This window comes from Oncorhynchus mykiss, chromosome 15 (assembly GCF_057628025.1).
Source record: "Oncorhynchus mykiss isolate SJ-2025 chromosome 15, ASM5762802v1, whole genome shotgun sequence".
Taxonomy (NCBI): Eukaryota; Metazoa; Chordata; class Actinopteri; order Salmoniformes; family Salmonidae; genus Oncorhynchus; species Oncorhynchus mykiss.
This window is the reverse complement of record NC_143036.1, coordinates 58,828,692-58,940,159: the sequence shown is the minus strand read 5'-3', so window position 1 is coordinate 58,940,159 and position 111,468 is coordinate 58,828,692. Positions and strand designations below refer to the sequence as shown.

General features: G+C 43.4%; 1 protein-coding gene and 1 long non-coding RNA gene across 20 annotated transcripts; one reads left to right on the top strand and one right to left on the bottom strand.

Moving 5' to 3' along the window:
- The first annotated feature begins 2,394 nt into the window (after nucleotides 1-2,394).
- On the top strand, nucleotides 2,395-99,373 carry LOC110490351 (scm-like with four MBT domains protein 2). 8 transcript variants are annotated; one of them, XM_036944686.2, is made up of 22 exons: nucleotides 2,395-2,537; nucleotides 7,437-7,619; nucleotides 10,772-10,866; nucleotides 14,188-14,428; nucleotides 66,780-66,800; nucleotides 75,337-75,425; nucleotides 79,906-80,149; nucleotides 84,229-84,326; nucleotides 87,326-87,427; nucleotides 90,501-90,731; nucleotides 91,433-91,559; nucleotides 91,661-91,774; nucleotides 91,911-91,953; nucleotides 92,626-92,693; nucleotides 93,750-93,889; nucleotides 94,352-94,461; nucleotides 94,593-94,768; nucleotides 94,861-94,905; nucleotides 95,079-95,239; nucleotides 96,030-96,302; nucleotides 96,500-96,628; nucleotides 96,849-99,373. In XM_036944686.2, the coding sequence occupies exons 2-22, from the start codon at nucleotides 7,529-7,531 to the stop codon at nucleotides 96,987-96,989; spliced, it is 2,739 nt and encodes a 912-aa protein (XP_036800581.2). In that variant the 5' UTR covers nucleotides 2,395-2,537; nucleotides 7,437-7,528; the 3' UTR covers nucleotides 96,990-99,373. The 8 variants fall into 8 exon arrangements, with proteins under 8 accessions (XP_036800581.2, XP_090056593.1, XP_036800582.2 ...); XM_090200467.1 differs by having other exon boundaries at nucleotides 94,593-94,774; XM_036944687.2 differs by lacking the exon at nucleotides 66,780-66,800.
- On the bottom strand, nucleotides 14,930-19,764 carry LOC149978124 (uncharacterized). Of its 12 annotated transcripts, none has more exons than XR_016486789.1 (4): nucleotides 16,946-19,764; nucleotides 16,317-16,610; nucleotides 16,066-16,191; nucleotides 14,930-15,939 (listed from the first exon to the last, which is right to left on the bottom strand). It is a non-coding gene; the product is annotated as an uncharacterized LOC149978124 (long non-coding RNA). The 12 variants fall into 12 exon arrangements; XR_016486796.1 differs by adding an exon at nucleotides 16,648-16,773 and having other exon boundaries at nucleotides 14,930-16,191; nucleotides 16,317-16,437; nucleotides 17,313-19,764; XR_016486794.1 differs by having other exon boundaries at nucleotides 14,930-16,191; nucleotides 16,946-18,002; nucleotides 18,337-19,764.
- Nucleotides 99,374-111,468: the final 12,095 nt, after the last annotated feature.

Genomic DNA, 111,468 nt, shown 5'->3' with positions numbered 1-111,468 from the left:
GATTAATAACGTAGTCAATCTATATCCATAGCCTATGGGTTTGCAATAGGCCTATGGCATTTTATTAAATCCAAAGGTTTATGATAGGCCAACTCCATGGTCATTGTCAAGGCAGGCTAGATGAATTTGGGAGTTATTGAGTTGTAGAGACAAACCATCACTTTTTTTTCTGACTGGCACACAAAGGGCAGTGGCCCGTGCAATGCATGCGTCGCACGTGGGGGATAATCTGTTCCCCCGCGCACTTGTTAAAGCCTCTTCTATGGCAGATCAAACCGCGCGTTTCTTACCAACCATCTGTTACCAGCACCTCACCACCACGTGCACACGCACACTTCCCTCCGCCGGGATGGACCGCGAGTGGCGAAGTCGCCGAGAGGCATTGCGCGTCACCAAAGGGGTGCGGATGAGGCCGGTGGTGGCTAGGCAACTCAGACTATTCGGTAGGCCTATTTAAGGGATTGCTTTTTTTGTTTGAGTTGCAAGTGGAAGATGATGCTCATTCCTAATAGCACTGTTATGGGATGGTGACAGCCGAAGGAGGTTGCAGGATTTACCAAAATCATTATCCAACAAGTAGGTCTATATTGCGCAATTTAGATTTTGCATTGTTGTGCCGCAATTTAAAACAATTGATTTACTCACAGTCTATACCAAATAGTATAGCCTGACATTTTACACACCTAAAACCTCCACAATACCCTGTTGTAACTATAGTTTTCAAACAATCATGCATATTTTTTATGTACATTTATTTAGTCAAAAGAATATCCTCATAAGATATGATACCCAGTTCAAGACAGTTTAAAATGTGATATTTCATACACGCATCATGTCTGTCTGTTCCATTTCAGTTGTCGAGTGGGCCTACACACGCTCTGCCACTAGAGGATAGCATTGACTTTGGTATGAAATACCTTTAAACGTTACAGTAATGCTTGAACGCTATATCAATTATTTGATGAAATGGACAATCTTCCATATGGAGTAGGCATGTTAAATATGTGTCATTTAGTGAGAACAATAAAATGATGACAGCCACTTTAGTACATGAGGCATTCCAAAAATGTGACAGGACAGTAGGGCTGCTTCTAATGCAATATCCATTGAATGCGATGCTTTTGTTACATTGTCATGAAGATACCCTGATCATATTATAGTTGATAATACAATTCAATTTATGGAAACTTAAAACGTTCATGCCTTGCTGAGTCGCCTTCAGTTTGGGACTTTGGAGACATGGGCCGAACTGGGACCATATGAGGCCCGTATACCCCCATTTGCTTCTGGACCCCATGAATACAAAGGCTTGGTTGACGGACAGAATGATCATGAGCGTACTCGCTTTTATCATGCATTGCTTATCAATGAATGTCAATGGTTTCATCTCATGTAGGCTGCTCTAAGTGTTTTAATAAAGTGCATAAACGTTTTCAGTTTTCAGTCAAGTGGAAACAGTTTTAACATTATGCACTAACATTACAGGAACAACACAAATTGAGCTGTTAAAAACCGATATCATTTTAACTTGTCTTTTAAATGAATACGACTTCTGTGCAGTATGTTACACTGAATTCCCTTGTAATCAGTAAGACATTCTGTCTCTCGTGCACACTGAACATTGAGTTATGTTTCATTATATGTTAAATAGCATAATTCTTAAGAAAAACACACAATTAACCGAAAGAAAAGGGGTTAGCACATGCATAGGTTAATTGGTTTGAAAGTCAAATAGTTGTCAGACAAGCATTTTTGGCTCCAGGCTTAAACAGGTTTTTATCTTTAACTATACAGTATGCCTATTGGCTCCTGTTGGGATTTGTGTATTGGACACTTATATTTCACATGTAAAAACACCCTTAATAGAAGATATTAACTATATTCCCATTTTTAAACAATGAAAACAATTAGTCTCGACAATAAAAATAAAAAACCTATTCGGAAATATCATTACATCTATCATGAATTGGTCTCCCGAGTGGCGCAGTGGTCTAAGGCACTGCATCTCAGTGTTAGAGGCGGCACTACAGACCCTGGTTCGATTCCATGCTGTATCACAACCGGCCGTGATTGGGGGTCCCATAGGGCCGGACACAATCTGCCCTGCGTCGTCCGTGTTAGGGTTTGACCGGGGTAGGCCGTCATTGTAAATAAGAATGTGTTCTTAACTGACTTGCCTAGTTAAATATAGATTTAAAACTTGTTTCAGAATTGTACAAATGGTGGCTTCATCATTGTGTAAACACACTGGTAACAATAACTATGTGTTGTGTATTTCAGCTATGAAAGACCGAGGGGTTAAAATATGGGGTGGGTAGTCTACTTCGACATTCTATTTATAATTGGCTGAACAAATTTCGTAACTGCACTAAAGGTCATTGTTGGTTTGAAAATAATCTGAAGATTTTTTGGACATGCGCAGATGTGAGATGCCATATTGGAACGAGCTCTGTGCTGTGCAGTTGGAAGACGTCGCTCGCTGGCTTCCACCGAACGAAAGAGGCTCGCAAATTTGATTCGAAAAAAACATAATTAAGGTAAGACAGGTGACAGGTTGACGCTTCTTTAAATATTTATGTAGGTTACTAATCCAGAGCCGTCGTTTTCTCGACGAAATATCTACCGTGAATGGTTTTTCCTGGCTAAAACCTTTAACCATTCCTACCCGAGGCTGTTTCTCTAGAAACAGAAATACTGGCGTATTCAGGAGCCAAGTTGTTCAAAGTGTTTTTACGTGCGTAATTATAGCTTTCACATGCGGCGAGAACGTCGCTTCGTGGCACTTTAAATTTAGTTAGTATGATTGTTTTTCTTTATTTAATGTAAACCTTGATGCAAAATAAATTGGTTACATAAACATTTATTTTAATGCTTGCCGTGCATAGGAAAAACACATTTCAATAAGCCTGATAAATGAATTTCCATCTAACGGTCTGCTTTCTACTGAAAACGATAAAATTGTGAAATGCTCATAAGTTCACACCACTGACTTCGTTTTAAATGTTCATATTTACAGTTTAAACGTGTAGGTGTGTCATGCTTTTTCCACACATAGGTGCGCAAAGGCATCGGAAAATACCGGACATTGCCAATATGTCAAACCACTTTCAACATGGCGGGTTTTGGTGTGTAAAAAACTGCATGTAAAATCTTTGAATGAGGAAAAAAATTAATTACTGCAGTTAACCGTCCAGTTTTAGTTTCTTTTGATGCACATTAACAAGCTCTAATGAATTAAATTAGAAGTGGACGCTTAGCAATAACGTTAGAGTTTTTTTCCGCTGCAATACTTTGTGAGCAAAGTACATTAGCGAAGTGCGAAATACAAATGACTGACTGTGTAACGCACCGAGAGGACTTCGACGACACCCGTATCCCACGAATGCACAGTACGCATAGCTACATTTCCTGTTTCACTTCATCAGCATTAGCAGTTACAATCTTTTTTTTTTTTATCGTTATTTAGTAGACATAGAATAATGGTCTGATGAACGGTTCCATTTGTCTTTTTAATCATCCATCAAGGTTTTAACATCCAATCTTGATGATTGTACATTTGCACGAGGTAATTCTCCCAATCCGACGTTATGCCAAATTTCTATGATGAAGTTTCTACTTGGGTTAAACCGCGCATATTTCCATTTAATTTTTTTATTTTTTTATTGCGGGCGGTCAGAAAAACCGGAGTTTAGCTGCACATTATTCTGATGATCCCTCTTCGGAATTACATTCGGCTCCATAATGAATATAAAAATAAGCCACGCTTCCGAATGAACAGTGATGTGCATGTGCGCACTCATGCATATTCAGGCGGCGTATTGCCATAAAACCCTAAAACATACGGTAGTTCCGCGGCTGTCACATGTGAGATCGTTTTGCCTTGGTACTGGTGTAGCCTAGATGGAATGGAAGTAAGCAACATCACAGAGAAGATCTCGCCTCTTTACAGTAAAACCCTATGAAGTGTCCAGGGATCTGGTATAGGGGTAAAGATGATCAAGGATGCATGGTTATTGATGGTTTTATTCATGTACTCCTCAGCGCCGTTCATAATCGATCTTTTGGTAGCAGATGCCATTGTATGTAAATGTCCCTGGTAAGGTTCTAATGGAAGAACAGATGAAACATTGATGGATTGGCACTGCTCTGTGAGTGAAGACAGATAATTGTATTAGCCAATAACAACTTACATTACTAACACATCTTTCACAGTGATTTACATAACACAATGATATGGAAAACGGATGTATTAAGTCATTAGGTCAAGGCTGTGACTTGACATCGTCAGTTCAGAAGTGTCTGCTGTAGTTTTAGGTGAAATAATGGCAAAGGGTAACCACATCCCCGGGATAATTGCTCATGGGAAGTGTCTGGCTGACTAGATTAATTGCAATGTAAAGAAAGCCAAATTTCGTTTTCTCCACTAAGAGTCTTCAGTGAGGTGTGTGGATGAATGATTCACAGGAGTTTAAAAAATATATATATTCTTCTTTTGACCCGATCATGAGCGACTCAATGTCTGGAGGAGAGATAATGAGAATCACGTGGCACAAGAGTCAACATAACAGACACAACGTGCAGAAAGGCTGTCTAATGATTGGCCTACATCGGATGTTTTTTCTTCAAAGAAGATAAAGACATCTTATTAAACAACACGACATTTGGAATAAGATCAAACAACATCCATTTTCATCTATTTTCGATTATTTTTTAGTTTATGGAAAAAGTAATCACATAGACCTTATGGTGTGATGTTACTCAAACAATGGCTTGATGCTGGAGAAGTTTCCTGAAGACTGCTGCTGTAGGCAGTAGGCTGCCCATTGGTATGTTTTCTCATTACCTCTGTGCATTGTGGCCTGTCTGTCTGTCTGTCTGCCCGGGGCAGTTGTTTGCACTTCAGTCTTTTAAATATCTCAGTCAGCTGATCTCACACAGCATCACAGGCTGTTTAAGGAACACACCAGGCTAGATGAGCCATAGAGACAAGACACGATATTCTACTGATATATTATACTAATACATCATAGATACTGACAAATCATGAAATCTCTCTTTGGATGTAATATTGTAGATTACATAGTGAGTGATAAAACAGAAGTGTAGAAATCGTTGAGAGATCATTACTCTTAACAGGATAAATTGTGTCAAATTTTGATACCTACAAACAAAAACATGACGGGAGATGAGGAAGGACACACCCAGCCCAAATAGTGTTAGTTAATCTGTTAATTCCCCATTAAATCTTTCTATTGCCCTGGTTGGGGTTTTAGAGAAAGGCAGCTAAGGGACGGCGTGTGGTGCCTACTGGACTCATCAGAGCTAACCCATTACACCGCCCCCCCACCATCTCAATCTGACGAGGTTTTAACCAGGAAAAACCTGCGTCTCAGATTAACACACAGATCAACCTAATCCCCAGGATCCAATCTGGGCTGCTCACTGGGATACTGGGGACGAGTATGGACCAATATGTTTCAATTTAGTGGTTTAGTTAGGCTGCTTTTGTTTTTTGTTTTTAAACAACAATTAGTGAACAAAATATATCAGAATTGGACTGCCTGTTTAAACGCAGCCTTAGATCCTCCTGGCTTAATGCTATAATAGTGAACCTTTTCGATTTAAATCAGTGAGAACATTTCTGGGATAAGTGACCCTCTGTCTGTGAGATACGTTGCCCGGGTCTCTTTATCCTGTAAACCTACATGTACATCTGTGATTTTCTCTGATTGTGTCCGAGACATTGTGGTTTATACTACATTTGAGTTATTTAATGGACCCTGTGGACTGTGATCTCTGATAGTTTCTGGACTGAAGTCAGTAGATGGATCATATGTTTGCGTTCCGGAGAATGTGGACTATCAGACAGAGTGGAGAGGGACAGGGGGCAGCGTCATGTGAGTCCAATTAGACCAGCTTGTTGTTTACGCTATGGATATATGTGTGTTTGGATCCCTGCGTGACAGAGAACACATTCAGAAGGATTACATGTTGTGAAAGGACACAGCTATGCAATTAAGCATCGAGGTGATTTAAATGCATTTCCAATGATGTTCCTCATGCTATAAAAACGCATGATGACAAGCACAGAGCATTGCCTATTGCTCTTTTGAATGGGGATTTGAATGCTTAGGCAAATTTGCGAAGTCTGCAGAGAGTTGTTTTTGTGTATTAGTTTGATTGAAGGGGATTGGTATGAATCTGCTCTATGAATCAGTGTTAATTGAGCATTTGATGGAAGTGCGTGCAGTTCGAGTGAGTCATTGCGGAGGCTGAGCGAAATGGCAGTCATCCCAAAATATCACAATTGTGACCATGTGATCTGGCAAAGAGACAGAGTGGAAAAACAATAGGAAAATATTTTGTTTGTTTTTCTCTAAGATCTTTGAGATAAAACACAATTCTGAGTAAATTATGACTAAGCGTTATGATTCCTGTATGAGCGATTTAAGTCATTTGAAATACCTCTTCTTTCGTAATGGTTTATGTAACGCTGATCTTTGTGGCGTGTGTCGGTCCTGTTCATCTACCTTATTTCAACTGTGATTGGTTATCTCTTGTGGCTGAAGAGCTGTGCTGAGGTATGCAAATCCACGACAGCAGAAACTGCACATTGCTCTCGCAGACTGTACCAAGCAGAGACATCGAAATACACTGTGCTGAGCAGGTATTCTATGCTGTACATATACCATTAGTAGAACAGAGGCCATTCCTTCTGTGCAGTGCTTCTGTGCAGTGGGCTGTTGTGTAGGCAAAACCGCTCGTTCTCTCACAGAGTATTCGTGACCATTAAAGTTCAATCAGGAGAAACGACATCTCTGCCTTTAGATTTTGTGGCATAGAGAAAGTTAAGATATCAGACAGGGGAGGAGATAAAAAATAATACTCTGAGCAAAAGAGAATGTTTTGGGATTGTCACCCCCCCAGACATTATTTCCTAAGTTCTTAATGATGAAATGCCTAATGTATGCTATGTTGTAAATGTGAACATGAATTAATGCCCCCATTTCAGATTACTCTGATGTTTTTCATGCTGTACCCAATGATTTATGAAAACTTGCTTGGTGAGTCCTCATTGTGGTTTGTGGTACACACTTTATTCTAATATTTATGAAATGCATTGTTATATTTGGTAACACTTACTTATTTTCCCTCGACTCCAACCCCATTTGATGCATGGGACGGATGTGGGTGGAGCTCTGTCTACATAAGGGTGCTAATACATTTTCAAAAGCTCTGACGAAGGCCTTGAGGCAGACACGTAAAGCTCATTAAAGAGCGGTGACGCTATCAAGAGCAGTGTGCGGGTTTCTTCTTTTTCCTCATCTGTATGGTCTGAAATAATTGCCCCGTATTGTCTTTCGTTACAGTTTAGATGGACATGGTATGGATTTTAATGCTCCATTCCTACTTAACTCCTCCTTTGTGTGACACAGTGGAGGAATGAGGGAGATGCAGTGAAGACTGGGGAGTCTGAAGACAGACGGACAAAGGGTAAAAGGGTAAAGGTTACCAGGAAGAGAGCAGGATGCAGTCCCGCCCACAGGACAGGCCGTTGGCCCTCTCCGCGGGGAAATCCCACAGCCCGACCAATGGGAGAGAAGAACGGGTGTACTCAGGTGAGGGATTTTACCTACACTTTTTACTCTTCGATCCCTTCCTCATTTTTTGTCTGCCATTGTTTGATGACACGTGAAGCGCACAACCGTTTATCTCCATTGTATCACAATCACAACAAGGGGTTGTGGTTTCAAAATGCTCAGTGATTGCATTGAAAAGCAGCCATTTTCCAATTTTTCCCATTCCTTTTGACATGCCACACCATTATTGACCTTTATCGAGGTCTCAGAATGCTTGTAGTGCAGGGCTATTCTTTTGTTTTGATTGTTCAGCAGGAATCTGCAGCAGCCCCTGTGTCAAACTGTGAGAGAATCTGGTCCAGTTTACCTGGTCAGTGGTGTGGGGATGTATGAGCTGGCTCTAGAGTCATAGTTAGTCTCTCTGTCATTGTTTTCCTGTGTTCACTTCCTTGTTCTGTAATGTTCAGCCCGACAAGGTGCTTCTTATCAGATGAACAGACTGGAAAAGTGGAACTCAGATTAAAAGAAATAGAAAACAGGAATGTTTTGTCGGGCGGACAGGAAAGAGGAAATGCAACTCACCTAGGAACATTTTCTCAACACTACGGTTGATCTAACAACATCTTAATTATAAACATATTTTTAAGGAAAAAGTGCTTTTCTGACTCCCAAATACAAGATTGCTTTTTGTTAAAAGCAGCGTTCGTAACGTGACCCCTTTGAATCAGGTGGAGATGGATAGTGGAAGGTATGATGTTATAGCCTTTGTAAAGGTCTGGGGATGTGGAGTGTGAACACACAAACACACACTACTATGTGTAAAGGAGAAGTGCAAGCCTAGCAGATTATTTTCAGAAAACCCCCGACTGCAACAACTGGTAGTTTCTTCCCTCTCATTAGTGCAGGTTAAGTCCCACACACAAAGTCCCATGAGACACAGCCTAGAGGGGAGAAACCACACACACACACACACACACACACACACACACACACACACACACACACACACACACACACACACACACACACACACACACAGAAGACACATTGTTACTTGGACAAGGTATAGTCTCCCACCGGCAAATTAAACAGTTCTCACCTTGAGGAGAAATATTAGTTGAATGATGTAGGACCTGGAACACACACACACATAAAACTCACTAAAGATCAGATACATTTTCAAGTGACCTCATTTGGATGGTTGAAAAGAGACTGAATTGCATTTCAGCCTGTGTTCTGTATAAAGTTCCTTCCCCGTAGATTTAGAGAAATGACATTGGTGTGTGTGATCAGATCTCACCCTGCTTGTCTCATTAAATCTGTATGTTATGCTTATTACGACGTATCTGTTTACACAGTGACTTTGATCGTTGCAGAATGAAGGCGTACACATTTTTTCCCCCACTCCACACTAACTGTATTCCACTTGACTCTTTCGCTCGGGACTGAGGAAACATTCTGTTTTACTTACAACATTATTCTTGTTTCATTGCTTTTTCTCCACTCCACTGCATTGCATTTTATTTTAATTTGATTTAACCTTCATTTTGACAGGGAGTCGATGCTAAGACCAAGGTCTCTTTTCTAGATGAGCCCTGTTTAGCACAGGAATACTCATAAAAATACACTATACACATTAAACTACATATCCAAGAAATTAGAGTTCAACAATCACAATAATGGATTTATTTTAACTGCAGATAATATTGTTATAAAGGCCACTTCCTTAGTAGGTGACGTCAGAGATCACCATGTCAGAGAAGTGGGTGCTCGGGACGATGGACGAGTTTCCCACTAGTAATTAACAGTTGGAGGGCTGTTCAAGTGGATTGTTTCCAGTCATATGTGATATGTTCCCACTTCCCACTTGGTTACGAACGCACCATGACACTGCCTCTTTAAGTGCCAGATGCACAGTTGTGACTCTGATGAAGAGGGCTTGTCTGTAGCATGGGACATCAACCATTCCGGGTTAATGTAATGGTCTGTACCTGTTAAGTGCCTTCACAGTGTGCACTGGCCAATTCATTGACAGCTCTGGCTTGCATATATAGAGCAGATACTGTTTGCTGAAATTAATGCAAGAGGGACGTTTTGTAACGTGGCTCTAGCTCTTTCACGAGGTGCAGAAACCCTCTGTTCTCAACCACCGAGAATGGGTGCATACCTGCGGCTCTAAACCAAAGACTAAATAATTATAAACATAGTCCACCTATCACTCCTGTAATTTCTTTGGCCCAGTGAGGTGAGATGATGTTATGTTTCTTTGCTCTTCTGTCTTGCTCCGGTATACTGGGGTGATGTCAGCGTATGTGTCAACATATTTGAGGTGTTGGCAGATGTGTAGGCCATTCTCGTTGAGCAGTGGCGACATACTGTTAATGCTTTATCCACAACTCTCTGTCCATCTGTGTTGTAATCTACGAGGAAGCCAAAATGTTCCCAAACTGGAGATTTAAACAATGACGGAAGAGATCCCCCATTTCTGGTTTATCGACCCCCACCACTCACCATCGTACAGAACTAGCTCCCAGCTGCGCCTCACCAAAGGACAGTTTGAAATGAGCCAATTAAGATTTTAATTTGGATTACAACGTGCGCATAGGCTCAAGTTGTTTGAACGGAATAGACTGAAAAAAGATTCCAGCGCAGATTTAGCGAAGAGACGTAGGCCTGTACATTTCACACGTATTGATTTAGCACATCCAGGGCAACTTACATACATTTGAGTGCATACATGTTCATACTTTTTTCACCCATACTGGTCCACTGCAGGAATCGAACCCACAACCCTGGTGTTGCAAGGCCCATGTTCTCCCATGTTCTACCAACTGAGCCACACAGGACCTCTGAAAGCCTAAAGGGCTAGTGTTTATTTCAAAATTTTATGTGTTCATTCGGGTTCAGTGTGAACCGAACTTTGATACAGAATGCAGGGATGTGTATTGAATCTATCACCTGCAATAAATAATAACTGTGTCCAAGGGCTTCAATACAGTGGCAGCCGCATTCATATAGACAATATCACCCTAGTCTATAACCGGTATGAATGTCGACTGAATTATTTTGTTTCTGTAATGAAATGAAACATGTCATTATTGAGTGTGATGGTTGTTTTTATGGTGATCTTTAATGTTTTGTGACTGGGTTGGTGGCAGTCAAAATGTTTGACGGCACTTTCTACCTATCAGACGCAGACTCCATGGAGGAAGAGGCCGACTTTAATTGGGAGGAGTACCTAGAGGAGACGGGGGCGACCGCTGCACCCCACACCGCTTTCAAACATGTGAGTGAGAAACACACGTTTACATTTCCATAACCCCCACAACATCTTGTAAATACTGTTGTTGAATGAGTGGCAATCACGCAAATCCCTTTAAACGTGTGTTTGAGTAAGAATGTACTTTAGCTAATGATGTTAAACACAGTGTAGTTAGGCTCACAGGCTCAGTCATGACTTACTTGCTGAAGACCACACTCAAACACAGTCACTTATTCAGAGTCACTGCTGTTGACTGAGACTCAAATACCAGAGATGACATACCCTGCATCGTCATTGTTGCATCTGTGCATTCGGAAAGTATTCAGACCCCTTGACTTGTTCCACATTTTGTTACTTTACAGCCTTATTCTAAAATGGATTAAATCGTTTTTTTCTCTCATCAATCTATACCCCATAATGACAAAGAAAAAACGGAAATACCACATTTACATAAGTATTCAGACCCTTTACTCAGTACTTTGTTAAAGCACCTTTGGCAGCGATTACAGCCTCAAGTCTTCATGGATATGACGCTACAAGCTTGGCACACCTGTATTTGGGGAGTTTCTCCCATTCCCCACAGATCCGCTCAAGCTCTGTCAGGTTGGATGGGGAGCGTCACTGCACAGCTATTTTCCGGTCTCTACAGAGAGGTTCGATCTGGTTCAAGTGCTGCTCTGGCTGGGCCACTCAAGGACTTTCAGAGACTTGCATTGTTTTGGCTGTGTGGTTAGGGTCATTGTCCTGTTGGAAGGAGAACCTTCGCCCCAGTCTGAGGTCCTGAGTGCTCTGCAGCAAGTTTAAATCAAGGAGCTCTCTGTACTTTGCTCTGTTCATCTTTCCCTTCATCCTGACTAGTCTCCCAGTCCCTGCCGCTGAAAAACATCCCCACAGCATGATGCTGCCACCACCATGCTTCACCGAGGGATGCTGCCAGGTTTCCTCTAGACGTGACGCATTCAGGCCAAAGAGTTCAATCTTGGTTTCATCAGACCAGAGAATCTTGTTTCTCATGGTCTGAATGTCCTCTAGGTGCCTTTTGGCAAACTCCAAGTGGGCTGTGGTGCCTTTTACTGAGGAGTGGCTTCCGTCCGGCCACTGTACCACAAAGGCCTGATTAGTGGAGTGCTGCAGAGATGATTGTCCTTCTGGAAGGTTCTTCCATCTCCACAGAGGAACTCTGGAGCTCTGTCAGAGTGACCATCGGGTTCTTGGTCACCTCTCTGACCAAGGCCCTTCTCACCCAATTGCTCAGTTTGGCCAGCTCTAGGAAGAGTCTTGGTGGTTCCAAACTTCTTTCATTTAAGAAGGATGGAGGCCACTGTGTTTTGGGGACCCTCAATGCTGCAGACTTTTTTCGGTACCCTTCCCCAGATCTGTGCCTCGACACAATCCTGTGTCGGAGTTCTACGGAAAATTCCTTCTACCTCATGGCTTGTTTCTTTTGCTCTGACATGCACTGTCAACTGTGGACAGTCGTGTGCCTTTCCAAATGATGTCCACTCAATTGAATTTAACACAGATGGCTTCCAATCAAGTTGTAGAAACATCTCAAGGATGATCAATGGAAACAGGATGCACCTGAGCTCAATTTCGAGTCTCATAGCAAAGGGTCTGAATACTTATGTAAATAAGGTATTTATGTTTTTTTTTATTTTTAATATATTTGCAACAATATCTAAAAACATGTTTTCGCTCTGTCATTATGGGGTGTGTAGATTGATGAGGATTTTTATTTATTTGATCCATTTTAGAATAAGGCTGTAACCTAACATAATGTGGAAAAAGGGAAGGGGTCTGAATACTTTCGCCAATTGATTCCATTTAATCCAACCCACACCAAACCAGCCAGCCTGAACACAACCCACACAATTACTCAGAGATTATGACTCAGGCTCCATGGAAGTTGGAAAAAGATGGAAAAAGGCATGTATATCTTATATCCGTCAAACTCAACTCTGGACCTCAAAGCCAGTGCCACTGCCATTTTTCATTGTTCCTCTCTAAGGGACTGATTTAGACCTGGGACACCAGGTGGGTGCAATTACTGATCAGGTAGAACAGAAAACTAGAAGGCTCCGGCCCTCGTAGGGTAAGAGTTGAATAGCCCTCCCTGCCTTATATGTTACAGTACTCCCCAGTGTTGCCTGGTGTAGTGTTAGACTGCCAGTAGTAGTAGTGAGAACAGATGTCTATCAGGCTTATCTTCAGGAGGCCCTCAACACAGCTGCAGGGGACGATGGGAAAAGGGAATGCATAAGTAGTCCTACATAATGTAGCGGAAAGAAAGAAGCGTACAGTATAGAAGTAGACCTTCAGTGTGTTTAATGATGTTGGCTGATTTCATAGATGCCAGTTTAAGCGGGCTCAAGCTCTGTGTGTGAAGTCCATGAGGGGTGCGTTGATGTGATTGCCCGTTTTTTATTTTGTGATTGCCCGGGATTGCCCGGAATGGGAGTGTTTGAATATTTGAATGGGAGTATTGTTGGTAAGTGGACTGAGTCACAGGAAAAGAGCATGATTTCCCCTGAAAATGTGAAATGGTGAAATATCGCTCATGCTCTCAACAGACCTAGTGCCAATTGAAAAAGTGATTCATTGTGGGGTCTTTCTGTCTCGCTCTCTGTCTCGCTCTCAGTCTTCTGTCTTTGTCTCTGTCTCTCTCGCTCTGCCTCTCTTACATAAGCCATCCAGTGTGATACAGCATATTTGCTTTGTTTTTATCAGGAAGTCATGAAGCCATTTGCATTGTTTTTAGTTCTAAGATGTTGGCTTTTTCCCAGTAACACAGGCAGTGTGTGTGCGTTTGTGTGTTGTGTTTTTATATAATTGGTTTTTAGATATGTGTGAGTGGGAGCCTGTGGCTATGGTTGAAACACATTACATTATCTATTTCCTGGTACTAGCCCATAGATATGTTCTCTCTCTCTCGTCCTCATGTTCTCTCTCTCTCTCTCGTCCTCATGTTCTCTCTGTGAGTCACTGTCCATAAGTGGTTGAAAGATCAGTGGAACTTTAAAGAACCCTTGACTCTTGTGAACAAACAGATTCATAAACAAATAGTGTGGATGGGGAGTTTTTAGAAATGACCTGTTCATTACCTGTGGCCCACCTGTGTTTTACTCTGTCAATCATGGCTCAGCAAGCCAGTCAGACTTCCCTCATTTTGCATGTAGACCTGTGGTGTCATCCACTTTAGAACGTCAATGTATAGATGTGCTTTATCTCGCCCAATGCACTTGATTGACCTCTTAAGTGCAAGCCCATTTAGAATCAAGCTCACCTATCACTGTCAGTAAGGGCTGCCTCTTGTGTGACATGGTGCTCTCTGATTGGCGTTCGCAGGTGGACATCAGCCTACAGAGCAGCTTCCAGCCGGGGATGAAGCTGGAGGTGGCCAATAAGAGCAGGCCAGACACTTACTGGGTGGCCACCATCGTCACCACCTGCAGCCAGCTGCTGCTGCTGCGCTTCAGTGGCTATGGAGATGACCGCAAGGCCGACTTCTGGTGTGATGTCATGACAGCCGAACTCCACCCAGTAGGCTGGTGCACCCAGAACAACAAGACCCTCCAACCCCCTGAAGGTAGGGGCAGCACCTGGGAACACGCACGCACACACACACACACACACACGGGGCTGTGAATTTTATATTTGCGTTTTACACTTGAATACATACATCTTAGCCTATAGTGGAAAAACACCCTCTTCATCTGCTGCTTTATAGATCATATACTGAACACACACCTGTAGCTGGACTTTACCTGACCTACTAGTATAATACAACACCTGTATCTGGACGTTACCTGACCTCCTAGTATAATACAACACCTGTAGTGGACTTTACCTGGCCTCCTAGTATAATACAACATCTGTAGCTGGACTTTACCTGACCTCCTAGTATGATACAACACCTGTAGTCGACTTTACCTGGCCTCCTAGTATAATACAACACCTGTAGTGGACTTTACCTGACCTCCTAGTATAATACAACACCTGTAGCTGGACTTTACCTGACCTCCTAGTATAATACAACCCCTGTAGTGGACTTTACCTGACCTCCTAGTATAATACAACACCTGTAGCAGGACTTTACCTAACCTCCTAGTATAATACAACACCTGTAGCTGGACTTTACCTGACCTCCTAGTATAATACAACACCTGTAGTGGACTTTACCTGACCTCCTAGTATCATATAACACCTGTAGCTGGACTTTACCTGGCCTCCTAGTATAATACAACACCTGTAGCTGGACTTTACCTGGCCTCCTAGTATAATACAACACCTGTAGTGGACTTTACCTGACCTCCTAGTATAATATAACACCTGTAGCTGGACTTTACCTGACCTCCTAGTATAATACAACTCCTGTAGTGGACTTTACCTGACCTCCTAGTATCATACAACACCTGTAGCTGGACTTTACCTGACCTCCTAGTATCATACAACACCTGTAGCTGGACTTTACCTGACCTCCTAGTTTAATACAACACCTGTAGTGGACTTTATCTGGCCTGTTAGTATAATACAACACCTGTAGCTGTACTTTACCTGACCTCCTGGTTTAATACAACACCTGTCGCTGGACTTACCAGACCTCCTAGTATAATAAAACACCCGTAGTGGACTTTACCTGACCTCCTAGTATAATACAACACCTGTAGAGGACTTATCTGACCTCCTAGTATAATGCAAAACCTGTAGCTGGACTTTACTTGACCTCCTAGTATAATACAACACCTGTAGTGGACTTTACCTGACCTCCTAGTATAATACAACACCTGTAGCTGTACTTTACCTGACCTATTATAATACAACACTTGTCGCTGGACTTTACCTGACCTCCTTGTACCATACAACACCTGTCGCTGGACTTTACCTGACCTCCTAGTATAATACAACACCTGTAGCTGGGCTTCACCTCGCCTCCTAGTATAATACAACACCTGTAGCTGGACTTTACCTGACTTCCTCGTACAATACAACACCTGTAACTGAACTTTACCTGACCTCCTCGTACCATACAACACCTGTCGCTAGACTTTACCTGACCTCCTAGTATAATACAACACCTGTCGCTGGACTTTACCTGACCTCCTAGTATAATACAACACCTGTAGCTGGGCTTTACCTCGCCTCCTAGTATAATACAACACCTTTAGCTGGACTTTACCTGACCTCCTAGTATAATACAACGCCTGTAGCTGGACTTTACCTGACTTCCTCGTACAATACAACACCTGTAACTGAACTTTACCTGACCACCGCGTACCATACAACACCTGTCGCTAGACTTTACCTGACCTCCTAGTATAATACAACACCTGTAGCTGGACTTTACCTGACCTCCTAGTATAATACAACACCTGTAGCTGGACTTTACCTGGCCTCCTAGTATAATACAACACCTGTAGTGGACTTTACCTGACCTCCTAGTATAATATAACACCTGTAGCTGGACTTTACCTTACTTCCTCGTACAATACAACACCTGTAACTGAACTTTACCTGACCACCGCGTACCATACAACACCTGTCGCTAGACTTTACCTGACCTCCTAGTATAATACAACACCTGTAGCTGGACTTTACCTGGCCTCCTAGTTTAATACAACACCTGTAGCTGTACTTTACCTGACCTCATAGTATAATACAACACCTGTAGCTGGATTTTACCTGACCTCCTAGTATAATACAACACCTGTAGCTGGACTTTACCTGACCTCCTAGTATAATACAACACCTTTAGCTGGACTTTACCTGACCTCCTAGTATAATACAACGCCTGTAGCTGGACTTTACCTGACTTCCTCGTACAATACAACACCTGTAACTGAACTTTACCTGACCACCGCGTACCATACAACACCTGTCGCTAGACTTTACCTGACCTCCTAGTATAATACAACACCTGTAGCTGGACTTTACCTGGCCTCCTAGTTTAATACAACACCTGTAGCTGTACTTTACCTGACCTCATAGTATAATACAACACCTGTAGCTGGATTTTACCTGACCTCCTAGTATAATACAACACCTGTAGCTGGACTTTACCTGACCTCCTAGTATAATACAACACCTGTAGTGGACTTTACCTGACCTCCTAGTATAATACAACACCTGTAGTGGACTTTACCTGAACTCCTAGTATAATACAACACCTGTAGTGGACTTTTTCTGACCTCCTAGTATAATACAACACCTGTAGCTGGACTTTACCTGACCTCCTAGTATAATACAACACCTGTAGTGGACTTTACCTGACCTCCTAGTATAATACAACACCTGTAGTGGACTTTACCTGAACTCCTAGTATAATACAACACCTGTAGTGGAATTTTTCTGACCTCCTAGTATAATACAACACCTGTAGTGGACTTTACCAGAGCTCCTAGTATAATAAAACACCTATAGCTGGACTTTACCTGACCTCCTAGTATAATACAACACCTGTAGCTGGACTTTACCTGACTTCCTCGTACAATACAACACCTGTAACTGAACTTTACCTGACCTCCTCGTACCATACAACACCTGTAGTGGACTTTACCTGACCTCCTAGTATAATACAACACCTGTAGTGGACTTTTTCTGACCTCCTAGTATAATACAACACCTGTCGCTGGACTTTACCTGACCTCCTGGTATAATACAACACCTGTAGTGGACTTTACCTGACCTCCTAGTATAATACAACACCCGTAGTTGTACTTTATCTGACCTCCTAGTATATTTCAACACCTGTATTGGACTTTACCTGACCTCCTGGTATAATACTACACCTGTAGCTGGACTTTACCTAACCTCCTAGTATAATACAACACCTGTAGCTGGACTTTACCTGACCTCCTAGTATAATACAACACCTGTAGTGGACTTTTTCTGACCTCCTAGTATAATACAACACCTGTAGTGGACTTTACCTGAACTCATAGTATAATACAACACCTGTAGTGGACTTTTCCTGACCTCCTAGTATAATACAACACCTGTCGCTGGACTTTACCAGAGCTCCTAGTATAATAAAACACCTATAGCTGGACTTTACCTGACCTCCTAGTATAATACAACACCTGTAGCTGGACTTTACCTGACTTCCTCGTACAATACAACACCTGTAACTGAACTTTACCTGACCTCCTCGTACCATACAACACCTGTCGCTAGACTTTACCTGACCTCCTAGTATAATACAACACCTGTAGCTGGATTTTACCTGACCTCCTAGTATAATACAACACCTGTAACTGAACTTTACCTGGCCTCCTAGTTTAATACAACACCTGTAGCTGTACTTTACCTGACCTCCTAGTATAATACAACACCTGTAGCTGGATTTTACCTGACCTCCTATTATAATACAACACCTGTAGCTGGACTTTACCTGACCTCCTAGTATAATACAACACCTGTAGTGGACTTTTTCTGACCTCCTAGTATAATACAACACCTGTAGTGGACTTTACCTGAACTCATAGTATAATACAACACCTGTAGTGGACTTTTCCTGACCTCCTAGTATAATACAACACCTGTCGCTGGACTTTACCAGAGCTCCTAGTATAATAAAACACCTATAGCTGGACTTTACCTGACCTCCTAGTATAATACAACACCTGTAGCTGGACTTTACCTGACTTCCTCGTACAATACAACACCTGTAACTGAACTTTACCTGACCTCCTCGTACCATACAACACCTGTCGCTAGACTTTACCTGACCTCCTAGTATAATACAACACCTGTAGCTGGATTTTACCTGACCTCCTAGTATAATACAACACCTGTAACTGAACTTTACCTGGCCTCCTAGTTTAATACAACACCTGTAGCTGTACTTTACCTGACCTCCTAGTATAATACAACACCTGTAGCTGGATTTTACCTGACCTCCTATTATAATACAACACCTGTAGCTGGACTTTACCTGACCTCCTAGTATAATACAACACCTGTAGTGGACTTTACCTGACGTCCTAGTATAATACAACACCTGTAGTGGACTTTACCTGACCTCCGAGTATAATACAACACCTGTAGTGGACTTTACCTGAACTCCTAGTATAATACAACACCTGTAGTGGACTTTTTCTGACCTCCTAGTATAATACAACACCTGTAGTGGACTTTACCTGAACTCATAGTATAATACAACACCTGTAGTGGACTTTTCCTGACCTCCTAGTATAATACAAGACCTGTCGCTGGACTTTACCAGAGCTCCTAGTATAATAAAACACCTATAGCTGGACTTTACCTGACCTCCTAGTATAATACAACATCTGTAGCTGGACTTTACCTGACTTCCTCGTACAATACAACACCTGTAACTGAACTTTACCTGACCTCCTCGTACCATACAACACCTGTCGCTAGACTTTACCTGACCTCCTAGTATAATACAACACCTGTAGCTGGATTTTACCTGACCTCCTAGTATAATACAACACCTGTAACTGAACTTTACCTGGCCTCCTAGTTTAATACAACACCTGTAGCTGTACTTTACCTGACCTCCTAGTATAATACAACTCCTGTAGCTGGGCTTTACCTCGCCTCCTAGTATAATACAACACCTGTAGCTGGGCTTTACCTGACCTCCTAGTATAATACAACACCTGTAGCTGGACTTTACCTGGCCTCCTAGTATAATACAACACCTGTTGCTGGACTTTACTTGACCTCCTAGTATAATACAACACCTGTAGCTGGGCTTTACCTGACCTCCTAGTATAATACAACACCTGTAGCTGGGCTTTACCTGACCCCCTAGTACCATACAACACCTGTCGCTGGACTTTACCTGACCTCCTAGTATAATACAACACATGTAGCTGGAATTTACCTGGCCTCTAGTATAATACAACACCTATAGCTGGACTTTAGCTGACCTCCTAGTATAATACAACACCTGTAGCGGGACTTTACCTGACCTCCTAGTATAATGCAACACATGTAGCTGGACTTTACTTGTCCTCCTAGTATAATACAACACCTGTAGTGGACTTTACCTGACCTCCTAGTATAATACAACACCTGTAGCTGGACTTTCCTTGACCTCCTAGTATAATACAACACCTGTAGCTGGACTTTACCTAACCTCCTAGTATAATACAACACCTGTAGCTGGACTTTACCTCGCCTCCTAGTATAATACAACACCTGTAGCTGGACTTTACCTGACCTCCTAGTATAATACAACACCTGTAGCTGGACTTTACCTGACCTCCTAGTATAATACGACACCTGTAGCTGGACTTTCCTTGACCTCCTAGTATAATACAACACCTGTCGCTGGGATTTACCTAACCTCCTAGTGTAATACAACACCTGTAGCTGGACTTTACCTCGCCTCCTAGTATAATACAACACCTGTAGCTGGACTTTACCTGACCTCCTAGTATAACACAACACCTGTAGCTGGGCTTTACCTCGCCTCCTAGTATAATACAACACCTGTAGCTGGGCTTTACCTGACCTCCTAGTATAATACAACACCTGTAGCTGGACTTTACCTAACCTCCTAGTATAATACAACACCTGTAGCTGGACTTTACCTAACCTCCTAGTATAATACAACACCTGTAGCTGGACTTTACCTCGCCTCCTAGTATAATACAACACCTGTAGCTGGACTTTACCTGACCTCCTAGTATAATACAACACCTGTAGCTGGACTTTACCTGACCTCCTAGTATAATACAACACCTGTAGCTGTACTTTACCTGACCTCCTAGTATAATACAACACCTGTAGCTGGACTTTGCCTGACCTCCTCGTACAATACAACACCTGTAGCTGGACTTTACCTGACCTCCTCGTATCATACAACACCTGTAGCTGGAATTTACCTGACCTCCTAGTATAATACAACACCTGTAGTGGACTTTACCTGACCTCCTAGTATAATACAACACCTGTAGCTGGACTTTCCTTGACCTCCTAGTATAATACAACACCCGTCGCTGGGATTTACCTAACCTCCTAGTATAATACAACACCTGTAGCTGGACTTTACCTCGCCTCCTAGTATAATACAACACCTGTAGCTGGACTTTACCTGACCTCCTAGTATAACACAACACCTGTAGCTGGGCTTTATCTCGCCTCCTAGTATAATGCAACACATGTAGCTGGACTTTACTTGTCCTCCTAGTATAATACAACACCTGTAGTGGACTTTACCTGACCTCCTAGTATAATACAACACCTGTAGCTGGACTTTCCTTGACCTCCTAGTATAATACAACACCTGTCGCTGGGATTTACCTGGCCTCCTAGTATAATACAACACCTGTCGCTGGACTTTACCTGACCTCCTAGTATAATACAACACCTGTAGCTGGACTTTATCTGACCTCCTAGTATAATACAACACCTGTAGCTGGACTTTACCTAACCTCCTAGTATAATACAACACCTGTAGCTGGACTTTACCTCGCCTCCTAGTATAATACAACACCTGTAGCTGGACTTTACTTGACCTCCTAGTATAATACAACACCTGTCGCTGGACTTTACCTGACCTCCTAGTATAATACAACACCTGTAGCTGGACTTTACCTGACCTCCTAGTATAATACAACACCTGTAGCTGGACTTTACCTGACCTCCTAGTATAATACAACACCTGTAGCTGGACTTTGCCTGACCTCCTCGTACAATACAACACCTGTAGCTGGACTTTACCTGACCTCCTCGTATCATACAACACCTGTAGCTGGAATTTACCTGACCTCCTTGTAAAGTGCAACACCTGTAGCTGGACTTTATCTGACCTCCTAGTATAATACAACACCTGTAGCTGGACTTTACCTGATCTCCCCTTACAATACAACAGCTGTCGGTGGACGTTACCTGGCCTCCTAGTATAATACAACACCTGTCGCTGGACTTTACCTGACCTCCTAGTATAATACAACACCTGTAGCTGGACTTTATCTGACCTCCTAGTATAATACAACACCTGTAGCTGGACTTTACCTGACCTCCTAGTATAATACAACACCTGTAGCTGGACATTACCTGACCTCCTTGTAAAGTGCAACACCTGTAGCTGGACTTTATCTTACCTCCTAGTATAATACAACACCTGTAGCTGGACTTTACCTGACCTCCTAGTACAATACAACAGCTGTCGGTGGACGTTACCTGGCCTCCTAGTATAATACAACACCTGTCGCTGGACTTTACCTGACCTCCTAGTATAATACAACACCTGTAGCTGGACTTTACCTGACCTCCTAGTATAATACAACACCTGTAGCTGGACTTTACCTGACCTCCTAGTATAATACAACACCTGTAGCTGGACTTTCCTTGACCTCCTAGTATAATACAACACCTGTCGCTGGGATTTACCTAACCTCCTAGTATAATACAACACCTGTAGCTGGACTTTACCTGACCTCCTAGTGTAACACAACACCTGTAGCTGGGCTTTACCTCGCCTCCTAGTATAATACAACACCTGTAGCTGGGCTTTACCTGACCTCCTAGTATAATACAACACCTGTAGCTGGACTTTACCTAACCCCCTAGTATAATACAACACCTGTAGCTGGACTTTACCTAACCTCCTAGTATAATACAACACCTGTAGCTGGACTTTACCTCGCCTCCTAGTATAATACAACACCTGTAGCTGGACTTTACCTGACCTCCTAGTATAATACAACACCTGTAGCTGGACTTTACCTGACCTCCTAGTATAATACAACACCTGTAGCTGGACTTTACCTGACCTCCTAGTATAATACAACACCTGTAGCTGGACTTTGCCTGACCTCCTCGTACAATACAACACCTGTAGCTGGACTTTACCTGACCTCCTCGTATCATACAACACCTGTAGCTGGAATTTACCTGACCTCCTTGTAAAGTGCAACACCTGTAGCTGGACTTTATCTGACCTCCTAGTATAATACAACACCTGTAGCTGGACTTTACCTGATCTCCCCTTACAATACAACAGCTGTCGGTGGACGTTACCTGGCCTCCTAGTATAATACAACACCTGTCGCTGGACTTTACCTGACCTCCTAGTATAATACAACACCTGTAGCTGGACTTTATCTGACCTCCTAGAATAATACAACACCTGTAGCTGGACTTTACCTGACCTCCTAGTATAATACAACACCTGTAGCGTGACTTTACCTGACCTCCTTGTAAAGTGCAACACCTGTAGCTGGACTTTACCTGACCTCCTAGTATAACACAACACCTGTAGCTGGACTTTATCTTACCTCCTAGTATAATACAACACCTGTAGCTGGACTTTACCTGACCTCCTAGTACAATACAACAGCTGTCGGTGGACGTTACCTGGACTCCTAGTATAATACAACACCTGTCGCTGGACTTTACCTGACCTCCTAGTATAATACAACACCTGTAGCTGGACTTTACCTGACCTCCTAGTATAATACAACACCTGTAGCTGGACTTTACCTGACCTCCTAGTATAATACAACACCTGTAGCTGGACTTTCCTTGACCTCCTAGTATAATACAACACCTGTCGCTGGGATTTACCTAACCTCCTAGTATAATACAACACCTGTAGCTGGACTTTACCTGACCTCCTAGTATAACACAACACCTGTAGCTGGGCTTTACCTCGCCTCCTAGTATAATACAACACCTGTAGCTGGGCTTTACCTGACCTCCTAGTATAATACAACACCTGTAGCTGGACTTTACCTAACCCCCTAGTATAATACAACACCTGTAGCTGGACTTTACCTAACCTCCTAGTATAATACAACACCTGTAGCTGGACTTTACCTCGCCTCCTAGTATAATACAACACCTGTAGCTGGACTTTACCTGACCTCCTAGTATAATACAACACCTGTAGCTGGACTTTACCTGACCTCCTAGTATAATACAACACCTGTAGCTGGACTTTACCTGACCTCCTAGTATAATACAACACCTGTAGCTGGACTTTGCCTGACCTCCTCGTACAATACAACACCTGTAGCTGGACTTTACCTGACCTCCTCGTATCATACAACACCTGTAGCTGGAATTTACCTGACCTCCTTGTAAAGTGCAACACCTGTAGCTGGACTTTATCTGACCTCCTAGTATAATACAACACCTTGAGCTGGACTTTATCTGACCTCCTAGTATAATACAACACCTGTAGCTGGAATTTACCTGACCTCCTTGTAAAGTGCAACACCTGTAGCTGGACTTTACCTGACCTCCTAGTATAATACAACACCTGTAGCTGGACTTTATCTGACCTCCTAGTATAATACAACACCTGTAGCTGGACTTTACCTGACCTCCTAGTACAATACAACAGCTGTCGGTGGACGTTACCTGGCCTCCTAGTATAATACAACACCTGTCGCTGGACTTTACCTGACCTCCAAGTATAATACAACACCTGTAGCTGGACTTTACCTGACCTCCTAGTATAATACAACACCTGTAGCTGGACTTTACTTGACCTCCTAGTATAATACAACACCTATAGCTGGACTTTACCTTACCTCCTAGTATAATACAACACCTGTAGTGGACTTTACCTGGCCTCCTAGTATAGTATAGCATCTGTATTGGACTTACCCAACCTCCTAGTATAATACAACACCTGTAGCTGGACTTTACCTAACCTCCTAGTATAACACAACACCTGTAGCTGGACTTTACCTCGCCTCTTAGTATAATACAACACCTGTAGCTGGACTTTACCTTACCTCCTAGTATAATACAACACCTGTAGCTGGACTTTACTTGACCTCCTAGTATAATACAACACCTGTAGCTGGACTTTACCTGACCTCCTAGTATAATACAACACCTGTAGCTGGACTTTACCTGACCTCCTAGTATAATACAACACCTGTAGCTGGACTTTACCTGACCTCCTAGTATAATACAACACCTGTAGCTGGACTTTGCCTGACCTCCTCGTACAATACAACACCTGTAGCTGGACTTTACCTGACCTCCTCGTATCATACAACACCTGTAGCTGGAATTTACCTGACCTCCTTGTAAAGTGCAACACCTGTAGCTGGACTTTATCTGACCTCCTAGTATAATACAACACCTGTAGCTGGACTTTACCTGATCTCCCCTTACAATACAACAGCTGTCGGTGGACGTTACCTGGCCTCCTAGTATAATACAACACCTGTCGCTGGACTTTACCTGACCTCCTAGTATAATACAACACCTGTAGCTGGACTTTATCTGACCTCCTAGTATAATACAACACCTGTAGCTGGACTTTACCTGACCTCCTAGTATAATACAACACCTGTAGCTGGACTTTACCTGACCTCCTTGTAAAGTGCAACACCTGTAGCTGGACTTTATCTTACCTCCTAGTATAATACAACACCTGTAGCTGGACTTTACCTGACCTCCTAGTACAATACAACAGCTGTCGGTGGACGTTACCTGGCCTCCTAGTATAATACAACACCTGTCGCTGGACTTTACCTGACCTCCTAGTATAATACAACACCTGTAGCTGGACTTTACCTGACCTCCTAGTATAATACAACACCTGTAGCTGGACTTTACCTGACCTCCTAGTATAATACAACACCTGTAGCTGGACTTTCCTTGACCTCCTAGTATAATACAACACCTGTCGCTGGGATTTACCTAACCTCCTAGTATAATACAACACCTGTAGCTGGACTTTACCTGACCTCCTAGTATAACACAACACCTGTAGCTGGGCTTTACCTCGCCTCCTAGTATAATACAACACCTGTAGCTGGGCTTTACCTGACCTCCTAGTATAATACACCTGTAGCTGGACTTTACCTAACCCCCTAGTATAATACAACACCTGTAGCTGGACTTTACCTAACCTCCTAGTATAATACAACACCTGTAGCTGGACTTTACCTCGCCTCCTAGTATAATACAACACCTGTAGCTGGACTTTACCTGACCTCCTAGTATAATACAACACCTGTAGCTGGACTTTACCTGACCTCCTAGTATAATACAACACCTGTAGCTGGACTTTACCTGACCTCCTAGTATAATACAACACCTGTAGCTGGACTTTGCCTGACCTCCTCGTACAATACAACACCTGTAGCTGGACTTTACCTGACCTCCTCGTATCATACAACACCTGTAGCTGGAATTTACCTGACCTCCTTGTAAAGTGCAACACCTGTAGCTGGACTTTATCTGACCTCCTAGTATAATACAACACCTGTAGCTGGACTTTACCTGATCTCCCCTTACAATACAACAGCTGTCGGTGGACGTTACCTGGCCTCCTAGTATAATACAACACCTGTCGCTGGACTTTACCTGACCTCCTAGTATAATACAACACCTGTAGCTGGACTTTATCTGACCTCCTAGAATAATACAACACCTGTAGCTGGACTTTACCTGACCTCCTAGTATAATACAACACCTGTAGCTGGACTTTACCTGACCTCCTTGTAAAGTGCAACACCTGTAGCTGGACTTTACCTGACCTCCTAGTATAATACAACACCTGTAGCTGGACTTTATCTTACCTCCTAGTATAATACAACACCTGTAGCTGGACTTTACCTGACCTCCTAGTACAATACAACAGCTGTCGGTGGACGTTACCTGGCCTCCTAGTATAATACAACACCTGTCGCTGGACTTTACCTGACCTCCTAGTATAATACAACACCTGTAGCTGGACTTTACCTGACCTCCTAGTATAATACAACACCTGTAGCTGGACTTTATCTGACCTCCTAGTATAATACAACACCTGTAGCTGGACTTTCCTTGACCTCCTAGTATAATACAACACCTGTCGCTGGGATTTACCTAACCTCCTAGTATAATACAACACCTGTAGCTGGACTTTACCTGACCTCCTAGTATAACACAACACCTGTAGCTGGGCTTTACCTCACCTCCTAGTATAATACAACACCTGTAGCTGGGCTTTACCTGACCTCCTAGTATAATACAACACCTGTAGCTGGACTTTACCTAACCCCCTAGTATAATACAACACCTGTAGCTGGACTTTACCTAACCTCCTAGTATAATACAACACCTGTAGCTGGACTTTACCTCGCCTCCTAGTATAATACAACACCTGTAGCTGGACTTTACCTGACCTCCTAGTATAATACAACACCTGTAGCTGGACTTTACCTGACCTCCTAGTATAATACAACACCTGTAGCTGGACTTTACCTGACCTCCTAGTATAATACAACACCTGTAGCTGGACTTTGCCTGACCTCCTCGTACAATACAACACCTGTAGCTGGACTTTACCTGACCTCCTCGTATCATACAACACCTGTAGCTGGAATTTACCTGACCTCCTTGTAAAGTGCAACACCTGTAGCTGGACTTTATCTGACCTCCTAGTATAATACAACACCTGTAGCTGGACTTTACCTGATCTCCCCTTACAATACAACAGCTGTCGGTGGACGTTACCTGGCCTCCTAGTATAATACAACACCTGTCGCTGGACTTTACCTGACCTCCTAGTATAATACAACACCTGTAGCTGGACTTTATCTGACCTCCTAGTATAATACAACACCTGTAGCTGGACTTTACCTGACCTCCTAGTATAATACAACACCTGTAGCTGGACTTTACCTGACCTCCTTGTAAAGTGCAACACCTGTAGCTGGACTTTATCTGACCTCCTAGTATAATACAACACCTGTAGCTGGACTTTACCTGACCTCCTAGTACAATACAACAGCTGTCGGTGGACGTTACCTGGCCTCCTAGTATAATACAACACCTGTCGCTGGACTTTACCTGACCTCCTAGTATAATACAACACCTGTAGCTGGACTTTACCTGACCTCCTAGTATAATACAACACCTGTAGCTGGACTTTACTTGACCTCCTAGTATAATACAACACCTATAGCTGGACTTTACCTTACCTCCTAGTATAATACAACACCTGTAGTGGACTTTACCTGGCCTCCTAGTATAGTAAAGCATCTGTATTGGACTTACCCGACCTCCTAGTATAATACAACACCTGTAGCTGGACTTTACCTGATCTCTTAGTATAATACAACACCTGTAGCTGGATTTTACCTGACCTCCTAGTATAATACAACACCTGTAGCTGGGCTTTACCTCGCCTCCTAGTATAATACAACACCTGTAGTGGACTTTACCTGGCCTCCAAGTATAGTATAGCATCTGTATTGGAATTACCCAACCTCCTAGTATAATACAACACCTGTAGCTGGACTTTACCTAACCTCCTAGTATAACCCAACACCTGTAGCTGGACTTTACCTCACCTCTTAGTATAATACAACACCTGTAGCTGGACTTTACCTTACCTCCTAGTATAATACAACACCTGTAGCTGGACTTTACTTGACCTCCTAGTATAATACAACACCTGTCGCGGACTTTACCTGACCTCCTAGTATAATACAACACCTGTAGCTGGGCTTTATCTCGCCTCCTAGTATAATACAACACCTGTAGCTGGGCTTTACCTGACCTCCTCGTACAATACAACACCTGTAGCTGGACTTTATTTGACCTCCTAGTATAATACAACACCTGTAGCTGGGCTTTACCTGACCTCCTAGTATAATACAACACCTGTAGCTGGGCTTTACCTGACCCCTAGTACCATACAACACCTGTCGCTGGACTTTAACTGACCTCCTAGTATAATACAACACATGTAGCTGGAATTTACCTGGCCTCTAGTATAATACAACACCTATAGCTGGACTTTAGCTGACCTCCTAGTATAATACAACACCTGTAGTGGACTTTACCTGACCTCCTAGTATAATGCAACACATGTAGCTGGACGTTACTTGTCCTCCTAGTATAATACAACACCTGTAGTGGACTTTACCTGACCTCCTAGTATAATACAACACCTGTAGCTGGACTTTCCTTGACCTCCTAGTATAATACAACACCTGTCGCTGGGATTTACCTAACCTCCTAGTATAATACAAAGCCTGTCGCTGGACTTTACCTAACCTCCTAGTATAATACAACACCTGTAGCTGGACTTTACCTCGCCTCCTAGTATAATACAACACCTGTAGTTGGACTTTACCTGACCTCCTAGTATAACACAACACCTGTAGCTGGGCTTTACCTCGCCTCCTATTATAATACAACACCTGTAGCTGGGCTTTACCTGACCTCCTAGTATAATACAACACCTGTAGCTGGACTTTACCTAACCTCCTAGTATAATACAACACCTGTAGCTGGATTTTACCTGACCTCCTAGTATAATACAACACCTGTAGCTGGACTTTGCCTCGCCTCCTAGTATAATACAACACCTGTAGTTGGACTTTACCTGACCTCCTAGTATAATACAACACCTGTAGCTGGACTTTACCTCGCCTCCTAGTATAATACAACACCTGTAGCTGGACTTTACCTGACCTCCTAGTATAATACAACACCTGTAGCTGGGCTTTATCTCGCCTCCTAGTATAATACAACACCTGTAGCTGGACTTTACCTGACCTCCTCGTACAATACAACACCTGTAGCTGGACTTTATTTGACCTCCTAGTATAATACAACACCTGTAGCTGGGCTTTACCTGACCTCCTTGTATAATACAACACCTGTAGCTGGGCTTTACCTGACCCCTAGTACCATACAACACCTGTCGCTGGACTTTACCTGACCTCCTAGTATAATACAACACATGTAGCTGGAATTTACCTGGCCTCTAGTATAATACAACACCTATAGCTGGACTTTAGCTGACCTCCTAGTATAATACAACACCTGTAGTGGACTTTACCTGACCTCCTAGTATAATGCAACACATGTAGCTGGACGTTACTTGTCCTCCTAGTATAATACAACACCTGTAGTGGACTTTACCTGACCTCCTAGTATAATACAACACCTGTAGCTGGACTTTCCTTGACCTCCTAGTATAATACAACACCTGTCGCTGGGATTTACCTAACCTCCTAGTATAATACAAAGCCTGTCGCTGGACTTTACCTAACCTCCTAGTATAATACAACACCTGTAGCTGGACTTTACCTCGCCTCCTAGTATAATACAACACCTGTAGTTGGACTTTACCTGACCTCCTAGTATAACACAACACCTGTAGCTGGGCTTTACCTCGCCTCCTAGTATAATACAACACCTGTAGCTGGGCTTTACCTGACCTCCTAGTATAATACAACACCTGTAGCTGGACTTTACCTAACCTCCTAGTATAATACAACACCTGTAGCTGGATTTTACCTGACCTCCTAGTATAATACAACACCTGTAGCTGGACTTTGCCTCGCCTCCTAGTATAATACAACACCTGTAGTTGGACTTTACCTGACCTCCTAGTATAATACAACACCTGTAGCTGGACTTTACCTCGCCTCCTAGTATAATACAACACCTGTAGCTGGACTTTACCTGACCTCCTAGTATAATACAACACCTGTAGCTGGGCTTTATCTCGCCTCCTAGTATAATACAACACCTGTAGCTGGACTTTACCTGACCTCCTCGTACAATACAACACCTGTAGCTGGACTTTATTTGACCTCCTAGTATAATACAACACCTGTAGCTGGGCTTTACCTGACCTCCTAGTATAATACAACACCTGTAGCTGGGCTTTACCTGACCCCTAGTACCATACAACACCTGTCGCTGGACTTTACCTGACCTCCTAGTATAATACAACACATGTAGCTGGAATTTACCTGGCCTCTAGTATAATACAACACCTATAGCTGGACTTTAGCTGACCTCCTAGTATAATACAACACCTGTAGTGGACTTTACCTGACCTCCTAGTATAATGCAACACATGTAGCTGGACGTTACTTGTCCTCCTAGTATAATACAACACCTGTAGTGGACTTTACCTGACCTCCTAGTATAATACAACACCTGTAGCTGGACTTTCCTTGACCTCCTAGTATAATACAACACCTGTCGCTGGGATTTACCTAACCTCCTAGTATAATACAAAGCCTGTCGCTGGACTTTACCTAACCTCCTAGTATAATACAACACCTGTAGCTGGACTTTACCTCGCCTCCTAGTATAATACAACACCTGTAGTTGGACTTTACCTGACCTCCTAGTATAACACAACACCTGTAGCTGGGCTTTACCTCGCCTCCTAGTATAATACAACACCTGTAGCTGGGCTTTACCTGACCTCCTAGTATAATACAACACCTGTAGCTGGACTTTACCTAACCTCCTAGTATAATACAACACCTGTAGCTGGATTTTACCTGACCTCCTAGTATAATACAACACCTGTAGCTGGACTTTGCCTCGCCTCCTAGTATAATACAACACCTGTAGTTGGACTTTACCTGACCTCCTAGTATAATACAACACCTGTAGCTGGACTTTACCTCGCCTCCTAGTATAATACAACACCTGTAGCTGGACTTTACCTGACCTCCTAGTATAATACAACACCTGTAGCTGGACTTTACCTGACCTCCTAGTATAATGCAACACATGTAGCTGGACGTTACTTGTCCTCCTAGTATAATACAACACCTGTAGCTGGACTTTATCTGACCTCCTAGTATAATACAACACCTGTAGCTGGACTTTACCTGACCTCCTAGTATAATACAACACCTGTAGCTGGACCTTACCTGACCTCCTAGTATAATACAACACCTGTAGCTGGACTTTACTTGACCTCCTAGTATAATACAACACCTATAGCTGGTTTTACCTTACCTCCTAGTATAATACAACACCTGTAGTGGACTTTACCTGGCCTCCTAGTATAGTAAAGCATCTGTATTGGACTTACCCGACCTCCTAGTATAATACAACACCTGTAGCTGGACTTTATCTGACCTCCTAATTTAATACAACATCTGTAGCTGGACATTACCTGACCTCTTAGTATAATACAACACCTGTAGCTGGACTTTACCTGACCTCCTAGTATAATACAACACCTGTAGCTGGACTTTACTTGACCTCCTAGTATAATACAACACCTGTAGCTGGGCTTTACCTCGCCTCCTAGTATAATACAACACCTGTAGTGGACTTTACCTGGCCTCCTAGTATAGTAAAGCATCTGTATTGGACTTACCCAACCTTCTAGTATAATACAACACCTGTAGCTGGACTTTACCTAACCTCCTAGTATAATACAAAGCCTGTCGCTGGACTTTACCTAACCTCCTAGTATAATACAACACCTGTAGCTGGACTTTACCTCGCCTCCTAGTATAATACAACACCTGTAGCTGGACTTTACCTAACCTCCTAGTATAATACAACACCTGTAGCTGGACTTTACCTAACCTCCTAGTATAATACAACACCTGTAGCTGGACTTTACCTCGCCTCCTAGTATAATACAACACCTGTAGCTGGACTTTACCTGATCTCCCCTTACAATACAACAGCTGTCGGTGGACGTTACCTGGCCTCCTAGTATAATACAACACCTGTCGCTGGACTTTACCTGACCTCCTAGTATAATACAACACCTGTAGCTGGACTTTATCTGACCTCCTAGTATAATACAACACCTGTAGCTGGACTTTACCTGACCTCCTAGTATAATACAACACCTGTAGCTGGACTTTACCTGACCTCCTAGTATAATACAACACCTGTAGCTGGACTTTGCCTGACCTCCTCGTACAATACAACACCTGTAGCTGGACTTTACCTGACCTCCTCGTATCATACAACACCTGTAGCTGGAATTTACCTGACCTCCTTGTAAAGTGCAACACCTGTAGCTGGACTTTATCTGACCTCCTAGTATAATACAACACCTGTAGCTGGACTTTACCTGATCTCCCCTTACAATACAACAGCTGTCGGTGGACGTTACCTGGCCTCCTAGTATAATACAACACCTGTCGCTGGACTTTACCTGACCTCCTAGTATAATACAACACCTGTAGCTGGACTTTATCTGACCTCCTGGTATAATACAACACCTGTAGCTGGACTTTACCTGACCTCCTAGTATAATACAACACCTGTAGCTGGACTTTACCTGACCTCCTTGTAAAGTGCAACACCTGTAGCTGGACTTTATCTGACCTCCTAGTATAATACAACACCTGTAGCTGGACTTTACCTGATCTCCCCGTACAATACAACAGCTGTCGGTGGACGTTACCTGGCCTCCTAGTATAATACAACAGCTGTCGCTGGACTTTACCTGACCTCCTAGTATAATACAACACCTGTAGCTGGACCTTACCTGACCTCCTAGTACACATATGTCAGAGTCAAGGCCCGCGGGCCACATCCGGCCCGCAAGAAGGTTTTTTACGGCCCCTGGGATGATCTTGATTTATTATTAGAACCGGCCCGCAGCAAGCCGGCAGCCCGCAGATCTTTTACACGCACCAATACTACATTTCCCACAATGCAAAGGTGACGCACCGAGCAGTAGGCTGCTTCATTTCAATATTTATTGGCACAGCAGTCGTCAGCATCACAGTAAAATTAACTTTCAGATACCCATCAAAAATGGCAAAACGGAAGGTGGATACTGAGAACCGGGGGTTTCAAACAAGGTGGGAGTCGGAGTATATGTTCACGAAGGTAGCTGGAAAACCTGTGTGTCTTCTGTGTGGAGAAAGTGTGGCGGTACTGAAAGAGTATAATCTGAGACGACATTATGAAACGAAACACGCGGACAAAAACAAGAATATGGACATGGAACAAAGGCTACAAAAGGCCAGTTTTATTTTGGCAGAAGAGATCGCTAAATCAGCCCGGCCATTTACGGAGGGGGATTTCATCAAAAACTGCATGATTAAAGTTTGTGACGAAGTTTGCCCAGAAAAAAGGCAACTCTTTTTAAATGTGAGTCTGAGCAGAAACACCATTGCCGAGAGAGTAGACCAGTTGTCCATCAATCTAAAAGAGCAGCTTGTGAAAAAGGGAAAAGATTTTATTGCATATTCCTTAGCTGTGGATGAGAGCACCGACATTTCTGACATTGCCCAGTTGTCAATTTTCATCCGCGGAGTGGACTCCAACCTAAGCGTGACAGAGGAGTTTTTGGCTTTACGTCCTATGCATGGCACAACTACGGGGCATGATTTGTATGAAGAGGTGTCAAGATGTGTAAATGAGATGGAGCTGCCTTGGGAAAAACTCGTGGGTTTGACAACCGACGGAGCACCTGCGATGTGTGGACACAGGAGCGGACTGGTGGCGAAGATACGGGAAAAGATGCAAGAGGAAAACGCGACAGGTGAGCTGACAGCTTATCATTGTATCATACACCAGGAAGCGTTGTGCGGTAAAGCCTTGAAAATGGAGCATGTAATGAGCATCATCACGCGCACAGTTAACTTTATCAGAGCCAAAGGTTTGAATCACCGCCAGTTCAAGGCATTTCTGACGGAGTTAGAAACGGAGCATGGTGATTTGCCTTATCACACAGAGGTGCGATGGCTAAGCCAGGGAAAGGTGCTTCAAAGATGTTTCGAGCTTCGTGAGGAGATTTGTCTGTTCTTGGACAGCAAAGGGAAAGACACAACACAACTCCGAGACGAAATGTTTCTGTGTGAAATGGCTTTTCTGTGTGACATTACGAGTCATCTGAATGCAATAAACTTGCAGCTGCAGGGTCGGCATCGTGTCATCTCTGATATGTACAGTACAGTGAAGGCATTTAAAACCAAACTGACTCTGTGGGAGACGCAGATGCGGAAAGAAAATTTGAGCCACTTTCCCAGCTGCCAGACCATGAAAGAGAAGCTCTCTACCAGTGCGTTCCCGAGCACACAGTTGGCTGATAAAATAGGTATGCTTGCCGCTGACTTTCGACGCCGATTTGCTGACTTTGAAGCACAAAAAAGCAGGTTGGAACTGCTCGGTAACCCATTTGCTGTTGACGTGGAAAGCTCACCACCAAACCTCCAAATGGAGTTGATTGACCTCCAATGCAATGATGCACTGAGGGCAAAATATGCGGCAGTGGGTGCTGCGGAGTTCGCCCGTTTCCTCCCCGGCACAATGCCCCAGCTGCGCATCCAGGCTGCTCAAACGTTGTCTATGTTTGGCAGCACATACCTGTGTGAACAACTGTTTTCTTTGATGAACCTGAACAAAACATCACACAGAAGTCGACTTACTGCTGAACACCTCCACTCAATTCTGAGGATTTCTTCAGCTCAGAGCCTTACCCCGAACATTGATGAACTTGTGGAAAAGATGGGACACCACCAAGTATCACCCTCAACCTCAAACAAGTGAACATTACTGTGCAATCACATATTTAGAGTTTTTACTCAGTTCAAGTTTAAAAGTTAAAATTTAATATTTGTTTTCACTGCATGTTACTTCTCCTTAAACAAAGTGTTGTTTTTGATTAATAGATTTTTGCACTTTATTTTTTTGTATTTCAATCCAATTATATTTTAAAAATATTTCAGTTGAGTGGATGATAGAAAATTGCTATTATTGTTTTTTCTTTGAAGTAAATTTAGCCCACTTTTGCTAAAATAGAAAATATAGTCTACTGATGGTGCCTTGAATACCGGTTTCTTTCATTTAATGTTCATGTTATGGGGATATTTATATAAAGGAAATTTGTCTTTTGTGTCTGTTGAAAATTAAAGATTACTGACAGAGCCATAAGAAAATATTGCTTTATTTATCTGATCATATTGTAATATATTTGTTAGGTTTTCAGTAGGTTCAATTAGGTTCACTAGACTATATGCGTCATTTAAAAATTTTTCAATGAACATTCGAACAGTCCGGCCCTCGTCTTGTAGCTGATTTTTTTATTTGGCCCTCCGTCCATTTGACTTTGACACCCCTGTCCTAGTATAATACAACACCTGTAGCTGGACTTTACTTGACCTCCTAGTATAATACAACACCTGTAGCTGGGCTTTACCTCGCCTCCTAGTGTAATACAACACCTGTAGTGGACTTTACCTGGCCTCCTAGTATAGTAAAGCATCTGTATTGGACTTACCCAACCTCCTAGTATAATACAACACCTGTAGCTGGACTTTACCTTACCTCCTAGTATAATACAACACCTGTAGCTGGACTTTACTTGACCTCCTAGTATAATACAACACCTGTCGCTGGACTTTACCTGACCTCCTAGTATAATACAGCACCCGTAGCTGGACTTTATTTGACCTCCTAGTATAATACAACACCTGTCGCTGGACTTTACCTGACCTCCTAGTATAATACAACACCTGTAGCTGGACTTTACCTCGCCTCCTAGTATAATACAACACCTGTAGCTGGACTTTACCTGACCTCCTAGTATAATACAACACCTGTAGCTGGGCTTTATCTCGCCTCCTAGTATAATACAACACCTGTAGCTGGACTTTACCTGACCTCCTCGTACAATACAACACCTGTAGCTGGACTTTATTTGACCTCCTAGTATAATACAACACCTGTAGCTGGGCTTTACCTGACCTCCTAGTATAATACAACACCTGTAGCTGGGCTTTACCTGACCCCTAGTACCATACAACACCTGTCGCTGGACTTTACCTGACCTCCTAGTATAATACAACACATGTAGCTGGAATTTACCTGGCCTCTAGTATAATACAACACCTATAGCTGGACTTTAGCTGACCTCCTAGTATAATACAACACCTGTAGTGGACTTTACCTGACCTCCTAGTATAATGCAACACATGTAGCTGGACGTTACTTGTCCTCCTAGTATAATACAACACCTGTAGTGGACTTTACCTGACCTCCTAGTATAATACAACACCTGTAGCTGGACTTTCCTTGACCTCCTAGTATAATACAACACCTGTCGCTGGGATTTACCTAACCTCCTAGTATAATACAAAGCCTGTCGCTGGACTTTACCTAACCTCCTAGTATAATACAACACCTGTAGCTGGACTTTACCTCGCCTCCTAGTATAATACAACACCTGTAGCTGGACTTTACTTGACCTCCTAGTATAATACAACACCTGTAGCTGGGCTTTACCTCGCCTCCTAGTATAATACAACACCTGTAGTGGACTTTACCTGGCCTCCTAGTATAGTAAAGCATCTGTATTGGACTTACCCAACCTCCTAGTATAATACAACACCTGTAGCTGGACTTTACCTAACCTCCTAGTATAACACAACACCTGTAGCTGGACTTTACCTTACCTCCTAGTATAATACAACACCTGTAGCTGGACTTTACTTGACCTCCTAGTATAATACAACACCTGTCGCTGGACTTTACCTGACCTCCTAGTATAATACAGCACCCGTAGCTGGACTTTATTTGACCTCCTAGTATAATACAACACCTGTCGCTGGACTTTACCTGACCTCCTAGTATAATACAACACCTGTAGCTGGACTTTACCTCGCCTCCTAGTATAATACAACACCTGTAGCTGGACTTTACCTGACCTCCTAGTATAATACAACACCTGTAGCTGGGCTTTATCTCGCCTCCTAGTATAATACAACACCTGTAGCTGGACTTTACCTGACCTCCTCGTACAATACAACACCTGTAGCTGGACTTTATTTGACCTCCTAGTATAATACAACACCTGTAGCTGGGCTTTACCTGACCTCCTAGTATAATACAACACCTGTAGCTGGGCTTTACCTGACCCCTAGTACCATACAACACCTGTCGCTGGACTTTACCTGACCTCCTAGTATAATACAACACATGTAGCTGGAATTTACCTGGCCTCTAGTATAATACAACACCTATAGCTGGACTTTAGCTGACCTCCTAGTATAATACAACACCTGTAGTGGACTTTACCTGACCTCCTAGTATAATGCAACACATGTAGCTGGACGTTACTTGTCCTCCTAGTATAATACAACACCTGTAGTGGACTTTACCTGACCTCCTAGTATAATACAACACCTGTAGCTGGGCTTTACCTGACCTCCTAGTATAATACAACACCTGTAGCTGGACTTTACCTAACCTCCTAGTATAATACAACACCTGTAGCTGGATTTTACCTGACCTCCTAGTATAATACAACACCTGTAGCTGGACTTTGCCTCGCCTCCTAGTATAATACAACACCTGTAGTTGGACTTTACCTGACCTCCTAGTATAATACAACACCTGTAGCTGGACTTTACCTCGCCTCCTAGTATAATACAACACCTGTAGCTGGACTTTACCTGACCTCCTAGTATAATACAACACCTGTAGCTGGGCTTTATCTCGCCTCCTAGTATAATACAACACCTGTAGCTGGACTTTACCTGACCTCCTCGTACAATACAACACCTGTAGCTGGACTTTATTTGACCTCCTAGTATAATACAACACCTGTAGCTGGGCTTTACCTGACCTCCTAGTATAATACAACACCTGTAGCTGGGCTTTACCTGACCCCTAGTACCATACAACACCTGTCGCTGGACTTTACCTGACCTCCTAGTATAATACAACACCTGTAGCTGGACTTTACCTTACCTCCTAGTATAATACAACACCTGTAGCTGGACTTTACTTGACCTCCTAGTATAATACAACACCTGTCGCTGGACTTTACCTGACCTCCTAGTATAATACAGCACCCGTAGCTGGACTTTATTTGACCTCCTAGTATAATACAACACCTGTCGCTGGGATTTACCTCGCCTCCTAGTATAATACAACACCTGTAGTGGACTTTACCTGGCCTCCTAGTATAGTAAAGCATCTGTATTGGACTTACCCAACCTCCTAGTATAATACAACACCTGTAGCTGGACTTTACCTAACCTCCTAGTATAATACAACACCTGTAGCTGGACTTTATCTGACCTCCTGGTATAATACAACACCTGTAGCTGGACTTTACCTGACCTCCTAGTATAATACAACACCTGTAGCTGGACTTTACCTGACCTCCTTGTAAAGTGCAACACCTGTAGCTGGACTTTATCTGACCTCCTAGTATAATACAACACCTGTAGCTGGACTTTACCTGATCTCCCCGTACAATACAACAGCTGTCGGTGGACGTTACCTGGCCTCCTAGTATAATACAACAGCTGTCGCTGGACTTTACCTGACCTCCTAGTATAATACAACACCTGTAGCTGGACCTTACCTGACCTCCTAGTATAATACAACACCTGTAGCTGGACTTTACTTGACCTCCTAGTATAATACAACACCTATAGCTGGTTTTACCTTACCTCCTAGTATAATACAACACCTGTAGTGGACTTTACCTGGCCTCCTAGTATAGTAAAGCATCTGTATTGGACTTACCCGACCTCCTAGTATAATGCAACACCTGTAGCTGGACTTTACTTGACCTCCTAGTATAATACAACACCTGTCGCTGGACTTTACCTGACCTCCTAGTATAATACAGCACCCGTAGCTGGACTTTATTTGACCTCCTAGTATAATACAACACCTAGCTGGACTTTACTTGACCTCCTAGTATAATACAACACCTGTAGCTGGGCTTTACCTCGCCTCCTAGTATAATACAACACCTGTAGTGGACTTTACCTGGCCTCCTAGTATAGTAAAGCATCTGTATTGGACTTACCCAACCTCCTAGTATAATACAACACCTGTAGCTGGACTTTACCTAACCTCCTAGTATAACACAACACCTGTAGCTGGACTTTACCTTACCTCCTAGTATAATACAACACCTGTAGCTGGACTTTACTTGACCTCCTAGTATAATACAACACCTGTCGCTGGACTTTACCTGACCTCCTAGTATAATACAGCACCCGTAGCTGGACTTTATTTGACCTCCTAGTATAATACAACACCTGTCGCTGGGATTTACCTAACCTCCTAGTATAATACAAAGCCTGTCGCTGGACTTTACCTAACCTCCTAGTATAATACAACACCTGTAGCTGGACTTTACCTCGCCTCCTAGTATAATACAACACCTGTAGCTGGACTTTACCTGATCTCCCCGTACAATACAACAGCTGTCGGTGGACGTTACCTGGCCTCCTAGTATAATACAACACCTGTCGCTGGACTTTACCTGACCTCCTAGTATAATACAACACCTGTAGCTGGACCTTACCTGACCTCCTAGTATAATACAACACCTGTAGCTGGACTTTACTTGACCTCCTAGTATAATACAACACCTGTAGCTGGACTTTACCTTGCCTCCTAGTATAATACAACACCTGTAGCTGGACTTTACCTGACCTCCTAGTATAATACAACACCTGTAGCTGGACTTTACCTCGCCTCCTAGTATAATACAACACCTGTCGCTGGACTTTACCTGACCTCCTAGTATAATACAGCACCCGTAGCTGGACTTTATTTGACCGCCTAGTATAATACAACACCTAGCTGGACTTTACCTCACCTCCTAGTATAATACAACACCTGTAGCTGGACTTTACCTGACCTCCTAGTATAATACAACACCTGTAGCTGGGCTTTATCTCGCCTCCTAGTATAATACAACACCTGTAGCTGGACTTTACCTGACCTCCTCGTACAATACAACACCTGTAGCTGGACTTTACCTCGCCTCCTAGTATAATACAACACCTGTAGCTGGACTTTACCTGACCTCCTAGTGTAATACAACACCTGTAGTGGACTTTACCTGACCTCCTAGTACAATGCAACACATGTAGCTGGACTTTACTTGTCCTCCTAGTATAATACAACACCTGTAGTGGACTTTACCTGACCTCCTAGTATAATACAACACCTGTAGCTGGACTTTCCTTGACCTCCTAGTATAATACAACACCTGTCGCTGGGATTTACCTAACCTCCTAGTGTAATACAAAGCCTGTCGCTGGACTTTACCTAACCTCCTCGTATAATACAACACCTGTAGCTGGACTTTACCTCGCCTCCTAGTATAATACAACACCTGTAGCTGGACTTTACCTGACCTCCTAGTATAACACAACACCTGTAGCTGTGCTTTACCTCGCCTCCTAGTATAATACAACACCTGTAGCTGGGCTTTACCTGACCTCCTAGTATAATACAACACCTGTAGCTGGACTTTACCTAACCTCCAAGTATAATACAACACCTGTAGCTGGACTTTACCTTGCCTCCTAGTATAATACAACACCTGTAGCTGGACTTTACCTGACCTCCTAGTATAATACAGCACCCGTAGCTGGACTTTATTTGACCTCCTAGTATAATACAACACCTAGCTGGACTTTACCTCACCTCCTAGTATAAAACAACACCTGTAGCTGGACTTTACCTGACCTCCTAGTATAATACAACACCTGTAGCTGGGCTTTATCTCGCCTCCTAGTATAATACAACACCTGTAGCTGGACTTTACCTGACCTCCTCGTACAATACAACACCTGTAGCTGGACTTTATTTGACCTCCTAGTATAATACAACACCTGTAGCTGGGCTTTACCTGATCTCCTAGTATAATACAACACCTGTAGCTGGGCTTTACCTGACCCCCTAGTACCATACAACGCCTGTCGCTGGACTTTACCTGACCTCCTAGTATAATACAACACATGTAGCTGGAATTTACCTGGCCTCTAGTATAATGCAACACATGTAGCTGGACGTTACTTGTCCTCCTAGTATAATACAACACCTGTAGTGGACTTTACCTGACCTCCTAGTATAATACAACATCTGTAGCTGGACTTTCCTTGACCTCCTAGTATAATACAACACCTGTCGCTGGGATTTACCTAACCTCCTAGTATAATACAAAGCCTGTCGCTGGACTTTACCTAACCTCCTAGTATAATACAACACCTGTAGCTGGACTTTACCTCGCCTCCTAGTATAATACAACACCTGTAGCTGGACTTTACCTGACCTCCTAGTATAACACAACACCTGTAGCTGGGCTTTACCTCGCCTCCTAGTATAATACAACACCTGTAGCTGGGCTTTACCTGACCTCCTAGTATAATACAACACCTGTAGCTGGACTTTACCTAACCTCCTAGTATAATACAACACCCGTAGCTGGACTTTACCTAACCTCCTAGTATAATACAACACCTGTAGCTGGACTTTACCTCGCCTCCTAGTATAATACAACACCTGTAGCTGGACTTTACCTGACCTCCTAGTATAATACAACACCTGTAGCTGGACTTTACCTGACCTCCTAGTATAATACAACACCTGTAGCTGGACTTTACCTGACCTCCTAGTATAATACAACACCTGTAGCTGGACTTTGCCTGACCTCCTCGTACAATACAACACCTGTAGCTGGACTTTACCTGACCTCCTCGTATCATACAACACCTGTAGCTGGAATTTACCTGACCTCCTTGTAAAGTGCAACACCTGTAGCTGGACTTTATCTGACCTCCTAGTATAATACAACACCTGTAGCTGGACTTTACCTGATCTCCCCTTACAATACAACAGCTGTCGGTGGACGTTACCTGGCCTCCTAGTATAATACAACACCTGTCGCTGGACTTTACCTGACCTCCTAGTATAATACAACACCTGTATCTGGACTTTATCTGACCTCCTAGTATAATACAACACCTGTAGCTGGACTTTACCTGACCTCCTAGTATAATACAACACCTGTAGCTGGACTTTACCTAACCTCCTTGTAAAGTGCAACACCTGTAGCTGGTCTTTATCTGACCTCCTAGTATAATACAACACCTGTAGCTGGACTTTACCTGATCTCCCCGTACAATACAACAGCTGTCGGTGGACGTTACCTGGCCTCCTAGTATAATACAACACCTGTAGCTGGGCTTTACCTCGCCTCCTAGTATAATACAACACCTGTAGCTGGACTTTACCTGACCTCCTCGTACAATACAACACCTGTAGCTGGACTTTACTTGACCTCCTAGTATAATACACCACCTTGAGTGGACTTTACCTGACCTCCTAGTATAATACAACACCTGTAGCTGGACTTTACCTAACCTCCTAGTATAATACAACACCTGTAGCTGGACTTTACCTCACCTCCTAGTATAATACAACACCTGTAGTTGGACTTTACCCGACCTCCTAGTATAATACAACACCTGTAGCTGAACTTTACCTGACCTCCTCGTACAATACAACACCTGTAGCTGGACTTTACTTGACCTCCTAGTATAATACAACACCTTTAGTGGACTTTACCTGACCTCCTAGTATAATACAACACCTGTAGTGGACTTGATCTGACCTCCTAGTATAATACGACACCTGTAGCTGGACTTTACCTAACCTCCTAGTATAATACAACACCTGTAGCTGGACTTTACCTCGCCTCCTAGTATAATACAACACCTGTAGCTGGACTTTACCTGACCTCCTAGTGTAATACAACACCTGTAGTGGACTTTACCTGACCTCCTAGTATAATACAACACCTGTAGCTGGACTTTACCTAACCTCCTAGTATAATACAACACCTGTAGCTGGACTTTACCTAACCTCCTAGTATAATACAACACCTGTAGCTGGACTTTACCTTGCCTCCTAGTATAATACAACACCTGTAGCTGGACTTTACCTGACCTCCTAGTATAATACAACACCTGTAGCTGGACTTTACCTCGCCTCCTAGTATAATACAACACCTGTAGCTGGACTTTACCTGACCTCCTTGTAAAGTGCAACACCTGTAGCTGGACTTTATCTGACCTCCTAGTATAATACAACACCTGTAGCTGGACTTTACCTGATCTCCCCGTACAATACAACAGCTGTCGGTGGACTTTACCTGGCCTCCTAGTATAATACAACACCTGTAGCTGGACTTTATCTGACCTCCTAGTATAATACAACACCTGTAGCTGGACTTTACCTGACCTCCTTGTAAAGTGCAACACCTGTACCTGGACTTTATCTGACCTCCTAGTATAATACAACACCTGTAGCTGGACTTTACTTGACCTCCTAGTATAATACAACACCTATAGCTGGACTTTACCTTACCTCCTAGTATAATACAACACCTGTAGTGGACTTTACCTGGCCTCCTAGTATAGTTAAGCATCTGTATTGGACTTACCCGACCTCCTAGTATAATACAACACCTGTAGCTGGACTTTACTTGACCTCCTAGTATAATACAACACCTGTAGCTGGGCTTTACCTCGCCTCCTAGTATAATACAACACCTGTAGCTGGACTTTACCTCACCTCCTAGTATAATACAACACCTGTAGCTGGACTTTACCCGACCTCCTAGTATAACACAACACCTGTGGCTGGACTTTACCTGACCTCCTCATACAATACAACACCTGTAGCTGGACTTTACTTGACCTCCTAGTATAATACAACACCTTTAGTGGACTTTACCTGACCTCCTAGTATAATACAACACCTGTAGTGGACTTGATCTGACCTCCTAGTATAATACGACACCTGTAGCTGGACTTTACCTAACCTCCTAGTATAATACAACACCTGTAGTGGACTTTACCTAACCTCCTAGTATAATACAACACCTGTAGCTGGACTTTACTTTAACTCCTAGTATAATACAACACCTGTAGTGGACTTTACCTGGCCTCCTAGTATAGTAAAGCATCTGTATTGGACTTACCCAACCTCCTAGTATAATACAACACCTGTAGCTGGACTTTACCTAACCTCCTAGTATAATACAACACCTGTAGCTGGACTTTACCTCGCCTCCTAGTATAATACAACACCTGTAGCTGGACTTTACCTTACCTCCTAGTATAATACAACACCTGTAGCAGGACTTTACTTGACCTCCTAGTATAATACAACACCTGTCGCTGGACTTTACCTGACCTCCTAGTATAATAAAGCACCCGTAGCTGGACTTTATCTGACCTCCTAGTATAATACAACACCTAGCTGGACTTTACCTCACCTCCTAGTATAATACAACACCTGTAGCTGGACTTTACCTAACCTCCTAGTATAATACAACACCTGTAGCTGGGCTTTACCTCGCCTCCTAGTATAATACAACACCTGTAGTTGGACTTTACCTGACCTCCTCGTACAATACAACACCTGTAGCTGGACTTTACTTGACCTCCTAGTATAATACAACACCTTTAGTGGACTTTACCTGACCTCCTAGTATAATACAACACCTGTAGTGGACTTTACCTGACCTCCTAGTATAATACAACACCTGTAGCTGGGCTTTATCTCGCCTCCTAGTATAATACAACACCTGTAGCTGGACTTTACCTGACCTCCTCGTACAATACAACACCTGTAGCTGGACTTTATTTGACCTCCTAGTATAATACAACACCTGTAGCTGGGCTTTACCTGATCTCCTAGTATAATACAACACCTGTAGCTGGGCTTTACCTGACCCCCTAGTACCATACAACGCCTGTCGCTGGACTTTACCTGACCTCCTAGTATAATACAACACATGTAGCTGGAATTTACCTGGCCTCTAGTATAATGCAACACATGTAGCTGGACGTTACTTGTCCTCCTAGTATAATACAACACCTGTAGTGGACTTTACCTGACCTCCTAGTATAATACAACATCTGTAGCTGGACTTTCCTTGACCTCCTAGTATAATACAACACCTGTCGCTGGGATTTACCTAACCTCCTAGTATAATACAAAGCCTGTCGCTGGACTTTACCTAACCTCCTAGTATAATACAACACCTGTAGCTGGACTTTACCTCGCCTCCTAGTATAATACAACACCTGTAGCTGGACTTTACCTGACCTCCTAGTATAACACAACACCTGTAGCTGGGCTTTACCTCGCCTCCTAGTATAATACAACACCTGTAGCTGGGCTTTACCTGACCTCCTAGTATAATACAACACCTGTAGCTGGACTTTACCTAACCTCCTAGTATAATACAACACCCGTAGCTGGACTTTACCTAACCTCCTAGTATAATACAACACCTGTAGCTGGACTTTACCTCGCCTCCTAGTATAATACAACACCTGTAGCTGGACTTTACCTGACCTCCTAGTATAATACAACACCTGTAGCTGGACTTTACCTGACCTCCTAGTATAATACAACACCTGTAGCTGGACTTTACCTGACCTCCTAGTATAATACAACACCTGTAGCTGGACTTTGCCTGACCTCCTCGTACAATACAACACCTGTAGCTGGACTTTACCTGACCTCCTCGTATCATACAACACCTGTAGCTGGAATTTACCTGACCTCCTTGTAAAGTGCAACACCTGTAGCTGGACTTTATCTGACCTCCTAGTATAATACAACACCTGTAGCTGGACTTTACCTGATCTCCCCGTACAATACAACAGCTGTCGGTGGACGTTACCTGGCCTCCTAGTATAATACAACACCTGTAGCTGGGCTTTACCTCGCCTCCTAGTATAATACAACACCTGTAGCTGGACTTTACCTGACCTCCTCGTACAATACAACACCTGTAGCTGGACTTTACTTGACCTCCTAGTATAATACACCACCTTGAGTGGACTTTACCTGACCTCCTAGTATAATACAACACCTGTAGCTGGACTTTACCTAACCTCCTAGTATAATACAACACCTGTAGCTGGACTTTACCTCACCTCCTAGTATAATACAACACCTGTAGTTGGACTTTACCCGACCTCCTAGTATAATACAACACCTGTAGCTGAACTTTACCTGACCTCCTCGTACAATACAACACCTGTAGCTGGACTTTACTTGACCTCCTAGTATAATACAACACCTTTAGTGGACTTTACCTGACCTCCTAGTATAATACAACACCTGTAGTGGACTTGATCTGACCTCCTAGTATAATACGACACCTGTAGCTGGACTTTACCTAACCTCCTAGTATAATACAACACCTGTAGCTGGACTTTACCTCGCCTCCTAGTATAATACAACACCTGTAGCTGGACTTTACCTGACCTCCTAGTGTAATACAACACCTGTAGTGGACTTTACCTGACCTCCTAGTATAATACAACACCTGTAGCTGGACTTTACCTCGCCTCCTAGTATAATACAACATCTGTAGCTGGACTTTACCTGACCTCCTAGTATAATACAACACCTGTAGTTGGACTTTACCTAACCTCCTAGTATAATACAACACCTGTAGCTGGACTTTACCTAACCTCCTAGTATAATACAACACCTGTAGCTGGACTTTACCTTGCCTCCTAGTATAATACAACACCTGTAGCTGGACTTTACCTGACCTCCTAGTATAATACAACACCTGTAGCTGGACTTTACCTCGCCTCCTAGTATAATACAACACCTGTAGCTGGACTTTACCTGACCTCCTTGTAAAGTGCAACACCTGTAGCTGGACTTTATCTGACCTCCTAGTATAATACAACACCTGTAGCTGGACTTTACCTGATCTCCCCGTACAATACAACAGCTGTCGGTGGACTTTACCTGGCCTCCTAGTATAATACAACACCTGTAGCTGGACTTTATCTGACCTCCTAGTATAATACAACACCTGTAGCTGGACTTTACCTGACCTCCTTGTAAAGTGCAACACCTGTACCTGGACTTTATCTGACCTCCTAGTATAATACAACACCTGTAGCTGGACTTTACTTGACCTCCTAGTATAATACAACACCTATAGCTGGACTTTACCTTACCTCCTAGTATAATACAACACCTGTAGTGGACTTTACCTGGCCTCCTAGTATAGTTAAGCATCTGTATTGGACTTACCCGACCTCCTAGTATAATACAACACCTGTAGCTGGACTTTACTTGACCTCCTAGTATAATACAACACCTGTAGCTGGGCTTTACCTCGCCTCCTAGTATAATACAACACCTGTAGCTGGACTTTACCTCACCTCCTAGTATAATACAACACCTGTAGCTGGACTTTACCCGACCTCCTAGTATAACACAACACCTGTGGCTGGACTTTACCTGACCTCCTCATACAATACAACACCTGTAGCTGGACTTTACTTGACCTCCTAGTATAATACAACACCTTTAGTGGACTTTACCTGACCTCCTAGTATAATACAACACCTGTAGTGGACTTGATCTGACCTCCTAGTATAATACGACACCTGTAGCTGGACTTTACCTAACCTCCTAGTATAATACAACACCTGTAGTGGACTTTACCTAACCTCCTAGTATAATACAACACCTGTAGCTGGACTTTACTTTAACTCCTAGTATAATACAACACCTGTAGTGGACTTTACCTGGCCTCCTAGTATAGTAAAGCATCTGTATTGGACTTACCCAACCTCCTAGTATAATACAACACCTGTAGCTGGACTTTACCTAACCTCCTAGTATAATACAACACCTGTAGCTGGACTTTACCTCGCCTCCTAGTATAATACAACACCTGTAGCTGGACTTTACCTTACCTCCTAGTATAATACAACACCTGTAGCAGGACTTTACTTGACCTCCTAGTATAATACAACACCTGTCGCTGGACTTTACCTGACCTCCTAGTATAATAAAGCACCCGTAGCTGGACTTTATCTGACCTCCTAGTATAATACAACACCTAGCTGGACTTTACCTCACCTCCTAGTATAATACAACACCTGTAGCTGGACTTTACCTAACCTCCTAGTATAATACAACACCTGTAGCTGGGCTTTACCTCGCCTCCTAGTATAATACAACACCTGTAGTTGGACTTTACCTGACCTCCTCGTACAATACAACACCTGTAGCTGGACTTTACTTGACCTCCTAGTATAATACAACACCTTTAGTGGACTTTACCTGACCTCCTAGTATAATACAACACCTGTAGTGGACTTTATCTGACCTCCTAGTATAATACAACACCTGTAGCTGGACTTTACCTAACCTCCTAGTATAATACAACACCTGTAGCTGGACTTTACCTCACCTCCTAGTATAATACAACACCTGTAGCTGGACTTTACCCGACCTCCTAGTATAACACAACACCTGTGGCTGGACTTTACCTGACCTCCTCATACAATACAACACCTGTAGCTGGACTTTACTTGACCTCCTAGTATAATACAACACCTTTAGTGGACTTTACCTGACCTCCTAGTATAATACAACACCTGTAGTGGACTTGATCTGACCTCCTAGTATAATACGACACCTGTAGCTGGACTTTACCTAACCTCCTAGTATAATACAACACCTGTAGTGGACTTTACCTAACCTCCTAGTATAATACAACACCTGTAGCTGGACTTTACTTTAACTCCTAGTATAATACAACACCTGTAGTGGACTTTACCTGGCCTCCTAGTATAGTAAAGCATCTGTATTGGACTTACCCAACCTCCTAGTATAATACAACACCTGTAGCTGGACTTTACCTAACCTCCTAGTATAATACAACACCTGTAGCTGGACTTTACCTCGCCTCCTAGTATAATACAACACCTGTAGCTGGACTTTACCTTACCTCCTAGTATAATACAACACCTGTAGCAGGACTTTACTTGACCTCCTAGTATAATACAACACCTGTCGCTGGACTTTACCTGACCTCCTAGTATAATAAAGCACCCGTAGCTGGACTTTATCTGACCTCCTAGTATAATACAACACCTAGCTGGACTTTACCTCACCTCCTAGTATAATACAACACCTGTAGCTGGACTTTACCTAACCTCCTAGTATAATACAACACCTGTAGCTGGGCTTTACCTCGCCTCCTAGTATAATACAACACCTGTAGTTGGACTTTACCTGACCTCCTCGTACAATACAACACCTGTAGCTGGACTTTACCTAACCTCCTAGTATAATACAACACCTGTAGCTGGGCTTTACCTCGCCTCCTAGTATAATACAACACCTGTAGTTGGACTTTACCTGACCTCCTCGTACAATACAACACCTGTAGCTGGACTTTACTTGACCTCCTAGTATAATACAACACCTGTAGCTGGATTTTACCTGAACTCCTAGTATAACACAACACCTGTAACTGAACTTTACCTGGCCTCCTAGTTTAATACAACACCTGTAGCTGTACTTTACCTGACCTCCTAGTATAATACAACACCTGTAGCTGGATTTTACCTTACCTCCTAGTATAATACAACACCTAGCTGGACTTTACCTCACCTCCTAGTATAATACAACACCTGTAGCTGGACTTTACCTAACCTCCTAGTATAATACAACACCTGTAGCTGGGCTTTACCTCGCCTCCTAGTATAATACAACACCTGTAGTTGGACTTTACCTGACCTCCTCGTACAATACAACACCTGTAGCTGGACTTTACTTGACCTCCTAGTATAATACAACACCTTTAGTGGACTTTACCTGACCTCCTAGTATAATACAACACCTGTAGTGGACTTTATCTGACCTCCTAGTATAATACAACACCTGTAGCTGGACTTTACCTAACCTCCTAGTATAATACAACACCTGTAGCTGGACTTTACCTCACCTCCTAGTATAATACAACACCTGTAGCTGGACTTTACCCGACCTCCTAGTATAACACAACACCTGTGGCTGGACTTTACCTGACCTCCTCATACAATACAACACCTGTAGCTGGACTTTACTTGACCTCCTAGTATAATACAACACCTTTAGTGGACTTTACCTGACCTCCTAGTATAATACAACACCTGTAGTGGACTTGATCTGACCTCCTAGTATAATACGACACCTGTAGCTGGACTTTACCTAACCTCCTAGTATAATACAACACCTGTAGTGGACTTTACCTAACCTCCTAGTATAATACAACACCTGTAGCTGGACTTTACTTTAACTCCTAGTATAATACAACACCTGTAGTGGACTTTACCTGGCCTCCTAGTATAGTAAAGCATCTGTATTGGACTTACCCAACCTCCTAGTATAATACAACACCTGTAGCTGGACTTTACCTAACCTCCTAGTATAATACAACACCTGTAGCTGGACTTTACCTCGCCTCCTAGTATAATACAACACCTGTAGCTGGACTTTACCTTACCTCCTAGTATAATACAACACCTGTAGCAGGACTTTACTTGACCTCCTAGTATAATACAACACCTGTCGCTGGACTTTACCTGACCTCCTAGTATAATAAAGCACCCGTAGCTGGACTTTATCTGACCTCCTAGTATAATACAACACCTAGCTGGACTTTACCTCACCTCCTAGTATAATACAACACCTGTAGCTGGACTTTACCTAACCTCCTAGTATAATACAACACCTGTAGCTGGGCTTTACCTCGCCTCCTAGTATAATACAACACCTGTAGTTGGACTTTACCTGACCTCCTCGTACAATACAACACCTGTAGCTGGACTTTACCTAACCTCCTAGTATAATACAACACCTGTAGCTGGGCTTTACCTCGCCTCCTAGTATAATACAACACCTGTAGTTGGACTTTACCTGACCTCCTCGTACAATACAACACCTGTAGCTGGACTTTACCTGACCTCCTAGTATAATACAACACCTGTAGCTGGATTTTACCTGACCTCCTAGTATAACACAACACCTGTAACTGAACTTTACCTGGCCTCCTAGTTTAATACAACACCTGTAGCTGTACTTTACCTGACCTCCTAGTATAATACAACACCTGTAGCTGGATTTTACCTTACCTCCTAGTATAATACAACACCTAGCTGGACTTTACCTCACCTCCTAGTATAATACAACACCTGTAGCTGGACTTTACCTAACCTCCTAGTATAATACAACACCTGTAGCTGGGCTTTACCTCGCCTCCTAGTATAATACAACACCTGTAGTTGGACTTTACCTGACCTCCTCGTACAATACAACACCTGTAGCTGGACTTTACTTGACCTCCTAGTATAATACAACACCTTTAGTGGACTTTACCTGACCTCCTAGTATAATACAACACCTGTAGTGGACTTTATCTGACCTCCTAGTATAATACAACACCTGTAGCTGGACTTTACCTAACCTCCTAGTATAATACAACACCTGTAGCTGGACTTTACCTCACCTCCTAGTATAATACAACACCTGTAGCTGGACTTTACCCGACCTCCTAGTATAACACAACACCTGTGGCTGGACTTTACCTGACCTCCTCATACAATACAACACCTGTAGCTGGACTTTACTTGACCTCCTAGTATAATACAACACCTTTAGTGGACTTTACCTGACCTCCTAGTATAATACAACACCTGTAGTGGACTTGATCTGACCTCCTAGTATAATACGACACCTGTAGCTGGACTTTACCTAACCTCCTAGTATAATACAACACCTGTAGCTGGGCTTTACCTCGCCTCCTAGTATAATAAAACACCTGTAGCTGGGCTTTACCTGACCTCCTAGTATAATACAACACCTGTAGCTGGACTTTACCTAACCTCCTAGTATAATACAACACCTGTAGTGGACTTTACCTAACCTCCTAGTATAATACAACACCTGTAGCTGGACTTTACTTGAACTCCTAGTATAATACAACACCTGTAGTGGACTTTACCTGGCCTCCTAGTATAGTAAAGCATCTGTATTGGGATTACCCAACCTCCTAGTATAATACAACACCTGTAGCTGGACTTTACCTAACCTCCTAGTATAATACAACACCTGTAGCTGGACTTTACCTCGCCTCCTAGTATAATACAACGCCTGTAGCTGGACTTTACTTGACCTCCTAGTATAATACAACACCTGTCGCTGGACTTTACCTGACCTCCTAGTATAATAAAGCACCCGTAGCTGGACTTTATCTGACCTCCTAGTATAATACAACACCTAGCTGGACTTTACCTCACCTCCTAGTATAATACAACACCTGTAGCTGGACTTTACCTAACCTCCTAGTGTAATACAACACCTGTAGCTGGGCTTTACCTCGCCTCCTAGTATAATACAACACCTGTAGTTGGACTTTACCTGACCTCCTTGTACAATACAACACCTGTAGCTGGACTTTACTTGACCTCCTAGTATAATACAACACCTTTAGTGGACTTTACCTGACCTCCTAGTATAATACAACACCTGTAGTGGACTTTATCTGACCTCCTAGTATAATACAACACCTGTAGCTGGACTTTACCTAACCTCCTAGTATAATACAACACCTGTAGCTGGACTTTACCTCACCTCCTAGTATAATACAACACCTGTAGTTGTACTTTACCTGACCTCCTCGTACAATACAACACCTGTAGCTGGACTTTACTTGACCTCCTAGTATAATACAACACCTTTAGTGGACTTTACCTGACCTCCTAGTATAATACAACACCTGTAGTGGACTTTATCTGACCTCCTAGTATAATACAACACCTGTAGCTGGACTTTACCTAACCTAGTATAATACAACACCTGTAGCTGGACTTTACCTCACCTCCTAGTATAATACAACACCTGTAGCTGGACTTTACCCGACCTCCTAGTATAACACAACACCTGTGGCTGGACTTTACCTGACCTCCTCATACAATACAACACCTGTAGCTGGACTTTACTTGACCTCCTAGTATAATACAACACCTTTAGTGGACTTTACCTGACCTCCTAGTATAATACAACACCTGTAGTGGACTTGATCTGACCTCCTAGTATAATACGACACCTGTAGCTGGACTTTACCTAACCTCCTAGTATAATACAACACCTGTAGCTGGGCTTTACCTCGCCTCCTAGTATAATAAAACACCTGTAGCTGGGCTTTCCCTGACCTCCTAGTATAATACAACACCTGTAGTGGACTTTACCTAACCTCCTAGTATAATACAACACCTGTAGCTGGACTTTACTTGAACTCCTAGTATAATACAACACCTGTAGTGGACTTTACCTGCCTCCTAGTATAGTAAAGCATCTGTATTGGACTTACCTGACCTCCTAGTATAATACAACACCTGTAGCTGGACTTTACCTAACCTCCTAGTATAATACAACACCTGTAGCTGGACTTTACCTCACCTCCTAGTATAATACAACACCTGTAGCTGGGCTTTACCTCGCCTCCTAGTATAATACAACACCTGTAGTTGGACTTTACCTGACCTCCTCGTACAATACAACACCTGTAGCTGGACTTTACCTAACCTCCTAGTATAATACAACACCTGTAGCTGGGCTTTACCTCGCCTCCTAGTATAATACAACACCTGTAGTTGGACTTTACCTGACCTCCTCGTACAATACAACACCTGTAGCTGGACTTTACTTGACCTCCTAGTATAATACAACACCTGTCGCTGGACTTTACCTGACCTCCTAGTATAATAAAGCACCCGTAGCTGGACTTTATCTGACCTCCTAGTATAATACAACACCTAGCTGGACTTTACCTCACCTCCTAGTATAATACAACACCTGTAGCTGGACTTTACCTAACCTCCTAGTATAATACAACACCTGTAGCTGGGCTTTACCTCGCCTCCTAGTATAATACAACACCTGTAGTTGGACTTTACCTGACCTCCTCGTACAATACAACACCTGTAGCTGGACTTTACCTAACCTCCTAGTATAATACAACACCTGTAGCTGGGCTTTACCTCGCCTCCTAGTATAATACAACACCTGTAGTTGGACTTTACCTGACCTCCTCGTACAATACAACACCTGTAGCTGGACTTTACTTGACCTCCTAGTATAATACAACACCTGTAGCTGGATTTTACCTGACCTCCTAGTATAACACAACACCTGTAACTGAACTTTACCTGGCCTCCTAGTTTAATACAACACCTGTAGCTGTACTTTACCTGACCTCCTAGTATAATACAACACCTGTAGCTGGATTTTACCTTACCTCCTAGTATAATACAACACCTAGCTGGACTTTACCTCACCTCCTAGTATAATACAACACCTGTAGCTGGACTTTACCTAACCTCCTAGTATAATACAACACCTGTAGCTGGGCTTTACCTCGCCTCCTAGTATAATACAACACCTGTAGTTGGACTTTACCTGACCTCCTCGTACAATACAACACCTGTAGCTGGACTTTACTTGACCTCCTAGTATAATACAACACCTTTAGTGGACTTTACCTGACCTCCTAGTATAATACAACACCTGTAGTGGACTTTATCTGACCTCCTAGTATAATACAACACCTGTAGCTGGACTTTACCTAACCTCCTAGTATAATACAACACCTGTAGCTGGACTTTACCTCACCTCCTAGTATAATACAACACCTGTAGCTGGACTTTACCCGACCTCCTAGTATAACACAACACCTGTGGCTGGACTTTACCTGACCTCCTCATACAATACAACACCTGTAGCTGGACTTTACTTGACCTCCTAGTATAATACAACACCTGTAGTGGACTTGATCTGACCTCCTAGTATAATACGACACCTGTAGCTGGACTTTACCTAACCTCCTAGTATAATACAACACCTGTAGCTGGGCTTTACCTCGCCTCCTAGTATAATAAAACACCTGTAGCTGGGCTTTACCTGACCTCCTAGTATAATACAACACCTGTAGCTGGACTTTACCTAACCTCCTAGTATAATACAACACCTGTAGTGGACTTTACCTAACCTCCTAGTATAATACAACACCTGTAGCTGGACTTTACTTGAACTCCTAGTATAATACAACACCTGTAGTGGACTTTACCTGGCCTCCTAGTATAGTAAAGCATCTGTATTGGGATTACCCAACCTCCTAGTATAATACAACACCTGTAGCTGGACTTTACCTAACCTCCTAGTATAATACAACACCTGTAGCTGGACTTTACCTCGCCTCCTAGTATAATACAACACCTGTAGCTGGACTTTACTTGACCTCCTAGTATAATACAACACCTGTCGCTGGACTTTACCTGACCTCCTAGTATAATAAAGCACCCGTAGCTGGACTTTATCTGACCTCCTAGTATAATACAACACCTAGCTGGACTTTACCTCACCTCCTAGTATAATACAACACCTGTAGCTGGACTTTACCTAACCTCCTAGTGTAATACAACACCTGTAGCTGGGCTTTACCTCGCCTCCTAGTATAATACAACACCTGTAGTTGGACTTTACCTGACCTCCTCGTACAATACAACACCTGTAGCTGGACTTTACTTGACCTCCTAGTATAATACAACACCTTTAGTGGACTTTACCTGACCTCCTAGTATAATACAACACCTGTAGTGGACTTTATCTGACCTCCTAGTATAATAAAACACCTGTAGCTGGACTTTACCTAACCTCCTAGTATAATACAACACCTGTAGCTGGACTTTACCTCACCTCCTAGTATAATACAACACCTGTAGTTGGACTTTACCTGACCTCCTCGTACAATACAACACCTGTAGCTGGACTTTACTTGACCTCCTAGTATAATACAACACCTTTAGTGGACTTTACCTGACCTCCTAGTATAATACAACACCTGTAGTGGACTTTATCTGACCTCCTAGTATAATACAACACCTGTAGCTGGACTTTACCTAACCTAGTATAATACAACACCTGTAGCTGGACTTTACCTCACCTCCTAGTATAATACAACACCTGTAGCTGGACTTTACCCGACCTCCTAGTATAACACAACACCTGTGGCTGGACTTTACCTGACCTCCTCATACAATACAACACCTGTAGCTGGACTTTACTTGACCTCCTAGTATAATACAACACCTTTAGTGGACTTTACCTGACCTCCTAGTATAATACAACACCTGTAGTGGACTTGATCTGACCTCCTAGTATAATACGACACCTGTAGCTGGACTTTACCTAACCTCCTAGTATAATACAACACCTGTAGCTGGGCTTTACCTCGCCTCCTAGTATAATAAAACACCTGTAGCTGGGCTTTACCTGACCTCCTAGTATAATACAACACCTGTAGTGGACTTTACCTAACCTCCTAGTATAATACAACACCTGTAGCTGGACTTTACTTGAACTCCTAGTATAATACAACACCTGTAGTGGACTTTACCTGGCCTCCTAGTATAGTAAAGCATCTGTATTGGACTTACCTGACCTCCTAGTATAATACAACACCTGTAGCTGGACTTTACCTAACCTCCTAGTATAATACAACACCTGTAGCTGGACTTTACCTCACCTCCTAGTATAATACAACACCTGTAGTTGGACTTTACCTGACCTCCTCGTACAATACAACACCTGTAGCTGGACTTTACTTGACCTCCTAGTATAATACAACACCTTTAGTGGACTTTACCTGACCTCCTAGTATAATACAACACCTGTAGTGGACTTTATCTGACCTCCTAGTATAATACAACACCTGTAGCTGGACTTTACCTAACCTAGTATAATACAACACCTGTAGCTGGACTTTACCTCACCTCCTAGTATAATACAACACCTGTAGCTGGACTTTACCCGACCTCCTAGTATAACACAACACCTGTGGCTGGACTTTACCTGACCTCCTCATACAATACAACACCTGTAGCTGGACTTTACGTGACCTCCTAGTATAATACAACACCTTTAGTGGACTTTACCTGACCTCCTAGTATAATACGACACCTGTAGCTGGACTTTACCTAACCTCCTAGTATAATACAACACCTGTAGCTGGGCTTTACCTCGCCTCCTAGTATAATACAACACCTGTAGTGGACTTTACCTAACCTCCTAGTATAATACAACACCTGTAGCTGGACTTTACTTGAACTCCTAGTATAATACAACACCTGTAGTGGACTTTACCTGGCCTCCTAGTATAGTAAAGCATCTGTATTGGACTTACCTGACCTCCTAGTATAATACAACACCTGTAGCTGGACTTTACCTAACCTCCTAGTATAATACAACACCTGTAGCTGGACTTTACCTCGCCTCCTAGTATAATACAACACCTGTAGCTGGACTTTACCTTACCTCCTAGTATAATACAACACCTGTAGCTGGACTTTACTTGACCTCCTAGTATAATACAACACCTGTCGCTGGACTTTACCTGACCTCCTAGTATAATAAAGCACCCGTAGCTGGACTTTATCTGACCTCCTAGTATAATACAACACCTAGCTGGACTTTACCTCACCTCCTAGTATAATACAACACCTGTAGCTGGACTTTACCTAACCTCCTAGTGTAATACAACACCTGTAGCTGGGCTTTACCTCGCCTCCTAGTATAATACAACACCTGTAGTTGGACTTTACCTGACCTCCTCGTACAATACAACACCTGTAGCTGGACTTTACTTGACCTCCTAGTATAATACAACACCTTTAGTGGACTTTACCTGACCTCCTAGTATAATACAACACCTGTAGTGGACTTTATCTGACCTCCTAGTATAATACAACACCTGTAGCTGGACTTTACCTAACCTCCTAGTATAATACAACACCTGTAGCTGGACTTTACCTCACCTCCTAGTATAATACAACACCTGTAGTTGGACTTTACCTGACCTCCTCGTACAATACAACACCTGTAGCTGGACTTTACTTGACCTCCTAGTATAATACAACACCTTTAGTGGACTTTACCTGACCTCCTAGTATAATACAACACCTGTAGTGGACTTTATCTGACCTCCTAGTATAATACAACACCTGTAGCTGGACTTTACCTAACCTAGTATAATACAACACCTGTAGCTGGACTTTACCTCACCTCCTAGTATAATACAACACCTGTAGTTGGACTTTACCTGACCTCCTCGTACAATACAACACCTGTAGCTGGACTTTACTTGACCTCCTAGTATAATACAACACCTTTAGTGGACTTTACCTGACCTCCTAGTATAATACAACACCTGTAGTGGACTTTATCTGACCTCCTAGTATAATACAACACCTGTAGCTGGACTTTACCTAACCTAGTATAATACAACACCTGTAGCTGGACTTTACCTCACCTCCTAGTATAATACAACACCTGTAGCTGGACTTTACCCGACCTCCTAGTATAACACAACACCTGTGGCTGGACTTTACCTGACCTCCTCATACAATACAACACCTGTAGCTGGACTTTACGTGACCTCCTAGTATAATACAACACCTTTAGTGGACTTTACCTGACCTCCTAGTATAATACGACACCTGTAGCTGGACTTTACCTAACCTCCTAGTATAATACAACACCTGTAGCTGGGCTTTACCTCGCCTCCTAGTATAATACAACACCTGTAGTGGACTTTACCTAACCTCCTAGTATAATACAACACCTGTAGCTGGACTTTACTTGAACTCCTAGTATAATACAACACCTGTAGTGGACTTTACCTGGCCTCCTAGTATAGTAAAGCATCTGTATTGGACTTACCTGACCTCCTAGTATAATACAACACCTGTAGCTGGACTTTACCTAACCTCCTAGTATAATACAACACCTGTAGCTGGACTTTACCTCGCCTCCTAGTATAATACAACACCTGTAGCTGGACTTTACCTTACCTCCTAGTATAATACAACACCTGTAGCTGGACTTTACTTGACCTCCTAGTATAATACAACACCTGTCGCTGGACTTTACCTGACCTCCTAGTATAATAAAGCACCCGTAGCTGGACTTTATCTGACCTCCTAGTATAATACAACACCTAGCTGGACTTTACCTCACCTCCTAGTATAATACAACACCTGTAGCTGGACTTTACCTAACCTCCTAGTGTAATACAACACCTGTAGCTGGGCTTTACCTCGCCTCCTAGTATAATACAACACCTGTAGTTGGACTTTACCTGACCTCCTCGTACAATACAACACCTGTAGCTGGACTTTACTTGACCTCCTAGTATAATACAACACCTTTAGTGGACTTTACCTGACCTCCTAGTATAATACAACACCTGTAGTGGACTTTATCTGACCTCCTAGTATAATACAACACCTGTAGCTGGACTTTACCTAACCTCCTAGTATAATACAACACCTGTAGCTGGACTTTACCTCACCTCCTAGTATAATACAACACCTGTAGTTGGACTTTACCTGACCTCCTCGTACAATACAACACCTGTAGCTGGACTTTACTTGACCTCCTAGTATAATACAACACCTTTAGTGGACTTTACCTGACCTCCTAGTATAATACAACACCTGTAGTGGACTTTATCTGACCTCCTAGTATAATACAACACCTGTAGCTGGACTTTACCTAACCTAGTATAATACAACACCTGTAGCTGGACTTTACCTCACCTCCTAGTATAATACAACACCTGTAGCTGGACTTTACCCGACCTCCTAGTATAACACAACACCTGTGGCTGGACTTTACCTGACCTCCTCATACAATACAACACCTGTAGCTGGACTTTACTTGACCTCCTAGTATAATACAACACCTTTAGTGGACTTTACCTGACCTCCTAGTATAATACAACACCTGTAGTGGACTTGATCTGACCTCCTAGTATAATACGACACCTGTAGCTGGACTTTACCTAACCTCCTAGTATAATACAACACCTGTAGCTGGGCTTTACCTCGCCTCCTAGTATAATAAAACACCTGTAGCTGGGCTTTACCTGACCTCCTAGTATAATACAACACCTGTAGTGGACTTTACCTAACCTCCTAGTATAATACAACACCTGTAGCTGGACTTTACTTGAACTCCTAGTATAATACAACACCTGTAGTGGACTTTACCTGGCCTCCTAGTATAGTAAAGCATCTGTATTGGACTTACCTGACCTCCTAGTATAATACAACACCTGTAGCTGGACTTTACCTAACCTCCTAGTATAATACAACACCTGTAGCTGGACTTTACCTCACCTCCTAGTATAATACAACACCTGTAGTTGGACTTTACCTGACCTCCTCGTACAATACAACACCTGTAGCTGGACTTTACTTGACCTCCTAGTATAATACAACACCTTTAGTGGACTTTACCTGACCTCCTAGTATAATACAACACCTGTAGTGGACTTTATCTGACCTCCTAGTATAATACAACACCTGTAGCTGGACTTTACCTAACCTAGTATAATACAACACCTGTAGCTGGACTTTACCTCACCTCCTAGTATAATACAACACCTGTAGCTGGACTTTACCCGACCTCCTAGTATATCACAACACCTGTGGCTGGACTTTACCTGACCTCCTCATACAATACAACACCTGTAGCTGGACTTTACGTGACCTCCTAGTATAATACAACACCTTTAGTGGACTTTACCTGACCTCCTAGTATAATACGACACCTGTAGCTGGACTTTACCTAACCTCCTAGTATAATACAACACCTGTAGCTGGGCTTTACCTCGCCTCCTAGTATAATACAACACCTGTAGTGGACTTTACCTAACCTCCTAGTATAATACAACACCTGTAGCTGGACTTTACTTGAACTCCTAGTATAATACAACACCTGTAGTGGACTTTACCTGGCCTCCTAGTATAGTAAAGCATCTGTATTGGACTTACCTGACCTCCTAGTATAATACAACACCTGTAGCTGGACTTTACCTAACCTCCTAGTATAATACAACACCTGTAGCTGGACTTTACCTCGCCTCCTAGTATAATACAACACCTGTAGCTGGACTTTACCTTACCTCCTAGTATAATACAACACCTGTAGCTGGACTTTACTTGACCTCCTAGTATAATACAACACCTGTCGCTGGACTTTACCTGACCTCCTAGTATAATAAAGCACCCGTAGCTGGACTTTATCTGACCTCCTAGTATAATACAACACCTAGCTGGACTTTACCTCACCTCCTAGTATAATACAACACCTGTAGCTGGACTTTACCTAACATCCTAGTATAATACAACACCTGTAGCTGGGCTTTACCTTGCCTCCTAGTATAATACAACACCTGTAGTTGGACTTTACCTGACCTCCTCGTACAATACAACACCTGTAGCTGGACTTTACTTGACCTCCTAGTATAATACAACACCTTTAGTGGACTTTACCTGACCTCCTAGTATAATACAACACCTGTAGTAGACTTTATCTGACCTCCTAGTATAATACAACACCTGTAGCTGGACTTTACCTAACCTCCTAGTATAATACAACACCTGTAGCTGGACTTTACCTCACCTCCTAGTATAATACAACACCTGTAGCTGGACTTTACCCGACTTCCTAGTATAACACAACACCTGTGGCTGGACTTTACCTGACCTCCTCATACAATACAACATCTGTAGCTGGACTTTACTTGACCTCCTAGTATAATACAACACCTTTAGTGGACTTTACCTGACCTCCTAGTATAATACAACACCTGTAGTGGACTTTATCTGACCTCCTAGTATAATACAACACCTGTAGCTGGACTTTACCTGACCTCCTTGTAAAGTGCAACACCTGTAGCTGGACTTTATCTGACCTCCTAGTATAATACAACACCTGTAGCTGGACTTTACCTGACCTCCTAGTATAATACAACACATGTAGCTGGACTTTACTTGACCTCCTAGTATAATACAACACCTGTAGTGGACTTTACCTGACCTCCTAGTATAATACAACACCTATAGCTGGACTTTCCTTGACCTCCCATTATAATACAACACCTGTAGCTGGGCTTTACCTCGCCTCCTAGTATAATACAACACCTGTCGCTGGACTTTACCTGACCTCCTAGTATAATACAACACCTGTAGCTGGACTTTACTTGACCTCCTAGTATAATACAACACCTGTAGCTGGACTTTACCTCGCCTCCTAGTATAATACAACACCTGTAGCTGGACTTTACCTGACCTCCTAGTATAATACAACACTTGTAGCTGGACTTTACTTGACCTACTAGTATAATACAACACCTGTAGCTGGGCTTTACCCCGCCTCCTAGTATAATACAACACCTGTAGCTGGACTTTACCTGACCTCCTTGTAAAGTGCAACGCCTGTAGGTGGACTTTATCTGACCTCCTAGTTTAATACAACACCTGTAGCTGGACTTTACCTGATCTCCCTGTACAATACAACACCTGTCAGTGGACGTTACCTGGCCTCCTAGTATAATACAACACCTGTAGCTGGACTTTACTTGACCTCCTAGTATAATACAACACCTGTAGCTGGACTTTACCTTACCTCCTAGTATAATACAACACCTGTAGCTGGACTTTACCTGGCCTCCTAGTATAATACAACACCTGTAGCTGGACTTTACTTGAACTCCTAGTACAATACAACACCTGTAGTGGACTTTACCTGGCCTCCTAGTATAATAAAGCATCTGTATTGGACTTTTCCGACCTCCTAGTATAATACAGCACCCGTAGCTGGACTTTATCTGACCTCATGGTATAATACAACACCTGTAGCTGGACTTTACCTCGCCTCCAAGTGTAATACAAGACCTGTATCTGGACTTTACCTGACCTCCTAGTATAATACAACACCTGTAGCTGGGCTTTACCTCGCCTCCTAGTATAATACAACACCTGTAGCAGGACTTTACCTGACCTCCTAGTATAATACAACACATGGAGCTGGACTTTACTTGACCTCCTAGTATAATACAACACCTGTTGTGGACTTTACCTGACCTCCTAGTATAATACAACACCTGTAGCTGGGCTTTACCTCGCCTCCTAGTATAATACAACACCTGTAGCTGGACTTTACCTGACCTCCTCGTACCATACAACACCTGTCGCTGGACTTTACCTGACCTCCTAGTATAATACAACACCTGTAGCTGGACTTTACCTGACCTCCTCGTACCATACAACACCTGTCGCTGGACTTTACCTGACCTCCTAGTATAATACAACACCTGTAGCTGGAATTTACCTGGCCTCTAGTATAATACAACACCTATAGCTGGACTTTAGCTGACCTCCTAGTATAAGACAACACCTGTACCGGGACTTTACCTGACCTCCTAGTATAATACAACACATGTAGCTGGACTTTACTTGACCTCCTAGTATAATACAACACCTGTAGTGGACATTACCTGACCTCCTAGTATAATACAACACCTGTAGCTGGACTTTCCTTGACCTCCTAGTATAATACAACACCTGTAGTGGACATTACCTGACCTCCTAGTATAATACAACACCTGTAGGTGGACTTTATCTGACCTCCTAGTATAATACAACACCTGTAGCTGAACTTTACCTGATCTCCCCGTACAATACAACACCTGTCGGTGGACGTTACCTGGCCTCCTAGTATAATACAACACCTGTAGCTGGACTTTCCTTGACCTCCTAGTATAATACAACACCTGTAGCTGGACTTTACCTGACCTCCTCGTACCATACAACACCTGTCGCTGGACTTTACCTGACCTCCTAGTATAATACAACACCTGTAGCTGGACTTTACCTGACCTCCTAGTATAATACAACACGTGTAGCTGGACTTTACTTGACCTCCTAGTATAATACAACACCTGTAGTGGACATTACCTGACCTCCTAGTATAATACAACACCTGTAGCTGGACTTTCCTTGACCTCCTAGTATAATACAACACCTGTTGCTGGGCTTTACCTCGCCTCCAATTATAATACAACACCTGTAGCTGGACTTTACCTGACCTCCTAGTATAATACAACACATGTAGCTGGACTTTACTTGACCTCCTAGTATAATACAACACCTGTCGCTGGACTTTATGTATCCTCCTAGTATAATACAACACCTGTCGCTGGACTTTACCTGACCTCCTAGTATAATTCAACTCTCGTAGCTGTACTTTACCTGACCTCCTAGTATAATACAACACCCGTATTTGGACTTTATCTGACCTCCTAGTATAATTCAACTCTCGTAGCTGTACTTTACCTGACCTCCTAGTTTAATACAGCACCTGTCGCTGGACTTTACCTGGCCTCCAATTATAATACAACACCTGTAGCTGGACTTTACCTCTCCTCCAATTATAATACAACACCTGTAGCTGGACTTTACCTGACCTCCTAGTATAATACAACACATGTAGCTGGACTTTACTTGACCTCCTAGTATAATACAACACCCGTAGCTGGACTATACCTGGCCTCCTAGTATAATACAGCACCTGTAGTGGACTTTACCTGGCCTCCTAGTATAATACAACACCTGTAGCGGGACTTTACCTGATCTCCTAGTATAATACAACACCTGTAGCTGGACTTTACTTGACCTCCTAGTATAATACAACACCTGTAGTGGACTTTACCTGACCTCCTAGTATAATACAACACCTGTAGCTGGACTTTACTTGACCTCCTAGTATAATACAACACCTGTAGTGGACTTTACCTGACCTCCTAGTATAATACAACACCTGTAGTGGACTTTACCTGACCTCCTAGTATAATACAGCACTTGTAGCTGGACTTTATCTGACCTCCTAGTATATTACAACACCTGTAGCTGGACTTTACTTGACCTCCTAGTATAGTACATCACCCTTTAGCTGGACTTTACCTGGCCTCCTAGTATAATACAGCACCTGTAGTGGACTTTACCTGGCCTCCTAGTATAATACAACACCTGTAGCTGGACTTTACCTCGCCTCCTAGTATAATACAACACCTGTAGTGGACTTTACCTGACCTCCTAGTATAGTACAACACCTATAGTGGACTTTACCTGACCTTCTAGTATAATGCAACACCTGTAGCTGGACTTTACCTGACCTTTTAGTATAATACAACACCTGTAGCTTTTAGATACCCCAATTAAACCTGTTCACACAGACACAGTGCACCCTATCCCAAGACACACACACAGTCTCAGCCTGTTATGACACTCTACCCTGCCCTGGCCCAGCCCATGTGAGTCAATAAGAGTGTGAGCTCATTCTGCGTTGTCAGCGAACACACAACAGCTGACTGCTCTGTTTAGTCAAACACACAACTGACACCCAAATACATTTAGCAACTTTAATTCAAGGTGGACTGGGATGAACACGACGTTTGCTCATAAAGTGATTGTTTATTTAGCTTGTTTAGTTTGTTGAACACACGCAAACACACGCACACACACACTCAATTTAACCTCATGTGATATTAGCCACGGTAAATACTGAAAGTCACCCTTTCTCCACCTCTAATGCTCTAGCTAACCTGACGTTCTCCTTTCCACCCCCGATCCTTCTGTTTCACCCATTTCCAAAGTTTGTCAAAAATAAATCCTGTCTGTTATTTATCATCTGATCCTCCTTTTATAGGCCGTTCTAGAAGAGGCATTTTCACACCGGATCATCTCATCCACATGACTCAACCTCCATAACAGAGTTTTGATTTATTTATGCTGAATTTGCTTCTACCTGACCTTTTTTCACACTGCAATCTTTACCGGGTGGCAAATCTCACTGTGGGGTAAAAATAGGACAGTATAAAAATATATATAATAGACCTATAGAAACTGCAGCAGTGGGGGATAAAATGTGCTAGATTTTTATGTAGCTTTAATTTACCTTTTAACACACACACTGGAGCATGAGTGGCCACGAGACACAGAGGATCTCCGTGTTGGCAGAGAGCTGATGGGTTGAGGGGACTGAATGGCAATGAAATGGACTCTGTAATAACCATGCGTGTTTAGTGGGCTAGATGACACCCAAGGGACTGGGTAGTTGACACACACCATGGCACGCACACACTCTCGTTTCGATTTGACTCAAGAGATTTTGCGTTTATGGGTTATATAATAACCCTTGTCTATAATAAGGGTTTGCATGAGAGGTGGACAGACTATTGGTGTGAGTGTATGTGTGTTTACTAGCTACTGTATGCGCCTCAGTGAATATGGCGGGTAGACCTCATGTATTTGCAGAACAGGAACAGGGGGGAGTGGAGGGCAACCTTTCCTCTTCATGGGGCGGCAGGGTAGCCTAGTGGTTAGTGTTGGACTACTAAATGAAAGGTTGCAAGTTCAAATCCCCGAGCTGACAAGGTACAAATCTGTTGTTCTGCACCTGAACAAGGCAGTTAACCCACTGTTCCTAGGCCGTCATTGAAAATAAGAATTTGTTCTTAACTGACTTGCCTAGTTAAATAAAGGTACAATTTAAATGTTTTCTTCTTGATATGATAATTGTTCAAATAACAGTGATTCTCCCCTTCATTGTTTTTTGTCATCAAGCCTCTTGCATCACGCCAAGCAACGTGTGTGTGTGCGTTTGTGCGTGTGTGTGTTTCTATTTTACAGTTACCTTTATTTCTTTTTGTTTCTCAGATAACGTTTACCTAAGAAAAGGTAAGCAGCCCTATCAGTCTTCCTGACGATCTCGCCTGCCTGCCTGCTAGTTCTTCTCAGCAAGGAAAAGTCTAAATGGGATCCTTGGGGCATCCAACTCTGACGTCACCCCATTGAAGTTGACGTTTAAAACAGTTGCTAGGGTTAGCTAGGGTTTTGGTTATGGTTAGGTTCAGGGTAGGTTAGGGGTTGGGTTTAGAGTTGGGACGTCCCAAGGATTCTGCATATCCCTAACCTTCTCAGCGTTGCATGTGTGCTTCCTTTTCCTCCTCCTTGTCAGCTTACAGGAAGTTGCCTCAGAGTTTGTTTGATTGTTATTCCCCCCACCCCCTGTCTTTCTGCATGCCCCCCTGTATTTCCCCATTTCTGCACCTCTCCCCCACCTATTATTTTGGACGGATAGATGATAGAAGTGTGCTGGCCTCACTTCTATCTGTATTAGGGGGGTTCTTGAATTACAGTGGCATTTGAGCATGGCATTTTGGTAACATCAAATATACCTGTTATGTCCATTAGGAAATGGGTCGCCAATACTTTTAAAATACTTTACCGTGATATGATTCATAATTTTACTCATGTTATTTCCTTTCATATACATTCACTAACATCAAGTGACACTGTATTTAGACACACCAAATTATTATTTTTGTAAAACATTTATTTCACCTTTATTTAACCAGGTAGGCAAGTTGAGAACAAGTTCTCATTTACAATTGCGACCTGGCCAAGATAAAGCAAAGCAGTTCAACACATACAACAACACAGAGTTACACATGGAGTAAAACAAACATACAGTCAATAATACAGTAGAAAAATAAGTCTATATACGATGTGAGCAAATGAGGTGAGAAGGGAGGTAAAGGCAAAAAAAGGCCATGGTGGCGAAGTAAATACAATATAGCAAGTAAAACACTGGAATGGTAGATTTGCAGTGGAAGAATGTGCAAAGTAGAAATAAAAATAATGGGGTGCAAAGGAGCAAAATAAATCAATAAATACAGTAGGGGAAAAGGTAGTTGTTTGGGGTCAATTATAGATGGGCTATGTACAGGTGCATTAATCTGTGAGCTGCTCTGACAGCTGGTGCTTAAAGCTAGTGAAGGAGATGAGTGTTTCCAGTTTCAGAGATTTTCGTAGTTCGTTGCAGTCATTGGCAGCAGAGAACTGGAAGGAGAGGCGGCCAAAGGAAGAATTGGTTTTGGGGGTGACCAGAGAGATATACCTGCTGGAGCGTGTGCTACAGGTGGGTGCTGTTATGGTGACCAGCAAGCTGAGATAAGGGGGGACTTTACATATCAGGGTCTTGTAGATGACCTGGAGCCAGTGGGTTTGGCGACGAGTATGAAGCGAGGGCCAGCCAACGAGAGTGTACAGGTCGCAGTGGTGGGTAGTATATGGGGCTTTGGTGACAAAACGGATGGCACTGTGATAGACTGCATCCAATTTATTGAGTAGGGTATTGGAGGCTATTTTGTAAATTACATCACCGAAGTCGAGGATCGGTCATTTTTACAAGGGTATGTTTGGCAGCATGATTGAAGGATGCTTTCTTGCGAAATAGGAAGATTTAACTTTGGATTGGAGATGTTTGATGTGAGTCTGGAAAGAGAGTTTACAGTCTTAACCGGACACCTAGGTATTTGTAGTTGTCCACATATTCTAAGTCAGAACCGTCCAGAGTAGTGATGCTAGACGGGCAGGCAGGTGCAGGCAGCGATCTGTTTAAGAGCATGCATTTAGTTTTACTTGTATTTAAGAGCAGTTGGAGGCCACGGAAGGAGAGTTGTATGGCATATTAATGGAATCCTCAAATGTATGACATTCTAAAAGGGGGTGATATGCTAATACTTAAAATATATAGACCCGTCCCCGATAACAGGTTGCCACTGGAGAGAATGCTCAAGGTCCTTGTAATCAATGATTTTCAAGGTGGTAACACCAATGACATTAAACTGTTGGACATACATTATACTAGTTTTAAAAAATAAGGTATTTTAATGGCCTTCTTTGTATTTGTTGATCTACACAAAATATTTAATACATTTGTTCATTGTTCATGCTTATCTATCTATCTCTAAATCTCCAAACCATGGCAATACACCTCTGCACATCACCAGTGGGACAAGACAATTTGCTAGCTCCCAGTAGTATCTACAATGCATACAAATAGATGTGTTTCAGTATAAAGGACGTATGTACACACATTCTGTGGTAGTCAGTCTCGCTGTTGTTTATAGGCTCTGTTTTGGGGAGTGGGGCAGAGTTCAGAATATAACTTTGGAACGTGTGTATGTGTGTCAGTGGTGTAAAGTACTTAAGTAAAAATACTTTAAAGTACTACTTACTACTTTTTTAGTATCTGTACTTTACTTTATTTATATTTTGGACAACTTTTCCATTACTACATTTCTAAAGAAAATGATGTACTTTTTACTCAATACATTTTCCCTGACACCCAAAATGACTTTTGAATGCTTATCAGGACATGAAAATTGGTCTAATTCAAGAGCACATCCTTGGTCATCCCTACTGCCTCTTATCTGGCGGACTCCCTATACATGCTTCGTTTGTAAATGATGTCTGAGTGTCATCTGTAAAAGAAAAAAGAAAATGGTGCCGTCTGGTTTGCTTAATACAAGGAATTTGAAATCATTTATACTTTTACTTAGTATATATTTTGCAATTACATTTACTTTTGATGCATAAGTATAATTAAAACCAAATACTTAGACTTTTACTCAAGTAGGATTTTACTGGATGACTTTCCCTTTTACTTGAGGCATTTTCTATTAAAGTATCTTTTCTTTTCCTTGTGCTGCTTACGCCAAATCCTGACTCTGCCATCAGCATGACGCAACAGGGACCGGGATTCCATGCCCACTGGAGTTGCTTCTTCTTGGTTTTAGCTGATAGGAGTGGTACCCATTGTGGTTTGCTGCAAAAGCCCATCCGTGACAAGGGTCGACGAGTTGTGCATTCCATTCTGCACACCACTGTTGTGCTACGCCATTATTTGCCTGTTTGTGGCCCACCTGTTAGCTTGCACCATTCTTGCTGTTCTCCATCGACCTCTTTCATCAGCGAGCTGATGCCCACAGGACTGCCCCTGGCTGGATGTTTTTGGTTTGTCGCACCATTCTCCTTAGACAAAGCCGTGCGTGAAAAGCCCAGGAGGCCGGCTGTTTCTGAGAACCTAGAACCAGTGCTTCTGGCACAGATGATCATACCACGCTCAGTCGCTTAGGTCACTAGTTATTCCCATTCTAACGTAAATGGATGCCTGTCTGCCTGCTTTATATAGCAAGCCGCATCCACGTGACTCACTGTCTGTAGGAGCGAACCATTTTTGTGAATGGAGTGGCCACTGAGTGTGTTTTCTTAATAAATAGCAGTTAAATAAAACATGTTTGTCATGTTAAATCAATTTTAAATGGTGCCAAACTCAAGCAACCGCATTTACCACCACAATTCAAGAATGACCCATTATTGTTTTTACCCTAGCACCGGTATTCTCAAGATCAGGATGTGCCTATCACCTTCCATTTCCACTAGTGTGTATTACCAGAATTAAACTCTCTGACAGTCTTCCACTAGACAGCAGGTGTCTCAGCCTAGGATCTTAGCTTGTCTAGATACGGCTGACACTCTGCCTGCTCGGCACATTCTACAACACATTCTCAGAATTCACCAGGACTCCTACTCCAGAATTACCTGTGTGTGTGTGTGTGTGTGTGTGTGTGTGTGTGTGTGTGTGTGCGTGCGTGCGTGCATGCGGGGCTCTACATTTATATTTTTAATTGGTAGCACTGGTGCGCCTAACTTAAAGTTAGAAGCACCACTCTTAAATGTGCACACAACACAATGTCACAGATGTCTCAAGTTGAGGGAGTGTGCAATTGGCATGCTGATTGCAAGAATTTCCACCAGAGCTGTTGCCAGAGAATCTAATGTTCATTTCTCTACTATAAACTGACTCCAACGTCATTTTGCAGAAATTGGCAGCGCGTCCAACCGGTCTCACAACCGCAGACCACGTGTAACCATGCCAGCCCAGGACCTCCCCATCCGGCTTCTTCACCTGTTGGATTGTCTAAGACCAGCCACCCAGACAGCTGATGAAACTGTGGGTTTGCGCAACCAAATCATTTCTGCACAAACGGTCAGAAACTGTCTCGGGAAGCTAATCTACGTGCTCGTCCTCCACACCAGGGTCTTGACCTGACTGCAGTTTGGTGTCGTAACCTACTTCAGTCGGCAAATGCTCACCTTTGATGGCCACTGGTTTCAACTGGGCGAGCGGTTTGCTGATGTCAACGTTGTGAACACAGTGCACCATGGGGGCGGTATGGTTATGGTATATAGTATTATGGTATATAGTATTATGGTATAGGAAGGCATAAGCTGCGGACATTTTATCGATGGCATTATGGCAATTTGAATGCACAGAGATACCGTGATGAGATCCTGAGTCTTGTTGTTGTGCCATTCATCCTCCTCCTTCACCTCACGTTTCAGCATGTGTTTGCTTTGCCCTAGCTAGTGCATTTTAAGCAAAGGTAACATTAGCAATGAGTTTCCTTCAGACTAACTGGCGTTTTGCAAAGAGCAAGATTCACAAACTATTACGACAATAGAGAAAACGACATGGGGATTCATATTTAGAAGCTATGTGTAAAGCGGCATCGTTGTTGTTTTGGAACAATCTGTTGAGTGACATGCTGAGGGAAACAGTCACAGCGTGGAGAAACTGTCCGTGTGCTGCCTCCCTGTTGAGTGGCGGGGTGGGGCTTCAGCCTGTCTTGTTTCATATCAAATCGAATTTGATTTGTCACATGCCCCGAATACAACAGGTGTTACCGTGAAATACTTACTTACAAGCCCTTAACCAACAATGCAGTTTGAATACAAATAAGGGTTAAGTAAAACATAGATAAGTAAAAAATAAAAGTAACAAATAGTTAAAGAGCAGCAGTAAAAAAATAACAATAGTGAGGCTACATACAGGGGGTACCGGTACAGAGTCAATGTGCACATTAGTCGAGCTAATTGAAGTAATATGTACATGTAGGTAGAATTAAAGTAACTATGCATAGATTATAAACAGAGAGTAGTGGTTCCAACAAAATATTGTTACGCTTGACATTTTTTCAAAATTCGCACAAAAGTTTGTGTGTGTCAGGAGCTTTGAAGGAATCACAAGTTTAGTCATGTGATAACAGCGCTGCTCTCAGAACCCCACCGAGGTCATTTGCATAATGCATTCACCACACTCACTCCTTCCTGCCAGGACCTGCTAGAGAGGAGGCACTGAGATGGGGCTCAGGCCTACTTCACAGCTCTCTCTCTCTCTGTGTGTGTGTGTGTGTGTTTGTGTGTGTGTGTGAACACTCTTGACCTGCCTCTGTCCTTAATAGTGCAGGAATTAATCCTTAGTTGGCAGGAAGGACTACACACACATCAACCTGGTTAAAGACAAGCCAACTAACTAACACTAGGCAGTCAGAAAGAGCAGGCCAGGACTGATTTGATACCCAAATGACCCATCCTCCCCATCTCCACCACCTGATTTGCAACCGCTTTGTATTTACTTGGTGTGTAGTGTAGTGTAGTGTAGTGTGGATGGGTGTAGTCCCATCTCCAATCTCATTTGCTTGTGTTCCTTTTCATAATGATTATGTAACTAGTGCTGGATGTATTTAGTGTGGGCCAGTCTTGTTCTCTACCTAGCCCAGGTGAAATTAAGTTTAGCCATGCATGTCATTATTGCTGCCATTTACAAACGCCCCACCCCACCTACACACACACTCTTAACCCCTCACGTCCTGGGGAAGTAAATTCACCGCACTTACTGTAAACACATCTGAGTTCATTCATATTCCATGGCTGTCTCTTATTCACTCCTGACTTCTCATCAACATGGCTTTACGTTAACTAGCTAGGGCGTCTCCCTCGTTGTAGAACGCCTACACGTGATTTAGCCTGTCACAACAGAGAGGTCTGTTGTGATCTGTCTATCCTGTTGGCTGTCATTCAGTGACTATTGAGCTACAGTTCTGACTATAAATAACATTCACCTGTATCTCTGCTGTTGATTTTTGTCTTTCTACTTTGAGTGTTTTGATCATTTTTCTAAAAGGTAGTTTGTTGTCGCCAACCCACCTGGTTAAACAATGGGGTATTTACTAGCAGTAGATTACTAGATTGTTACTGGTATATATTAAATCCTGATCTAGGGTCTGTGGTTATACTATTAATTTAGTCTTACAAGACCCCCAGAAGACTTGGTAGATAGGTATTGTATCTGTGTGGTTTACTATGCCACTGTAATAATACTCACTAGATATTATTCACTGTGTGAGACTGAGAATAAATCGTCTAATTTGGTCCCATTAGCCCTGATTAGAATCTGCTGTACTGCTGTGATCACAGATGAAAACATCCCTCCCTGCCATGATACAGGCCAGACTTGTTATTTTAGTAATCGCTTTGATTATCTTAAATACGCTTTTGAATTAGCCTTCACTGTCTGTTTACACAATGGCTTGTTGTTGGATATGCAAAAATTTTTTTTGGTATGTTGGATATTTGTTTGGATGTCTCCCAGTGTAGGAGAGGAGAGGAGAGGAGAGGAGAGGAGAGGAGAGGAGAGGAGAGGAGAGGAGAGGGAATGAAAGATTGAAGAGAACCCCCTCTCCCCTTTTCTAAGTAAATTATGCAGTTATTGTTTTGTGGAAGTCAGAATTTGCCTCCGTGTCTATCGCCTGGAGGATGGGCAAGACAAAGGAAAAAATATATAATTTACATGCAAACTAGTACTGTAACTACATTCTGGACCGGAGGGGGCCGAGGAGGTAGAAAAGAGAGGGAGAGAGAGGGGGGGATGGGCAGAAGTTCAGATGCCGAAGCAGCAGCCTGCATTCTGCACTGTGGCCTATTCTAAATGGCTTGATGACTAATCTAGCAGGATCTGTAAAAATAGTTGATCTATTTCTACACACCGGAGATCAACAGGAGCAGTGTGAGTGTGTGTGTGTGTGTGTGTGGAAAAAACACTATTATTAACCAGGGGTGGTGTGGAGAGATGCACTGGGGCAGAGGGACATTATTTGCACCATGTATGGAAAAAGGATCGGTCATGTCCCGAGACAGTGATTTGTTTGTAGGAAAATGAATTGACTGTTTCTCTAAATCTGGCTTCAGAAGAATATGCCAATGAGAGAATATAAAATGAGGGAAAAATACCTCTGTTCTCTCCCATAGGAATGAATGATTCTATTTGTTTTCTAAGTGTGGCGTGGCTTAATAACATGTAGCGATGTAATACTCCATGATGTGGGCTACTGGCCACTAGTCGTTCTACTGTGACTCATGTCACCTTTCCCCGATTAGTCAGATATTCTCAGAATCTTTGCGTCCAATTGGTGACTGTAAACCTAGAGCATTAGATGTCTCTGGAGAGGGGTGGATAACTCATCACTTAAAAATAGATTACTCTAGTTTTGTGTGTGTGTGTGTGTGTGTGTGTGTGTGCGTGTGTGTGTGTGTGTGTGTGTGTGTGTGTGTGACTTACTAGAACCACAGAGTTTCTAAACCACAGAGCTTCTAAACATCACAAGACTTCCGGAAACAATTGCGAAACCAACCAAGCAGACCAGGCCGGTTTTTGGGGTTTGAAAAGTCAATGGGAGAATTGAAAAATTGTGTGTCAAACACCTGCGTAATGACTTGGATTGTCAATTAATTTTGGCCCGCTTCCATACCAACTGTATACTTGCACTACAAGTCAATATGGCCCTTGCGCTGTTTGAGTTTGACACCCCCGCCTTAGTTGTTCATTTACTTGAAATCTAAAGGCACAACCTCGATTCGAGCCAATTTCTTAAGTAGTTGAACATATTATCGTGTGAAAGTGACAAACTGAAACATTGAACATTTGTGTCAATAACAACTTTATATCAAAGGAGTGCCTTTTGATTTGATGGCCTGCACATGCTCAGTTCGATGCCAGACGACTGTTAAACCTGATGGAGTGTTTCTATGCGTGATCTTAGCTAGCCAGTGTCACCATGACATCGACAACAAGTGTGTTCGGGGATTTCTATCGGCGAAGCAGTTTCTGCCTGTCTTTGGGAAGTCACTAGTCAGCGTGGAGTCAAAGTAAAATCAAGACCCACAATGCACCATGAATTAAATATCACTACTGTTGCACTGTGGGAAACAGAAAGTGGAGTAAACAAACATGTCCTATGCAAATGAGCAGAAACTAACCGTTTAAATGGCTCTGGAAAGGGTGATACGTGTGTGTGTGTGTGTGTTCATTCATGCCTGCCTTTTTCTACCATGCTCCCATTGTATCTCTCTAAACACCTGCGTATGTGGACTGCTCTATACTGTAGTGCTCTGTATCTAACTGTTTTCCACTATTGTTCACTGCTTAGCCTGGTGCAAATATATGTAAATGCATTGTCATGTATGGTTTCGCTTGCACAGTACAGTATTTTTGACCGTCTATCTCTCCCTCTGCTCTGTCTCGTAGCCATCAAGGAGAAGTACAGTGACTGGACAGATTTTCTCATCCAGGACTTGACTGGCTCACGGACCGCACCAGCAAACCTACTGGAAGGGGTGAGTACTGTCTCGGTGGGAGTGTGACGGAGAACGAGACGGAGAGAGATAATGAGACTGTGTATGCGTAGGTGACACCCGTGTATTAACCATCAACACATTTAGAGCTTTAGCTAATCTGTTGAGCTCTGTATGTCAAGCTGAAGTTTCACCCCAGATAATACCAGTTCCCTCTCAAAGACCAAATCACACATGCAGTGCCGTCAAAGAATTAACACCTCTTGACTTATTCCGTTTTGTGTTGCCTTACAGCCTGAATTCAAAAATGGATTACATTTATATTTGTTCTCAACCATCTACACACGATACCCCCACAATGACTAATGGAAAATAGGATTTCAGAAATGTTAGCAAATGTATTGAAAATGAAATACAGAAATATCTCATTCACATAAGTATTCACACGAGTCAATACATGTTAGAATCACCTTTGGCAGTCTTTCTGGGTAAGTCTCTAAGAGTTTTGCACACCTGGATTTGACAAATTTTGCACATTATTCTTTTCAAAATTCTTCAAGCTCTGTCAGGTTGGTTGTTGATCGTTGCTAGACAGCCACTTTCAAGTCTTGCCATAGATTTTCAAGCAGATTTAAGGCAAAACTGTAACTAGGCAACTCAGGAACATTCAATGCCGTCTTGGTAAGAAACTCCTGCGTATATTTGACCTTGTGTTTTTAAGTTTTTGTCCTGCTGAAAGGTGAGTGTCTCCAGTGTCTGTGGAAAGCAGACTGAACCAGGTTTTCCTCTAGTATTTGGCCTGTGCTTAGCTCTGTTCCATTTATTTTTATCCTAAAAAGATGGGGGATTTTTAAAATCAAACCAAACTTTATTTGCCACATGCGTCGAATACAACAAGTGTAGACTTTACCATGAAGTGCTTAGTTACAAGCCCTTAACCAACAGTGCATTTCAAGAAGAGTTAAGAAAATATTTACCAAGTAGACTAAAATAAAAAGTAACACAATAAGAATAACAATAACGAGGCTATATACAGGGGGCACCGGTACCGAGTCAGTGTGCAGAGGTACTATTAAATAGGTCCTGGATGGCAGGAAGTTTGGCCCCGGTGATGTACTGGGCCGTTCGCACTACCCTCTGTAATGACTTACGGTCAGATCCCGAGCAGGCGGTGATGCAACCGGTCAGGATGCTCTCGATGGTGCAGCTGTAGAACCTTTTGAGGATCTGGGAACCATGCCAAATCTTTTCAGTCTCCTGAAGGGGAAAAGGTTTTGTCGTGCTCTCTTCACGACTGTCTTGGTATGTTTGGACCATGATAGTTCGTTGGTGATGTGGACACCAAGGAACTTGAAACTCTCAACCTGCTCCACTACAGCCTTGTCGATGTTAATGGGGGCCTGTTCGGCCCGCCTTTTCCTGTAGTCCACGATCAGCTTATTAGTCTTGCTCACATTGAGGGAGAGGTTGTTGTCCTGGCACCACCTTGCGGTGATCCTCCCTATAGGCCGTCTTGTCGTTGTCGGTGATCAAGCCTACCATTGTTGAGTCATCAGCAAACTTAATGATGGTGTTGGAGTCGTGCCTGGCCGTGCAGTCATGAGTGAACAGGGACTACATTAGGGGACTGAGAACGCCCCAGTGGCCCCAGTGTTGAGGATCAGTGTGGCGGATGTGTCATTACCTACCCTTACCACCTGGGGGCGGCCCATCAGGAAGTCCAGGATCCAGTTGCAGAGGGAGGTGTTTAGTCCCAGAGTCCATAGCTTAGTAATGAGCTTCGTGGGCACTGATGTTGAACGCTGAGCTGGTGTCAATGAACATCATTCTCACATTGGTGTTCCCTTTGTTCAGGTGAGATAGTGGAGTGCGACTGAGATTGCGTCATCTGTGGATCTGCGAATTGGAGTGGGTCTAGGGTGTCTGGGAGGATGCTGTTGATGTGAACCATGACCAGCCTTTCAAAGCACTTCATGGCTACACAATCATGAAGTGGAACGACATTTATTGGATATTTCAAACTTTTTTAACAAATCAAAAACTGAAAAATTGGGCGTGCAAAGTTATTCAGCCCCTTTACTTTCAGTGCAGCAAACTCTCTCCAGAAGTTCAGTGAGGATCTCTGAATGATCCAATGTTGACCTAAATGACTAATGATGATAAATACAATCCACCTGTGTGTAATCAAGTCTCTGTATAAATGCACCTGCACTGTGATAGTCTCAGAGGTCCGTTAAAAGCGCAGAGAGCATCATGAAGAACAAGGAACACACCAGGCAGGTCCGAGATACTGTTGTGAAGAAGTTTAAAGCCGGATTTGGATACAACAAGATTTCCCAAGCTTTAAACATCCCAAGGAGCACTGTGCAAGCAATAATATTGAAATGGAAGGAGTATCAGACCACTGCAAATCTACCAAGACCTGGCCGTCACTCTAAACTTTCAACTCATACAAGGAGAAGACTGATCAGAGATGCAGCCAAGAGGCCCATGATCACTCTGGATGAACTGCAGAGATCTACAGCTGAGGTGGGAGACTCTGTCCATAGGACAACAATCAGTCGTATATTGCACAAATCTGGCCTTTATGGAAGAGTGTCAAGAAGAAAGCCATTTCTTAAAGATATCCATAAAAAGTGTCGTTTAAAGTTTGCCACAAGCCACCTGGGAGACACACCAAACATGTGGAAGAAGGTGCTCTGGTCAGATGAAACCAAAATTTAACTTTTTGGCAACAATGCAAAACGTTATGTTTGGCGTAAAAGCAACACAGCTGAACACACCATCCCCACTGTCAAACATGGTGGTGGCAGCATCATGGTTTGGGCCTGCTTTTCTTCAGCAGGGACAGGGAAGATGGTTAAAATTGATGGGAAGATGGATGGAGCCAAATACAGGACCATTCTGGAAGAAAACCTGATGGAGTCTGCAAAAGACCTGAGACTGGGACGGAGATTTGTCTTCCAACAAGACAATGATCCAAAACATAACGCAAAGTCTACAATGGAATGGTTAAAAAATAAACATATCCAGGTGTTAGAATGGCCAAGTCAAAGTCCAGACCTGAATCCAATCGAGAATCTGTGGAAAGAACTGAAAACTGCTGTTCACAAATGCTCTCCATCCAACCTCACTGAGCTCGAGCTGTTTTGCAAGGAGGAATGGGAAAACATTTCAGTCACTCGATGTGCAGAACTGATAGAGACATACCCCAAGCGACTTACAGCTGTAATCGCAGCAAAAGGTGGCGCTACAAAGTATTAACTTAAGGGGGCTGAATAATTTTGCACGCCCAATTTTTCAGTTTTTGATTTGTTAAAAAAAATTGAACTATCCAATAAATGTCGTTCCACTTCATGATTGTGTCCCACTTGTTGTTGATTCTTCACAAAAAAATACAGTTTTATATCTTTATGTTTGAAGCCTGAAATGTGGCAAAAGTTTGCGAAGTTCAAGGGGGCCGAATACTTTCGCAAGGCACTGTATGTACAGTCAATGTGGGAATGATGTCATCGATGCATGAAGCCGATTTAACATGCTCTTTGAAGAGGTAGGCTTTCAGGTGCTTTTGGATATGGGCAGGGATTCTGCTATCCTAAATTTAGGGGGATGCTGGCTCTGGAAGAGCTTGGACTGGGCTGAGTGGGAGCTACCCTCCCGTATGGGTGGGACTGCCAAGAGACCAGAGGTGTCAGAACAGAGTGCTCGGGTTGGGGTGTAGGATTTGAGCATAGCCTGAAGGTAGGGAGGTGTAGTTCCTCTTGCTGCTCCGTAGGTAACCACCATGGTCTTGTAGTCGACGCTAGCTTCGACCTGAAGCCTGTGGAGTGTGTGAAGGAACGGGGTGACATGGGAGAGCTTGGGAAGTTGCAGTTATCCAGACGGGAGATGACAAGTGCCTGGATTAGGACCTGCACAGCTCCCTGCGTGTGGTAGGGTCATACTCTACGGATGTTGTAGAGCATGAACCTGCAGGAGCGGGTCATTGTTTTGATGTTTGCAGAGAACAACAGTGTATTGTCCAGGGTCACGGCAAGGTTCTTTGCACTCTGGGAGGGCGACACTGTGGAGTTGTGAACCGTGATGGAGACGTCTTTCAACCGGCAGGCCTTTCCCGGTAGGAAGAGCAGCTCCGTCTTGTTGAGCTTGAGGTGTTGGGCCGACATCCAAGCTAAGATATCTGCCAGGCACGCAGAGATGCATGTCGCCATCTGAGTGTCAGAAGAGGGGAAGGAGAAAAGTAGCTGAGTGTCATCTGCATAGCAGTGATAAGAGAGACCATGTGAGGATATTTCAGAGCCCAGTGACTTGGTGTATAGAGAGAAAAGGGAGGGCCTAGAACTGAGCCCTGGTGGACACCATCCATTTTACATTCAGGCTACAACACAATAAAATGTAGATGAAGTCAAGGGGTTTCTGAAGGCACTGTTCACACAGATTTGAATACTTTCCATCAATTCCCTTTTTCCCTCCCTCTCCATCTCTCTCCTCTTCCTCTCCCTCTTCCCATCCTTCTCTTCAGGCTCTGAGGGGGAAGAACACAGTGGATCTGATTGTGGAGGGTTCGGTGATGGAGGTACGGGACCTCACTGACCCCTACCTCTACTGGGCTGCCCGCGTCGCCCAGAACATTGGTGGGAGGCTCCGCCTACGCCATGTAGGTCTCCAAGACGACGCCCACGACACCTGGCTGTTCTACCTCGACGTGAGGCTCCGCCCACTGGGCTGGGCTCAGGAGAACCGCCTGTCACTGGAGCCCCCAGCAGGTAAGGGGTCATAGCTACATGAAGGGAGGGGCTCTCTGGGTCACATTCAGCTGTGGTAGTGGTAGTTTTAGTGGTGGGGTGAAACAAAAACCTGCAACTTTCAAGGACTCTCCAACTCTATTGGATTTACGGATTATTACGGGTTAGTTATGAATCATATCCGATGAGAGCCATAGATTAGGATCAAATGGTAACCTTGATGTCGTTAGGATCAATGTTACACCCACACATAATCATCTATCGTGTGTCAACGTTTTTATGACTATTTTACACCGTTCAGAGCAGCTGGGAGTTTCCCTTCTCTCTGTTCAATATCATAAACCACCTTATCAAGTCTCTCTGTCTGTCTCTGTCTGTCTCTCTGTCTGTCTGTCTGTCTGTCTGTCTGTCTGTCTCTCTGTCTGTCTGTCTGTCTGTCTCTCTGTCTGTCTGTCTGTCTGTCTGTCTGTCTGTCTGTCTGTCTGTCTGTCTGTCTGTCTCTTTGTCTGTCTGTCTGTCTGTCTGTCTGTCTGTCTGTCTGTCTCTCTCTATCTTTCACTGTTTCTGTCTGTCTCTATCTTTGTCTGTCTCTGTCTCTCTCTGTCTGTCTGTCTGTCTGTCTGTCTGTCTGTCTGTCTGTCTCTGTCTCTCCCTGTGTCTGTCTCTCTGTGTCTGTCTTTCTCTCTCACTCTCTGTCTCTCTCTATCTCTGTGTCTCGCTGTCTCTTTGTCTCTCTCCGTGTCTCTCTCTATCTCTGTCTTTGTCTGTCTCTTTGACTGTCTATCTCCCCCTCTGTCTGTCTGTCTGTCTGTCTGCCGTCCGTCTGTGTCTCTGTCTGTCTGTGTATCTGTCTGTTTCTGTCTCTCTGTTTCTGTCTGTCTGTCTGCCGTCTGTCTGTGTCTCTCTCTGTCTGTGTATCTGTCTGTTTCTGTCTCTCTGTTTCTGTCTCTGTCTGTCTGCCGTCTGTCTGTGTCGCTGTCTGTCTGTGTATCTGTCTGTTTCTGTCTCTATGTTTCTGTCTCTGTCTGTCTGCCGTCTGTCTGTGTCTCTGTCTGTCTGTGTATCTGTCTGTTTCTATCTCTCTGTTTCTGTCTCTGTCTGTCTGCCATCTGTCTGTGTCTCTGTCTGTCTGTGTATCTGTCTGTTTCTGTCTCTCTCTGTCTCTCTCTGTCTCCCGTGTCTGTCTCCCGTGTCTCTCTCTGTATCCCGTGTCTCTCTCCCTGTGTCTCTCTCTGTCTCTGTTGTCTCTCTCTGTCTCTCTCTGTCTCTCTCTGTCTCTCTCTGTCTCTCTCTGTCTCCTGTGTCTCTCTCTGACTCCTTGTGTCTCTCTCTGTCTCCTGTGTCTCTCTCTGTCTCCCGTGTCTCTCTCTGTCTCCTTGTGTCTCTCTCTGTCTCCTTGTGTCTCTCTCTGTGTCTCTGTCTGTCTGTCTGTCTGTCTGTCTGTCTGTCTGTCTGTCTGTCTGTCTGTCTCTGTGGTTCTCTTTTCTGTCTCTGTGTTTCTCTCTGTGTCTCTCTCTGTTGCTGTCTCTCTCTGTGTCTCTGTCTCTCTATCTGTTTATCTCTGTCTTATTGTCTCTCTCTCCCTGTCTGTCTCTTGTGTCTCTCTCTGTCTCTCTCTGTCTCCCGTGTCTCTCTCCCTGTGTCTCTCTCTGTCTCACTGTGTCTCTCTCTGTCTCCCTGTGTGTCTCTCGGTCTCCCTTGTGTCTCTCTCGGGCTCCCTTGTGTCTCTCTGTCTCTCTCTGACTCCTTGTGTCTCTCTATGTCTCCTGTGTCTCTCTCTGTCTCCCGTGTCTCTCTCTGTCTCCTTGTGTCTCTCTCTGTCTCCTTGTGTCTCTCTCTGTGTCTCTGTCTGTCTGTCTGTCTGTCTGTCTGTCTGTCTGTCTGTCTGTCTGTCTGTCTGTCTGTCTGTATGTCTGTCTGTCTGTCTGTCTCTGTGGTTCTCTTTTCTGTCTCTGTGTTTCTCTCTGTGTCTCTCTCTGTTGCTGTCTCTCTCTGTGTCTCTGTCTCTCTATCTGTTTATCTCTGTCTTATTGTCTCTCTCTCCCTGTCTGTCTCTTGTGTCTCTCTCTGTCTCTCTCTGTCTCCCGTGTCTCTCTCCCTGTGTCTCTCTCTGTCTCACTGTGTCTCTCTCTGTCTCACTCTGTGTCTCTCTCTGTGTCTGTCTCTGTGTCGCTGTCTGTCTGTCTCTCTCTCTCTCTCTCTCTCTGTCTCTCTCTGTGTTGCCGTCTCTCTCTGTTTATCTGTGTCTGTGTCTCTCTCTCTCTCTCTGTCTCTCTCTGTGTTGCCGTCTCTCTCTGTTCATCTCTGTGTCTGTGTCTCTCTCTTTGTCTTTGTCTGTCTGTCTGTCTCTCCCTCTCTCTGTGTCTGTCTCTCTCTCTCTGTATCTCTGTGTCTCTTTGTCTCTCTCTGTGTCTTTGTCTCTCTCTGTGTCTCTCTCTATGTCTCTGTGTCTCTCTCTATGTATGTCTCTGTCTTTGTCTGTCTCTGAGTCTCTCTCTCTCTGACTGTCTCTCCCTCCCTCTCTCTGTCTGTCTCTGTCTGTCGTCTGTCTGTGTCTCTCTCTGGCTGCCGTCTGTCTGTGTCTCAGACAGACAGACAGACAGACAGACAGACAGACAGACTGTCTGTCTGTCTGTCCCTCTCTCTGTTTCTGTCTCTCTGTTTCTGTCCCTCTCTGTGTCTCTCTCTGTCTCCCTGTCTGTCTCTGTCTCTCTGTCTCTCTGTGTGTCGCTGTCTCTCTGTCTCTCTGTGTGTCGCTGTTTCTCTCTCTGTCTCTGTCTCTCTCTCTGTCTCTCTCTGTGTCTGTCTCTGTCTTTGTCTGTCTCTGTCTTTGTCTGTCTGTTTGACAGTCTCTCTCTCTGACTGTCTGTCTCTCCCTCTCTCTCTCGGTCTGTCTCTCTGTTTCTGTTGCTGTCTGTCTACCGTCTGTCTGTGTCACGCTCTGTCGGTGTCTCTGTCTGTCTGTCTCCCTGTGTCTGTCTGTCTCCCTGTGTCTCCCTCTGTCTCCTGTGTCTCTCTCTGTCTCCTTGTGTCTTTCTCTGTCTCCCCGTGTCTCTCTCTGTCTCCCTGTGTCTCTCTCTGTCTCCCTGTGTCTCTCTCTGGCTCCTTGTCTCTCTCTGTCTCCTTGTGTCTCTCTCTACTCCTTGTGTCTCTCTCTTTCGCTCTCTCTGTGTCTCTCTATCTGTTAATCTCTGTGTCTGTCTCTCTCTCTTTGTCTCTCTGTCTCTCCCTCTCTCTGTTTCTGTCTGTCTGTCTGTCTGTCTGTCTGTCTGTCTGTCTGTCTGTCTGTCTGTCTGTCTGTCTGTCTGTCTGTCTGTCTGTCTGTCTGTGTCTCTGTTTATCTCTGTGTCTCTTTGTCTCTCGCTGTCTGTCTCGCTGTCTGTGTCTGTCTCTGTGTCCCTGCCTCTTTCTATGTGTCTCTCTCTCTATGTGTCTCTCTATGACTCAACATGCTGGCTTCAGTTCATATTCAAGATGTAGATCTTTCAGTTTCAACTTCTACAGAACTGATGACTTTGTCAAAAAACACCTTTCCACAGAACATAACACACACAATGTCACAATCATAGCAACACACTCACACTTGCAATGACACATAGAAACATGTTCCTTCAGACATGCATACACTGGTCCACTGTTATAACATGGAAAATGTACAACTCCACAAAACTTTACAAATCTCCTCTCCAAACGATCGATAGAAATCCACATGATTGTCTCCAGTCTCAGCTGTAGTTCCAGGTGAGCCAGTTTGTAGAGAGTGGGAAGGGGAGGGTCATGTGGTTGTAAGATGTATTCATTTAAATTACATCTGATTTTTTTTAAAACAACTTAAAAACATTTGGAAAACACTGGGTGAGTTTTGCTTAAAGGGATAGTGTGAGATGTTGGGGATGAAGCCCTATCTACTAACCCAGTCAGATGATCCCATGGGCACCATGTTTATGTCTGCATGCAGTTTGAAGGAAGTTAAAGCTAGTTTTGTGAGACATTGCTGAATATTTCCCTTTAAATAAACAGTTGAGAGAGATTTGTAAGGTCTTTAATTTGATGCTGAGTTTCAGTCATATTCTGACTGTCGTCTCTCTCTCTCGTCTCAGAGTTGCGTGGCCTGAAGAGCGCCCTCGAGTGGCAGGAGGCCCTGGAGGCGGTGCGGAGCGAGGCCCAGCAGAACCCACTGCCCCTGGAGGTGTTTAAGGTGAGGGTCAGCCACACAGGAAGTAGCCCTGTGACACAGGAAGTGCTTCTACACGCAACCATCTTAATGTGTACTCTTGTGCAGGTTCGTCAGTTCCCGTGACCATTCTTACTGCGTGTGCCTATCAGGCCATGTGGGGCGGCTGGTTTATCAGGCCATGTGGGGCGGCTGGTTTATTAGGCCATGTGGGGCCGCTGGTTTAACAGGCCATGTGGGGCGGCTGGTTTATCAGGCCATGTGGGGCGGCTGGTTTAACAGGCCATGTGGGCCGGCTGGTTTAACAGGCCATGTGGGGTCGCTAGTTTAACAGGCCATGTGGGGCGGCTGGTTTATCAGGCCATGTGGGGCGGCTGGTTTAACAGGCCATGTGGGCCGGCTGGTTTAACAGGCCATGTGGGGCGGCTGGTTTAACAGGCCATGTGGGGCGGCTGGTTTAACAGGTCATGTGGGGCGGCTGGTTTAACAGGCCATGTGGGGCGGCTGGTTTAACAGGCCATGTGGGGCGGCTGGTTTAACAGGCCATGTGGGGCGGCTGGTTTAACAGGCCATGTGGGGCGGCTGGTTTAACTGTTACACGAATCAAATACTCACTTAATCAGTGTAGTCAAACCCCTGAGTTCCGATCAGTCATTTAACAGACGATATCATGTCATAAGATTCCACTCCACCCAGTTAGAACTCTTCTCTGTCCTGGATACCCAATGGTAGGACAAGCTTCCCACTAATGTCAAGACTTCGCCATTCTTCTCGAAAAAAATCAAGAACAAAAAAATGTATGATACTAAAGAGTATCATGTATAAAATCCCTCGGTAAACAAAAGCACTGACTTTTTAGCTACTTTGTCGAGGGAAAATGTACTTGCTACGATTGTGATATGTGGTTGTCTCACCGAGCTATCTTCAGATGGATGCACCACGTCACTCCAGACAAGAGTGTCTGCTAAATCACTAAAATGTCAACGTAAAATGATTACGTTACGTACAGTGCCTTGCGAAAGTAGTCGGCCCCCTTGAACTTTGCGACCTTTTGCCACATTTCAGGCTTCAAACATAAAGATATAAAACTGTATTTTTTTGTGAAGAATCAACAACAAGTGGGACACAATCATGAAGTGGAACGACATTTATTGGATATTTCAAACTTTTTTAACAAATCAAAAACTGAAATATTGGGCGTGCAAAATTATTCAGCCCCCTTAAGTTAATACTTTGTAGCGCCACCTTTTGCTGCGATTACAGCTATAAGTCGCTTGGGGTATGTCTCTATCAGTTTTGCACATCGAGAGACTGAAATGTTTTCCCATTCCTCCTTGCAAAACAGCTCGAGCTCAGTGAGGTTGGATGGAGAGCATTTGTGAACAGCAGTTTTCAGTTCTTTCCACAGATTCTCGATTGGATTCAGGTCTTGACTTTGACTTGGCCATTCTAACACCTGGATATGTTTATTTTTGAACCATTCCATTGTAGATTTTGCTTTATGTTTTGGATCATTGTCTTGTTGGAAGACACATCTCCGTCCCAGTCTCAGGTCTTTTGCAGACTCCATCAGGTTTTCTTCCAGAATGGTCCTGTATTTGGCTCCATCCATCTTCCCATCAATTTTAATCATCTTCCCTGTCCCTGCAGTGAGGATGGTGTGTTCAGGGTGTTGCTTTTACGCCAAACATAATGTTTTGCATTGTTGCCAAAAAGTTAAATTTTGGTTTCATCTGACCAGAGCACCTTCTTCCACATGTTTGGTGTGTCTCCCAGGTGGCTTGTGGCAAACTTTAAACAACACTTTTTATGGATATCTTTAAGAAATGGCTTTCTTCTTGCCACTCTTCCATAAAGGCCAGATTTGTGCAATATACGACTGATTGTTGTCCTATGGACAGAGTCTCCCACCTCAGCTGTAGATCTCTGCAGTTCATCCAGAGTGATCATGGGCCTCTTGGCTGCATCACTGATCAGTCTTCTCCTTGTATGAGCTGAAAGTTTAGAGGGACGGCCAGGTCTTGGTAGATTTGCAGTGGTCTGATACTCCTTCCATTTCAATATTATCGCTTGCACAGTGCTCCTTGGGATGTTTAAAGCTTGGGAAATCTTTTTGTATCCAAATCCGCCTTTAAACTTCTTCACAACAGTATCTCGGACCTGCCTGGTGTGTTCCTTGTTCTTCATGATGCTCTCTGCGCTTTTAACGGACCTCTGAGTCTATCACAGTGCAGGTGCATTTATACGGAGACTTGATTACACACAGGTGGATTGTATTTATCATCCTTAGTCATTTAGGTCAACATTGGATCATTCAGAGATCCTCAGTGAACTTCTGGAGAGAGTTTGCTGCACTGAAAGTAAAGGGGCTGAATAATTTTGCACGCCCAATTTTTCAGTTTTTGATTTGTTAAAAAAGTTTGAAATATCCAATAAATGTCGTTCCACTTCATGATTGTGTCCCACTTGTTGTTGATTCTTCACAAAAAAATACAGTTTTATATCTTTATGTTTGAAGCCTGAAATGTGGCAAAAGGTTGCAAAGTTCAAGGGGGCCGAATACTTTCGCAAGGCACTGTAGCTCCGACACCTCCGCTCCTGCCTGTGTGTGGGTGCGTTTATTGTGTGTGTGTGTGTGTGTGTGTGTGTGTGTGTAGTGATAAGCTGCTGTCTTTCCCACGCCCCTAAGTCTGGGTGTGTGCCTGTCGTACAGACGACAGTGATCTGACTGGACCTGTCTGATGGCCTTGGTGGCAGTGGGTTTCAAAGGGCCACGCTAGCTAGCTCTATTTGTCTCTATAGGTCAAACACACCTGTCACAGACAATTAGTCAGACTCACATAGGTATTATTTGTTCTAACTCCGAGCATATTTGGGCGGTTGAGCAGACGAGTCAGTAATATCAAAGTAATAACATTTGAATTATATAGCCTAGTCCCACTGCTTAGTGTTTGTTAACAAAGCCTGTTTGCAGTGACCATTAAAAGACGTGTGTGTTTTCCACGGTGACCCGGTTATTTCAGGACCATGCAGACCTGACCAAACACTCCTTCAGGACGGGGATGAAGCTGGAGATGGTGTCGCCGTCGGAACCGTTCCACATCTGCCCTGTATCTGTCACACAGGTGGGCCTACCTGGCCATTTCAAACGTTAGCCAACTCTATCTAACCCCACCAAACAGTATCACACCCCACCAAACAGTATCACACCCCACCAAACAGTATCACACCCCACCAAACAGTATCACACCCCACCAAACAGTATCACACCCCACCAACACCCTACCAAACAGTATCAAACCCCACCAAACAGTATCAAACCCCACCAAACAGTGTCTAACCCCACCAAACAGTGTCTAACCCCACCAAACAGTGTCTAACCCCACCAAACAGTGTCTAACCCCACCAAACAGTATCACACCCCACCAAACAGTGTCTAACCCCACCAAACAGTATCACACCCCACCAAACAGTATCAAACCCCACCAAACAGTATCACACCCCACCAAACAGTATCACACTCCACCAAACAGTATCACACCCCACCAAACAGTATCACACCCCACCAAACAGTATCACACCCCACCAAACAGTATCTAACCCCACCAAACAGTATCACACCCCACCAAACAGTATCTAACCCCACCAAACAGTATCACACCCCACCAAACACTATCAAATCCCACCAAACAGTATCACACCCCACCACCCCACCAAACAGTATCACACCCTACCAAACAGTATCACACCCCACCAAACAGTATCTTACCCCACCGAACAGTATCTAACCCCACCAAACAGTATCACACCCCACCACCCCACCAAACAGTATCACACCCCACCAAACAGTATCTAACCCCACCAAACAGTATCTAACCCCACCAAACAGTATCACACCCCACCAAACAGTATCACACCCCACCAAACAGTATCACACCCCACCAAACAGTATCTAACCCCACCAAACAGTATCTAACCCCATCTAACAGTATCTAACCCCATCTAACAGTATCAAACCCCACCAAACAGTATCACACCCCACCAAACAGTATCAAACCCCACCAAACAGTATCACACCCCACCAAACAGTATCAAACCCCACCAAACAGTATCACACCCCACCAAACAGTATCACACCCCACCAAACAGTATCACACCCCACCAAACAGTATCACACCCCACCAAACAGTATCACACCCCACCAAACAGTATCACACCCCACCAAACAGTATCACACCCCACCAAACAGTATCACACCCCACCAAACAGTATCTAACCCCACCAAACAGTATCAAACTCCACCAACACCCTACCAAACAGTATCAAACCCCACCAAACAGTATCACACCCCACCAAACAGTATCTAACTCCACCAAACAGTATCACACCCCACCAAAGAGTATCACACCCCACCAAACAGTATCTAACCCCACTAAACAGTATCAAATCCCACCAAACAGTATCAAACCCCACCAAACAGTATCACACCCCACCAAACAGTATCTAACCCCACTAAACAGTATCAAATCCCACCAAACAGTATCAAACCCCACCAAACAGTATCACACCCCACCATCCCACCAAACAGTATCACACCCCACCAAACAGTATCACACCCCACCAAACAGTATCACACCCCACCAAACAGTATCAAACCCCACCAAACAGTATCACACCCCACCAAACAGTATCACACCCCACCAAACAGTATCACACCCCACCAAACAGTATCACACCCCACCAAACAGTATCACACCCCACCAAACAGTATCACACCCCACCAAACAGTATCAAACTCCACCAACACCCTACCAAACAGTATCAAACCCCACCAAACAGTATCACACCCCACAAACAGTATCACACCCCACAAACAGTATCACACCCCACCAAACAGTATCACACCCCACCAAACAGTATCTAACTCCACCAAACAGTATCACACCCCACCAAACAGTATCACACCCCACCACCCCACCAAACAGTATCACACCCCACCAAACAGTATCACACCCCACCAAACAGTATCTAACCCCACCAAACAGTATCAAATCCCACCAAACAGTATCAAACCCCACCAAACAGTATCTAACTCCACCAAACAGTATCACACCCCACCACCCCACCAAACAGTATCACAACCCACCAAACAGTATCTAACCCCATCTAACAGTATCAAACCCCACCAAACAGTATCAAATCCCACCAAACAGTATCAAACCCCACCAAACAGTATCTAACCCCACCAAACAGTATCAAATCCCACCAAACAGTATCTAACCCCACCAAACAGTATCACACCCCACCAAACAGTATCACAACCCACCAAACAGTATCTAACCCCACCAAACAGTATCAAATCCCACCAAACAGTATCAAACCCCACCAAACAGTATCTAACCCCACCAAACAGTATCAAATCCCACCAAACAGTATCACACCCCACCACCCCACCAAACAGTATCACACCCCACCACCCCACCAAACAGTATCACACCCCACCAAACAGTATCACACCCCACCACCCCACCAAACAGTATCACACCTCACCAAACAGTATCACACCTCACCAAACAGTATCAAACCCCACCAAACAGTATCTAACCCCACCAAACAGTATCTAACCCCACCAAACAGTATCACACCCCACCAAACAGTATCACACCCCACCACCCCACCAAACAGTATCACACCCCACCAAACAGTATCACACCCCACCACCCCACCAAACAGTATCACACCTCACCAAACAGTATCACACCTCACCAAACAGTATCAAACCCCACCAAACAGTGTCAAACCCCACCAAACAGTATCACACCCCACCAAACAGTATCAAACCCCACCAAACAGTATCACACCCCACCAAACAGTATCACACCCCACCAAACAGTATCACACCTCACCAAACAGTATCACACCTCACCAAACAGTATCAAACCCCACCAAACAGTGTCAAACCCCACCAAACAGTATCACACCCCACCAAACAGTATCAAACCCCACCAAACAGTATCAAACCCCACCAAACAGTATCACACCCCACCAAACAGTATCACACCCCACCAAACAGTTTCACACCCCACCAAACAGTATCACACCCCACCAAACAGTATCAAACCTAGTCATACCCTTAAGTGTTACTATGTGTTAATGCAGCCATGGTAATATCGCACCCATCATTCTGTCTCTCTGTAGGTCTACAATGAGCACTACTTCCAGGTCACAGTGGATGACCTCACTCCAGAGGCCACACCCCTGTCCCTGGTGTGCCAATCTGAGTCGCCGGGCATCCTCCCCGTCCAGTGGTGTCTGAAGAATGGGATTGGTCTAGAGCGGCCCAGGGGCTACCAGAGCCAGGACTTTGATTGGGCGGACTACCTGAAACAGAGTTGGACTGAGGCCGCCCCCGACGCATGCTTCCCTAACGTGAGATACTTTCTCTTCCTTCCTCCTTCAATTCTTTCTCCTTCCCTCACTCCTTCCCTCTATCCATGCCTCTGATCCCCAATGTCCTCATCCTTCTCTTCATCCCTCTCCTCACCCCTCTCTTCCTCCCTCTTGTCATCCCTGTGCCCACCCCCCTTAAAGTTACATTCTGTCATCTTTTGGGAGACCCGACCAAATTCACATGTCAGTCATAGATCTGTCGTTATCATTGAAAGCCAGTCTAAGAAGCAGTGGGTCTGTTCTATGTGCACTTGTGTTAAATACACCAGCTTCAAACAGCTAAAAATACAATATTTTTGGTGATGGAAAATATGTTTCACAGCAGTTAACATGGTACAATGATTCTCTACACTATGACTGCTTGTTTTTGTCACAAAATGAAATTAGGTGAACTATTAGAATTTTAGCAACCAGGAAATGGTGGAGCGATATCTGTGTATTGCACCTTTAAATGAACGATTATTCATAAACAACAGACATTCCCTCTCAATCAAACGAGACCAAGGAGAATGTGTGTGGCTTAAGTCTTTTGTGCAGAAGGATCCATTGTTATGTCTACTGTTTATCCCATTGTGTGTGTGTGTGTGTGTGTGTGTGTGTGTGTGTGTGTGTGTGTGTTTATCCCATTTTGTGTGTGTGTGTGTGTGTGTGTTTATCCCATTTTGTGTGTGTGTGTGTAGGCGTGGCAGAGCCGAGGCTTCGCCAAAGACATGTGGCTGGAGGCCGTTAACCCTGTCAGGCCCACCGAGGTGTGTGTGGCTCAGATCACACAGGTCAGGGGTCGCCTGCTGTGGCTCAGACTGGAAGGTGAGTCCTGTGAGTGTGTGTGTGTGTGTGTGTGTGTGTGTGCGCGTGTGTGTGTGTGTGTGGACAGCTGTCTTACCCCATGCTCTTTTGTCCCTCTCCAGGCCTGCCTAAGTCTGTCCCTGAATGTATTGTGGATGTGGAGTCCATGGACATCTTTCCTGTAGGATGGTGTGAGACCAATGCTTACCTCTTGACTCCACCACTGAAGCCTGTCTGTAAGTATCCCCGTATCTTTCTCTCTCTCTCTCACGCACACACACACACACACACACACACACACACACACACACACACACACACACACACACACACACACACAGTGAAAACCCTATTATTTTGTGTTGATTGCAGGCCAGCAGCAGAAGAAGATAGCCGTCGTCCAGCCAGAGAAGCAGTAAGTTCGCTGATGCTCCAAAACTACAGAGAACCACTCTAATTTTAAACCCTCGCTCTTCCATTCCCTTTTTTAAAAGCCCCATCCAGCACTTTAACAGTTCCATCACACAGATTGCTATTCCACTCAAAAAAACAAATCAATGCATTGCCAAGCCATGTCAGCAGCCACAGAAATGTATGGCCTATACTTTACAATACAACCTCCTCGATGGAGAACACACTTAAGTGCATACCCTTAAAAGCCTTGAGGCCCCTCTCTCTCAAACCACTCCCCCCCCTGGAACAGTAGCTAGCTGTTCACTTGGAAATTGCCATTTTATTTTCAGAGGACAGATTTATTATTGACAAATGACATGTTTCAGTCGCGGCTGGGAAACGCAGGTCTGAAGGATCAGGGTAGTGGTCGTTGAGAGACGACATATGAGGCTTTCAGTAACGCTTTGTCAACCTCTCTCGTCTAACCTCTTTTACCATATCTCTCACCCAAGGGACTCATTCATCAATAGCCCTCATTGTTTTCCGTTGTTGTTCAGTTGTGTTAGGGGAAGGACATATATCACACTCAGCTAAATCTGACAGGGTCTTAAATAGCTGTGTCTTTGATTGGACGACTTTGCTGTTCACTCGATTGATTGATTGGCTCATGGGTTGATTGATATTCCGTCTGTAGGTTGGCTCCGCCGCAACCCGTGGAGACAATCCCTCTCGACCTCTGCGAGCCCGTTGCCATGGACACAGGTAAACAAGATTCATAATTAAAATATGAGATTATTTATTTACAGCTGTTAATGAAAATGAGAGTTAATGATGATCATGATTAGCATGGAAAAGACAGAGAGAGAGAGAGAGAGAGAGAGAGAGAGAGAGAGAGAGAGAGAGAGAGAGAGAGAGAGAGAGAGAGAGAGAGAGAGAGAGAGAGAGAGAGAGAGAGAGAGAGAGAGAGAGAGAGAGAGAGAGAGAGAGAGAGAGAGAGAGAGAGAGAGAGAGAGAGAGAGAGAGAGAGAGAGAGAGAGAGAGAGAGAGAGAGAGAGAGAGCCAGCCAGCCAGCCAGCCAGCCAGCCAGCCAGCCACACCTGTTTCAAAGCAGATTCATATTTATGAACAAACAACATTTGTCTGTCTAACAGTTGCTCTTCACAATCACGGTCGGTACCTCACAGCTTGTCTCAGAAAAGTGTTGAGTTCGAACAAGCTTCTACATATTAATCAATATTACACTTCTGTTAGCACTCCTCTCAACATTTTACACAGCCAATGTTCTGTTTATTTAGTGTGTGTGTGGGGAGGGTAGGTACATCAGTATTGTGTCCATAAGAGACTCATGCCCTTCTAAGTTCTGTAAAAAAAAGTCACTTGCTCATGCATATTTATAATTTGTCTAATTACTATTCAACCGGAGCTGTGCAATTCCAGTTGTATGAGTAAGAAAGTGTAAACTGAGGCATGGCATCACACTACATTATGTACAGCACACCTCGAATACAAGCCTCATTAACAAGCCAGTGGAGTTTTAGAACAAGTCATACATAATGTAAGTGTTGGGCTGCTTTTACACAGGCAGCCCAATTCTGATTTTTTTTCCACTCATTTGTCTGATCTTTTTCAGGGCTGATCTGATCGGTCAAAAGGCAAATTAGTAAGAAAAAATATCACAATTGGGCTGTCTGTCTAAACTAATTGGACTTCTATATAGTCTATCAAGAGTTTGAACTTGATAGGCTGCCTGACATTCTTATACCTGTCTGTCATTGGATGATTGTCTGATGTCCCATGATGCTTCTCTCTCCTCCCCAGGCTCAGCCAATGGGAGATACTGTTGTTCCAGGATCTACGTGAACCACCGCTGTTTCTCTGGCCCTTACCTGAACAAGGGGCGCATCGCTGAGCTGCCACAGGCTGTAGGGCCGGGGAAATGCACTCTGGTCCTCAAAGAGGTAGGTAGAGGAATATCAACATACTGGTTGCATCCAAATGTATTCCCACTACTGTTGACCAGAGTCCTATGGGATCAGAAAACTAACAGACTCTGGAGGAGGTAGAACGGCATATGCCTAATTAAAGGACCGGAGGGGGGGGGGGGGGGGGGGGGAATGAGAGAGAGAAGGAAATGTCTTGTTAACCACCTGCAGTCTCTCAGCTTCAGTTTAATTTGAACTGTCAGTAATTTATGTTTACACACACACACACACACACACACACACACACAGTAACTAAGCAAAAACAGCCTTTAATTTCCCTAGATAATCCCTAGTGTGAATGTGTGTTGACTTGAGTGTGTTTGTGTTCTACTGGTTTTAGTAGTTCTCTAGTTTTTGTGTCACGTTCACTTCACAACTAGGGAGAAAAAAATGACCATGTCTTGAAGAAAGTGTGTTCTCCTGTGTGTCCCCGTGCAGGTGCTCAGCATGCTAATCAATGCGGCCTACAAGCCTGGGCGTGTCCTGAGGGAACTACAGGATGTGGAAGAGCAGCACTGGGACTGCCACGAGGAGACCCTCAAAGCCAAGTGAGTCCCACTTGGAGGAGCTCGACCAGGATTGGAGCGACCATTAGGCTCCTGGTGAACATCCTGAGTGTAAGGTCCGGTATGAGCAATTCCGTTGGCCCGAGCTGACACGGTTTCTCTCCGCTCCTTAGATACAAAGGGAAGACGTATCGATCGTCCATCCGGATCGTGCGTCTGGCAGAGCAGATCCCAGACTTCTGTCGTAAAGTGTGTGTGAAGCTGCAGTGCTGTCCCAACCTCTTCAGCCCCGTCCAAGTCACAGGCCAGTGTCCTGAGAGCTGCTCCATGCAGACCAAGACCAAATATAGTGAGCGTATGTGTGTGTGGTTACTCTACTTGTGTGTTCATGTGTGGGTTTCTGTTGATGGGAACTAAGATCAACTTCATATATGTTTGTAGGTTGGTGTGTGCGTGCGCGAACAAATACAGTAATTTTCTACAAGTGTGAGTTTGTGTGTCTGTCACAAAAAACACACACACACACACACACACACACACACACACACACACACACGAAAATACACACAGCCATTTGTTTGATTAAACCTCCTTTTACATGAATAGCTAACCTGCATCAGAATTGAGCCCATATGAACTGTGTTGAGTGTTGTCCCCAGCGTATTATTACGGTAAGAAGAAGAAGCTGTCTAAGCCGTTTGGAGGAGAGGAGAGTCTGGAGGCCAAACCCACACGACGCAGGAAGAAGAGGAAGGCCATCTTTGTCCAGAAGAAACGGCGCTCGTCTGCAGTGGACTATACTCCTGCAGGGTCACCACAGGTCTGACAGAGCTCTCCATCTATGTCGGTCTGTCTGTCGCTCTCTCCATGTCTCTTTCTCTTGTGTGTAAGAGTGAAGGCTGTGTTCCCCTCCCCCTCTCTTTTTCGTTTTCTTTCTTTTTCGCTCTCTCTGTGGGTGTCTCTTTCTCCGTGTCTCTTTCTCCGTCTTTTTCTCTCCATGTCTCTCTTTCTCGCTTTCTCTTTCTCTCTCCCTTTGTGTGTCTCTCTCTTTCTCTCCGTGTCTCTCTTTCTCTCTGTCTCTCTTTCTGTCTGTGTGTCTCTCTCGCTTTCTCTCTGTCTCTCTTTCTCTCTGTCTCTCTTTCTCTCTGTCTCTCTTTCTGTCTGTGTGTCTCTCGCTTTCTCTGTCTCTCTTTCTCTGTCTCTCTTTCTGTCTGTGTGTCTCTCTCGCTTTCTCTCTGTCTCTCTTTCTCTCTGTCTCTCTTTCTGTCTGTCTCTCTCGCTTTCTCTCTGTCTCTCTTTCTCTCTGTCTCTCTTTCTGTCTGTCTCTCTCGCTTTCTCTCTGTCTCTCTTTCTCTCTGTCTCTCTTTCTGTCTGTGTGTCTCTCTCGCTTTCTCTCTGTCTCTTTTTCTCTTTCTCTGTCTCTCTTTCTCTGTGTCTCTCTCTCTCTTTGTCTCTCTCTTTCTCTGTGTCTCTCTTTCTCTGTCTCTCTCTCTCTCTCTCTGCGTGTGTCTCTTCTCTCGTCTCTTTCTCTCTCTCTTCGTGTGTCTTTCTCTATTATATAATGGACTTGATTGTCACTGCACTAAGATGGACCCTATAACTCCCTACAGGACAGTGATGAAGACGAGGATGAAGATGATCTTATGTTGCAGTCGGGCAGTGAAGAAGGCACCAGCTCTGAGCCACGCGAGGACCACATAGACACATCCTCTGTGGAGGTGGCTAACAGCCGGCCGCGGCGTGCCGTGATGCTACGCAGGGCCACCCATACCGGCATAGCTTCGGGCAGCCGCGAGGGTCCTGAAAGCAGGAGCCGGAGCACTCGGTCCCTGTCATATAACCAGGGGAACAAGTACCACCCACCCAAGAGACAGGAGATGCAGGTGAGAGCAAATGCTACACGCAGAGACACACACCCACATTAATGCAGATGTTATTAAGTATTTGACAGGTTCTTTGGCTCCCTGGTGGCCGGGTGGCCCAGATATGGTCAGTGAATGGCGTCCGGCTGTCATATCCAGTCAATAAAGGTCCTGTATGGAGATGAATCTTTATGGCCATGTGTCCTGTGGCCCTCCAGGTGGAGTGTAGTGAGGCGGAGTGCCGGCTGGTGTTGGAGAGGAACCCTCTGGAGTGGTCCGTAGAAGATGTGGTCACCTTCATCACCTCCACCGACTGTGCTGCTCTCGCCAACATCTTCCAGGAGCAGGTACACACACACACTCTGAAATACATGCAGACACACACGTCCCCAATTCAACACACTTTCTCGTTTGATGTACAGACTCTCTCTTCACATTATCATTGACATCGTCATCCTTTCCTCTGTCTCTCTGTCCTGATTCTCTGTCTCTGTCTCTCTGTCCTGATTCTCTGTCTCTGTCTATCTGTCCATATTCTCTGTATCTCTGTCCTTATTGTCTCTGCAGGACATAGATGGCCAGGCGTTGTTGTTGCTGACCCTGCCCACAGTCCAGGAGTGTATGGAGCTGAAGCTGGGTCCAGCCATCAAGCTGTGTCACCAGATAGAGAGGGTCAAGGTGGCCTTCTATGCCCAGTACGCCAACTGATCCTGGGCATCTCACCTGGCACCTTTTACCCTGTAGAGCACAGGCTGTCTGGAGACACCCCGCCCAGTACACCTTCATCTGAGGAAGAGGAGGAGAGATGATTTCGCTTAATGCCAAGTCTGGGATTACCTGGTATGGAAGGCTGGGAGGAAAGTGGGAAAACTGGTAATGCTGTCGCTTAGGAATTCCTCAATTCTGGACATGGATTACCCAGCCACTTTTCCGGGGATTACTGATGTCACATAGAGAAGGAAGTGACTTCAGATGAAGTAGAAGAGGAGCTACCCACGTACGGAGCTCAGGACGTCATCTGCGACAACAGGCAGAGATGGTTTGGAAGGTTCAGATTTCCATAGGAAGGATCAGTCAACTGTGAATGGTTGAGTACGATACATATGAGTCAATCCAATCCGTATGGAATACAGATCTGTGAAGAAACTGATCGAAATCGAGGATTATTTTCTTGGGAAATCGTTTTTTTTTTTTTTTTACATGCTGTTTGAGACTAATGGCCCTGGCAGCGTTTAATTTATGAACAAATGTTATTAATTATTTGTTCAATGTTTTCCCTCTTTGTTATATTTAAGTAAATTAGCTTAATATATTTCATTAACGAAAATCGGTTACTAACCTACAATATATTTGCAATATTTATTGTATTCCTTATTGAATAGATGTCATATCTAATTTGGATGTAAGAAAAATATATTTAGAGAGAGTTGATAGGCTATTGAAATGTCCAAGTCTTTGGGTTCAAATATGTATTTAAGGAAGTTCATGAGTTATTCCAGTCAATAGTAATTTAGTCCTGTTATTAAATCATCTGTTTTTTCTTGTGTGCATAGGGAAATATTAGGTCCGTTGCATTTTCTCATTAAATTTGTAAAAAATCCTGGTTACACTTTATTTGGATAGCCCGTAGAGCATCTACAGATGGACTATCAGTAACATTTCAACTAACTACTAACCCTTATTCTAAACCTTACCCTAACCGTGACCTAACCCTTATTCTAAACCTTACCCTTACCGTAACCTAACCCTTATTCTAAACCGTACCCTAACCGTGACCTAACCTTATTCTAAACCTTACCCTAACCGTAACCTAACCCTTATTCTAAACCTTACCCTAACCGTAACCTAACCCTTATTCTAAACCGTACCCTAACCGTAACCTAACCCTTATTCTAAACCGTAGCCTAACCGTAACCTAACCCTTATTCTAAACCTTATTCTAAACCGTACCCTAACCGTAACCTAACCCTTATTCTAAACCGTACCCTAACCCTTATTCTAAACCTTACCCTAACCGTAACCTAACCCTTATTCTAAACCTTACCCTAACCGTAACCTAACCCTTATTCTAAACCGTACCCTAACCGTAACCTAACCCTTATTCTAAACCTTACCCTAACCGTAACATAACCCTTATTCTAAACCTTACCCTAACCGTAACCTAACCCTTATTCTAAACCGTACCCTAACCGTAACCTAACCCTTATTCTAAACCTTACCCTAATCGTGACCTAACCCTTATTCTAAACCGTACCCTAACCCTTATTCTAAACATTACCCTAACCGTAACCTAACCCTTATTCTAAACCGTACCCTAACCATAACCTTAGCAAGCAGTTGCTTATCAACAGATGGTCTGTTGCTTATCAACAGATGGCCTGTTGCTTATCAACAGACGGTCTGTTGCTTATCAACAGACGGTCTGTTGCTTATCAACAGACGGTCTGTTGCTTATCAACAGACGGTCAGTTGCTTATCAACAGACGGTCAGTCGCTAGTATCTACCATGTGACCAAAGTCCTGAATTAGCTTTTTACCCTTTTCACTTTTTAAGAAGTTGTTTTCACAATCATGTAAACAGTCAAATACGTTGTATCCATCTATGCAAAACCCGGTGCAAATATTTTTGATAAGTGTTGATAAGAAAATACTTTTCTACTAATTTTGTAATGACGTTTTGTTTTCTAGTTTTTATAGAGATAAAGAATTCATCAAAGTGTTTTTTAAAACCCACGTATAAACTCACAGGCGGGTAGGCCTGAATGAACTACGTAGGTAGTCATAACCATTCCATTACTGATCTGGATTTCATTGTGTTTCTTCATGCAGGCAGTGACTAATAGCCTGTTGTATTTCCAAGACTGTAACATGTTCTTAATGTAATATACATTTCATTGAATACAGACAGTACATATTCAGATGAGAGTATTTCACAGCAGCAAGACGAGTCGTGCTTCACCAATTCTCTGTTACTGCACAGTTGAATTAATTTAATAGCACATACACCAACTCTGACACTTTCAATTGAGCCAGTCTGAAAAGTGTTTTAATCAACTGCTACCTAAAATGGTTGCTTGGCAACACAATTTCTACCGTCTGTTTTGCATGATTTTTTTCCCTTTTCCCAGCTGTATCTGAAAACAAACGGGATACATTTTGATTGCAGAGGAGTAAACAACCATTTAACTGGTTTAACATTTTTTTAAAGCTGTTCATAAAAAAAAATGTATCTCATGTACAAGACAATCTTCTGAAGTCAGTCGATGATTTTAATGTATTCAAACATTGAATGTACATATTTTGTTAACACAATAGTCTATAAGGCTTCAATCCTTACCGTTTCTTGTATTTCCTTAATTTCCTTAATCTCTCAAGTGTTGAGAGGCCTGTCACTTAAGATGGAGGGTTGGGATTGGATATGATCCCAGGTTAGTGGATCCTGGTAAGACCTACATAACTCCATTCATATAGAGCAGTAGTACTGTGTGTCAGGACTCTGCTATGATAGACTGTACAGGCCTGGGAAACGAGCACGTAGAGGAAGAAGAGGCCTGCTGCAATGTGTGTTTGTGGTTAACCACCTCTCTGTGCTCTCGCACTACAGCACTCCCATTGCAGCAGGCCTATATCTGGGTCACGACAGCACTGGTCTGGTCGTTCAGAGAGAAAGATAAGGACAGAGAGACAACAATCAAGTTTTCTTTTTAAATTATTATTTTACCCCTTTATCTCCCCAATTTCGTACTGCTTCTTAACACAGCGCATCCAACCCGGAAGCCAGCCGCACCAATGTGTCAGAGGGTACACCGGAGGCTACACGTGGCAACCTTGGTTAGCGCGCACTGCGCCCGGCCCTTGATGAGACAAGGACATCCCTACCAACCAAGCCCTCCCTAACCCGGACGACACTAGGCCAATTGTGCGTCGCCCCACGGACCTCCCGGTCACGGCCGGTTACGACAGAGCCTGGGCGTGAACCCAGGGACTCTGATGGCACAGCTGGCGCTGCAGTACAGCGCCCTTAACCACTGCGCCACCCGGGAGGCCCAGGCTATACCGTTTTCAGTAATTGTCTTGGTTAATATTCACACACACCACATTGACACTCGCACACAAAATCCAAACACATTCACATAAACGACCACACACGCGCGTGTGCAGACCGACACAATACAAATACACAAACATACAGTTGAAGTCGGAAGTTTACATACAATTTGGTTGGAGTCATTCAAATTTGTTTTCAACCACTCCACAAATGTCTTGTTAACAAACTATAGTTTTGTCAAGTCAGTTAGGACATCTACTTTGTGCATGACGCAATTAATTCTTCCAACAATTGTTTACAGACAGATTATTTCACTTATAATTCACAGTATCACAATTCCAGTGGGTCAGAAGTTTACATAGACTAAGTTGACTGTGCCTTTAAACAGCTTGGAACATTCCAGAAAGTTATGTCACTGCTTTAGATGCTTCTGATAGGCGAATTGACATCATTTAAGTCAATTGCAGGTGTACCTGTTGATGTATTTCAAGACCTACCTTCAAACTCCGTGCCTCTTTGCTTGACTTCATGGGAAAATCAAAAGAAATCAGCCAAGACCTCAGAAAAAATTGTAGACCTCCACAAGTCTGGTTCATCCTTGGGAGCAATTTCCAAACGCCTGAAGGTACCACGTTCATCTGTACAAACAATAGTACGCAAGTATAAACACCAAGGGACCGCGCAGCCGTCATACCGCTCTGGAAGGAGACACATTCTGTCTCCTAGAGATGAACGTACTTTGGTGCGAAAAGTGCAAATCAATCCCAGAACAACAGCAAAGAACCTTGTGAAGATGCTGGAGGAAATTGGTACAAAGGTATCTATATCCACAGTAAAACAAGTCCTATATCGTCATGACCTGAAAGGCCACTCAGCAAGGAAGAAGCCACTGCTCCAAAACCGCCATAAAAAAGCCAGACTACGATTTGCTACTAAACATAGGGACAAATATTGTACTTTTTGGAGAAATGTCCTCTGGTCTGATGAAACAAAAATAGAACTGTTTGGTCATAATCGTTATGTTTGGAGGAAAAGTGGGAGGCTTGCAAGTCGAAGAACACCATCCCAACCGTGAAGCACGAGGGTGGCAGCATCATGTTGTGGGGGTGCTTTGCTGCAGGAGGAACTGGTGCACTTCATAAAATAGATGGCATCATGAGGAAAGACAATTATGTGGATATATTGAAGCAACATCTCAAGACATCAGTCAGGAAGTTAAAGCTTGGTCACACACGGGTCTTCCAAACGGACAATGACCCCAAGCATACTTCCAAAGTTGTGGCAAAATGGCTTAAGGACAACAAAGTCAAGGTATTAGAGTGGCCATCACAAAGCCCTGACCTCAATCCTATAGAAAATCTGTGGGCAGAACTGAAAAAGTGTGTGCGAGCAAAGAGGCCTACAAACCTGTCTCAGTTACACCAGTTCTGTCAGGAGGAATGGGCCAAAATTCACCCAACTTATTGTGGGAAGCTTGTGGAAGGCTACGCAAAACGTTTGACCCAAGTTAAACAATTTAAAGGCAATGCTACCAAAAACAAATTGATTGTATGTAAACTTCTGACCCACTGGGAATGTGATGAAGGAAATAAAAGCTGAAATAAATCATTCTCTCTAGTATTATTCTGACATTTCACATCCTTAAAATAAATTGTTGATCCTAACTGACCTATGACAGGGAATTTTTACTAGGATGAAATGTCAGGAATTGTGATAAACTGAGTTTAAATGTATTTGGCTAAGGTGTATGTAAACTTCCGACTTCAACTGTACATACATACACATTACACACTCGCGCACACACACAGTTTTACACATCATTTGCTGCTGCTACTCTGTTCTTTATTTGACTCTTATCATCTATCCTGATGCCTAGTCACTTTACCCTGCCTTTATGTATATGCACTATATAAACCAAAGTATCTGGATACCCCTTTAAATTAGTGGATTCAGATATTTCAGTCACACCCGTTGTTAACAGGTGTATAAGATCGAGAACAGTTACGCAATCTCCATAGACAAACATTGGAAGTTACTGAAGAGCTTAGTGACATTCAACGTGGCACTGTCATAGATGCCATCTTTCCAACAAGTCAGTTCGTAGAATTTCTGCCCTGCTAAAGATGCCCCTGTCAACTGTAAGTGATGTTATTGTGAAGTGGAAACGTCTAGGATCTAGACTCAGCCACAAAGTGGTAGGCCAGACAAGCACACAGAACTGGACCACCGAGTGCTGAAGCGCGTAGCGCTTACAAATCGTCTGTCCTTGGTTGCAACACTCACCGAGTTCCAATCTGCCTCTGGAAGCAACGTCAGCACAAGCAATGTTAGTCGAGAGCTTCATGAAATGGGTTTCCATGGCCAAGCAGCCTCACACAAGCTTAAGATCACCATGCGCAATGCCAAGCTTCAGCTGGAATGGTGTAAAGCTCGCCACCATTGAACTCTGGTGCAGTGGAAACGCGTTCTCTGGAGGGATGAATCACGCTTTACCGTCTGGCAATCCAATGGACGAATCTGGGTTTGGCGGATGCCAAGAGAACACTACCTGCCCCAATGCATATTTCCAACTGTAAAGTTTGGTGGAGGAGGAATAACGATCTGGGGCTGTTTTTTGTGGTTCGGCTAGGGCCCTTAGTTCCAGTGAAGGGAAATCTTAACGCTACAGCATACAATAACATTCTAGATGATCCTGTGCTCCCAACTTTGTGGCAACAGTTTGGGGAAGGCCCTTTCCTGTTTTAGCATGACAATGCCCCCATGCACAAAGCGTGGTCCATGCAGAAATGGTTTGTCGAGATTGGTGTGGAAGAACTTGACTGGCTTGCACAGTGTCCTGACCTCAACTCCATCCAACGCCTTTGGGATGAATTGAAACGCAGACTGCGAGCCAGGCGTAATCGCCCAACATCGGTGCACCCCCCTCTCAAATGCTCTTGTGGCTGAATAGAAGCAAGTGCTCGAAGCAATGTACCAACATCTAAACTCTGCATCGTTGGGAAGGGCTTGTAAGTAAGCATTTCACAGTAAAGTCTACACCGGTTGTATTCGGCGCATGATAATAAACAAATACAATTTAATTTGTTTTATTGAAAAACGTATTATTTAGAAAAAATACACACTCTCAATAAAGGAGCTGAAGTAAAGGACTTTTCCAAAGGGAATATACTTTGTACATTACAGTAGTTGATCAAAAACAGCGTAATTCAAATGAACCTTGTCTTCCGTTAATTGTCTGCCACGAAGCCATTTGATAAACAAGTAGTTCAAGCAGACAGATATGAAGTGGCGCTGTGGGTGCATCATCATTCAGAAATGATTCACTATTGATTAAGGTTTATCTGTGTGGAATGACTGTGTATCTATAGCATCACACCTCTGTGTAACCAGCCAAACAATTTCCTCTCTATTCTTCATTATTCATAAGTCATCTGTACTGCCCGTGGGACCATATCACCATCTGCTCCTCTCCCATTTCCATATGCCTTTAGAAAGGATGCATCTGAAATGGGAAAAACAGACAGAGAAAAGAGAGAGATGGAGAGATACAATATGAATCTTTTTCTGGACCCCCTCATCTCTCTCTCAAAGATAATGAATTCACTGATGTTATCTTTGGGGGAATGGATAAAATTATACAAATGGAAATAAATTGCTCCTTTGAAAAATAATTAGCAGTGAAACACAACAGGAGTGTGTTAGAGGGGGAGGGAGGTGTGTGTGTGTGTGTGTGTGTGTGTGTGTGTGTGTGTGTGTGTGTGTGTGTGTGTGTGTGTGTGTAGGTGGGGTGGGGGGGTGGGGGGGGGTAGAAAATAGCAAAAAGCCATCAGTTGGATTTGAATTTCACTGCTTGTCTTTAGGCTTTCATACCAAATAGAATGCATTAAATGCATTAAAATGGTAGAAAATAATTTTTAAAGGAATAATATTCTCAAATGATATGCACTGTCTGCATGTACTGTTTCTTCAAGATGTTGTATCCAATCAGGCTGTCGGTAAGCCTTTGATTTATTTTATCATGTATTCATGCGCCACTGACTGCCAACCAGCCAAGCAAAGCAAGCAGAGAAAAAAAGAGACGAGTCGTGAGCCTCTTGAGGCAGAAAATACATCACTCCATTATGAGAAATATCAAACACATCTTTCCTCAGCTCTAACAATAAGACTGAAGGTGAGCTCGAACCAAATCATACACAGAGAGAGGTCAAGGAGGCTTCCAACTCAGTACAATGGAACCCAGGGGAGAAGGACAGTGGAGGGCAAACTCTTCATACAGGCAGAACCAGGAAGAGTAAGCAGATCTTATATCTGCATGACATAGGACAGCTAGCTAAAGCTACAAGTAATGAACACAACTAAACTACAGCTCCACTTGGAGGTCAACTTCAGCTATTGGGTACTCTCTTTAACTACCTGTCACAAAGATCCAATTCAAGACTATGGGTGCCACCGAAATGGCACCCTATTCCCCACTTTTTACCGGAGCCATGGGTAGTGCATTATAAAGTAGTGCACTACATTGGGGAAAAGGGTGCCATTTCAGATCTATGAGTGGGATTTATTCCCTGTTGTTCTGGTAAAGGGATGTTATTGTGTGGTCTGTTAAAACCTCCCTAAGAGGACTATCTGTTAGTAGTTGGCCTAATGTGAGATGGAGGGGGTCTGTTGAAGGTTTTTTGTCCGTCTCTCTAAGGTCATAGTGTTCATGGTGATCACTAAAGCTTCACGCTGCGTCAGTGAAATGTAAAGCCTGCAAGGCTGAGAGCTGACAGGACATTACAGAGTGTCTACTCTTCTTTTCTCCTCTCTTCCTCTACTCTATCTCATCCCCCTCTCCCATGCTCCATTTTGAACCCATTTCCCTCTCATGCTGATCAGTATTGTATCCTATTGGAGTGATCAGCCCAGATGGTTAACGCAAGACATGTTCTAATTATCATGCTCCATTTCTGTGTGTGTCGGTGCGTACGTACAGGACATACAGTACCAGTCAAAGGTTTGGACACACCTACTCATTCCAGAGTTCTTCTTTATTTGGACTATTTTCTACGCTGTAGAATAATAGTGAAGACATCAAAACTATGAAATAACATATGGAATCATGTAGCAACCAGTGTTAAACAAATCAAAATCTATTTTATATTTGAGATTCTTCAAAGTAGCCACCCTTTGCCTTGATGACAGCTTTGCACAATCTTGGCATTCTATAAACTAGCTTCATGAGGTAGTCACCTGGAATGCATTTCAATTAACAGGTGTGCCTTGTTAAAAGTTAATTTCCTTCTTAACCTAGGACCCGGTTCCGCGATTGGAACCCCTTGCTAACAGCCAATGAAATTGCAGGGCGCCAAATACAAATCAACAGAAATCTCATAAATCAAATTTCTCAAACATACAAGTATTAGGCACCATTTGAAAGATTAAATTCTCGTTAATCTAGCCACAGTGTCTGATTTCAAAAATGCTTTACGGTGAAAGCTCCACAAACGATTATGTTAGGTCACCACCAACTCACAGAAAAACCCAGCCATTTTCCAGCCAAAGAGAGGAGTCACAAAAAACACAAATAGAGATAAAATGAATCACTAACCTTTGATGATCTTCATCAGATGACACTCATAGGACTTCATGTTACACAATACATGTATGTTATGTTCGATAAAGTGCATATTTATATTTATATTAAAAAAATCTCATTTGACATTGGCGCGTTACGTTGAGTAGTTCTAAAACATGCAGTGATTGTGCAGAGAGCCACATGAATTCACAGAAATACTCATTATAAATGTTTATGAAAATTCTAGTGTTATGCATGGGACTTTAGATACACTTCTCCTTAATGCAACCGCTGTGTCAGATTTCAAAAAAACTTTACGTAAAAAGCATAATCTGAGAACGGTGCTCAGAGCCCAAACCAGTCAGAGAAATATCTGTCATGTTGGGTAGTCAACATTATTCATAAATAGCATTATAAATATTCACTTACCTTTGATGATCTTCATCAGGATGCACTCCCAGGAATCGCAGTTCCACAATAAATGCTTGTTTTGTTCGATAATGTCCATAATTTATGTTCATTTACTGTATGTCCAATAGCTTCTTTTGTTAGGGCGTTTGGTAAACAAATCCAAAAGCGCGATCTGGTCCAGTCGGACGAAACGTTCAAAAAGTTATATTACAGGTCGAAGAAACTTGTCAAACTAAGTATAGAATCAATCTTTAGGATGTTTTTATCATAAAAGTTCAATAATGTTCCAACCTGAGAAATCGATTGTCTGTAGAAAAGCCATGGAACGAGAGCTAACTCTCTCGTGACCGCGCGTCATAAGGCTGTGACACTGTGCCAGACCACTGCCTCAAAGAGCTCTCATCCGGTCCCAATTCACAATAGAAGCCTCATTCAAGTTTCTAAAGACGGTTGACATCCAGTGGAAGCCTTAGGAAGTGCATCTTGACCCATAGCCCACTGTGTATTCGATAGGGCTGAGTTCAAAAACTACAAACCTCAGATTTCCCACTTCCTGTTTGGATTTTTTCTCAGGTTTTTGCCTGCCATATGAGATCTGTTATACTCACAGACATCCTTCAAACAGTTTTAGAAACTTCAGAGGGTTTTCTATCCAATACTATACAATATAATAATATGAAAATATTAGCATCTGGGACTGAGTAGGAGGCAGTTCACTCTGGGCACGCTATTCATCCAAAAGTGAAAATGCTGCCCCCTATCCCAAAGAAGTTAATGCGTTTGAGCCAATCAGTTGTGTTATGACAAGGTAAAAGACCAAATCCATATTATGGTAAGAACAGCTCGTAAAAGCAAAGAGAAATGGCAGTCCATCATTATTTTAAGACATGAAGGTCAGTCAATGCGGAAAATTCCAAGAACTTTGTTACTTCAAGTGCAGTCGCAAAAACCAGTTACTTCTGCTGCAGAGGTTAAGTTCATTAGAGTTACCTGCACCTCAGATTGCAGCCCAAATAACTGCTTCACAGATGTCAAGTAACAGACACATCTCAACATCAAATATTCAGAGGAGACTGTGTGAATCAGACCTTGGTTGAATTGCTGCAACAACAAAAAACACTACTAAATGACACCAATAATAAGAAGAGACTTGCTTGGGCCAAGAAACACAAGCAATTTTTTTATTTTTTTATTTCACCTTTTTTAACCAGGTAGGCAAGTTGAGAACAAGTTCTCATTTACAATTGCGACCTGGTCAAGATAAAGCAAAGCAGTTCGACACATACAACACAGAGTTACAGGTGGAGTAAAACAAACATACGGTCAATAATACAGTAGAAAAATAAGTCTATATACTATGTGAGCAAATGAGGAGAGATAAGGGAGGTAAAGGCAAAAAAAGGCCATGGTGGCGAAGTAAATACAATATAGCAAGTAAAACACTGGAATGGTAGATTTGCAGTGGAAGAATGTGCAAAGTAGAAATAATGGGGTGCAAAGGAGCAAAATAAATAAATAAATACAGTAGGGGAAGAGGTAGTTGTTTGGGCTAAATTGTAGATGGGCTATGTACAGGTGCATTCATCTGTAAGCTGCTCTGACAGCTGGTGCTTAAAGCTAGTGAAGGAGATAAGTGTTTCCAGTTTCAGATATTTTTGTAGTTTGTTCCAGTCATTGGCAGCAGAGAACTGGAAGGAGAGGCGGCCAAAATAAGAATTGGTTTTGGGGGTGACCAGAGAGATATACCTGCTGGAGTGCGTGCTACAGGTGGGTGCTGCTATGGTGACCAGCGAGCTGAGATAAGGGGGGACTTTACCTACCAGGGTCTTGCAGATGACCTAGTGGGTTTGGCGACGAGTATGAAGCGAGGGCCAGCCAACGAGAGCATACAGGTCACAGTGGTGGGTAGTATGTGGGGCTTTGGTGACAAAACGGATGGCACAGTGATAGACTGCATCCAATTTATTGAGTAGGGTATTGGAGGCTATTTTGTAAATGACATCGCCGAAGTCGAGGATCGGTAGGATAGACAGTTTTACGAGGGTATGTTTGGCCGAATGAGTGAAGAATGCTTTGTTGCGAAATAGGAAGCCAATTCAAGATTTAACTTTGGATTGGAGATGTTTGATGTGAGTCTGGAAGGAGAGTTTACAGTCTAACCAGACACCTAAGCATTTGTAGTTGGCCACATATTCTAAGTCCAAACCGTCCAGAGTAGTGATAATAGACAGGCAGGCAGGTGCAGGCAGCGATCGGTTGAAGAGCATGCATTTGGTTTTACTTGTATTTAAGAGCAGTTGGAGGCCACGGAAGGAGAGTTGTATGGCATTGAAGCTCGTTTGGAGGGTTGTTAACACAGTGTCCAAAGAAGGGCCAGAAGTATACAGGATGTTGTCGTCTGTGTAGAGGTGGATCAGAGACTCACCAGCAGCAAGAGCGACATCATTGATGTATACAGAGAAGAAAGTCACCCCAAGATTTAAACCTTTGGCACCCCCATAGGTACTGCGAGAGGCCCGGACAGCAGACCCTCCGATTTGACACACTGAACTCTATCAGAGAAGTAGTTGGTGAACCAGGTGAGGCAATCATTTGAGAAATCAAGGCTATCGAGTCTACCGATGAGGATGTGGTGATTGACAGAGTCGAAAGCCTTGGCCAGGTCAATGAATACGGCAGCACAGTATTGTTTCTTATCGATGGCGGTTAAGATATCGTTTAGGACCTTGAGCGTGGCTGAGGTGCACCCATGACCAGCTCTGAAACCAGATTGCATAGCGGAGAAGGTGCAGTGGGATTCGAAATGGTCGGTAATCTGTTTGTTGACTTGGCTTTCGAAGACCTTAGAAAGGCAGGGTAGGGTAGATATAGGTCTGTGACAGTTTGGGCCAATAGTGTCCCCCCCTTTGAAGAGGGGGATGACCACAGCTGCTTTCCAATCTTTGGGAATCTCAGACGACACGAAAGAGAGTTTGAACAGGCTAGTAATCGGGGTTGCAACAATTTCGGCAGACAATTTTAGAAAGAAAGGGTCCAGATCGTCTAGCCCAGCTGATTTGTAGGTGTCCAGATTTTGCAGCTCTTTCAGAACATCAGCTGACTGGATGGGAGAAGGAGAAATGTGGAAGGCTTGGGCAAGTTGCTGTGGGGGGTATAGTGCTGTTGACCGGGGTAGGGGTTGCCAGGTGGAAAGCATGGCAAGCCATAGAAAAATGCTTATTGAATTTCTCAATTATAGTGGATTTATCGGTGGTGACCGAGTTTCCTATCCTCAGTGCAGTGCGCAGCTCGAAGGAGGTGTTCTTATTCTCCATGGACATTACGGTGTCCCAGAACTTTTTTCAGTTTGTGTTGCAGGAAGCAAATTTCTGCTTGAAAAACTAGCTTTGGCTTTTCTAACTGCCTGTGTATATTGATTTCTAACTTCCCTGAAAAGTTGCATATCACAGGGGCTGTTCGATGCTAATGCAGAATGCCATAGGATGTTTTTGTGTTGGTTAATGGCAGTCAGGTCTGGAGAGAACCAAAGGCTATATCTGTTCCTGGTTCTAAATTTCTTGAATGGGGCATGCTTATTTAAGATGGTGAGGAAGGCATTTAAAAAAAATAAACAGGCATCCTCTACTGACGGGATGAGGTCAATATCCTTCCAGGATACCCGGGCCAGGTCGGTTAGAAACGCCTGCTCGCTGAAGTGTTTCAGGGAGCATTTGACAGTGATGAGTGGAGGTCGCTTGACTGCTGACCCATTACAGATGCAGGCAATGAGGCAGTAATCGCTGAGATCTTGGTTGAAAACAGCAGAGGTGTATTTAGAGGGCAAGTTGGTTAGGATGATATCTATGAGAGTGCCCGTGTTTACGGCTTTGGGGTGGCACCTGGTAAATTCATTGATAGTTTGTGTGAGATTGAGGGCATCAGGCTTAGATTGGAGGATAGCTGGGGTGTTAACTATCTGGGATATGTGGGACTGTAGTGTCCCACTTGGCCAAAAGCCAGAGAAAACGCAGAGCGCCAAATTCAAATAAATTCCTACAAAAATCAAACTTTTGTGAAATCACACATGTAAGATACCAAATTAAAGCTACACGTGTTGTGAATCCAGCCAACATGTCAGATTTCAAAAAGGCTTTTCGGCGAAAGCAAACGATGCCGTTATCTGAGGATAGCACCTTAGTAAACAAAAGAGAGAAAACATATTTCAACCCTGCAGGCGCAACACAAAACGCAGAAATAAAAATATAAATCATGCCTTACCTTTGACGAGCTTCATCTGTTGGCACTCCAATATGTCCCATAAACATCACAAATGGCCCCTTTGTTCGATTAATTCCGTCCATATATATCCAAAATGTCAATTTATTTGGCGCGTTTGATCCAGAAAAACACTGGTTCCAACTACAAAATATATCAAAAGTTACCTGTAAACTTTGCCAAAACATTTCGAACTACTTTTGTAATACAACTTTAGGTATTTTTTAAAGTAAATCATTGATAAAATTGAAGACGGGATGATCTGTGTTCAATACAGGAGGAAAACAAACTGACGCTAGCTTTCTGGTCGCACGCATCTATCAAACAGGACACATGAAGTGACCCTCGTTCAAGATGGCCGTACTTCTTCATTACACAAAGGAATAACCTCAACCAATTTCTAAAGACTGGTGGCATCCAGTGGAAGCAGTAGGAACTACAAGCAAGTCCCTTAGAAATCTGGATTCCCAATGAAAGCTCATTGAAAAGAGAGTGACCTCAAAAAAAGATCTGAATGGTTTGTCCTCTGGGTTTCGCCTACTACATAAGTTCTGTTATGCTCACAGATATGATTCAAACAGTTTTTGAAACTTCAGAGTGTTTTCTATCCACATCTACTAATAATATGCATATATTCTGGGGATGAGTAGCAGGCAGTTGAATTTGGGCATGATTCTCATCCAAAATTCCAAATGTTGCCCCCTATCCTAGAGAAGTTAAGCATGTTCCAGTTTAGGTCACCTAGCAGCACGAGCTCTGAAGATAGATGGGGTGCAATCAGTTCACATATGGTGTCCAGAGCGCAGCTGGGGGCAGAGGGTGGTCTATAGCAATGGTGAGGACTTGTTTTTAGAGAGGTGGATTTTTAAAAGTAGAAGTTCAAATTGTTTGGGTACAGACCTGGAAAGTAGGACAAA

What these genes read in the sequence shown, in the direction of transcription:
- LOC110490351 (XM_090200467.1), top strand. Translation starts at nt 7,529, where the DNA reads ATGCAGTCCCGCCCACAGGACAGGCCGTTGGCCCTCTCCGCGGGGAAA. An exon ending in AGAAGAACGGGTGTACTCAG is followed by an intron (nt 7,620 to 10,771) that starts GTGAGGGATTTT and finishes TCTACCTATCAG; the next exon opens with ACGCAGACTCCATGGAGGAA. An exon ending in GAGGAGACCCTCAAAGCCAA is followed by an intron (nt 94,462 to 94,592) that starts GTGAGTCCCACT and finishes TCCGCTCCTTAG; the next exon opens with ATACAAAGGGAAGACGTATC.